Consider the following 144179-nt stretch of genomic DNA (forward strand, 5'->3'; position numbering starts at 1 on the left):
TATAAAATTGATGCTAAAATTCAGCAGGAAAATCGGGCTTCTCCAGAGTTCTCTGAGCTTTGGGCTGGAGGACCTTCGGTCTCTCAGAAGGAAGCAGAAAATACCACCAGGCACTTGCCCTGGAGAGGGGACCAGCTGGCCCTGGCCCTTGCTACCCCCTCCATCCTTCACTGTTTCCTCCCTGCAGGGGCCAACTCTATCCTCACCCACCTCACCCTTCCACAGGACAGGTAGCAGATGCCCAAGGTCCCAAGCCTGCAGCAGTTACTGGAGATGGTTTCCCCAGTCACTTCCCATGGCCCTACAGCGGCCAGACTGATGCTAGTGCCCACTTCCAGAAGCTTCTGTCTTGTCCCCACCTTCAGGGGCTCCATTCACTCCTGTTTTCCTCCGGGTTTCTCCCAGCTCTCCTCAGGCCAGCCTGGCACACAGACCTCACGCAGGCTGCCTGCCTAATCCTGGCAGCACTTTCCCTCCACTCTACCTGGGTGACCTTGGTAAACCGGAGCCTCCCTTTCCCCATCTGCAAGTGGGGATGGTGACAGTAGGTGGTGACAGTAGATGCTGCATGGGGAGCGCTCAGGACAGCGCCTGGTCGGAGGTAGTTCGCCTTTTCATCTAACCTGTGTGTGGGCTTGGGGGTTCTATTCTGGACCCTTTTCTTTTCTCTCCACATTCTTCCCCTGTAACTATTTTCAACCACTTGCAAGATTTTAACTGCCATTTCTAGAAGAAAACTGCTGACCCCTACTCTGAGCTGCCTCCCAGACAGCTCAACCTGGAAATTTAATTCTTGTGGCTGAATCTACTCGTTCCTGAGGATGGCGTTCTCCAGAAGCAGCACACCACCTCCTGGATCTCCTCAGCATCCCCTTGGACCCTTTCTCCATACTCGTTGTCACATTGATTGCCTGGCCTCACCTCTCCCCCAGCCTCTCCCAGGTCTGCCCCGCTCCCGTTCCCTCTGCTGCCTCTGCTGCCACCACTGCCCAGGTCCACAGACACCCCTAGCCCACACCCCGCTTCCAGCCCCTCCCTCCCTGCCCCAGCTGCCACCAGACACTGCGACTAAACTACACACCTGCTCACTTACTCCTCAGCCTAAAACCTCTAACTCCCGCTGTCGTCTGGGTAGAGCACCTGTTTCTGAGCACGTCCACTGCTTACCCTCTGGTCCCATCAATGAGTGACAAAATATAGGACGTCATGTACGATCATGCAGATTGTGCACTGCCCAAAGCACCCAGCCAAAGGGGCCAGCAGGGGCCCAGCCCAGCCTGCATACCTCAACCCTCCAGGCTGCCCACTCAGGGGACATGCCGTTTTGTTTTGTTTTTTTAAAATATGCACAAAGATTCCCTGAACTGTGAAGGGGGTCAGCAGCCGCCCCGCCAAGCTGTACTCCTAGTGCAGTAGTTGTTGTCACGCCTCTGCAGGGTAAGCCCTGCTCAAGCTTGGAAGGCCAGTTCAAAGGTCCCTGCTCTCAGAGCCTTTTCTAATCCCTTAGGCAGAATTCACCATTTCCTCCCATGATATTTCCTATCTTCCTTGCAATATAAAAAGAGTTTAGGGAATGAGCACATTGGAAATGTTCAATAAACTTAATATTTTAAAAAAAACAGTATCTGTTACACTGCAACCTTTTAATCTATTTTAAAATATTTCTACCCTGCTGGGTTGTGATTTTCTTGAAAACAGCTCTGTCCTGTCTAACTCATTTTTGTATTCAGCAGGCCCTGGCACAGAATAATTTGTTCTGTTGTTGAACGGAAAGGATAACTGAATGCAAAATCATTAGGTGAATAGTTATTTCTGTAAAGCATGGTTTCTCAGCCCCAGCACTGTTGATATTTGGAGCAGGATCAGTTCCCTGTTGGTGAGGAGGGCAGGAGCGGACTCAGTCCTGTAGACAGGATATGCTCAGCAGCACCCCTGGCCGATACCTGCCGTGCCAGTACCCACTCCCCAGTCATGTCAATCAAAAAGCATCTCCAGACAATGCCCGTTTAGAAGCTCTGCTGTCAGGTGTGAAAGTACAAAGGCCTGAATTGCAAAACCTGCTGTCAGACCAGTCTGAGAGCCACGGGTTTAAGGAACTGAAGGCCCTGAGATGGGAGATACCTAGCAAGTGGGTAAGGACAAGGGTTTCTTCCAAGGAATTGAGGCTGGCAAAGCATTTCCCAGGTTGGACACCAGGTGCAGAAGGATGGGCAGACAGAGGCTGGGGAGGGCCTCTATCTCCTGCAGACATTCCTGGGGTGCTGCAAGGGTGGCCTGGCCGATGAGAAAAAAGGGTGCATTTCTCCCCTCACTGTGGACTCCCAGCAGCCAAAGCTGCAGAGCTAAGGGGCAAGTGGGCATTTAGAGGCTGCCTGATGAGGCTCCCAGGAGAGCCAGTGGGACCCCTGACAATGCCACAATCAGGTGAGGTGACAGCCATGCACCATGGTCAGACATACAGGTGCAGGGCAGCCCAGATTCAAGTCCCACCTCCACACGCTGGCTGTGCAGCCCAGACACACCTCACTAACCACTCTGCTCCCGCTTCCCTCTCTAAAAGGGGCCTAAAGGAAGGATCTACCTTGGGGGTGGTTCTACATTTGCTCATATTTGTAAAGCACTTAGAACCCTGTCTGGCACATAGGAAGCTCTTGTTGAATAAAAGTTAAGGTATAAACTGTAAAAGACGTTATAGGTTGATCCACTTCAACTTCTGGACAGACAGAAAAATTCCTCCCAACGCACCTTATCCCCCACAAATGAGATGGCTCAGGAAAGAGAAGGTGGGGAAGGCGGGAGAGTGGCGCTTCCACCACCCATGGGGCAGTTCCAGGGGAGCTGGGTGGACCTGCCCGCAAAGAGGAGGTAGCCCCGGGAGTCCTTTGAACCAGAAAGGACTAGATTCTTACTAGATGGTAAGAAGTGACTGCAAAGTTATTTGGCTGGGCTGAGATGTCAGTAAGTCCTCTCTTTACCAGCAAAATGGAGGGACTGGAAAATGCAAAGCTGACAGAAGTTACTGGGGGGGGGGGGGGGAAACAATTCCAAAAGAGTATTTCCCTGAGTTTCCAGTCCTCTGTCCAATCCTCTATACTTCAGAGGATGGCTGGAAAGAGATGGGACTTAGGAAACTGAGCACCTCTTAGTTGTTACAAATGAAAAATACCAGAAAATAATTCCCCCTAATGGGACATCCCAGGGGATCTCCTCAAGCCTCTAGGTCCAAAAACCAGTGTTTGGGTGAAATACAGGAGAAACTAAACTAAAGATTTTTAAACTTCTACTTGAAAATTCTACTTCTCCTCTGCTGTACATCAGAATCACTGGGAAGCTTTTAAAGCACCCTGATACCTCAGCTGCAACCAGGATCAATGAAATCAGAATCCCTGGTGGGGTCTCAGGCAATAAGAACTTTAAGAATTCCCTGGGAGAGTCAACTGTGCAGCTGAGTCTGAGAATGAGTTAAATGATATTAAAAAGAAGCAATCAGCCAAATCCAGACTGTGAGACATCTTATAGGACAGAAGACCCAGGTTCTTCAACTAATAAATGGCATCTAAAAGGGGTGGGTTGGGGTGGAGAGAAGGCTGTCACAGGTGGCGAGAGTGAGCAGGCACGTCGACCAAAGGCAACGGTAAACCTTTCTCGAGTTCTGACTGGAGAAAAAAACAACCACAACTTTAAAATTACATATTTGAGATGAATGAGAGAAGAACAGGGCCAGAAGGTGGAGGAAGAATAAGGAGAGGAAAGAGTGAGGGAGGGGAAGGGAAGGGGAGGGGAAAAAATGAAAGAAAGTGGCAGGAAGATGATGGCAGTGGAAACTGAGTGGTGTGCATACTGGAGTTTACTGTATTTGTCTCAATTTTCCAAATTTTAAAAATAAATGAACAAAACCGTCCAGTCCTTCCTTCCTCAGTAACAGTCCAAAGACGTTTAGGTGGGGCCAAGAGGGGTAAGAGAAGAGCTATGACCCAGTCCCAGCGAGTCTAAGCGCGAGCCGTGGGAGGGGGCGACTGCAGGAACAGCACCAGCGCCTCTTCCACGACCCTTCCCTCATCTCACCTTCTCACTGGAAACCTGAGCCACAGGGAAGGCACCAGACTGAGAGTGAAGGACAAACAGGAAAGGTGATCAAACAGGAGCAAATGCTGAAGATGCGGGGAGCCAGGTTTCTTATTGTCAGAGAACAGTTACCAACATGGAAAAGGTAACGAAACCTGCAGTGTTAGACTGGAATTAAGGGGTCAGTGTGACTCAAGGTTTCCACTATTTATAGATTCACAGGGAAATAAATTTGGATGTAGGCCTGTATACGTGCACACACACACACACACACAGATACACACCTGATCCACGCTCGTACTAGGGGCCTCCTGCAGGCTCTGACACGCTGGCACATTCCCGTGCTGAGCGAGACCCCGATCTCACACGGGGCCCCGTCCCAGCTGCTAAAACGCTCTCACTCCTCCTGGATAAGACGAGCGAAGGAAAAGGCATTTCCGAGTCTCGAGCCTCCGTGAGTCTGAGCACTGCGGCACACAACACAAATCAGGCTGTCTTCTGCTGGAGCTAGGCTCTTCTTTAGAATACCTTACTTTTCCCTCCAAAAATATAGGCAGCGTCCATTATAAAGACAACTCATAAATGACACTTAAAATTCAGAGAAAAAGTCATAAGACCCACCAAGAGCACTCAGTAAAGACAGAACAGAGAAAGTAACAAAAATACTAATACCACATTTTAAAATCGTGTTTCTTCTGCCCCTGGTACTACGTTGGGCGCTTCACACCTGGTGACTCGTCCAACCCCGCAACTCCACGCGGTAGGGACGTCGGCAGGCCCTGGACAAAGGAGTTCCCGAACGCACAGAGAGGGTGCGGGGATGTCTGGGCGCCACACAGCAGGAGGTGACGGACGCCAGGCTCGAGGCCGGCCACGAGTCCCCAATGTCCACTGGCACATCAGCCGTCCAAAGACCTTGGCACTGACCTCGTCTCCGGGCGGAGCACTGCCCTCACGGCTCCCATTTCCAAGGCCTGTCCCCAGCGTCACACGCCCGCGGGGCCGACCACAGCCGGGATGGCCCGGGCCCGGCCTCGCCGGGGGCCCTGGGCTGCGGGGCTGGGCGGGAGGCGCTGCTCCGCGCGCGGGGACACGCGCCCCGGGGCGCAAATGGCAGCGGCGCTGGCCGGAGGGGAGCCGCAGCCCCGGAGCCCGCAACCCGCTAGCAGCCAGCCTCCCGCACAGCGGCGGACGTCACTTCCGGGCAGCGCCCCGCGCCCGCCCCGTCGTCCGCCCCGCCCCGCCCCCTGCGCCCGCCCCTCCGAGCCCGACCCCCTGCTGTCAGAGCCCTTTAAAGAATGTTTCCAGCTAGCGCCGAGAAAAGCAAGGCTCAGAACTCTGGTTATAGTTTGCTTTATTTGCGAAAAGACAGAAAAGAGTAAGAAGAACTTCAATTGTATTTGCTTGTATATTCCGCAAAGAAACTCTGGAAAGATACGGAGGAGATTAGTAACAGCAGATGCCTGTGAGAGGTGAATGGTACACGGGGGAGAGGAAGAAGGTCACTCGACGCTTTTTAAACATATTTTAAATTTTAGAGCTGATTCCACTACCTAATTAAAACATTAAACATAAATGCATAGCTATATTTTAAGGAGTGTTGCATTGTTTACATAGGAAGCCCCAAATAATCTAACATTCAAATTATAGTAGTTAATAAGAGAATTTATCAAGGTTACTGGATTAAAAAATCATATTCACAATTGCATTACCCATCACTAGCAAAGGTTAGAAAATATTATTTTTAAAAGATAGCCATGGGCGGTGGGTGCAAAGGTGGCTCAGGGGCAGAATTTCGATTCCCAAAGCTTGCTCATGCAAGGAAAAAAAAAAGCCATTATAGGAACAAATAAATACAAAAGACACCTTAATGGAAATATTATAAAACCTTATTTATTAAGGAAAGAAGTTAGTGGTTATATACCATATCTAGACATAGGAAAATTCATTATCATAAAGATATCATCCTTTCATAAATTAATACACAAATTTAGTGTAATGCCAATTGAAATCCCAATGGTGTGTCCATGGAATTTTAGTTGATTCTAAAATCATAAGGAAGAATGAAAACATGAAGATCCAAAGAATTTTTTGAGTATATGACAGAGGTACAGAAGCTTACAGTGCCTGATACTAGAATGTATAATAATTAAGACTGTAGTTTTGGCACAGCTATATTCAAGTGGACAAATGGAACAGAATTGAGGGCTGAGACACAACTATGGATGTGTCGATGCTTGATACAGGACAGAAGTGACATTATAAATTGGTGGGGAAAGGAGCTATTTGACAAATAGTACTGTGGTGTTTGGATATCCAGGTGGGGAAAAATAGAAAGTTGAGTTCCTATTTCACACATGCACAAAAATCAATTCCATTAAGATTAAAGGCTAAAAAATCTAAAACCAAAGCTTTAACACTTTCAGAAGAAAATTTAGGAGCATTTCTTTATGACCCAAAGAATAGCATTTTAAACAGTATTTTAAAATACACACAAAAAGCACAAACTGTGAGGAAATAAAGCTGACTTCCCAAAAATTCAATGATAAGCAAAAGAATGAGAAAAGATATTTATGACATGTATAATCAACAAAGGATCAGTACACAGGACATATTATGAACATCTACAAGTAAATAAGAAAAAAAGCCAATAATCAAACAGAAAACTGACAAAAAATCTGCAGAGGAAATTCACAGAGGAAGAATTTTGAATGACCAATAAATAAAAGCAAATATGCTTAACTCAGTACCAACTAGAGAAAGGCAAATTTTAAACCATTCCCATATCCTAGCAAAATATTAATCTTCTAATGACATTTTCTGATTAGAATGTAAAAAATTGGAAACTCATACACCGTGGTGGGAGTGTAAATTGGTACACACATCTTAGGAAGCAATTTTGAAATATACGGTAAACTTGAAAATAGCATACACATTGGCCCAGCAGCTTCAAATTATTTAACCTGTGGGAGCTTTTGCGCATAAATAAGATGTGAATTGGGTGACTAGGCTAAGCCAGTCACAATTTTAGGTGCTCAAGATACAGCAGTGACAAAGATACAAGCATCTCTGCCCATGTCGAGCTAATACTCCAGCTGGGATTGGCAAAAATTAAATACTAAGTAGAATAAATGCCTAAGGTAGAATGGAAGTGGATGAGTGCTATTGTAAAAAATAAACAAACAAAATAAAGTAAAATCAAGGTAGAGAAATGAGAAATCCTGGAAAGGGAAAGGGCTAGCTACAATACTGAATAAGAAAGTCACTATAAGTCACATTGAGGAGGTGACATTTTAGCCAGTATGTGAAGGAAATGAAGGAATTACTCCTGTGTATATCTGAGGAGAGAATTCCTGGTAGAGGAAACAGCAAGGAGGCCAGTGTGGCTGAGCAAGAGGAGAGAACAGGAGATGGTGTTAGGGAGGCAACAGGGGTCAGTGATCCCGGCCTCACGCATCACTGCAAGAGCGTAGCTTCCACATGGAATGGAAGTCTTTGCAGAGCTTTAAGAAATAGGGTAGCATTCTGACTTAAATGAGGCTGTGGCCCCTTTATTGAGACTATGCCATAGGGTAGCAAGGATAGAATCAGGGAGAACCATTAGTAGGCCACTGCGATATGGGGGAGAGAAATGATGATGTCTCAGACCCGGGTAGCATTTATGACGATGGTAGGAATTCTGGATGTATTTTGGTGGTAAAATCAGTGTGATTTCCTGACTAATTGGAAGTAGAGTGTGAAAAAGAGATTTGGAAAATGATTCTAAGATGAACCGAGTAACTGGAAGGATGGTTACTATCAACTGAGATGGGGAAGATTTGGGGTGGAGAAGGTTTGGAGATGGGAAATCAAGATGCGGCTTTCGGTCAGGCAAACTCTGACAAGTTCTACCAGTCATTTGCCTATTTACTCTTACCTCCATTCTTTGCCTTTCCCTGGCTCTGCATCTAAGGGAACTGCATTGCCCAGACTTTGCCCCCTGGTTCTTGAATAGGCTCAGAAGGCACCGGAGGCCCAGGAAGAATACTGCAAGGTGTGTTTTGGGAGGTGTCTCCAGCAAAGGCTGTTTTTAGCCAGAGACTCCATCTCTTACTTCTTGATCCAAAAACTGTTTTTGTTTCCAGCTGCTAAAGCAAATACCATGCAATGAGTTAGCTTAAACAACAGGAAATTACTGGCTCATGGTTTGAAGCTAGGAGTAGTTTCAAATTAAGATATCAGCAAGAAAGATATCTTAAGATCTTTGATATCACCCTGAGATATCAGCAAGGTGATGCTTTCTCTCAGAAGACTGGTTTTCTGGGGCTGGCTGCTATCAGTGCTTGGTCCTTGGCTTTTTTTTTTTTTTTTTTTTGTCATGTGGCAAGGCACATGGTGGCCTCTCCTGGCTTCTCTAAGTTCTAGTAACTTCTAGGTTTTTTTCCTTAGCTTTCTCTCCAAAAGCTCTTCATCATCCATGTTTTCCTGGTGGGTTCAGTTCTACTGTCTGCCTTTGTCCCTCCAGCTTCAGGAGTGATAGCAGTTTGCTACTGTTGCTGATCTCTGAGTTGACTCACTATTCCCTACTTGGCTCCTCAGCTTTTCTGTCACCTGATAATTCAACCCGCGTATTAAATTGCTGGTATTTTATACAGTTTAGAGTGCATTCTATTTTCAATTTAGTTACTCAATAAAAATATAGAAAAGGATGTTAAAGATATGAATTTGGAAATCAGAGAAGAAATTGGGGCTGCAATTTTTCAATTTAAGAGTCAAATGTAAACAGATAATATTTTAAACCATGAAAGTGGGTGAGATCACACAGAAGTGAATGTAGATAAAGACAGATTGTAAATTGAGTTCCCAGGAAGCAGACAAGCTCTGAGATTTGTATGCAGGAATTTGATTGAGGTATGCTTTCAGGAATAACACTCATGAGGGATTAAGAAACAGGACTAGGCAGTCATTGAACTGTGGCACAAATATAAAAGAGCCTCCAGTTGTCCAATCTGGAGAGCTAGAGTTGGGTTAGTCCTTCAGAATTTTTTCTGCCTTATGCAAGATGTCTGAGAGTAGAAGAGATGTGATCTTGCTTGAGGCAACTTTTACCTAAGGACAATTCAACTAAGAGTCATCAACTATCAATTTTCCATGCTTCTGGGGAAATGGGTGCCTCAGTCTTGAAGAGACTATTTTGGGAGGTATATCATTACCTTCACTACAATCCATCCCTTGAACCACTCTGATCCACTTGCTTGATATAATAAATAAGGGGGACAGCTATTTCAGATTCTACTCTCTCCCAGAAGTGTAAATTAATAGTAAGAATTACAGCCTCCACTGCTGTATCACATCTTAAAACCTTGAAGGATATTCAGTCTCGGTCCTTTATTACCCATTCTAGATTCTCCATATGCTTAACTCTCACAGTCTGGGTGGTTTTACCTGGTGGGTGACCTACAGGTTCGCACTTGAAAGGTCTGAATCTCTGGTCTTTTCTCAGACTTGTCCATCAACATTGTGCAGGAGAGCACCAAGGGACATACTGAGGTAGGACAGAATAGGGCACTGAGGCTGCGGTCCTGGTTCCTATCCAGCTCCAAAGGAGCTAATGCACACCTGCAAACTCCATGGGACCAAGAATTTCCCCGCAAGCCCTGTGCGCAGATTTGAAGCTATTATGTACCCCAGAAAAGCCATGTCCTTTAATTCTCATTCAATTTTTCTGGGTGGGAGCTTTTTTATTATTTCCATGGACATGTGTCTCCACCCATTCAAGGTAGGGCTGCTTACTGGAGTCCTTTAAGAGAGAAACAGTTTAGAAAAAGTTTTAGAACCAACACAGCCCACACAGCCAGAGACCTTTGGAGACGCATAAACAAAACACTCCCGGGGCAGTATGATGGTGGCTCAGTGGCAGAGTTCTCGCCTGCCATGCTGGAAACCCAAAGACACTCTCGGGGAAACCATTGAGGAAGCCTGGAGAGAAAGCTGGCAGATGTCACCATGTGCTTTTCCAGCTAAGACAGAAATACCAAATGTTATCGGCCTTCTTGAACCAAGTTATCTTTCCATTTTCCTGGATGCTGTAATTTGTACATTTTTTTATAGGCTTACTTTAATTTGGACATTTTCATGGCCTTAGAACTGTAAACTTGAAACTTAATAAATTCTTTTAAAAGCCATTCCATTTCTAGTGTATTGTGTCCTGGCAGCTTTTGCAAACTAAAACACCCCAAAAGCCCCTAAAATCATAAAGCTTGTAAACTCATGGGCCCAAAGAGGTCTATTAGTTAATGACAAAAGTCTGAGGTCACAAAGAGTGTTAAACATCTTCCCCAAATAAATTCTGAGTACATGTCGAGCTCCACAAGCACCGATAGTTATCTCCTCCTGAAACAAAGACACCTGGCGTTCAAAAGGTCGCGATGGAAAATCGCTACTGCAAATCCTCTATATAAATAAGCTAGATCCATGCCACTCAGGATCTGTCTTACTCTTGGGCATGTCCACACTACCCCCTTTGGCATGAACTAACTTTTCAACAAAATTTATTACTTACTGCTACTGGTCCTCTCTCGTCCTTGAATTCTTTCTCACAACCAAGACCCCAAATCTGGAGTGGGGCTCAGCTGACTCTGGTGTCAACAGAGCTCTGGTTACAATCCTGGTGGTTCATCTGAGTGACAAAGTTATTTGTCCCTGTCTCCACTGTCTAACAATAGCCATACCTTCTCCTTATGATAGCACCATCAGTTCTAGACAAGGTGGCGACTTCTTTGTCAGCTTGTATTGTGGGAAAAAGAGGTCAATATATTTGGGAAACAGCCCTTTCAATTTACCATTTCTCATGGTGGAAATGTTCTTCTACGCAGTAAGACTTCTAGACTCACAGAGCCTAGAATTGAGAGGATGGAAAGCACGTGGGTCACTAGGAGTGAAGTTCCTTCACTCGTCTCCTTCCATTGAGCTTCTGGACCCACACATTTGCATACTAGTATACAAATACTACACAATGACCACTGATTTAGATTGTACATATTTCAGTCTGGAGGATGACACAACATTGTTTCAGCGTGTCATTTTCAAGTTGGATCTTTGATTGTGGATTTCCAAAGATCATTCCATTGCTGTGTCTGGGTGGCAGGTTTTTGGTGGTAAAGTATGTGATAGAATGAGTGGATCCCACAGCCACTTGCTCACAGGTAAGGGAAATGACCAAAGCAATTGGAGGGGTATGTGTGGCTCTACTAGGAACCTGGTCTGGGTCAGGACTTCATTTACTAATTGGCCCCCATATGCCCACTCTAACAGGACCACAATGATTGGGTATCTAAGTATGAAAATCAACTCAGACTTTGTGTCAACTGGTCCTAAAACTGGGTATTTTGCCTTTCCCCAATGGTCATCTCAGCAGGTAAATTCTCTGCACATTTATATAGATCCTTCTGTGGAAGGACTGGGGGAATCAATACTATATTTACTTGGTTTAACATCACAGGGTCTTTCCTCATGGAGACAGCCTGTTCTGAGAACTAGCTCTGGTCCAGAAACTGAAGGACTTGAGATATTTTATGGGGATGGTTACCTTCAGTCTTATCACTTATCCTCGATTTTCTTCAGTTATACAGATCAAACCATTTTTGCCTACACATTAGGAAAATGTCTTACCATTAGGAAAAGCTGTATTCTTTTAAACTTCTCCATATTTCTCTTTGGGTCAACTCTCTCTGGCTGCTACTCCAAACTTGCTGCTTTTTACAGTAATTTATGCCATGTTTCAATTATGAGTCCCCTTGTCATATTTTCTTCTTGTCAGGTGGCACTGAAATACCTGCAGGCAATTTTAGGACATGGTCAGAGGAAATAAACCACTTCAACTGCAATTTGTAAGTGATTCAATTGATTCAAGAAATGATAAATGACACTAAAATAACTTATTAAAGAACTGTGTGAAATTTCAAAATAAAATTATTCGAATGTGAGAAACAAAAGCAAGATGATCAATAAAATCAAAATAATTTATTCTGACACGAAGAAGCAAATTATAACCAAACAATTTTATAATATACTATAGCGATAGTTCATTAAGAGGAAAAGCCAAATTTGAATAGCACAATTAACAGGTTCTTGGATGATTTGATGATTAAATTAATGAAGAGCAGTGAATCATATGTGAAAGATTTAGGAGGCGAAAGGGTGAGAAAGAAGGAAGGTAGACCGGAAAATTTAAAGCGGGCGGGTTTATTTCTGTGCTCCCAGGCTGAGCTCACCAAATCCAAGATGGAGGGAGGTGAGTCAGTGCCTGGGTGATGGATTAATCATAGCCGGTGTCTTGTCAGTTGAAGTGGGAATGGACTGTTTGTTTAGAAGTGGGGATTTGGGGGTTTCTCCAGCTAGGAGAACCTGGGCCGTGGAGCAGGAGGTACAGAGGGAGGGGCAGGAGCGCAGAAGAAAGAAAGCCTGGAAATAAGGAATTTCAGACTATTTGTCGTTCCTCTGGCAAAAAATTGCAGAGGTTTGTAAGGATATTAAAATTGAAAGTCCCCCCCCTCAGGCCAATGAGAACCATTATCCAATTGATACTGGGGCCAAGCCTTTTTGCAAAAGTTAGTGAGGCATTTTGACCAGATGTCTGGAAGTAAATCCAGCGTGGATAGGTTTGTCAGATGACAACCCAGAGGAGTATAAGGTTTGGTTTTTGAGGATTTATTGCCCATACTGATGGGTCTCTGAGGATAAAGGACTGGCCCGGGGGTGTCAGCGTCCCAACGCCCTGCGAGAGTCCTCGGAGCTCTTACAAGCGGGGGCTCGTCTCCCCAGGGGACGTCTCACCCTGGTTTGAGGCCCTTTCAGGTCCTGGACCTGAATTTGGGAGGGAAACGAAAAGCGGGGCATCCCCACAACTTCTCAAGTCCCAGGAAAGGAAGTGAGGCTTGCGGGCGTCCCCTTTCATCTCAGCCCTCGGAAGAGAACCTGTCATGAATTCACGATTTTCGGAGAGTAATTGATGGACAGGCTCTCTCAGAACTGTGAGACCCGGCAGCAGGACTAGGAGGGAAGGGGCTTACCCAATCTGTGGTGGATGCTGCGGCGGCTGAAGGATCCCTTGTCACTGGCCATGTGAAGGAAGGAGGAGAGAGGAAGCCGGGGCGCCCCTGGCCAGGCGATCGGCACCCACGCTCCTCTCCCGGGTTTCGGCACTAAGGAGCAGCTATGGGCAAGGCTTCCCCAGGGCAGAAGAAGAAGAAGGAAGAATGAAACCCTGGAGCATGGAGGCCAGAGCTGCGGCTGGGCCACAGCGACGAGCGCGCTCCCACTTCCACCACCACTTCCGCTTTCCGCTTCCACCACCACTTCCGCTTTCTGCTTCCACCACCACTTCCGCTTCTGCTTTCATCACCACTTCCGCTTCTGCTTTCATCACCACTTCCGCTTCCGGGGCTGCGTGGGTCCTAGGGTCCCGCTGTATCTGGAGGTGCTGGCAGGGTAAGTCTCGGGCAGCTGAGGAGGGGTGGGTGGGGTGAGGAGAGGTAGGAGGTGAAGATGAGGGGGGTGCGTAAGTCTGGGAGTTGAGGAGGGGAGGGGAGCATCAGGTGGGAGGTGAAGTGAGGAGAGGGAAGGGTCATCAGGCGGGGAGGGGAGGAGGGGGAGGGAGGCTACAGGGGGGAGGTGAGGAGGGGGAGGGGCGCATCAGGATGCCGGGGCCCTCCCTGTCCAGGGCTAGTCCCCAGTCTGGGGTGGAGGTCCTTTCTCTGACTCATTTAGAGGCAGTTTGATGCAGTTTCTTCTTTTGGCACTAAAAAAAAAAAATAACCTTTTTATATTATGAAAACTTTCAAAACACTGGAGACAAAAGAGAATAGGATAATGGACTCTTAATATTTATTACTAGTATTCGTCGCATTTATTTTTTCTTCATATATTTTAGAATATAAACATCATGATCGGTCAAACCTAAATAGTTTGGTATGCATCACTAAAAAATAAGGACATTTTCTACATAACCACAAGATCATTACATCACCCAACTAAATGTAGGGTCATTTCCCTAGTTGTCCCACAAATGACTGCTATAATGGTCTGTACTAAAATCCAAAGACCACTGATTGCATAGGGCTATTTAGTCCCTGTCAACCTACAACGTGCACTTTCCCCCACTCTCACCTCCACCCTCATTCCCTTGTTGAAGAGGAGACTCCACCTTTCCTCCTGGAGAGTATGCCCATTTCTGAACTCTCTATTTCTTCTTTTTCTTGCTTATCATTATAATCACTTACTCTTTAGGATTTATTTTACAACACAGGTAGTTTATGATTTTCATTATGTTTTTGTTGTTGTTGCACAGTATGCTGAAGCTAATAGAGAAAATGCCAATTTGTGCCCCTTTCTTCCATGTTTATAATTCAGTGAAGAGGAAGACACAATAGTAAACTCTGCATTTGTTTCAACCACTTCTTTATCATATGTGTTCTGCCTAACACATAGTAGGCACTTAGGAAGTATTTGTGAAGTGCTTTTTAAATGGATAAGGGAAGGTTCTGGAAGAGTTGTGAAAAGTTTAATAGAGAAGGCCTAAAATTCTTTGAAGAGACTATTGGTAGAAATGTAGACTCTAAAGATACCTCTGACCAGGCTTTAGACAGAGATGAGGCCTGTGTTATTAGAAACTGGAAGGTAGGAGACCCTTGTTTTAAAATGGCAGATGTTCTAGTTTGCTAGCTGCCAGAATGCAACACACCAGAGACGGATTGGCTTTTAATAAAAGGGAATTTATTTTGTTGGTTCTTCAGAGGAAAGGCAGCTAACTTTCCACTGAGGTTATTTCTTACATGGAAGGCACAAGTCTCTGCTGGTCTTCTCTCCAGGCCCCTGGGTTCCAACAACTTTCCCTGGGGTGACTTCTTTTTGCATCTCCAAAGGCCTGGGCTAAGCTGCAAGTGCTGAGATGAGGAATGCTGAGCTGCTTGGCGGTGCTATATTGTGTTCTCTCATTTAAGCACCAGCCAATTAAGTCAGACCTCACTCATTGCAGCAGACACGCCTCCTAGCGGACTGCAGATATAATTGGCAACAGATGAGGTTCATGTAAGGTTGGCTTATGTCCGCAGCAACAAGATTAGGTATGCTCACCTGGCCAAGTTGACAACTGAATCTAACTAACACAGCAGATAATCTGGCAAAATTGACTAGTGGTTTTGGCTGGAAGACAGATTTTGAAAGCCATGAACTTGGATATTTAGCAGAATAGATCTCCAAATTAAATGTGGAAAGCGCAGCCTGGTTTCTCCTTGCAGCTTATAGTGAAATGTGACAGGAAAGAGATAAGCTGAAAAGTGAACTCTTGGGTACAAAGAAATGAGAAATTGATGTCCTAGAAAATTCTGGGCTTCCAGGAAAGGAGACCCCAGAAAATAGTGCCCTGTGCGAGGATTTGACCAGATGTGGAACCAGTCAGCCATTTCAGAGAGAGTCAGCATTGGACATGGAGTTATCCAGGAAGGATTTGTGGAAACTCCTTATGTCTGATGGGCATGATCCAAGGCTACTCCATAGAAAGCCAATGAGAGTGCTGTGGGACTGGTATAAACAGAGCCACTGCCAGGCTGGACTGGGGGGTTCAGAGAAGGGACACATTGGAGGAAAAATAACTTCAGAGGCAAAACCATGGAGGCTGAGGTCTGAAGTCAAGAAGCCTGGGGCCAGGAGAGTGGACCCACCCAAGCCCGTGGAGAGGGTGAGTTTGCCCCAAAGGCAGAGAATGGGCCTTCCACCTCATTGCAGTGGAGGAATCATGCCGCCTCAGGCCTGGGAGAGGGTGAAGCACGTTTCTTGGGGTTGGGGGGAGCCTGGCTGCCACCACATGGAGGGGTTGAGCGTGTGCCCTGGAGATGGCAGAGAGTCCGGGTGCAGCACTGATGCTTGGAGAGGGTGGAGCCGAGAGAAAGGTGGTCTCCCCCAAATCCCCCAAGGTTGCATTTGAAGAGAGGCAGGCCTCTGCTTAGGCCCTTGGAAGAGGTGGGACTGCTGCTTTCTAAAGCCCTGAGGATAAATGACTCTCAGACTTTGAAATCTAATGGACTTTGCCCTGCTGGTTTTCAAAACTGTATGGGTCCGGTGACCCCTGTGTTCCTTCCTCCCTATGGAAATATGTATATTTATCCTATGAATGTTCCTCCTTTATATGTTGGCAGCAAATAACTGGTTATGAGTTTTCAAAGGTCCAGAACAAATGGAGAGAATTTTGCCTTAGGACAGACCATGCCTGTAACTGACTTGATGAGATTTTATACTTTCTCTAATTTTGCACTTCATTGTATTGCTACTGAAAGGTTTAAGGACTTCTGATATTGTTATGAAATTAATGTATTTTGTATATGGGGAAAACATGTCTTTTTTAGGGGCCAGAGGGTGGAATGTGCTGGTTTGAAAGGAAGTATGCCCCCTAAGAAAAGCCATGTTTTAATATAAATCCCATTTCATAAAGGTAGAATAATCTCTATTCAATACTGTATGTTTGACACTGTAATGAGATCATCTCCCTGGATGATGTGATTTAGTTAAGAATGGTTGTTAAACTGGATTAGGGGATGACATGTCTCCACCCATTTGGGTGGGTCTTGATTGGTTTACTGGAGTCCTATAAAAGAGGAAATATTTTGGAGAATGAGAGATTCAGAGAGAGCAACACTACGAAGCAGAGAGTCCACCAGCCAGCGACCTTTGGAGATGAAGAAGGAAGACGCCTCCCAGGGAGCTTCATGAAACCGGAAGCCAGGAGAGAAAGCTAGAAGATGATGCTGTATTCGCCATGTGCCCTTCCAGCTGAGAGAGAAGCCCTGGCTGTGTTCACCATGTGCCTTCTCACTTGAGAGAGAAACCTTGAACTTCATCAGCCTTCTTGAACCAAGGGATCTTTCCCTGGATGCCTTAGATTGGACATTTCTATAAACTTGTTTTAATTGGGGCATTTTCTCAGCCTTAGAACTGTAAACTAGTAACTCAATAAATTCCCCCTTTTTAAAAACCATTCTGTTTCTGGTATATTGCATTCCAGCAGCTAGCAAACTAGAACACCATAGAAACCGAATATTGAATTTAAGATGTGCTCTCTTACTTCCTTCAGCAGTACATGTCCAAAACTGACTTCTGTTTTGTTGTATTTTAGTTGTATCCCTGTGAACTATCAGCTCCCGCATATTCTCAGGTCTTCGCACATCTCCATAAATGTCTGTCCAGTGACTGAAACACTTTTGCAAACAGAAGTTAAATTGTGCCAATATTGGTTGGTTGTATCTTTCAGAGTTAAATTAATTTGCAAAATACAGTCACATCAGACCTAAGTGGAAGTCTTTAAATGCAATAAATAGCCTCTACTCCACTTCTACTCTTCTTTTATCCCTTGCCTTTTCTGCTTCCACTCCTGCCTCCATCCCAACTCCCTCAGTTCGTTTTCCATCCAGTAGCAGAGCGTCTTAAAATAAATTCATTCTTGTCATTTCCCTTCTTAACAGCTTTCGGTGGTTTCCTTTTGTACTTATTAGAAAACCTAATCTCCTCTGCCCTGCATGTTCTGGCTCTTGCTAATCTTGCCACCCTAATTTTTCTTTTACTGCTCTCCTCTTTTCTCACTTGGTTATAGCCCCCCAGCCTCTTCATTTCTTTGACCTCAGAATGCCTCAGGGCCTTTGAATAGCCCTGAGTGTTCCTCCCTGCCCTCCACTTCTACTCTTTGCTTGGCTTTCTCTTTTACATCCTTTGGGGCACAGCTTAAACGTTGCCTCAACCCCCATCACCCTATTTTTATGATAACTCAGTGCCTAGTTTGTGTTCCTCATAGTATTTATTATAATTAGTAATAATTTTGTTTATTTGCTGTATTAGGGTTCTCTACAGAAACAGAATGAACAGGGAACACTTGCAAATATAAAATGTATAAAAGTGTCTCACGTGACCGCAGGAACGCAGAGGCCAAAATCCACAGGGCAGGCTGTGAAGCCGATGACTCCAATGGAGGGTCTGGATGAACTCCACAGGAGAGGCTCACCAGCAGAAGCAGGAATGGAACCTGTCTCCTCTGAGTGCTCCTTAAAAGGCTTCCTGTGATTAGATTAAGCATCACTCATTGTAGAAGACACTCCCCTTTGGCTGATTACAAATGGAATCAGCTGTGGAAGCTGCTGATGTGATCATGATCTAATCCTATGAAATGTCCTCATTGCAACAGACAGGCCAGCACTTGCCCAATCAGATAAACAGGTACCACAACTTGGCCAAGTTGACACATGTCCCTAACCATGACATTTGCTTTGTTATTTTTAGTGTTATTTTGGTTTGTCATCTTATGAGAATGTAAGCTTCAGGAAAGCAGAGATTGATCATGTCTTTGTATCTCTACTATCTAGCAAAGTGCCTGCCATGGTGTAGGTGCTCATTAAACATTCATTGAATAAAATGAGTAAATAAATGACAGCAACATCTGTCTGGAACACAGCCAGGAACCAGGACAGCAGAAGACATCAAATAGAAAGATTCTGGTTAATATAAATGACCAAATTTATCTGCTATACTGAAAAATAAGTCTTAAACTGGTATGGTAGGTTGGAAAAAAGTGATTGATTGGATCTGATCATAACAAAAATGAATACTTGTAGTGCATTCTGCAGTTCACCTGTAGTAGGGGAAAGGTCACATTCATTATTACTCAGAGGTTTGTAAAGCTGTTACTAGGAAAAATAGTGCTGCCTTTGAGGAAAATAGGAATTTAGCAACTGGAACTAGTTTGTGAGGTAGGCTCAGTTCATTGCTGTCTCTCTTTTTGTGCTTTGCAAATTCCATTATTTCATTACTTTTTTTTATTGAATAAAAATTTAATTTACAAAATGGTCTGTACATTATACCATCATTTATGTGCATGCAAACTTTATTGTCATTACTTTTTAATGTCAACATATTTCAAACATACGTATGTGAAAACAATAAACACATATTGCCACCCAGCCATAAGTTTTTGAAAAGTGTTATTATTCCATATTTGCTTCAGATATTGAAAAAATATATTGTAAATATCTTTGGGACCCCCTGTATATCCTTTGCCAATTCCATTCCCTTTTATCTTTCCCATCTGAGGGGAAGTACTACATGAATTTGGGATTTATCATTCCATGTAGTTTTATAATTTTGCAAATATTTAAATATCCATTATTGATAAAGTCTTCTATATTCCATTCGCCTCCCCCTACTGATTTGGAAAGTATATACTGTATTTCTATTATTGTTTTGCATTTGTTGAATAGTTTTTGAATTACATATCTTGAGTAAAGTGTACAAATTTTATATTTACATGTGTGGTGGTTTGAAGCTGTAGGTTCCCAAGAAAAACATATTCTTAAGTCTAATCCATCCCTGTGGGTGTAAATCATTGTAAGTAGGGCATTTTGACGAAGCTACTTCAGTTAAGGTGACCCACCTCATTCAGGATGGATCTTATTCCTCTTACTGGAGTCTTTTATAAATGGAATGAATGGGAGAGAGAGAGAGAGAGAGAGAGAGAGAGAGAGAGAGAGAGAGAGAGAGAGAGAGAGAAATCCAAAAAAAAATTTGAGAAATATTTACAAAGTGAATATACTTACCAAGGCACCATCATACATATCTATCGAGAACATTACCAGCACCTTGGTTGGTAGCCTTTCAAATGTCCTTTCCCCATCATAACCCCTGTGCCAGTTTGAAACTACTGTGTACCCCAGAAAAGCCATGTTCTTTAATCCTCATTCAATATTGTTCAGTGGGATCTTTTTGATTAAGTTATTTCTATGGAGATGTGACCCAACCATTTGTGCATGGGAACTTTTGATTAAGTGGTTTCTATGGAGATGTGTCTCCACCCATTCAAGGTGGGTCACTTACTGAGTCCTTTAAGAGGGAACCATTTTGGAAAAAGCTTCAAAGCCAACATAGAGACATTTGGAAATGCAAACAGAAAATGCTCCGAGGGAAGCTGTTTTGAGACTGGAAGCCAAAGGACCAGCAGATACCAGCCATGTGCCCTCCCAGATTGGCCTTTCTTGAGTCAAGGTATCCTTCCCTGGATGCCTTAGTTTGGCATTTTTATAGTCTTAGACTGTAAACTTGTAACTTAATATTTCCCTTTTAAAAGCCAACCCATTTCTGGCATATTGCATTTACAGCAGAATTAACAAACTAAAACAACCTCCCCCCCACATTCTGAGTGACAGTTATTTCCCTCACCTTGATGGCTTCTGTACTACATTTTTGTTAATGAGCTGTATGCCGATATTTCATGCTTCCTTTGTAGGTATTCTCTCTCTTTTCCTCTAAAAGCTTTTAAGATTGTCTCTTTATTAGTAGTAGCCTACAGTTTCACATTAAATCTAGGTGTGTACTTCTGGTCTGAGACATCTTACTTTCCCTTCTGGAAAATTCTTAATTTTTTTCCTCATCAAATATTGTTTCTCAGCCATTACCTCTATTCTTATTTCCTGGATCTCCTTTTATATTGATGTTGGATTCTCTTAATATAGGCCCTTCGTAACTGCTCTTTCACATTTTCATCTCTGGCAACATATGAAGTCATTAGGGTTATCATTAAAATCATTGTTATTCTTCAACTGTGCCCATTTATCCAATAATGCATTTTAAATATCAAAGTTTTATTTCTAAGGTTTCTAACATCCCTTTTTTAATATATCTACCTAATGTTGTATTTTTGCCTGTTTTATTATTTCTTAAACTTTTCAAAATCACTTATTTTAAAGATTCTTCAGATTATAAAATAAATTTCATCTAGAGTGAATTTCTATTCTTGACTGTTGATTAATTTTCTCGGGGTTGGATATCTTCATGTGTTTTGGAATTTAGTTTGTGCACTTATATTGAGTGGGAAGATTTCTGTTTAGGTTTATGTTCTTCTGTTTTCATTGTTCCCAACTGAGCAGCTTGCCCCCCTGTGCCCTCACTGCCTCCAATCTGGGTCTTAGCCAGAGTTTCAGTGTTGCTACCTCAGGGGTGATTGGGATGGAACAGACCCAGTCTGGAGCCAGCAACTGCTGGACTAATTTAATGGTATCTGTCCCTTGCCTCCTAGGCCCTTATCTTATGGGAAAGCCATAAGCCCAAGTCAGTAGTCTATAGCTTTTTATTTTTCTGATCCCTTTCATGAATGTGGAAGTCCACTATAGCTGCTGGCATGAGCCCCAGACAGACCGCCTTGAACTTCTTTAATTCCCAGGAGTTGGATTTTAGGCCATCCTTGACTGCTTGTAGACCCGTTAGCCCACAACATCAACTTTTCTGGTTGTGGGGCTCAAGTCAGACAAGACAAAACTATGGCCTTGTGTTCTAGTTTGCTAGCTGCTGGAATGCAATATACCAGAAACAGAATGACTTTCAAAAAGGGGAATTTAATATGTTGCTAGTTTACAGTTCTAAGGCTGAGAAAATGTCCCAATTAAAACAAGTCTATAGAAATGTCCAATCTAAGGCATCCAGGGAAAGATACCTTGGTTCAAGAATGGCAGTAGCATTCCAGGTTTCTCTCTTGGCTGGAATGCACATGGCAAAGTCTGCTAGCTTTCTCTTCTGGCTTCTTGTTTCATGAAGTACATTTGTTTCATGAGGCATTTTTCTTCTTCATCTCCAGAAATCACTGGCCGGTGGATTTTCTGCTTCATAGTGATTTGGCATTCTGAAGCTTTCTGCAAAATACTCCTTCTTTTATAGGATTCCAGTAAACTAATCAAGACCCACCTTGATTGACTCACACCTCCACAGAGATAATCGAATTAAAGTTTCCAGCATGCAGTAGTGAATAGGGATAAAGAGAAATGGCTGGCTTTACAAAATGGGATTATGATTAAAACATGGCTTTTCTAGGATACATAAATCCTTTCAAACCAGCACAGTTTGATTCTCAGCAGCCTTATACATAGAACCTATATTCACTATTCACAGAATGTTTTTGACCTGTGAACGTAATCCTATGCTGTGCTGGTTTGAATCTGTTGTGAACCCCAGAAAGGCCAAATTGTTCAATCTTCATTCGATATTGCTGGGTGGGATTAAATTTTTTTATTGTTTCCATGGAGATGTGACCCTCCCAATTGTGGGTAGTAACTTTTGATTAGATGGTTTCAGGGAGATGTGTTTCCACTCATTCAAGGTGGGGTTGCTTACGGGAGCTTTTTAAGAGGGAACCATTTTGGAAAAAGCTGCGGAGCCCGTGCAGCTAGAGATCTTTGGAGATGAAGAAAGAAACTATCCCTGGGGGAGCTTCATGAAACTAGAAGCCTGGAGAGAAAACTAGCAGATGCTGCCATGTCCACCATGTGCCTTTCCAGTTGAGAGACAGACCCTGAACATCATTGGCCTTTTTGAACCAAGATGTCTTTCCATGAATGCCTTAGATTGGACATTTCTATAGCCTTGCTTTAATTTGGACATTTTCACAGCCTTGGAACTATAAACTCGCAACTTAATAAATTTCCTCTTTTTAAAAGCTGTTCCGTTTCTGGTATATCACATTCCAGCAGCTTGTACATTAGAACACATGGGAAGCCACATTTTTAATAATAATGGAATCTGATATAAATTCAGTTCGAAATTCTCAGACTTTCAGTCTTCCTGGACTGAAGATTAAGAAAACCCAATACCCAGATGCTTAGAAAGGAGAAATATAGTTGGCCCTGAACATTGACAAAGAGTAAGACCCATGATCTGTGTAACTCTCCATATTCTCAACACTATAGCAAATTTTGTGTAAATAGTGTGTTAAAATCAGTCTCTTCCACTGTAAATACCATTAAGGTAAGGGCAAGGACCATGTCTATTTCCTCCCATTGCTTTCCTTACGTACCTTATATTATGCATGGCTCCTGGTAAGCATACAATGTTTGAATAAATGGAATAAAATACATTTCCTCTCAGTAAATTGTAACTATAAAACCTCAAAATGATGCTTTCAAATCTAAATGATGGTGTTAACACAGGACTAAAGTCATATAAAACTCAAATCCCACCACTAAGGAAACATACCAGTATAACTACCATTACACCTTCCAACTATGAAAATCACCACAACCCTGCCACAATGTATTTCCTGAATCTTAGTATTCCTTTAAAATATAGATCAAACCCTATGGCTATGAAATAAAAAGCTTTTGCTGTCCCTTAATTTTCATATAATAAAGTTTAGCCTAGAGTTCAAGGCTGTTCCCTACTCCAGTGCAGCCCGTCTTTTCAACCCCATCTTCAGTCGTGAATTTTTGCCGACACCCCACCCTCTGTAGTTCAGCCCCCATACCCCTGCCTGTCCTTAAAGCCACTGTGCAGTGTACCCTTAAATATTTCCACTCGCTGTTTGCTTGGCTGTGATGTCAGATCTCCCACTACCTTTTCTCTGCCTGATACATTCCTGTTTATTATTTTAGGCCTAATTCAAAAGTACTCATTACTACACCACAGTCTTTCATTGCTATTCTCGCAGTCAGAATTCATTTTCCTCTGTTCTTTGTTCCCTGGATATTTGTTGGAGGCCTCTACTTTCGGCCTCATCTGATAAGTCATAGTTCAGGAATTTTGGATATCTTGTTCTCCTCATAAAATTACCATGTATTTTACCAGGCCTTTAAATCACTATAATCATTTACTTACTTGTTCTTTTTTTTTTTGGAGTAAGTATTTTATTTCAATGATACAAAAATACAGAAGGGTATTCAGTGAAAAGTAAATTTCCCTTCCTCTTTTGTTCCCCAGGTATCTAGTCCCCCTCTCATAGGGCTACCCCTCTATATCAGTTATCTGTTGCCATAATAATGCTGTGTAACAACCAACACGAAAACTTTAGTGGCATACTATAGTAAACGCTTATGTAGCACATGAGTCTATAAAGTGCAGCTGATCTGGGGTAGGCAGGCCCACTTATACTCACTTGAGGGGAGTAAAGGGAGGGCTTGTTGTTAGCTGTAGGTCAGTCACAAAGCTGTGCTGATCTCGGCTGGGCTCATGCGTCGGAGTTAGCTGGCTCCTCCTAGGATAGGCCTGTCTTCTTCACAAGGGTAATTTGTCTCCATTAACAAGTTTGTGGTCACTCAAAGGCCATCCAGGTCATACCCTGCTCCTGGCAATTGCAGAGAACAAGAGGAAGTAAGCCCAATTACACAGGTACCATTCAAACTTCTGTTTCATTGCGTATGCTGATACCACATTGGCCAAATCAAGTCACATGGTTGAGACTAATGTCACAGTGAGAGGGCACTACAAGGTACACAGCAGCTACAAGAAGGGGTTCAGAAATGGAGCTATTAATGTTATTAACTTTGAGAACTAGATACTCTGCCACACAATTTTACCAGTTTTTAAACATACATAAGTAAATATCTATGTATACTTTTTTGTATTAATAGCAGTTTTATTCATAATGGCCTAAAATAGAGACAACCCAAATGTCCGTCAGAAGGTGAATGGATAAACAAATGCGGTTTATCCATACAATGAAACACGACTCAGTAATAAAAAGGACAAGCTACTGATTCACAAAATGATGGATGATTCTTAAAAATACTATGATAAGCAAAAGAAGTCAGACATGAAGGAGTGTATGTCTTGTATAATTACATTTATATGAAGTTCTAGAACAGGTAAAACTAACCTATGTCAGAAGCAGTCAGAACAATGGTTGCATTTGGTGTGACATTGACAGGGATTGACTGAGAAGGTTCATCCTGGAATAATCAGAATGCTCTATTTTTTTATTGTTTTTGTGATTTCATTGATGGGTACATTTGTTAAAACTCATTGAACTAGATGTTTAAAATAGGTGTATTTTTTGTATCTAATTTCTATCTCACTAAAGTTGATTTTTAAAGCATCTGCTTCTAAGGCCATTGAAAATAACTAGCATAAAATAACCTGTCATCAGAAAGAAGCATGTAGAGGGTGACTGAAAGGTTGTTAATTGATGAACTGGCAAATATTCCTCTCCTCCAAATTAGTATAGAAACAAATTTGATGCTGGTTCACATCACTTGGCAGAAAGAGCTTGGTGGGTGGAGAGGTGAGGATGGGGCCACAGGGAGTCAGTTACCCACTATGCCAAGCTAGGCTTACCCTTCCTCCTGGGAGCCTGCAGTGCTGCATTTTGACGTTTGGGTTCAAATAACTGTCATTCTTGTCAGATCTGATTGTGTTGTGTTGTTCTGTTTTGTTTTTTGCATGGGCAGGCACCAGGAATCAAACCCAGATCTCCGGCATGGCAGGCAAGAATTCTGCCACTGAGCCACCATTGCACTGCCCGAAAGAACATTTTTATAATTGTACTATTAACTATAGTCCATCATTTACAACAGGGTTCACTGGGCAGTACAGTCCTTTGGTTTTGATTTGTTTTTTAATTTTTATTCTAGTAACATATATATAACCTAAAATTTCCCCTTTTAACCACATCACATATATAATTCAATGCTGTTAATTATATTCACAATGTTGTGCTGTATGTACTTTTAAAAAAAATAAATAACATGCTATTAATTGTTCCCATACTTTGCTTTTAAAACTCCACAGTTATAATTTTTGTTAATGCACTATTTCTTATATTAGGTGTATCTTGAAGAAGATTAAATCAGGGAATCTTAAATCTTAGTTGCCCTTTCACCCCAAGCTGAAGTGAGTTTTCTGAGTTCAGAATGGCTTCAACAGAGGAACAGGATGGACTTAAGATTGTGAAAGTGGAGGAAGAGCCTATCTGGAGCCAAGAAACCTACCTTCAAGGGAATAGCTTTTCTAGCCAGGAGACCTCCTGCCAACTTTTTACGCAGTTTTGTTACCAAGAGACTCCTCGTGCCCAAGAAGCACTGAGCCAGCTGCAGAAACTCTGTTATCAGTGGCTAAGGCCAGAGACACACACCAAGGAGCAGATCCTAGAACTCCTGGTCCTGGAGCAGTTCCTGGCTATCCTACCCAAGGAGCTCCAGGTGTAGGTGTGAGAGCACAATCCAAAGAGCGGGGAGGAAGGTGGCTGTAGTTGAAGATCTGGAGAAAGAACTTAGTGAGCCAGGAAAACAGGTGAGAAGAGGAAGATGGGCTCACAGATATCAAATACTAAACTAATTATGAAGTTTGGTGGTTCTGGTTCATTGCTTATAGCCATATATATTAGTTATCTATTGCATAACAAATTCCCTTTAAATTTTAATGGCTTAAACAAGAAATATCATCTCTTGATTTCTGTGAGTCTGGAATTTAGGAATTACCTAGGAAGGTCTTTCATGAAGTTGCAGCAGAGATATCCAGGACTACAGTCATCTGAAGATTTACTGGAGTTGGTAGATCTGTTTCCAAGGTGGCTTATTACATGGTGTTTGTAGGACGCTCCTCACTGGCTATTGGCAGAAGAACTCAGTTCTTTGCCATTAAGTCTCTCCCCAGGGCTGCTTGAGTGTCCTCATGACTTGTCAGTTACATCCCCCAGAGAGAGAACAAGGATGAAGCCACGATGCTTTTTTTGACCTAGTTTCAGATGTTATATACCATCACTTCTGCCTCACATTCTGTTCAGTAGAATTGAACCACAAATTACAGCCCACACTCATGATAGGGGAAATTAGGCTTCACCTTTTAAGGGGATGAGTATCAAAGAATTTGTGGTTCTTTGTGGAATCGTGGTAAACTACCACACCACATTTGGCCACTCTTGCTCTGCCCCTTCTCTCTTGGATGTGGAATGGTAGTCTAGTCCATAATATATAGTTCCATATTGTTTATTCCATTGAATATTAGCTTGGGCTCTTGTAGTACTTCTCTTATGAACCAAAATATACCTATCTGCCTCCAGGCCCCTGGTCACAAACTCGTACATTCTCAAGTGCTCTCAGAGGATTCATTGCAACTGAGGGCCAAGGAGGAATCAGGAGTCATCCAGCTTCAATCGATGGTGACCCAGCTCAAATGTGAATCTTTCAGCTCCCACAAATTTCAAGAACAAGGTAAGGACTTTGACAAGACCATTTAGGGGATCTCTGGTAGCTCTGAATAGGGCAATCGTTAAGACCATGGACCTAGTACCAACCTGTCTGGTTTGGAATTTAAGTACTGCTGCTATCTCTCTGCCATTGGGTAGGTCATTTAATCTCCCTGAGCCTTCAGGGATATATGAAATGGGGATAATTATAGTACCTCTCTCTTGGGTCATTTGGGGGTTTAATGAGTTAAAAATGTAAAAATTAATACTGCATGCTTGAGTATATCCTCTCTGGGAGCCTCACCTGCTCTGGGTGAACCTCTATGGCCATTTCAACAGTGTTAATGAACCCTTACTATGCCTTAATATTTCTTTTTAATCTCTTTTTACGTTGCACTGCCAGTTTTGCATTCCTAGAACATGTTTGATACAGATCTTCCTGTTCTCCTTTCTATGGTTGTACTCCTTCATAAAGGAAAGAGAGTGACTTCGATTGGTCTGCTTACTATTCCAGATGGTGAAACTCTACAGGAAAACCAGGATTGGCACCAAAGCAATAAGTCTTTAGAAAAATGGAAAACTTTGGGGGTATATATTGCAGACTCCAAAGAGATGTTCCTCTGGATTCTAAGTGAAGAGAAACTTGGAGACTTGAGAGCAGAACAGAAAAGCAGCAAGGACATGCCACTGGAGAGAGACATCACAGATGCAACAAATGTGGGAAAAGCTTCACTCAAGAGTTCAGTTCTCACTCGGCACCAGAGAATTCACACTGGGGAGAAGCCACATGAATGTGAAGGGTGTGGGAAGGCCTGCAGTCAGAAATCAGGCTTAAATGAACATCAGCAGAGCCACACTGGAGAGAATCCCTATCAATGTAAGGAGTGTGGAGAAGCCTTCAGTGCCAGCAATGGCCTCATTCGACACAGAAGAATCCACACAGGGGAAAAGCCATATGAATGTGAAGAGTGTGGAAAAGCCTTCCGCCTGAGCTCATACTTTGTTCAGCATCAGAGAATACACACTGGAGAGAAGCACTATCAGTGTAATGAGTGTGGAAAAACCTTCAGTCAGAATGCAGGACTTTTCCAGCACCTCCGAATTCACACTGGTGCGAATCACCCTATCTGTGCGGTCAGTGCAGTAAAAGTTTTAGTAGGCAAACACTCCTTATGAAACCTTAGAGAAGCCATACTGGAGAGAGACTGTATGAGTGTGATGAGTGTGGAAAACCCTTCAGTCACCATTGCAGCCTTGTTGACATTTTAGAACCCACACTGTTGCTGAACTGGACTGATGAATACCGCAGGTATGTGATGATGTTGTAGCCGCTGATTGTACACTTTGGATGGACTCAGGTACATGAAGACATCTCAATAAAATATTTTTTAAAAAAGTGTATTGCCCCTAAACCTTTGTCTACTCACTTGGCATTTACTCTGGGACCCTGACTAGGGCCATCTTGGAAAATAAGATTTTTAAGTGGCTTGTTCTACTCTTTTCAAATTCATTTTGTTTTGGAATGTGTAGCTTGCCTACAAACCAAGTACTACTGTCTCCTGGTTATATGACCATGGGTGTGGAGGGTTGCTGGGTAACCTTCTATCCCCTATCCTATGGTTCTTTTCCAGTAATTCCCCATAAAGGGACCAAACCCTACCTGGAAATAAAATGCTATAGAGAGGCTGTTCTTGAATAATACTGAATATTGAACTGTAAAAGACTAATATCTATGTTTAATTTTTGAAGATCGGGTAAGTTCGAGGGATATTCACCTGTCTTTTCTGTAAGAATTATGTTTTAAGCATGTTTGAAGATTTTGGGAATAAACATGATCTGTATTTACGCATATAATCATTGCTGTGATTTTCTGTAGGAATGTGATGATGAAAGTACCTTCTGATGAAAGTACCTCTTTGGTACTTTCATCAGAAGGGATGGCATACTGATTAACCAAGCAACATTATCCCAGGTACGAAACCTATAGTCTTGAAAGTTTAGAAATCTATATCCTATTTGGTATCTAATTTCAAGTTCAAAGTACAGGTCATTCTCATATTTCAGGTATCCAGTTTTGTTATAAATAACTGATAAGATCATACTTCAGGCTTCTAGTCTTTGCAATATTCCTCTAATTCATAGCTTTTGTGTGAGCATTATTTTTAAAATCTTTTTTCTATTGTTAAATATAACATATATACAAAGAAAAGTAAGAAAAAGCAATGATTTTCAAAGTACATTTCAACAAGTAAGTCAGCATTGTTTTTTGCCACTGCCACTTGGGGTTAGTCAGCTACTTTGAGTGTCACTGCAAGCAGTATCATTGAGGCTGTAAAGAAAAGTAGTCTCTGACCTCAGGCAGCTTGTCATTCACTTGAAGAGACCCAACTCAGGCCATGTACTGTCAGGATTAAACATACATTCTCTGACACCAGACCATCCAGGTTCAACTCCTGCCTTTTCATTTGTGAACTGTGAGAATTTGGGCTTGGACAACTAATTTAAATGCCCCAGTGCTACAGTTTCCCCATCCATAATAGTGGGAATGATAACAGTACCCTCCTGTGTGGAGATTGTGGAGATTGGGATTATCATGAAGATTAAATGAATACAAACTTGTAAAGCACTTAAAACAGGCTCTCATTAAATGTGTTCTGTGATTTTCATAAAAAATAACTTACTGCAGTCTGATGAATAGGAATTTTAAGTGTATGTTAGAAATAAAATAGGGGATTAAAAGTCTGTTGACATTCTCTCAGAGTCAGAAATTTTTGAAGAAAGTTCAGCTTGAAAGAATATTGCCCCTGGTGATGAATACCACAGGTATGTGATGATGTTGTGAACCACTGATTGTACACTTTGGATGGACTCTGGTCTATGAAGATAGCTCAGTAAAATATTTTTTAAAAAAGTATATTGCCGGGCGGGCCACGGTGGCTCAGCAGGCAAGAATGTTCGCCTGCCATGCTAGAGGACCTGGGTTCAATTCCCAGTGCCTGCCCATGTAAAAAAATATATATGTATATATATATATATATTGCCCCTAAATCTTTGTTTACTCACTTGGCATTTAAAAAAGAAAAATATAAAAGATGAATGTACACGTGTGTGTATAAAATTTATTTTTCCTTATAGCTTAGGGACTGTACCAAAAAAACACTTTGAAATTCCATGACTAATTTGTGAGTAGAATTAGTGATTATGTAAATTCAGATGATATAGAATAGTGCTTATGACCTTTCATTATACCTACAAATCACCTGAGATTTTGTTAAAAGGTCAGAATGGAGCCCAGTAATCTGCATTATTAACAAGCTCACAGGACACCTGAAACTGTTGAACTGTCTTCTAGTAGCCTTGATTCTTGAAGAAGATTGTATAACTGTACAGCTTTTACAGTGTGATCGTGTGATTGTGAAAGCCTTGTGTCTGATGCTCCTTTTTTCCAGGGTATGGGCAGGTGAGTAAAAAAAATAAGGAAAAATAAATAGATAAATAATAGGGGTGGATAAGGGTAAAAAAAAATTGGATAAATTGAAATATTAGTGATCAATGAGAGGGAGGGGTAAGGGGTATGGAATATATGAGTTTTTTCTTTTTATTTCTTTTTCTGGAGTGGTACAGATGTTCTAAAAATGATTATGGTGATGAGTGCACAACTATGTGATGATATTGTGTACCATTGATTGTATACTGTGGATGGACTGTATGTTGTGAAGGTTTCTCAATAAAAATATTTTTAAAGGGGGCAGTGCAGTGGTGGCTCAGCAGGCAGAAATCTTGCCTGCCATGCTGGAGACCTGGGTTCGATTCCTGGAGCCTGCCCATGCAAAAAATAAAAAATTTTAAAAAATTAAAAAAAGAAACAAGCTCCCAGGTAATGCTGATACGGCTGTTTCATGAACCACACTTTGAGTAGCAAGGTCCCAGACAGCCCTGAGATTCGATAAGGTCCTTCTAATATGCCAGGAAAATCATAATTTCCTTTCAGACTTCTTCCACCTGCAACCTTCGATCCCTAAACCTGAACTCCCACACTGATGCACTGCTTGCCTGCTATAAGAGGATTGGGGCTAATGGAGTACAGTGGGTGGGAGTGCTGAGGTGGGTTTGAGGATCAAGGCAGTGTCCCCTGCCCTGGCACAGACAAATTCACCCAAATCTTTACCCCACATTTCTAAACAGTATCTATAAATGTTTGCTTTAGTGAAAAGCTGCTGCTGCTTAACTTGTGGGCTTTTTCCTGGCTTTTCCTCACATGAGCCTCCAGGGTGAGGGGAAAGGAGCCATTGTCTGTTTATGACCACACCGCAGACCTGCCAGTCCTCACCCCACACCTCCCTTGGGACTCCCTGAGCTGCTCAGGCCACAGAGACAAGGTCCCAGCTGAGGTGTCCTTACCTGGGCTCCTACATTCCACTCTTAACTTTAATGCTGAAGCCTGGATTGGTTGGTTCTTCTGTGACTCCAACCCCAGTGCTCAGGTAGCCCCTTCACCTTTCCCCTATACAGAAAGGCAAAAGGAAATCTCACAGAGGAGAAAGTAGCCACAAAATAGAGGCCAAAGGGGTAAAGGAGAAAAGTAATGGGGAGGTGGGACCTCCGGAGTGGGTGAGAGAGAGGGAGGGAAAAGAAAAGGAAGGAGAAATAAATAGCCTGAGAGGGCAAGCCTGCAAGTGAAAAAACCAGATAATAATAAAGGGCGAATTTGGGGATGTCTCATTTTTTTCAGATTTTATTTCACAATCTGATCCAAAGTGTTGTAGTGGCAAATGTCACCACTTCCTTGCATTCAGCCTCACTGACAGTGAGGTAAAGTATTTTCATTGTCAGTGATCAGAGGAGTATGAACAGAGACCTAGAGAAGGGAGGTTCAGATAGTTGGCAGGGGGCCCTCAGCCAGTCAGCAGGCATCCGCTGAGCACCTGCCCTGGCCAGCAGGCACCGTTGTAGGGCTCAGGATACAGCAGTGGGCAGAGCAGCTGGAGGTCCCTGTCCCCATAGAGTTCACATTCCAGAGGAAGAGAATACAAGAAACCATGAGCTTATAAGTAAATTATACAGAATGTTATAAAGTGACAAAGTACTTTGGAAAAATAGAAAAAAATGAAACAGGGTAAAGGGGGAGGGAGGTTTCATGATTTTATAGGGTAGTTAGGGGAGCCTCGCCGAAGAAGAAATGAGTGAAGATCTGGAGGAGTGGTGAGCCAGCCCAGTGCTGTCTGGGAGAAGAGTGTTCCAGGAAAAGGGGACAGCCAGTGCAGAGGCCTGAAGGTATGGAGTGAAAAATGGATCGTTTGTCAAATGACCGTCACAGTCGTGCCAGAAGAGGAAGGTATGGGCATTTACCATTGGCATTTATAGCTGAGACAGCTGAAGCTTGTGCCGGGAAGGGATCTGCTCAAAGTCACAGGCCTGTGTGGTGGCAAAAATCTGCAGTCAAGACTGACTGATTTCCAGTCCAGTGCTCTTTCCTCCTGACTGCCTGGAAACTGCTTTCCCACTCCACCTGGAAAATTTTTATTTTCTTCGTCATCTAGAAAACATAGGTGATGTGATGTAAACAGGTGTTGGGTAAATATTCAAATATTTAGCCTTGGGTGGTGATTGGGCCCTGACCAAGTTTGTGAGAGCAGGGTTGGTGCTGCTGTGAGACTAAAAAACACACCAGGCATGGGAGTAGACATGGATTTACAGGGACTTAGGAACAGGTGAGTTCTTGAGTGGTGGCAGCAAGGAACAAGGAGGGTGCAGGGAGTGATACAGGATTTTAGAACATAGACATCCCATATGGTATAAGGACATTGGGTCTTAGGATAATCATTAAAGGGTCTAAAACCTGATGGTTACTGAGGTTAGCATTTAAGACTGAGATATACTCCATGCCATTTTACATCCATGACATTCTTTGCCCACCAGGGAGATCCTTTACTCTCTTGACCTTCATCCTTAGCTAAGGCAGGCCTGTCACAGGCCTTAAGGAGGGCCTGGTCCCAGGGTCCCACAACAGGCCATGTCCTGAAGGCACAGGGGGTGGAAGTTTGCCAGAGCTACTCTGACAAATACCACATGGTAGGTTGGTTTAAACAATAAACGAGTACTGCCTCATGGTTTTGAGGGCTGGAAGTCCCAAATCTGAATGTTGACAAGGCCAAGCTTTCTCGCTGGGCCCATGGCTTTATGGTGCCGGCAGTTCTGCAGCATGCAGCTCTCTCTCTATCTATCTACCTACCTACCTACCTACCTACCTACCTACCTACCTACCTATCCATCCATCCATCCATCCATCCATCCATCCATCCATCCATCCATCCATCCATCCATCCATCTATCTATCTATCATCTATCTAATCTATATCCACCCAGCTTGCATCTGACTTCTGGCCCTTCCTCTGGCTTTCTCTGGCTGACCTCTTCAAAATTTCCTCTTGTAAGGCCCACCATGATTCACTTTGACTTTATTGAAGTAGGGTCATGGAATCTCCTATCCACTAATTGGTAGGACAACTTATAACATCTTCAAACGCCCTCTTTAAATGTGTTCATACCTGCAGGAATGCAGATTAGAGACTTCAGCTTGTCTTTTGTGGTCCATGTTTTGGTCCCCAACAGGCAGGTAACCTGCTGACAGAGGGGGAAGTGGGTAGAATTCTAGAAAGTTAGGTGATGTTCAGGGTAGGAGGGGAGAGGCTAGTGGTGAGGGTGGAAAGGTGCAAAGGTTCTACAAGGGAGGGCTGTGGAGGAAGGGAATGGGAGAACCTCGTGTCTGCTGCTGTGTAGCCAGCTGAACTGTTGCTAGCTGCTCTCTGACTGTGAGTATGAGCAAGTTGCTTCAACCCCTCCCTAGTAGGTGGGAAGAGATTTTAGGAGGTGAGGGATCCAGGTAAGCCTGTAAAGCCCCTTTTGGGGCGAGGGAGGGAGAGGCAGTACACAAACTCCCAGTTGTCTGGAGGTCGGCGAGATGACGCCTGAGAGGCAGCGGGAGTGTCTGTGGGGCGAGTAGGGTGGGAAAGATGGGCCGGGGCTAGAGGCTGGAGGGACAGGCACACAGGGTGGTCACTGGAGACCACTGTTGGGAGAAAGTTGGCATTTCAGGAATAAATAAAATAAATGATGCTTCTGCAGAGTTTACCACGTGACATTGTTCTAACTGCTTAAAGTATTAACTTATTTTTTCCTCCAACACTGATGTAAACACAATTATTATCACCACCATTTTAAAGAAGGGAAACTGAAGCACATCTGCTAAATGCCTTGCCCAAGTCACACAGCTTGTAGGCAATGGAGGTACCCTCTGTGCTCTTGAACCTTGTTCAGATAAGGCCAAGCCTGCTTGCTCATTGATTTGCCTCCTGCACCCATGGAAGCTGCATCGGTGCTGGCAGGCTCTACCAGATTCCTTTTTCACCGCTGCCCCAGTCTGAATTAAGAGCATAGCTTAACAATATTCCTGTTGATAGGCACGGAGGTTACATCCTGTTTTTCACTTTAGGAATGACGCGCAGGCACTGGTCTTGTTTGTGCCTCCTTGAGCACTAGCGTAGTGCAGGGCAATTGCTTAGGTACATTTTTTTTTTAATTTCTATTACAGAGAATTTAAAACATCTATGCAAGTTGAGAGAATAGTATAATGAATCCCATATACCTATCTTCCCTCAACTGTTTACTCATGGCCAGTCATTTCATGTATATCTCTGTTCTATTTGCTAAAGCTTCCAGAAAGCAATATACCAGAAATGAGTTGCCTTTTCAATGGGAATTTATTATGTTACAAATTTGCAGTTCTGAAGCCATAACAATGTCCAAATTAAGGCATCGAAATGAAGATACCTTCTCTGAAGAAAGGGTGCTGGCATCCAGGGTTCCTCTGTCACATGAGAAGGCACATGTCAATGTTTGCTGGCCCTTCTCTCCTGGATTCTGGTTTCAGAATGGCTCTCTCTCAGGTACTTCTACATGTGTATAACCTGGTACTTAGAGATAAGAATGAAGCCCATCAGGTAGGGATTAAGGTAATTCAGAATACAATACAGGGGGTAAGGAAGACGTATTTTAGAACTTCATCTACTCTTTGAGACCAGAGAACCTAAATATTCTGTAGGACATAATCTAACTCAAACGCATCTGGATAGATCATTTAAACAACCCAAACACAGAGAACCCAGAATAAGAATGAGAGCCTTTAATCCTCTATAGCCTAATGCAGTGCCTAAATATATCCCAGAGTATATCAAGCAGATAATCAAAAAGTATTGGCAAAGTTCCTTGAGGGATGGGAGAAAAAATATGGAACTACTAAACTTTACCACCAGGGAAACCCCTAACATTAGGGACACCAAGATCAATAGGCCAAGCCTTGATCTTGAGGCTTGCTCTTATGAAGCTTATGTATATAGCAGAGAAGTTTAGCCCACCTATACATGTGCCTAAGAGTCACTTCTGAAGGACCTCTTTTGTTGCTCAGCTATAGCCTCACTCTCTCTAAGCCCAACTCTGCAAGTGAAATGATTGTCCTTCCCCTACATGGGACATGACACCCAGGGGTGAAAGTCTCCAGTGGTGTGTGAGATGACTCCCAGGGTGAGTCCAGCCCTGGAACTATGGGATCAACAATGCTAACTGGACCAAAAGTGAGGAAAGAAGTGTAACAAATAAAATATCGGTGGCTGAGAACAAATAGAGTCAAGAGGCTATTCTGGAGGTCACTCTTATGCAAGCTTCAGTTAGACATTTCTACCTATGATAATTTGCCCAACCCGAACCAAAACCATTCCTACCAATCCTTAAGAACACCTAGGGAACTATATAAGATTCTACAAAGGTTCTATGCACTAGGGTAACTTTCCAGAAACCTACAGCCTCCAGATGGGCCCCTGGATCATATAAGTCCTGAAATGCAGAGGGCCCAGCCTCTCCAGAACATCAGCTACTTCCATCTCCCTACCCTATATTAGTGACAGGCCCTTCCAATATGAAAAAGTTAGAATGGGCCTAGTCCAAACACCCCTAAAGAGTGGGAGAAAGATCAAAGGTGATGGCAGAGTTATACAGAGAAGGTTGGGTTTAACAAATGAGTATGAGTGCTGAATAATTATATTGATATTTATTTTAGTCTCCAGTATCTTAGAGCAGCTAGAAGGAAAAACCTGAAATTTTGGAATTGTAACCCATACCAAACTCTGAAATATGGTCTACAAGTAATTGTTGCAATGTGCTTTGAAATTTATTGCTTTTTTTTGTATATGTTATTTTTCAGACAAAAGGAAAAAAGTTGATTGTGATGATAAAAGCACAGCTGTATGATGATATTATGAACCACTGGTTGTACACTTTGGATGGTTACATGGTATGTGAATATAGAATATATATCAGTAAAAAAAATTGACTCTCTCAGCAACCTGTGGGTCCTTCTTGCTTCTACTGGGCATTTTTCTCTCTAAATTTCATCTCTTACTGTATCTGAAGCAAACTCTGGATTTCATGTCTTGACTTCTCTAAGCTGAGCTCCATTTGTCTTTTATCCTCTCATAAAGGACCCCAGCAAAGGGATTAAGACCCAACTTGAATGGGCAGGGTCACATCTCCATGGAAACAACACAATCAAAAAATCCCACCCAACGGTCCAAGATGGTTGCTTAGTGAGGTGTGGGATTGAGTTCGTCCTCCAGAGGAGCTAGTAAATAGCCAGGAACAGCACAGAACAACTGCTGGGGCCACATGAGTGACCAGACACACAGCGTACACCAGTCTGGACAAACTGGGCCAGCTGTGATCCCACCCAGAAACGTGAGTCCCCCAAGCTGCAGAGGTTGGCACCCCTCTCCCACAGGCTGGTTCCCAGAGGGGAAAGGAAAAAGACTTTTCTAACAGCAAGGGGCTGGGCTCAACCAAGCTCCAACTGTGGAATTAATAAACAAATTCTGACTACTAAATATAGGCCCCCAGCTCAACTGAACCTCCAGTAAAAGCTGAGGTTGCTGGGTTCTGGCCCAGTGCAGAGGGGGCAGGGCTGACAGAAAAAGAAAAAAAAAAAAAAACCGAGATTTTTTTTGCATCTGACAGCACAAAATACTTGAAAGGGTCTGGGCCCTAAAGGAAAGGATGGGGCACATAAGACTTGAAGATATACAGAGCAACATACCACCATAAGCTCGATTGGCAAACCTGAGGAACAGGGGTCCTGCTCTGAAAAGGATTTTTTTTCTTTTCTTTTTTGTGTCTGTGTTTCTATGGCTTGACTGCTCTTTGCATACAACTGCAAGGCTTCTCAGGCTCCAACTGCCCCAGGCAAGGGTGGAATTAAGCTTGCCTGAGAGCTTGTCTGGAGGCTGTGCCTTCCCCAGGAGAGGGGTGGGGCCCAGTTCAGGTGGATTCCCTCCCTCAAGTAATTCAGACCCCAGGGTCTGAAAAACTGAAGCAATTAAGCCAGCCTACAACCTTTCCTCTGTTGGAGCCACACCCCCAGCAGGGAGAGTCTGCTGAAGTCAAAGGTACCACATCACTTTATGCTGGTGGGACCCACAGGCAGACAAGTGCCACATACTGGGCAGGACAGGAAAAACAGAGTCTTCAGGTCTCATAGAAAAGTCTTTCAACCTGCTGGGTCTCACCCTCGGGGAAAACTGATGCAGGTGACTCCTGCTGAGAGAAGTTTAGTTTAGTCTGGGAAAATCTTACTGGGGTCTGTAATACCTAAGTAGACCCTACCAAGGGGGAAAAAAAGGCACCATACAGACAGGGCAAACAAGAAAACAGGAACTGAAAAATTCTGATCCATTAAACAAAACCTAAGGTACAGGTTGAGAATAAACTAAACTGAATGTCAAAGAACAGAGAGACAACAAAATCATCCAGCAAGAAAATCCTAGGTAAAAAAAGTGAAAACAATCTACAGAATAAATTAATTAAGGAAATTAAAGGTCTAGATGCCAGCAAAAAATAATGAATCATACTAGGAAAACTGAAGATATGCCTCCAAAGGAACAAACCAACAATTCAAATGAGATAAAGGAGTTGAAATAATTAATTCAGGATGTTGAATCAGACATGGAAAACCTCATCAAAAATCAAATCAATTATTCTCACAAGCAGTGTGGACAACCAAAGCTATAGGCTGAGCCCCCAGTCTTGGGGTTTGTTCATATAAAACTTAACCCCACAAAGGATAGGGCAAGCCTACTTAAAATTAAGCCTAAAAGTCACCCCCAAGAGAACCTCTTTTGTTGGTCAGATATGGCCTCTCTCCCAGCCAACACAACAAGCAAATTCACCACCCTCCCCCTGTCTACATGGGACACGACTCCCAGCAGTGTGGACCTTCCTGGAAATGTGGGACAGAAATCCTAGAATAAGCTGAGACTCAGCATCAGGGATTGAGAAAACCTCTACAATAAGCTGAGAATCAGCATCAAGGGCTTGAGAAAACCTTCTCAACCAAAAGGGGGAAGAGTGAATGAGACAAAGTGTCAAGGGCTGAGAGATTCCAAACAGAGTCAAGAGGTTATCCTGGAGGTTATTCTTATGCATTAAGTAGATATCACCTTGTTAGTCAAGATGTAATGGAGAGGCTGGAGGGAACTGCCTGAAAATGTAGAGCTGTGTTCCAATAGCCATGTTTCTTGAAGATGATTGTATAATAATATAGCTTTCACAATGTGACTGCGTGATTGTGAAAACCTTGTGTCTGATGCTCCCTTTATCTACATTGTCAACAGATGAGTAGAACATATGGAATAAAAATAAATAATGGGGGAAGAAATGTTAAAATAATTTAGATTGAAATGATAGTTATCAATGAAAGGGAGGGGTAAGGGTATGGTATGTATAATTTTTTTCTGTTTTCATTTTTTTAATTTTTCTGAATAGATGCAAATGTTCCAAGAAATGATCATGATGATGAATATGCAACTATGTGATGATATTGTGAATTAGCGATCATATGTAGAACAGCATTATCAAAATAGGAATGTTTGCGTTTGCTTGGTATTTTTTGGTATTTAAAAAAATAAAATAAAAACTTTTTAAAAAAAATCAAATCAATGATTTGAAGGGGGATATAAAGAAGTCAAGGGCCAAACAAAAAGAAATCAAAAGTCTGAAAAAACAAATCACAGAACTTATGGGAATGAAAGGCACAGTAGAAGAGATGAGGAAAAAATACAATGGAAACCTACAATGTTAGATTTCAAGAGGCAAAAGATAGGATTAGTGAACTGGAGGACAGGAAATCTGAAATCCAACAAGCAAAAGAAAATATAGGGAAAAGAATGGAAAGATATGAACAGGGACTCAGGGAATTGAATGACAACATGAAGTGCATGAATATATGTGTTGTGGGTATCCCAGAAGGAGAAGAGAAGTGTTCTAGTTTGCTAGCTGCTGGAATGCAATATACCAGAAATAGAATGGCTTTTAAAAAGGGGGATTTAATAAGTTGCTAGTTTACAGTTCTAAGGCCGAGAAAATGTCCCAATTAAAACAAGTCTATAGAAATGTCCAATGTAAGGCATCCATGGAAGGATACCTTGGTTCAAGAAGCAGATGAAGTTCAGGGTTTCTCTCTCAAGTGGAAAGGCACATGGTAAGCACAGTCAGAGTTTCTCTCTCATCTGGAAAAGCACATGGTGAACACAGTCAGTGTTCCTCTCTCATCTGGAAGGGCACATGGTGAACACGGTGTCATCTGCTAGCTTCTTCTCCTGGGTTCCTGTTTCATGAAGCTCCCAGGAGGAATTTTCCTTCTTCATCTCCAAGGTTGCTGGCTGGTGGACTCTGCTTCTCATGGCTATGTCGTTCTGCTCTGCTCTCTCTGAATCTCCTTCATTCTCCTCCCAAATGGGTGGACACATGCCTCCAACTAATCCATCTTAACAACCACTCTTGATTAAATCATATCTCCAGGGAGATGATCTAATTACAGTTTCAAACATACAATATTGAATAGGGATTAGAAGAAATGGCTTCCTTTACAAAATGGGATTATGATTAAAACATGGCTTTTCTATGGTGCATACATCATTTCAAACCAGCACAAGAAGGGAAAAGGAGCAGAAAAACTAATGGAGGAAATAATCTCTGAAAATTTTCCAACCCTTATGAAAGACTTAAAATTACAGATCCAAGGAGTGCAGCATACCCCAAACAGAATAGATCCAAATAGACAAATTCCAAGACACTTACTAATCAAAATATCAGATGTCAAAGAAAAGAGAGAATTTTGAAAGCAGTAAGAGAAAAGCAATCCATCATATACAGGGGAAGCCCAATAAGACTATGCATAGATTTTTCCAGCAGAAACCATGGCAGCAAGAAGACAGTAGTATGATATATTCAAGATACTAAAAGAGAAAAACTGCCAACCAAGAATTCTAAATCCAGCAAAATTGTCCTTGAAAAATGAGGGGGAAATTAAAACATTTTCAGACAAACAATCACTGAGAGAATTTACAACCAAGAGACTGGCTCTGCAAGAAATATTAAAGGGAGCACTAGAACAGATAGGAAAAGACAGGAGAGAGAGGTCTGGAGAACAGTGCAGAAATGAAGACTATCAGTAAAGGTAAAAAGAGGAAAAAATTAGATATATAAAATAAAAAAGGCAGAAGGGTAGAAGAAAGTACTGCTCTCACAGTAATATCACTAAATGTTAATGGATTAAACACCCCAATCAAAAGATGTAGACTGGCAGAATGGATTTAAAAACAGTACCCATCTATATGCTGTCTACAGAAGATGCATTTTAGACACAAGGGCAAACATACATTGAAAGTGAAAGGTTGGGAAAAGATATTTCACACAAACAATGATCAGAAAAGAGCAGGAGTAGCTATAATAATATCCAACAAATTAGACTTCAAATGTAAAACAATTAAAAGGCAAAGAAGGACACTATGTATTAATAAAAGGAACAATTCAAAAAGAATACATAACAATCATAAATATGCACTAAGTCAGAGTGCTCCAAAATAACATGAGGCAAACACTGAAAGCAAAATAGACACATCAACCATAATAGTTGGAGACCTCAATTCCCTACTCTCATCAATGGACAGAACATTTAGAAGGAGGATCAATAAAGAAACAGATAATTTGAATAATACAATTAATCAACTTGACATAACACACATTTATAGAACATTACACCCACAACAGCTGGAAACACCTTTTCCTCAAGTGCTCATGGATCATTCTCAAGGATAGACCATATGCTGGGTCACAAAACAAGTCTCAATAAATTTAAAAAGGTTGCGGTCAAACACAACACTTTTGCAGATCACAAAGGAATGAAGTTGGAAATCAATAACAGGCAGAGGACCAGAGGCTCAACAAATACGTGGAGGCTCAACAACATACTCGTAAACAACCAGTGGGCCAAGGAAGACATTATGAGAGAAATCAGTAAATATCTCGAGGAAAATGAAAATGAAAACACAACATATCAGCATTTATGGGATGCAGCAAAGGCAGTGCTAAGAAGGAAATTTATTGCCCTAAATGCCTACATCAAAAAAGAAGAAAGGGCAAAAGTCAAGGATTAACTGTTCAGTTGGAAGAACTAGAGAAAGAACAGCAAACTAACCCCAAAGCAAGCAAAAGGAAAGAAATAATGAAGATTAGAGGAGAAATGAATGAGATTGAGAACATGATAACAATCAAGAAAATCAGCAAAACCAGAGGTTGGTTCTATGAGAAAATCAATAAGATTGATGGACCCTTAGCAAGGTTAAAAACAAGAAGACAAAGGATGCAAATAAAATCAGAAATGGAACCACTGACCCTGCAGAAATTAAGGAGGTAATGAGAGGATGCTGTGAACAACTTTATGCTAATAAACTAGACAATGTAGATGAAATGGACAACTTCCTAGAAAGGCAAGAAAAACCAACAATGACTCGAGAAGAAATAGATGACCTCAACAAACCAATCACACAAAAAAAGAAATTGAGTTAGTCATTAAGAAGCTCCCCCAAAAGAAAACTTCAGGACCAGATGGCTTCACATCTGAATTCTCCCAAACATTAAAGAAAGAATTAGTACCAATCCTATATAACTCTTCAAAAAAATTGAAGAGGAGGGACGGCTACCCAACTAATTCTGTGATGCCAACATTACCCTCAAACCAAAGTCAGACAAAGATGTTACAAGGAAAAAAAACCCTACAGATCAATATATCTAATGAATATAGATGCAAAATTCCTCAACATAATTCTTGCAAATCGAATCCAGGAGCACATTAAAAGAATTATACACCATGACCAAGTAGGATTCATCCCAGGTATGCAAGAATGGTTCAAAATAAGAAAATCAATTAATGAAATACACCATATCAAGAAATCAAAGCAGAAAAACCACATGATCATCTTGATTGATGCAGAAAAGGCATCTGACAAAATTCATTGTCCTTTCTTGTTGAAAACACTTCAAAGGATAGGAATAGAAGGGAACTTCCTCAACATGATAAAGGGAATATATGAAAAACCCACAGCTAACATCATCCTCAATGGGGAAAAACTGAAAACTTCCCCCCTAAGATCAAGAACAAGACAAGGATGTCCACTTTCACCAGTGTTATTCAACACTGTGTTGGAAGTTCTAACCAGAGCGATTAGACGAGAAAAAGAAATACAAGGCATCAAAATTGGAAAGGAAGAAGTAAAACTCTCACTATTTGCAGATGATATGATACTATATGTTGAAAACCCCGAAAAATCCACAGCAGAACTACTAGAGCTAATAAATGAGTACAGCAAAGTGGCAGGTTACAAGATCAACACTCAAAAATCTGTAGTGTTTCTATACACTAGTAATGAACAATCTGAGGGGGAAATCAAGAAAAAACTTCCATTTACAATTGCAACCAAAAGAATAAAATATTTAGAAATAAATTTAACTAAGGCTACAAAAGACCTATATAAAGAAAAGTACAAGAAATTGTTAAAAGAAATCACAGAAGACCTTAATAAATGGAAGGGCACACCATGTTCATGGATTGCAAGACCAAATATAGTTAGATGTCAATTCTACCTAAATTTATTTATAGATTCAATGCAATACCAATTAAAATCCCCAAAACTTACTTTGAAGAAATAGAAAAACCAATAAGCAAATTTATCTGGAAGGGGAGGGCACCCCAAATAGCTAAAAATATCCTGAGGAAGAAAAATGAAGTTGGAGGTCTTATACTATGCGTATTATGATGCTACAGTGGTCAAAACAGCATGATACTGGCATAAAGATAGATATACTGACCAATGGAATCGAATAGAGTGTTTAGATATAGACCTTCTCATCTTTGGACAATTGATCTTTGATAAGGCAGTCAAGCCAACTCACCTGGGACAGACCAGTCTCTTCTATAAATGGTGCCTGGAGAACTGGATATCCACATGCAAAAGAATGAAAGAGGACCCATATCTCACACCCCGGAGAAAAATTAACTCAAAATGGATCAAAGACCTAAACATTAGATCTAAGATCATACAAGTTTTAGAGGAAAATGTAGGGAAATATCTTATAAATCTTGTAATAGGAGGCAGTTTCCTAGATCTTACACCCAAAGCACGAGCATTGAAGAAAGAAATAGATAAATGGGAACTCCTCAAAATCAAACACTTTTGTGCATCAAAGAACTTTGTCAAGAAAGTAAAAAGGCAACCTACACAATTGGTGACAATATTTGGAAATGACATATCAGGTAAGGGTCTAGTATCCAGAACACATAAAGAGATTGTTCAACTCAACAACAAAAAAGACAAACAACCCAATTACGAAAGGGGCAAAAGACATGAACAGAAACTTCTCAGAAGAGGAAATACAGATGGCTAAAAGGCACATGAAAAGATTCTCAACTTCCCTAGCTATTAGGGAAATGCAAATCAAATCCAAAGTGATATATCATCTCACAACCACCAGAATGGCCATTATCAGTAAAACAGAAAACAACAAGTGCTGGAGAGGATGAGGAGAAAGAGGCACACTTATCCACTGTTGGTGGGAATGTCAGATGGTACAACCACTGTGGAAAGCAGTTTGGCGGTTCCTCAGGAAGCTAAGTATAGAATTGCCATATGATCCAGCAATACCATTGCTAGGTATCTACTCAGAGGCATGAGGGCAAGGACACAAATGGGCATTTGCACACCAATGTTTATAGCAGCATTTACAATTGCCAAGAGATGGAAACAGCACAAATGTCCATCAACAAGTGAGTGGGGATGATAGAATATTATGGAGCTGTAAAATAGAATAAAGTTATGAAGTATGTAACAACAGGGATGGACCTTGAGGATATTATGCTGAGTGAGATTAGCCAGAAACAAAAGGACAAATAGTGTATGGTCTCGCTGATATAAACTAACATTAATGAATGAACTTGGAGAATTTCATTTAAGAACAGAGACCATCAGTAGGTAGAAATAGGGTAGAGATTGGGTAATTGGAGCTGAAGGGATATAGATTGCACAACAGGACTGATTGTAAAAATTCAGAAGTGGATAGCACAATAATGTTAGTACACTGAATGAAGGTGAATGTGAGAATGACGGAGGAGGCCTGGAGGCACAAATGGAATCAAAAGAAAAGATAGATGATAAAGGCTGAAATGGCATAATCTAGGAATGCCTAGAGTGTACAGTGATAGTGACTAAATGTATAGATTAAAATGTGTTTTTGCATGAGGAAAAACAAAGGAATGTCAATATTGCAGGGTGCTGAAAATAGATGGTAATTCATATTTTAAAACTTTACTTATGTTTGAGACTAAAGCAAAAAATATTTATTTGGTACAAAATTTATATTTTGACTAGTGTGTCTCCTAATATAATTTATACAGATAGTTTAATTGAACTCCATAAGTACATGGAACCTTGAGTAGGGCATGAGATTTTGTAGGTTTGTCCAGAGTGATGCCCTGATAAATCCCAGTGTGATCTGAACTGTAAATAAAAAGTCCCCTTGGGGGAACGGTGAGAAAGGAGGAAAAGTCAACTTTCCCACTTGGAGAAGGCCTGATACTCTCGCAAGCATTGAAAACAACAAAATCAATAGAGCAAACCCTCAATCTTGAGGTTTGTTCATATAAAACTTATTCTCACAAGGGATAGGCCTAGCCTACTGAAAATTAAGCCTAAGAGTCACCCCAAGAAAACCTTTTTTGTTGCTCAGATGTGGCCTATCTCTCAGCCAACATGGCAAGCAAACTCACTGCCCTCCTCCCCTCTATATGGGACATGACTTCCAGGAGTGTAATCTTCCCTGGCAGTGTGGGACAGAAATCCTAGAATGAGCTGAGACTCAGCATTAAGGGATTGATAAAAACTTCTCAACTGAAAGGGGGAAGAGAGAAATAGACAAAATAAAGTGTCAGTGGCTGAGAGGTTATCCTGGAGGTTATTCTTATGCATTATATAGATATCCCCTTTATAGTTTAAGGTGTTTTAGAGAGGCTAGAGGGAAGTGTCTGAAACTGTAGAGCTGTGTTCCAGTAGCCATGTTTCTTTAAGATGACTGTATAATGAAATAGCTTTCACAAAGTGATTGGGATTGTGAAAACCTTGTTCTGATGCTCCTCTTATCTATGGTATGGACAACTGAATAAAAAATATGGATTAAAAATAAATAAATAATAAGGGGAACAAATGTTACAATAAATTGGGTAGAGGGAAATACCAGTGGTCAATGAGAGGGAGGGGTAAGGGATATGGTATGTATGAGTTTTTTCTTTTCTCTTTTTATTTCTTTTTCTGGAGTGATGTAAATGTTGTGAGAAATGACCATCGTGATGAATATACAACTATGTGATGATATTGTGAGCCCCTGATTGCACACCAAACATGGAATATTCATATGTTAAGAATGTTCATGTTTGCTTTTATTAATTTAAAAAAGTCTTAAAAAAAGTCCCACCCAACAATAGGTCTGCCCCTACAGGGATAGATTAAGAGGACATCACATTTTACAGGGTACATAACAGCTTCAAAACAGGACAATCCACATCCACATCCTTTCTTCCCTCGTTTTTTGTTTTTTTTTTTTTGGATTTATTTTTTAAACTTTTTTTATTGTCTAGTATAACATATATACAAAGGAAAGAAATTAAAAATCAATAGTTTTTAAAGTACTCTTCAACATTTACAGGACACATCCTAGAGTTTGTCATGGGCTACCATAGGATCCTCTCATATTTTTCCTTCTAGCTGCTCCAGAATATAGGAGGTTAGAGGGCTTAAATACTTTTTTTATCATCACCATCAATTTTTTCCTTCTTTTTTTGTAAAAAATAATATATACAAAAAAGCTATAAATTTCAAAGCACAGCACCACAATTAATTGTAGAATATATTTCAGACTTTGACATGGGTTATAATTTCACAATTTTATAAGCCCCTGTTTTCTTATAGGCATTTTCTAAAGGTGACCACACCATTCTTGTTCTTTTGTTTCTGGCTTATTTTGTCTCACCAAATGTCCCACATGTTCATTCACATTTTTGCATGCCTCAAGACTTTGTTCCTTTTTATAGCAGCACAGCCTTCGTTCATGAGTATACACCATCATTCGCCAATCTACTTCTCCATCAGTGCATCCTCCTGCTACCTGCATTCATCGGGCATCATGTAGAAGGCCCAAAGTCCACAGTCCATCAACATTCTCAGTTTAGGTAATTTCATTGTTCCCAAGAAAAAGAAAACCAATAAACATACCCTCACCAAATAGGAAATCTAAACCTCCTCTTAATTCTTGTTCCTCACCACATTATTTACCTCTGCTGTTGCTGTGGTAGTGCTGATGGTTTCCTTTTCAACAAAGCGCATAGCATGCAATAGCGGTCTTCCCCATATACCCTGGACTTAAACACTCTTTATACAAGAATCATATATTTGAAGTAATTCTTGCAAGAACTGATTCAGATTTCTAGTGTTAATCAGTGGAACACGTAGTTCTAAATAACCCCTTTCAATGTTGTTCATTTTCCATATGGAATATTACTTCTAGACCCAATAGAGAACCACTTTCACTCCTATGTATTCCTTTACATTGGAGTTCAACCTCATTAGCTAGTGGTCCACCCATCTCTAGCTTCTATGTATCTCTAAGTCCCCTACATTCTTATTTTATATGCTTCTGATTATACCTTTATGCTGGTCATAAAAGTAGAATCATAAAGTATCTATCCCTTTGTGTCTGGCTAGTTTCACTGAGCATTATGTCCTCAAGGCGATTCGATCTTATCATGTGTTTCAGGACATCATTTTGTCTTACTGCTGCTTAATATTCCATCATATGTGCATATACCACATTTTGTTGATCCACTCCTCTGTTGATGGGCATTTGGTTTGTTTCCATCTTTTGGCGATTGTGAATAATGCTGCTATGAACACTGGCATGCAAATGTCTGTTTGTGTCGTTGCTTTCTGCTCTTCTGGGTATATACCAAGTAGTGCTGTTGCTGGGTCATAGAACAACTCTTTATTTAGTTTCCTAAGGAAATGCCAAACAGTCTTCCATAGTGGCTGCACCATTATACATTACCACCAGCACTGCATAAGTGTCCCAGTTTCTCCACATCCTCTCCAACTTTTATAGTTTCCTGTTTGTTTAATAGCAGCCATTCTTATAAGTGTGAACTGGTATCTCATAATAGTCTTGATCTGCATTTCCCTTATAGCCAATGAAAATGAGCATCTCTTCATGTGTTTTGAACCCTATATTTGCTCTTCAGAAAAATGCCTATTCATGTATTTGTTCTTTTGTTGTCAAGTTGTATGATTCCTTGTATATACAGGAAAATAAACCTTTGTCTAAAATGTGATTTCCAAATACTTTCTCCCATTGAGTTGGTGGCCTCTTCACCTTTTTGACAAAATCTTTTGAAGTGCAGAAGCATTTGATTTTGAAGAGTTCCCATTGATCTATTTTTTCTTTTGTTACTTGTGCTTTGGGTATAAAGTTTAGGAAGCTACCTCCTATTAGTAAGTCTTGAAGATGTTTCCCTACATTTTCTTCTAGAAACTTTATGGTGCTAGTTTTTACATTTAGGTGTTTGATCTACTTTGAGTTAATTTTTGTGTAGGTTGTAAGATAGGGGTCTTCGTTCTTTTGGCTATTGATATCCAGTTCTTCCATGCCCAATTATTGAAAAGACTATTTTGTCCCAGTTCAAAGGATTTGGGGGCCTTCTCAAAAATCAGTTGCCCAGATTTGGTGGTCTATTTCTGCACACTGAATTCAATTCCATTGGCCAATGTCTCTATTTTTGTGCCAATACCATGCTGTTTTAGCCACTGTGGCTTTATAATAGGTTTTAAAGTCAGGGAATGTTAATCCTCCCACTTAGTTCTTCTGTTTTAGGATGCTTTTAGCTATTCTGGAACTCTTTCTCTGAATAGCTTTTCTAAATCTTCAAAGTAGGTTGTTGGAATTTTGATTGGTACTGTGTTGAATCTGTAAATCAATTTGGAGAGAATTGACATCTTAACTATATTTAACCTTCCTATCCATGAGCAGGGAATGCCTTTCCGTCTATTTAGATCACCTTTGATTTGTTTTAGCAATGTTTTGTAGTTTTCTGTATACAAATCTTTTATGTCCCTAGTTAAGTTCATTCCTAAGTACTTGATTCTTTTCGTTGCTATTTTAAATGGAATTTTTTCCTTAACTGACTCCTCAGCTAAGTCATTACTTGTGTATAGAAATACTACTGATTTTTGCACATTAATTTTATATCCCACCACCCTGATGAATTTGTTTTTTAGCTCAAGGAACTTTGCTATAGATTTCTCAGGATTTTTCAAGTATAGTATCATATCATCTGCAAATAATGAGAGTTTTACTTCTTCCTTTCCAATTTGTTTGCCTTCTATTTCTTTGCCCTGCCTGACTGCTCTAGCTAGAACTTCTAGCACAATGTTGAATAATAGTGGTGACAACGGGCATCTTTGTCTTGTTCCTGATCTTAGGGGAAAAGCTTTCAGTCTCTCTCCATTGAATATGATGTTGACTATTTGTTTTTCATATATTCCCTTTATCATATGAGGTATTTACCTTTGATTCCTATCTTTTGGAGTGTTCTTATCAGAAAAGGATGCTGAATTTTGTCAAATGCTTTTTCAGCATCAATCAAGATGATCATGTGATTTTTTTCCTTTTCGATTTGTTAATGTGCTATATTACATTAATTAATTTTCTTGCGTTGAACCATCCTTGCGTTCCTGGTATAAACCGCACTCTGTCATGGTGTATAATTCTTTTAACGTGTTGTTGGATTCAATTTGCTAATATTTTATTGAGAAGTTTTGCATCTATGTTCATTAGGGAGATTGGCCTGTAGTTTCCCTTTCTTATAGCATCTTTACCCGGTTTTGATATTAAAATGATATTAGCTTCATAAAATGTGTTAGGTACAGTCCCTTTTTCCTCAATTTTTTGGAAAAGTTTGAGCAGGGTCAGTGTTAGTTCTTTTGCAGTGTTTGATAAAATTCCCCGGTGAAGCCATCTGGCCCTGGGCTTTGCTTTGTAGGAAGATTTTTGATGACTGAATCTCTTCACTGTGATTGGTTTGTTGAGAGCTTCTATTTCTTCCTGAGTCAGTGTAGCTTGTTTGTGTGTCTCCAGGAATTTGCCCATTTCATCTAAATTGTCTAGTTTGTTGGTATATAGTTGTTCATAGTATCTTCCTATGATTTCTTTTATTTCTTCAGGGTCTGTGGTAACACACCTCTTCTCATTTCTGTTTTTGTTTATTTGCATTCTCTCTGTTTTTCTGTTCATCAGTCTTGCTAGTGGTCCATCAATTTACTGATTTTTTTCCAAAGAAAAAAGTTTTGGTTTTATTTATTCTTTCTAGTGTTCTTTTGTTCTCCCATTCATTTATCTATACTTTAATCTTTATTATTTCTCTTCTCCTATTTGCTTTGGGGTAAGTTTGCTGTTCTTTCTCAAGTCCTTCTAGGTGTGCTGTTAAGTCCTCAATTTTTGCTCTTTCTTGTTTTAGGGCAATAAATTTCCCTCTCAGCCAAGCCTTTGCCGCATCTCATAAGTTCTGATAAGTTGTATTCTCATTTTCATTCATCTCCAGATGGCTACTAATTTCTCTAGCAATTTCTTCTGTGACCCACTGGTTGTTTAAAAGTGTGCTATTTAATCTCCATATATTTGTGAATATTCTCATTCTTTGGTGGTTATTGAGATCAAACTTCATCCCATTGTGATCAGAGAAAGTACTTTGAATAATTTCAATGTTTTAAATTTATAAAAACCTGTTTTGTTCCCCAGCATATGATCTATCCTGGAGAATGTTTCATGAGCTCTAGAGAAGAATGTATGTCCTTGTGCTTTTGGGTGCAATGACCTATATATGTCTGTTAGGTCTAATTCAAGTTATTTAACTTTTCTATTTCCTTCTTGATCTTCTGTCTGTTGTTCTATCTATAGAGGAGAGTGATGTATTGAAGGCTCCTACTATTAATTGTTGAAACATCTATCTCTCCTTTCAGTTTTGCCAATGTCTGTCTCATGTTCTTTGGAGCTCCTTGATTGGAAGCATAAACATTTATGATTGTTATACCTTCTTGGTGAATTGACCCTTTAATTAGTATATAGTGTCCTTGTCTCTTATGATGTCTTTACATTTAAAGTCTATTTTATCTGATGTTATGTAGCTACTCCTGCTTTCTTTTGGTTACAACTTGCATGGAAAATCTTTTTTTCATCTTTTCACTGTCAATCTATTTGTATCCTTGTGTCTAAAATTAGTCTCTTGTAAGCAGCAAATAGCTGGATTATGTTTCTTAATCCATTCTGCCAATCTGTATCTTTTAATTGGTAAGTTTATTCCATTAACATTCAAAGTTATTACTGAAAAGGCATTTCTTGAATCTACCATCTTATCTTTTTAATTTTGTCAAATCTATATATTCTTTTTTAACTCTTTCTCTTTGTATTCTTTAAATTACCCTTAGTGGTACTTTTCAATTCTATGCCCTCCTCCAGACCTCCCTCTCCTGTCTTATTTTTTTCAGCCGGCAGGACTCCTTTTAGTATTTTTTGTAGGGCCAGTCTCTTGTTGACAAATTCAGGACTTCTTTGTCTGTGAAAAGTTTAATCTCTCCCTCAGTTTTTTTTTTTTGTTGTTGTTTGTTTTGTTTTTAACATGGGCAGGCACTGGGAAGCGAACCCAGGTCTCCAGTACGGCTTACTGAGCCACCATGGCCTGCCCTCTCCCTCAGTTTTGAAGGATAATTTGGCTGGGTACAAAATTCCTGGCTGGAAGTCTTTCTCTTCTAGGATCTTGAATATATCATAGCACTGCCTTCTCACCTCCAGAGTGCTATTTGAGTAGTCTGAACTCAGACTTGATTTCCCTTGTATGTAGATTGTTTTTCTCTTTCCACTTTCAGGGTTTTCTGCTTCTCTTCAACATTTGACAGACTAATTAGTATGTGCCTTGGGGAAGGCCTATTTGGATTTATTCTGTTTGAAGTTCTTTGGGCTTCTTTGACTTGTATATTTATGTCCTTTGTGAGGGTTGGGAATTTTTACCCCATTATTTCCTCAACTACTCTTCCTGGCCCTTTACGCCTCTCTTCTCCTTCTGCAACACCAGTGATTCTTATATTTGTGCGCTTTGTTGTCTATCATTTCCCTCAGATCCAATTCAATTTTTTCCATATTTTTTGCCATTTACTATTTTGAGTCTTCGAAGTCAGTTATCCTATCCTTGATATCATGTATTCTTTCTTCTGTCTCTTCACATCTGGTGTTGTGCCTCCAGTGTGTTTTTTATTTGGTCAACAGCATCTTTAATCTCTGTGATATCTGCTATTTTTCTGTTTATTCTTTCAAATACCTCTTTATGCTCTTCTACTGTCTTCTTCATCTCCTTTATGTCATTTGCTATCCCATTTATTTTATTAAGTAGAGTTGTATGAACATCTTTGATTAGTTGTTCCAATATCTGTGTCTCCTCTGGTGTTTTAATTTGGTCATTAGGCAGGGCCTAATGTCTGCATTATGATATGCTTAGTGATCTTCTGCTGTCTTCATGGCATGTAAAGACTTTGGGAGTTGATTTCTTTCAGTAGTCTAAGGCCTTGAGTTTGTGGGATGGTTGTACAGCAGGGAGCAGGGCATGGGGGGGCACTCAGTGCAGTGATTTGTTTCAGGGCACGTATGGGCGCAGGTTGGGGATATTACACTGCTGCCTGTGAACATGGGCACCCAGCGGCCAGGCAGGATGTAGCTGTGTGGGTGCACTGGTCTGGGGGGCGTAACCCTGGTGTGCACTGGTCTAAGGCACAGGGCCCTTTGTGTACATGCGTAGAGCTATGGCAGCAGGTTGGTGTTACACCTTCGTGAATTGGGGCAGACGTGATTCGGCTGCACAGGTCAGCACTTCCTCAGAGCTGGAAAGTGAGGTGGAGGGTTGTGCACATACGCAGTTCTAGGACTGCTGTAAAGTGTGGTTCCCACAGCTGAAGTACATGATTGGGGGCCCGTGCGCATGCATGGGCCTAGGAGTGCCATAAATGGATGTGCTGAGCTCAGGTGGGGCAGGGGGAAGCTGTGCAACACTAAGGGCTGGGGACTGGGGTAGCCTGGGTATGGAGGTTAGTGCCTGCAGCCTTTATGTGCTGGCAACAGCCTGTGGGGAACAGGGAGGGGGAAGTAGTGCTTGGGAGGGGTGCAGGAAAGGGGGGCTGGGTTGCACTTGGGGTGGGGGTGTGGGGCAGGTACGAGCACTGGGGACTGGTGGGGTGGGGGCTCCTGGAGCACAGGGAATGGGAGAGGGTGATGGGGTTCAGGTGCGTGGGGTGTGGGGTGAGTCACCGGTCATGGGCCTGCACTGGTGAGGGTAGTGAACCCAAGGAACGCAGCCTGGCTTACTTCCCAGTCCCGGGCTCCCATCTGTGCACTCCCATGAGCTCTGCACTTCCGCACCAGGCCCCAGCTTTCTGCCTGTCAGTTCCTCGGCCTCTGCAACCAAGGCTGCCCCATGTGGTGCAGAAGGCTCTCCCAGGTCAGCTGCACTCCCGAATTGCTGCCTCCATTGCCCTCCTGTCCCTCCTCTAACTTTTCTGTGGAGCAGGGCTAATCTCAAGCCACCTTATTCAGCATCTTCCCCTTCCCTTGTTCTTTTGAAGCAAATCCTAGATACATTGTTTTACCTGTAAAAATTCACTATGTGTCTATTACAAATAAGGACTTGTGTGAACACAGCCACACCTTATCAATGAAAAATTAACAATTATTCCTTATATCATTACATACCCAGTAGATTTAAATGTCCAATTCTTATAAATACTGTAATTTTTTACATGTGTTTGTTTGAATCAAAATCCCCATAATGTCCACACAATGTGCTTGTCTCATATGTCTTTTAAATCTTTCAATTGGTAGATCTCCCTTTTCACCTTTTCTCCCCCCCAGTGCATTTTATTTGGGGGAGAAAAAGAACAACAATGCAAAAACATTGTCTGTCCCTTAGTCCCCCACAGTGTGCACTGTCATGAAAGCATCCGTGTAGTGTAGTTGAAATGTTTCACTGTCCTCTGTATTTCTTGTGAATTGGTAGTTCAATCTAAAGGCTTGCCCAAAGTCAGGTTCTACCTTTTGGCAAGACCGCTTTATTCTAGTGTTGCATTCTACCATCAGGAAGGGATGCTTGCCTTTCCCTTTTTATAATGTTGCAGCTGCTGAACAATGTCTAGAGTATTTCATTCAATTAGAGGCAGCAAAATGGTGATATTCTCTCATTCCTTCTCTATTCACAAGCAGGAATATATTTATTAAAGGAAATTTTTCCTTACATCTATTTGGTTACCAAGAGGCATAGTTCTAATGGAAAAGGTAGGATAAATGTTTGTTTCCCTTTATTTACCATTTTCCAAAATACTGAGTTGGTTCTCTAGCATTGTCCAATGGTGGCCGATTTTCAAAAATAATTAAGGACTCACTGATATGAACACATTTGAAGTGTTTTAATCTATCACTGTCTTTACTGATGCTCAAATTCCCCCCAGCCCCCGTCATTGGCCAGAGGGAAGCTCTTCGGGTTGGCCCCCGAGGCCTTCTGAAACAAGTCCGCTGTGGTGAGGAGCTTCCTTGCTTTACTGTGTGATGAGATGTGTCAGGCCCACATCAGCCATTTCTCCAAGGAGACCTGCTCTCTTTTTGTGCAAATGAAATTTCCACGTGGGTACTAACGGCTCATTGCTTAGCTGGTCATTGTTTCTCATTCTTTTCAGTGATAAGAACTAGGGAATATAGACATTATTTCCGATTCAAATTCAGGATGCAGGGGTTTTTATTTCTCTCTTACTTTTGTATCTCTTCTTCTGTGTAACAAAATACCTTGAAAGCTTAATAGTTTAAATCAACCAACATTTTATTCACTCCCAGTTTCCTTCAGGATCTCTCAGGAGACTGAATTCTAGGTGTTGCCCAGGGTTGGAGAATGTCATCTGAAGGCTGGAGTAGGGAAGGATCTGCTTCCAAGCTCACATGATTGGTGGCAGAATTCAGCTCCTCCAAGGTTGCTGGATGAAGCCTCAGTTCCTCGGTGGCTGCTGCCTGTCTCGTGGGTACCTCTAACATGACAATTTGTCAGCAGCACCCCAAGGAGGAGTATCTGCAAGCAAGACAGAAGTCATAATATTTAGTAACCACACCTTTCTCCTATCACAAGAATCCCAGTTCTCAAGGACAGTGGGATGATAGAATACATCACATCATATATGCATTTAAAAATTTAATAAATGCTACTAAAGTGTCTCCAAGTTGGCTGTGCCTTTTTACATTTCCACCAGCCTGGTATGGAGTATGGTTGTTATCCCACGTCTTGACCAATACTTGTACTAGCCAACTTTTAAATGCTTGTGAGTCTGTTAGATGTGTAATGGTATATTTGCATTTTATTTTCAGTCCTTGAATACTAATAAAATTAGGCATCTTTTAAAACATTTATTGACCATTTGCAAATTCTTCTCTGAATTCTTTATATCCTTTGTTAGTTTTCTTTTTTGCTTCTTAAATTTTACTTACCAGTGTTTAGAAATTCTTTATATTCTGGTCGCTTATCCCTTATCACATATGTGCATATGCATAATTCTATTCATTATATAGGTATGCAGATGTATATATATATAGATATTTATCTCATTTTTAAAATTAGGAATACCCTTAGTTTTGAAGACAATATGCTGAATGGGGAGCCTTTCTGGATCTCAGACCCTGGGCAGACTGCATCTACTGTGAAGTTATCAAGGCCCTGATTATCTGGAGAGAAAAGGAGCCCCAGTTGTGGCTAGCTCCATGAGGTTCAGAAAAGGGTATAAGAGTCACGATGAACAAAACCACCTCATGGAATCAAGAAACCGGCCTGCCAGTTTCACCGGGAAAATCTGTAGGCAGCACTGCAGGTATCTCCGCTACCAGACTCCCCCGCCTGAGTCTCTGGATCGCCTCTGAAGCTCAGGCACGGGGGCTACAGCCACAGTGTTACACCACGGACGAGGATGGGGCCAGAGCTGCTGGGCCCGGGCAGCTCCTCATCTCCTCACTGGGGACTGCAGGCCTGGTGAGCGCAGCCCCAGAGGTGGACAAGCAGCTGTGACCTTGCTGAGGGGGTGGAAGGAAAGACTGATGGGCCAGACAGCAGGTGGGCAGAAAGCCAGTGCTAACAGTGGGAGGCAGTCACTGGGAGAGGGTTCAGTCCCCACTGGGTCAAGCTGACATCATCAGTTCTCGACATCCTTCTTTTCAGTTTTTAACACCACCCCTGCAGTACTTGAATGGTCCAATGGGCACTGATTTCTTTCCACACAGCCCTGTATCCCACAGGTCTCTGCTTTAGGGACTCAGACTCTTCCCATAATAATTACAGAAGAAATTCAAATTCAGTTCAAGCTCCAGCTCATTCCGCATAAAAGGGACAGAATGTGGCAGGGGAGATGGCCTCTGAGAGCACTGAGGGTGCCCAGCCATTAGGCTGCACCCTGAAAGATGCCAACCAAATGTGAGCCTCCCAGGCCAGGGGGAGGGGAATTCCTCCTGGGGTACAGGAAGCACAGTGCCACCAGCTGGACTCACTTTCATTCCTTTCCCCTTTCATCCTCACCCCTAGTTGATGCATGCAAAGCAGAAACTGAATGAATGAATGAAATCATGTGAGCAGAACTTACATCTATGCATTCCTTTAGGAGACGCATACTCTTTTCGGCCTCTTATTCTCTTTTCTCGTGTTTCCATCACCCTGAAACATGCTTTTCAGGGGTTTTCCGGTTGTGTGTGGAGTGTGGTTTGGACCTTGCACGTTTAGTGGCCTGAGTTGAAACACTGCAGATAGCAGATGAGCTCTACAGCTGTACCCACCACATGCGGGACCTCTTGTGAGGACAGGACAACAGCCAGGCTTGGGCCCGCAGAGAGCTCCCCGGTGCCTAGAGGGAAGGTGCAGGGTAATGAGCAGAAAGGCACAGTAACAGGCTGCTCCTTCCTACCTGCGGATGAGAAGAACTAGGCTGGCTGCTCCCCCCATCTGCCCAACATGGCCACTGACTCAGGAGACCCTCTGAGGGGACAGATGATGGCAGCCGTGCCTAGTCAGCAGTTACTGGGAGGGTGGTGGACTGTCTCAGAGGCTCTTGTGGGCACACGGGGGTGGGTGGACTGTCCCAGAGGGCTCTGGGGTGCATGGGGTGGGAGGTGGATTGTCCCGGGGGCTCTGGGGGGCACACAGGGGGAGTGGACTGTCCCGGAGGACTCTGGTAGACACACCATGGCTAGCTCTGCACCTGCCTAATAGCACCAGGAGGCTACTTCCACCATGTGACAAATCTGAACTGAACCCTACACCCTCACTAAGGGACAAAACTCCTGGGCTCCTCACTCCCCTGCCCATTCTTACCCTCTGACCTTTAGTCTTTTCCCAGCTGCCCCTCACCTCTCCACGCCCCTTCCATCCTCACCCCAGCCAGGAGGCTCAGTCCCAGCCCTCTGGCCCTGGAAGAAAACATGAGCCACCTCTCTCCCCTGTCCTCATACCTGAGTTGACAGATCCCAGCTCTCATCTGCACAGCCTCACCTCCCATGCAAACCTGCTTTAGTTTCACACTTGTGGATCTGCACATCAAAGCTCAAACCACCTCATGGCCTCCATCCTACCTGCTCTCCCCTCAATGCTGTGCCCCACCCCGGGTGGAACTCAGCCTACACCAAATCCCCATCAGCCCCTGCCTCTCCCCAGTCCCAGGCTTCTGTGGGCCCAGAAAGCCACATCCACATTTTTATTCCCTTTGGTCCCATCCACAGACCCAACAGTCTGTATTTGGTTGAGGCCATTTGTGTTTTCTGGTTTCAGTTCATTACTGTTTGTCCTTATATCTGTGCTGAAGGGAATTATACATGTGTGTGCCTCCCTTAAAACATGAACATTCAGATAAAAATTGGCAGTCAACATGTAAAATTAGGAAAAATGATTCCTAAATTTGGAAATTTAGATTTTATACATACATATACTGAACCAAAGTTCAGGATCAAAAAGCAATCTTCTTTGTTAACTACATCCTTAGCTAAAGAACCAAAGTATGGGGTTCCTACCCACTGTCTCAACAACGTCTACAGCTCCCATGGCAGCTCTACACCACTTGTCCATTGGTTACTTCGTTAAATCCTTTCACCACTCATTGCATTTGCAGAACCACTAGCTGCTGCGGAGTCTTAACCTTACATGGCCTCATTTCCTCAGCTGCTCTGGCCAAGAGTCTCTGGATGTTCTCCAGAGATTAACTGGCCCTGTTTTACTTCTTAGCAATTTCCCTTCATCTTGTCCTACATCTTCAACAGGCTTATCTTGCCTCTTTCTGCAGTCACTACCTGTCACTACTATGGGGCACTTCTGCTTGGCACTCTCCTGACACATCACACCACTCACAGCCCAGGTCTCACCCTATAGCACTCTTCCTTATGATGCTTATACACCAAACCCTGCCCAATAAGCCCCTCTCCCATGCTGCCAAGCTCCAAGCTGGTCTCCTCTCCTCATCTTCATCGGGGGTCATCTCCACACATTTGGCTTAGCTCTGTTTTGATCATCCTTACCTCATGGACTCTGTCTTGATGTCCCAGAGAAGAACAGGGAAGATTCAGTGCCACTCTGTGGTTATTATGATTCTTCCTGCATTTAAAAAATGGCATTCTCCAGAGATAGTTTAAAAAAAGAGAGGCAGGAATTAATTTTTTAAATACACCAAAATAATCAATTCATCACAGTAATTATTTCCCTTACGTCTGACACCAAAATTAGACATAGAAGGTACCACTGGAGTTCTTAGGTAATTTTTAACATGTTAAGTCTTTGAAACTATAAAAGTGTTTCATTATTTTTTAAGAAAATAGTGATTACATACATCGGGTTTCCTTTGGCAGAGTACACTCAAATGTGTAGTTGTAATTTTTGCCTTATCATTGTCTGCATCGTGTCTACTTTATCTGCCTTAGTCTGACAGATTAGCATTGTGTTCCAAGTAGAAATGTGCAACATATCTCCGAAAATCCAAGAGGTCTAGAGAGGTACCTGGGTTACAAGCTCTGTGCAGTTGCCATGCATTGTTCACGGCTACATCAATCATGTAGGTCACCAAAAATGAGTACCATTTCTTGCTTCGTATTCTCACTCTGTATTTGGAAATGATTTGATCCATTTTAGCTACACCCCCTCTGCAGTCATCATACAATTTCACTATGGATGGCTGACTTACTGGAAGGAGCTCTTCACCATCAGCAAAACAAATGTTTATTTCATTTATAGGTTCTATACCTACTGCATTGGAGCAGAGACTGACAATGCTATCACCATGCCAACGACACAGAATTATCTCATCATTTTCTTCCACTTGGAAATCAAAATGCCCCTTCTTCATGTTTCTCATATGCTCTGTAGGCATAAGGGGGCATTTCTCAGTCCTGTCCTCACGAATAGCTCCGGTGGCCCTCAAGCCTTTCTTCTTCAGGGCTGACACCAACTGGACACTTGTAAAGAAGCTACCAAAGCACAGGTGATAGGGATGCTGGCCTCTCTCTAAAAGAACATCAGCAAAATTCATCACTAGATTTCCGCCTAAACCAAAATCAAGATTCTTATCTGCCTTCACAGTTGATTCTTCTTGGTAAGGCTCAAACCAAACCAGATAACCCTGTGTGGTTGTACCACACCAAATTTTATAGCCAATTCTAATAGGCTTTCCATTCAAGAACTGGTTACTATCAAAACATTCACACATTGACTTATCAAAGCAATAATATTCTTCTAGAGGAGCGTATAAGAGGAAATTTTTATTCATTTGCTTTATGAGAGGCCTCAATTTTGTAAACTTATCTTTTTGATCCAGGCGGCTATTATCTGCAAAATGTAGATATGAAAAAATCAATTCAAATCTGTCCCTTCTAATTGCATCTCTAACCAGATTTGAAGCAGCATCAGAGATTTCCCAGTACATCCCTCTTCTGGGATGCCTCACAAATCCACTGAAAAGCAGGACACCAAATACACACTTCATTTCCTGAACTGTGACTTCCAAGTTGACATTTTTCTGAGAAGCATAATTATTGGTTTCATTGATAATCAAGTTGAATGTTTCATCATCAAAAAATAATTCAAAGAGCTCTACTGGGTTCAGCTTTTCACTCTTGAGATTCAGAAGTCCAGAATCCAATGCTAGCCAGTTTGGAAAGTTGGGTTTAATGTCTCTTCTGGCCCAGTTCTTCTCTGGGACACCAGATACCTTAAGCTTCTTTGGAACCATCTGGGTCTCAGGCTCATTATCTTCATCCACATCTGAGTCACCAGAGAAAGTGAGGCCTTGGAGAAGCTCACTCACTCGTGCTTTGTCTCTTTTCCTGCCTTTGCGGGTAATGTCTCCTGCAGCGTATTCCAAGGATAAGACATGCATCCGGGCCCACAAGTCGCTAGGGTGAGGATCCTTCACAGTGCTCAGAGGCATGACTGCCCTTTCAGGAGGCACAGAAGCACTGTAAGGCATCTGGGGTGCCCAATTTCTGGGAGAGAGAAAAGAAAACATGCTATACAAGTCTTATCCCATTCTCTTTACATCATAAACCCTTCGCAGCACTGGCCTTCTTTTGGGGGGGAATACTGACTCTCCACTCATGATCCCATGGGGAGGATCTGGCTAGACTCAACATCTCTGGCCTCCTTCCTCCGCTGTCACCTCATCCCTCATGATTTATCTAACTGCTGAATCTGGGAGATGGAACTGGGCATCCTTAGTGCAGCCCTCCCCTGTCCTCTTTAGAGGCAGGATGCATACATTCTCTGCAACTTTTTCACCCAAGTTCAACAGGCAGGTCTGTGCCAGGAGGCTACCACACTCCAGCCCTGCCAGTGCAAGCCCAGCTAGCACTGCCTTTGAGCTCTGCTCTGCCTCTGCCTCCACCCTCTTGTGTCGCTGTCAACTGGTTCTAAAGCTGGACAAGGAAGAGGGTTATCATTTACTGGGCCCCCTCAGAATTTGTGAAGACAGAAGGACTTGTCTCTCCTTGTTTTGTGTTCATCTAATGGATGTGGTGTTTGAATTGATTTTTATGGGGTTCCCAAAAAAGTAACCTAAATTTACTGAGAAGAAAGACATTACTTTACATGAACAAATTAAAAAAAAACACTTTAAATCTAGAGATTCAACTTGCAAATGTATCCTGTTAGTAAAGTGGTGTAGTTTTGGAAGACACAGGGGCAAAATCATTGACAAGAGTATTTTTAACATAATCTACACTACATGTATTCATTTATTTATCTTCTTAAAGCATTTGTCACCCTGGCAAATAGTATAAAGTGAAAAAGTATATATAATATAAAGTGAAAGTGAGAAACTTCTAAAGGTGTGCCTGGAAAATAATGTTTTTTCAAAACATCTATCTCTTGGCTGCTCCTCTTTTATCAGTTCATCACTTGGTTCCCCAAACCCAATTCTTCATTTGTACTGCCTTCTAGCTTATCTTAAGCCTGTGATATGCTATGAAAGAAAGTTTTAGATCCTGTGCTGGTTTGAAACTGTTATGTACCCCCAGAAAAACCACGCTTTTTTAATCCAATCTTGTGGGGGCAGACTTATTTGGGTGGGGCATGTTGATTAGATTATTTCTACGGAGATGTGACCCTGCCCATTCAAGGTGGGTCTTAATCCACTTACTGCAATCCTTTGAGAGAGGGACCGAAACAAATCCCTAATAATAACTATTTCTGTAGCTCATTTGGTAACCATCCCACCAATATGCCCTGCTCTCTTTCTCCTCTAACCAGCCGCCGCTGGGGTGGTGACGTGTCCCAGGGTAGACCACAAATGGAAATCAGTCTAGACCAGTCATAATAATATCCTTTGCTAGATATTCAACTTTCCAGCCTCCCTTGTAGCTACAGCAGCTCATGTGACTCAGTTTCAACAACACAGAAACAGAGGAAGGACTACTGGGGCTTCTAGGAAGGCTTCTGCTTACTTCACTCAAGGGACAGATAAACCTAGAGGCATCCTTCGCCCATATTCCTGCTTTAAACAAAGACGCAGTAACTGGAGCTGCAGCAGTTATCCTGTGGTCCCAGGTGACCAAATCAACACACTGAGGAGGGTGTAACAAATCACTGCACAGTAACAGGTCACCTTCTTGGCATGGGGCCTCTAAGGGCCATCAGGTGGAGTGGCTCTCTCTCTTCCTGTATCATCCAGGGAAGCAGGCTTTTGAGTAGGTGCTTTCTCTGATTCCATTCCAGCTTCTTAAATCTGCAGGATTCATTCCACCCAGGACATCACTCACCTGCTAGGTATTCTGGAGGTCTTCCCAGTTGGTTCCAATTCTTTGGAAGTTTCTTGTTTTGCATTAAACAATCCATCTTTTGTCACTTCTTCAGCTGAAATAATACATTAAGGATTTAAATGTCATCTGTTCCCTTCATTTAGAAAAAAACAACTTCCAGGGCAGGGAAGAGGAGGTTCCAAATTAGAAAAATATACACACACAAACAAACAAAAACACAAATCAACAGGTGCCATAGCAGTGTAGTCTCTGCAAATCTACAAAATGTACCACAGAACGGGAAGATAATGAAAAAGCCCAACTGGGCAGTTTTCTCCAGCCCAGCTGGAGAAAACACTACACAATGGCAGCATTCTCAGAGTAAAGAGAGCTTCCTCCGAGTGAAGACAGACCAGGCAGCTTGGTCTAGGGGCTTCCAGGCATGAAGGGATGTCTGAAAATGACAGAGTTATAGAGATCCCTTGATAGGGAAGAGAAAGAGAAGAAAAGGAGGAATCACTGAGGGAATCAGGGAATGTAGAGAGATGGTCAGAAAATACAGCAACGAGAACCAACTGTCCTCTGATGATGATTAGCAACAGAAAAAGACGATGTGACTGGGAAGGATGCAAAATGACAGGGGCTGCGAGGCCTAGAGGAGGGAAGGGAAAGGGCGTGCCTGGTGATGGGGCTTGCAAGGGCAGTGGCAGGGCTGGTGATGGGAGGAGGGTGCAGACATCAGGTGGCTGGGTCTGTCCCCTACTCCTAAGGCCGGGCCTGCAGCCCCAGACCTGAGTCCCCAGAGAGTCCCTCAGAGCTGCGGCCACACAGGAGAGTCCCGTGTGACGCCATGGCCACACCTGGGGAAGCCTGCAGGAGGGGCCTGTGGACGCCGTGGTTACACCTGGGGAGGCCTCCTGGAGAGGCCTGTGTGACACCATGGCCGCACCTGAGGCGCCCATGGGCTTCTGCCCAGGAGCTGGACTCCCAGTCACGTCCAAACATTCATATTTTGAAATGTATACTATTTAAAAAACAAAACAAAACACTTTTCCTTTGTTTCTCCATTATATTACAGTGAAGGCAACTTCGTAGATTAAAAAAATATGTACAGGTAGGTTTTTTCTCTATACATCTATTTTCAGGCTAGTAAAGTATTTGTTAAAAACAAGAGGCAGTGAGTCTGAAGGGATTAAGAACCAATCAAAAGCTACAGAAAAGGCCTGAACCAGAAGAAGATTCCACGAAAATGGTATCTGGAGAAGACTGATTGAATGGCAATGTACAAGTGGGCTAGATATTAGAGCAACATTTTTTTTAACCAGTTGGTTATGAAAATGAATTTCTGAGAGAATAAGGGAAAAACAGACTTCATTTGGTGAAAATGTGAAGTTTTGCTTTGGATATATGGAATTCCACCCTCATCATCACCAAGTATTACTTAGGCATGTGCTGAACACTGGCCTATGAAGGAGTGTGGGAAGGGCCCTGGCTCCTAGGCTCGGGACAGAAAGCTGAGACCCCCGAACGTCGCATCATCACTGTGCATCAGATGAGTGGAAGCGCTTTCTGAAATGAAGGGGCTGGCTGCGCACCCACTCCCCACGCTGAGGTGTGGCTATGCCCCTAGGGCATGGCGTGGGGAGGCAGGAGCACGTGGTCTTGGCTGATGTGCACAGGGTCGTGATATTCTGCAACAAGGTGGCCGTGGGGACACGGTGGCACCCGAAAGGCTCTAGGGGTGAGGAGCGCAAGGCAAAAGTAGGACCAGGGAAAAGGAGGGCTGGTGCTGTAGTCCCGCAAGCTCAGGCACCGCTGCCTTGTCTCCAGGCCTGTCCTCCTAGAGAGGGGCACTCTCTGGGAGCAGTGACAGGGGAGGGAGGAGGCAAGCCTTGAGTGGACACGATGGCCTGAAGGAGTACCCTTTGTGGGAGAACTGGCCCCCAACCCATTCTATGTTTGCTCAACGTTCAAGAACTAAGACGTAGGAAGATGTGGTTCCTATACTCTCAGATCTCATGCCTGAGAAACACCAGCACAACTGTTTTCATTCCGTCAGGAATTCTGATTGAATGGGTGAGTGAGATTTATGAATGCGTGGGATGCTTTACAATGACACACTTTCACACATATAAAGAAAAATTAAAAAGCATGAATAAAAAGAGGAGAGAGAGTGAATTGTGGACGCTCCAAGAATCAGTCCCTTCACTAGAACAGGCAGGACCTGTCTGAGTCCACCATTTCAAGAGTCAAGAGTCCAACAGGACACTACAGAGCGTCTAGGAAAGAGGGAGCAGGAGAAGGGCAGAGCCTGGCAAATCACGGTGAATACCAGTAAATTGTTCTCTCTGCACAGTTACTGTTGCCCATCCCCCACAGACACCTAAAGAGGAAACCACTGGAATCTGAAGCTGAAGGCAACAGACCCAGGAACAAGGACCAGCAGATGCCAGCTACGTGCCCTCCCATGTGACAGACAGGCCTTTTCTTCAGAATCAAGGTCTTGATGCCTTAGTTTGGACATTTTTATAGCCTTAGAACTGTAAACTTGTAACTTAATAAATTCTGTCAAATGCCTTTTCTGCATCAGTTGAGATGATTATGTGATTTTTCCTCTTTGACTTACTGATATGGTGTATTACATTAATTGCTTTTCTTGTTTTGAACCAGTCTTGCATACCTGGAATAAATCCCATTTGGTTATGGTGTATAATTCTTTTAATGTGCTGCTGGAGTAGATTTGCAAATACTTTGTTGAGGATTTTTGCATCTACATTTATTAAAGAGATTAGAATGTAATTTTCTTTTCTTGTAGTATCTTTATCTGGCTTTGGTATTAGGGTGATGTTGGCTTCACAGAGTGAGTCAGGTAGCTTTCCCTCAGTTTTTTTTGTAAAGTTTGAGCAGGATTGGTACTAATTCTTTCTTGAATATTTGGTAAAATTCACATGTGAAAGCCATCGGTCCTGGACTTTTCTCTTTGGGAGTTTCTTGATGACTGATTCCATTTCTTTACTTCTGATTAATTTGCTCAGGTCAATACTGATTGTTCATCATTTTCTAAAAAGTTGTCCATTTTATCCACGTTGTTTAGTTTATTGGCATATAGTTGCTCATAGTATCCTCTCATTACCACCTTCATTTCTGCAGGGTCAGTGGTTATGTCCCCTCTTCTATTTCTGATTTTATTTGCATCCTCTCTCTCTTTTTAGGGGGAGGGGGTTCAGCCTAGCTAAAGGTCCATCAATTTTATTGATTTTCTCAAGGAACCAACTTCTAATTTTGTTAATGTTCTTGCCTATTTTCGAATTCTCAATTTCACTTATTTCTAATCTAATCCTCATTATTTCTTTCCTTCTTCTTGCTTTGTAGTTAGTTTGCTGTTCTTTCTCTGGTTCTTCCAGGTGAACAGTTAATTCCTCAAATTTTGTCTTTCTTCTTTTTTAATATAGGCATTTGGGCAATAAAGTTCCCTATTAGCACTGCCTTTGTTGCATCCCATACGTTTTGATATGTTGTGTTTTCACTTGCCTCAAGATATTTACTGATTTCTCTTGTTATTTCTTCCTTGACCCACGGTTGTTTAAAAGTGTGTTGTTCGGCTTCCATATATTTGTGAATTTTCAGCCCTTTGCCTGTTAATTTCCAACTTTATTCCAAGATGATTCAAAAAAGTTGTTTTGAATAATTTTAATCTTTTAAAATTTGTTGAGACTTGCTTTGTGACCCAGCATATGGTCTATCCTTGAGAATGATCCATGAGCACTTGAAGAAAATGTGTATCCTGCTGCTGTGGGGTGCAGTGTTCTCTAAATGTCTGTTAAGTTTACTTCATTTATCGTATTATTCAAAATACCTGTTTCCTTATTGATCCTTTGTCTAGACGTTCTATCCTTGATGAGGGTGGTGACTGAAGTCTCTATAATTGTGGAGGTGTCTACTTCTCCCTTCAGTGTTGTCAATGTTTGCTTCATGTATTTTGGAGCACTGTGGCTCAGTGCATAAATATGTATGATTGCTATGTCTTCTTGTTCAATTGCTTCTTTTATTAATACATAGTGTCCTTCTTTGTCTCTTTTAACTGTTTTACATTTGAAGTGTAATTTATCAGGTATTAGTATAGATACCCCTGCTCCTTTTCTGGTTGTTGTTTGTGTGAAATATATTTTCCAACCTTTCACTTTTGATCTGTTTTTGTCCTTGGGTCTAAAGTGAGTCTCCTATAGACAGCATATAGATGGGTCTTCTCTTTCAATCTATTCTGCCAGTCTGTCTTTTGATTGGGGAGTTTAATCCATTAACATTTAATGTTATTACTGTAAAGGTAGTACTTTCTTCTACCATTTTCTCTTTTGGATTTTATACGTCATACCTTATTTTTCTCTCTTTTTTACCTTTACTGACAGTCTTCCTTTCTACACTCTTCTCCAGACCTCTCTCTTCTGTCTTTTCCTATCCGCCTGTAGTGCTCCTTCTAGTACTTTTTGTAGAGTAGTTCTCTAAGTCACAAACTCTCTCAGTGACTGCTTGTCTGAAAATATTTTCAACTCCCCCTTGTTTTTGAAGAACAGTTTTGCTGGGTCTAGAATTCTTGGTTGGCAGTTATTCTTTCACAATCTTAAATATATCATACCACTACCTTCTCACTTCCATGGTTTCTGTTCAGAAATTCAAACATACTCTTATCGAGCTTCCCTTGTATGTGATGGACTGTTTTTCTCTTGCTGTTTTCAGAATTCTGTCTTTGACATTTGACAATCTGATTAGTGTCTTGGAGTTGGTCTATTTGGATCCATTCTGTTTGGATACATTGCACTGCTGGGATCTGTAATTTTATGACTTTCATAAGAGATGGGAAATCTTCAGGGATTATTCCCTTCACTAGTCTTTCTGCTCTTTTCCCTTCTCTTCTTCTGGGACACTCATAAGATGTATATTCACGTGCTTCCTGGTGTCATTCAATTCCCTGAGACCCTGCTCATATTTGTCCATTGTTTTCCCTATCTGTTCTTTTGTGTGTGAAATTTCAGATGTACTGTCTTCTAGTTCAATAATCCTTTCTTCTGCCTCTTCAGGTCTGCTGTTGCATGTCTCCACTGTTTTCTTCATCTCTTCTGTTTTGCCTTTCATTCCCAGAAGTTCTGCAATTTGTTTTTTCAAACTTTCAACTTTTTCTATATGTATATGGCCAATGTCTTCTTTATATTCATCATATTTTTGCCATATCTTCCCTCAACTTGTTGATTTGATTTTTTAGGTGATTTTGCATGTCTGTTCAAACATCCTTAATTAGTTATTTCACCTCTATCTCATTTGAAACGTTGGATTGTTCCTTTGGGCCATATATTCCATTTTCCTAGTTATGACTTATCTTTTGCTGGCATCTAGACATTTGATTTCCTTAATTAGTTTATTCTGGAGATTCTTTACATTCTTTCATATAATGTTTTCTTGTTGGTTGGCTTTGTTCTCTATCTGTTCTTTGGCATTCAGTACAACTTATTCTAGACTTCTAACAGGCTTCTGTTTAGCTGATCAGAATCAGCTCTAGTTCTTCAGAATCTTGCCCATCTATACGGAATCTTCTTTTGAGGAGGGTCTGCTCAGATATGATCAACCTCTGTCAAATTTTCCCAAACCAGATAGGGCCACGTCTCAGGAGGAGAGAGTAGCCAATATCAAGTTTCCCTGAGGGTGAGATCCAGCAGGTTGTCAGATTTTGCTATGAAGTCTATAGACTACTTTTCCTATGTTGCCTAACATGTAGCACTTGTCTGCCCACAGCTTCCCATCAATGTAAAGTGATGCAGTGCCTTTAATTTCAAAAGCCTCTCCCTGCCAGTGGCATAGTTGAGACACAGGTTGAGGTAGAAGGTAGGCTTAGGTTGCTTCTGTTTTCTAGCCCCTGGGGCCTGTATTCCAGGAAGGAGGAATGCCACTTGAGTCAGGCCCCACCCCTCTTTTCTTGGGGAAGATCCACCCTATAGGGAATTATCTACATTCACTTATTTACTTTGTCTCTTAGACATGCCTTAATTCTACCCTTTCCTGGGACAGTGCTGAAGCCTGAGAGTACTTGCAGTTCTATCAAATGAGCTAATAAATAAACAAACAAACAAACAAATAAATAAAATAAAAGAGAGAGAGAGGGAAAAAAAGCCTGGACCACAGTTCCCTGTATTTTCCAATCAAGAGCTGGAGTTGGTACTCAGCTCTATGTGTCCCCAGGCTCTATGTGTCCTCTTCTCTTGGAGTCCAGCCCTTTTCCAGTATTTTGTGCTGTTCAACTCAAAAAGCTCTGGTTTTTGCTTTTTCTTTCCCATCAGCCCCATGCCCACCCATCGCCATGTTCTCCATGTGCCTTTCTAGCTGAGCGAGAAACCCTGAATTTTATTGGCCCTTCTTCAGTGAAGGTATCCTCTTGTTGGTGCCCTAATTTGGATCTTTTTATAGAGTTGCTCTAACTGGGACATTTTCACCACCTTAGAACTGCAAAACGGCAACTTAATAAATTCCCCCCTTTAAAAGCTGTTCTGTTTCTGGTATATTGCATTCTGGCAGCTTTAGCAAACTAGAACAGTGGCCATTAATCTAAACCACTATGACAAAGGTAGCAGAGAAGACTTATAGACAGTACATTTCCTCAGAGCTATGGAGGACAGCTGAAGGGCTGCAACTGCTGGACAAATGCTGAGGCAGGAAAGCGCAGCTTAGGGGAGCCCTGGAAGAAACTGCTGGTGCTCTTCCTGGCTCTCTCTCTCTCATCCCCTCCCCAGAGCAGTTTAGAGCTGGCCAGTACTCCCTTTGTGGGTCTCTGGCCCTGTTCCAGCTGAGAGAGACTGACTTGCAAAACTCCTCTCTGGTGTGCCCGCCTCCTAGAATTTGCCCTCCAGGCAAATGCAGCTTCAGACAACAAAAGTAGTATAAAAAACTACTGAGGCAGGAGGCCTGGGGCAAAGGCTTACACGCTTGAAGTCCTGCAGTGAAACACTGGGAGAGGGAGAAGGTCTGTTTCCTGGGAAATGGAGAGTGCATTCAAACTCTTATAAACAAAGGAACTAATAAGGCCACAAGCAAGCACAGCCCAGGACAAGAGACACTGCCCAGAAAAGATAGAGAGGACCCTGCACTTTGCATTTGCCTTGGGTTGACCTTCCTAATAGGAAGGCTGACCTCTGATGAGATACACCAGCCAATTTAAGCCAACTTATAAAGTAGCTGAAAGGTGCTTTTTGCTTAGGTTTCTTTGGTTTTTTTGCTTCTGACACTCATGAAAATCTCTATTATATCACCAGATGTATACAAACTCAAGAAATAGACATCTCAGGGAATAAATCCCACAGTTAATATTTAAAAATATTTAAATGTACAGCATACGTGGTAATTTAGAGCTGTCATGTACCCCAGAAAAGACCATGTTCTTTTAATCCATCTCTGAGAGTGCAGACCTATTGAATGGGACCCTTTGGTTAGGTTATTTTGAGATGTGAACCACTGTGGTAGTTAGGTTCAGGTGTCAACTTGGCCAGGTGACGGTGCCTAGTTCTGTTGTTGTGGACATGAGCCAATGGCATGTGAACCTCATCTGTTGCTGATTACGTCTACAGTCGGCTAGTAGGTGTGCCTGCTGCAATGAATGATGTTTGATTTAATTGGCTGGTGCTTAAATGAGAAAGCGCAACGCAGCTCAGCCCAAGCAGCTCAGCATACCTCATCTCAGCACTTGCAGCTCAGCCCAGGCCTTTGGAGATGCAGAACGGAATCATCCAGATTGGAACCCAGAGGCCTGGAGAGAAGGCCAGCAGAGATTAATCACCCTGTGCCTTCCCATGTATGAAAGAACCTCACTTGAAAGTTAGCTGCCTTTCCTCTGAAGAACTATACATTAACTAAATAAATCCCCTTTTATTGAAAGCCAGTCCATCTCTGGTGTGTTGCATTCCAGCAGCTAGCAAACTAGAACACCCACCCCATTCAAGGTGGGTCTTAAATCCTTTACTGGAGCCCTTTATGAGAGGATAAAAGGCAGAAACACCAAGAGAGAGAGCTTAGACAGAAATGCCCAGAAGATGCTGAGAGGAACTGCAGACATGCAGAGAGAAAGGCACTGGATTCAGAAGCTGAAAATAAGGGAACCCAGGAGTGAAAGATCTGACTATGCCAGACATATGCTTTCCCAGTGCCAGCAGCCTTTCTTCAGAGAAGGTATCTTCGTCCTTTTTATGCCTTTCTTTGGACATCTTTATGGCCTTAGAACTGTAAATTAATAAATATCCATTGTAAAAGCCAATCCATTCCTGGTATATTGAATTCTGGAAGCTTTAGCAAACTAAAGCAGCATGGAACAAAAGATAACAAGAAAAAAAAAAAAAGAATTGATGGCCTATCCATAGGAAGAGGATAAAAATTCAGAAAACATTTACAAAGAAGATCAGGCTGTGGAAAGACCAGGCAAAGACTTATAATATGCCCCAGGAGATGAAGGACGATACAGAGAAAGAACTAAAGGATATCAGGAAAACAATGAATGAACAATGTGAAAATCTCAATAAAGAAAAAATTTAAAAAGGAACCAAACAGACCTACCAGAGATGAAGAGCACAATAACCAAGATGAAAAATTCCCAGAGGGTTTCAACAGCAGACTGGAGCTGGCAGATGGAAGAATCAGTGAACTTGAAGACAAGAAAATTGAAATGAATCAGGGTGAGGAGTAGAAAGAAAAAAGAATTATGAAAAGTAAAAAAGCCTACAAGACCTCTAGAAGATCATCAAGTATACCAATATACATATTATGGGGGTCCCAAAAAAGAAAAGAAAGACAGAAAGGGGTGGAAGAAATTTTCAAAATAATGAGTTGGCAGAGACATGAATATGCATATCCAAGAAACCCAGAGAACACGACAAGAGAAACTTAAAAAAAAACACTCTGTCACATACGGATCAAACTGTCAAATGCAAAAGACAAGGAGAGAATTTTGAAAGCTGCAAGAGAAAAGTAACTATATGCAAGCATATATGCAAGCAAGTCCCAATTAGAGTAAGTGAGGATTTCTCATTAGAAACCACAGAGTTAACACAGGAGTGGGCTGAAATAACTTAAAATGCTTAAAGAAGATAACTGCCAACCCAGAATTTTATGTCCAGAGAGACTTTCTTTCAAAAAGGAAGGAGAGATTAAAACTTCAGATAAACAAATGCTGAGGGAGCTCATCACCACCTAACCTGTCACACAAGCAATGCTAAAGGGAGTTCTTCAGGTTAAAAGGTAAGGACACTGGTTAGTGGTTAAAAGTGGCATAAAAAAATTAAGACCTCCAGGAAAGGTAACCATTTGGGTAATTATAAATGCCAGGATTACTGTATTCTATCTTTTGGTATGGAACTCCATTTCTTCTTACAGGTGCTAAAATGCAAATGCATAAAACATAATGACAAATCTATGGTTCTGGACATACAACATACAAAGATATAATTTGAAACAAGTACAAGAAAGGTGGAGGAGCAGAGAGACATAGGAAAAGTGTATGCTTATGTTATTTAAGTCAAGTTGGTATCAAATCTAATATGGTTATTATATATTTAGGATGTCAGATTTTAATTCCATAGTAATTACAAGAAAAATAAATGAAAAATATAGCCATATAGAAATGAGAAGGGATTCAATATGGTATAAGACAAAAAATAAATAAATATTAAAATAGGCATTAATGGAAGACTTGAGAGGCAAATAAGGTATAAGGCTCATAAAGACTAAATAGCAAAATGGCACATGCAGGATGGATTAAAAAAGCATGAATCAAACAAACAAAAAACCTCCTTTGTCTACTCTGGGGGTTGCTCTTACACAAGCTTCAGTTAGACAGTGCTACCTAGCATAACCTGCCAAACCCCAACCACGACCATTCCAGCCAATCCTAAAGAACACCTAGGGCAATATATAAGATTCCACAAGGGTTCCATGCCTTAGAGTAACTTTCCAGAAACCTACAATCTCCAGATGGGTCCCTGGACCAGATAAGGCCTGAAACCTAGAGGGGCCAGCCTCTCCAGAACATCAGCTAGCTCCATCTCCCTACCCCACATTATTGACAGACCCTTCAAAATTGAAAAAGTACTGTAGTGTGCTGAAAACAGATGGTACTTAAGATTTTAAAATTTCAACTAATATGTGAGCCTAAAGCAAAAAATGTTTATTTGATACAAATCTATACTTTGACTAGTGCATCTCCTAATATAACTTATGTAGATAGTTGATTGAACACCTTAAGTACATGGAACTTTGTATGACATGAGATTTTGTTGGTTTGTCCAGGTGATGCCCTGATGAATCCCAGAGTGATTTGATCAGTGAGTGGAAAAGTATTTGCAAAGTCCCCTTCAGGGAATGGTGAGAACGGGGGAAAATTCAACTTCCCCAATTGAATTCTTGATATTCTCACAAGCAGTATGGACAACCAAAGCTTTAGGCTGAGCCCCCAGTCTTGGGGTTTGTTCATATGAAACTTAACCCCACAGAGGATAGGTCAAGCCCACTTAAAATTAAGCCTAAGAGTCACCCCCAAGAGAACCTCTTTTGTTGCTCAGATGTGGCCTCTCTCTCCAGCCAACACAGCAAGCAGACTCACCACGCTCCACCTGTCTACATGGGACATGACTCCCAGGGATGTGGATCTTCCTGGCAGCATGGGACAGAAATCCCAGAATGAGCTGAGATTCAGCATCAAGGGATTGAGAAAAACTCTAGAATGAGCTGAGACCCAGCATCAAGGGATTGAGAAAACCTTCTCGACCAAAAGGGGGAAGAGTGAAATGAGACATAGTGTCACTGGCTGAGAGATTCCAAGCAGAGTCGAGAGGTTATCCTGGAGGTTATTCTTATGTATTAAGTAGATATCACCTTGTTGTCCAAGATGTAATGGAGAGGCTGGAGGGAACTGCCTGAAAATGTAGAGCTACTGGATCCTCTGGAAATGTGTTCCAGTAGCCATGTTTCTTGATGATGATTGTATAATGATATAGCTTTCAAAATGTGACTGTGTGATTGTGAAAACCTTGTGTCTGAGGCTCCTTTTATCTACCTTGTCAATAGATGAGAGGAACATATGGAATAAAAATAAATAATAGGGGGAACAAATGTTAAAATAGATTTAGTTTGAAATGCTAGTGATCAATGAAAGGGATCAGTAAAGGGTATGGCATGTAAAATTTTTTTTTTCTGTTTGTTATATTTTTCTGTTGTCTTTTTATTTCTTTTTCTGAATTGATGCTAATGTTCTGGGAAATGATCATGATGATGAATATGCAACTATGTGATGATATTGTGAATTGCTGAGTGTATGTGTTGGGAATGTTTGTGTTTCTTGTAATTTTTTTTAATTAATAAAAAATTAAAAAAAACAAAGTACAATCTTAAAAAAAAAAAAAAATTGAAAAAGCTAGAATGGCCATAGCCCAAACATCCTTAAAGAGACGGAGAGAAAGATCAAAGGTTATGGTGGAGTTATACAGAGAAGATAGGATTTAACAAATGAATATGATTGTTGAATCATTGAACTGATATCTCTTTTACCCTCCAGTATCTTACAGTAGCTAGAAGTAAAAACCTGAAATTATAACCCATGTCAAACTCTGAAATATGTTCCACAACTAATTGCGGTGCTATGGTTTGAAATTTATTGCTTTTTTGCATATGCTATTTTTCACAAAAAAGAAAAAAAAAGTCATTGTGATGATAAAAAAAAAATAACAATTATGCCTTCTAGCCTCCTATATTCTGGAGCAGCTAGAAGGAAAAATCTGAGAGGATCGTATGGTAGCCCACGACAAACTGTAGGATTTGTCCTTTAACTACTTGTTGAAGAGTGCTTTGAAAACTATGCTTTTTTATTTCTTTGCTTTGTATATATATTATATTATACAATAAAAAAGTTATTTTAAAAAAAGCATGACTCAACTTTATGCTTTCTATATTAAAGACATAAACAGGTTGAAAATGAAAGGATGGAAAAAATACCATGCAAACAGTAACGAAAAGAGAGCTGAGGTAGCAATATTAGTATGAGATAAAATAGACTTTAAGTCAAAAACTATAACAGGGGACTAGAACACTCATTATATACTGATAAAGAAAAAATGTAACAATTGTAAGTATATATATACCTAACAGCAGAGATCCAAAATATATCAATAAAATGTTGACAGATTTGATGAGAGAAACAGACAGTTCAGCAACAAGCGGAGACTTTAATGTGCCACTTTCAATAATGGATAGAACATTCAGACAGAAGATCAATAAGGAAATAGGAGACTTGAGGAATACTCTATACCAACTAGACCTAAATAGAAATATATAAAACACTGTACCCAAAACATGAGAATACAGATTCTTCTCAAATAGACTATATCTTAGATCATAAAACAACTCTCAATACATTCAAAAATGCTGAAAAATACAATGTGTCTTCTTTGACTACAATGGAATGAAGCTAGAAATCAGTATCAGAGGAAGTAATGGAAAATTCACAAGCATGGAAATCAAACAGTTTATTCTTCAACAAACAATGGGTTAAAAAGAAAATCCCAAGAGAAATTAGGAAATATCTTGAGACAAATGAAAATGAAAATACAACACACCAAAACATATGGGATGCACCAAAGGCAGTGCTGAAAAGAACATTTTTAACTCTAAATGCTTATACTAAAAAATGCTTATACCATTACTTCCTCTGATACTGATTTCTAGCTTCATTCCATTGTAGTCAAAGAAGACACATTGTATTTTTCAGCATTTTTGAATGTATTAAGACTTGTTTTATGATCTAAGATATAGTCTATTTGAGAAGAATCTGTATTCTCATGTTTTGGATGCAGTGTTTTATATATGTCTATTAGGTCTAGTTGGTATAGAGTATTTCTCAAGGTCAAATCACAGACCTAATCTCAATACTGGAAGGACTAAGAAAAGAAGAAACTAAACCCAAAGCAAGCACAAGGAAGGAAATAACACAGATTAGAGGGGAGAAAATGAAATAGAGAATAATAATGATAATTAAAAAATAGAATTAAAAAACCAAAAAGTTGGTTCTTTGAAAAGATCAATAAAATTGACAAACCTTTAGCTAGACTGACAAAGAGATAAAAAGAAAGGATACAAATAACTAAAATCAGAAATGAAAAGGAGGCATTACTACCAACCTCACCGAAGTAAAAAGGACTGTAAGAGGATACTATGAACAACTGTATGCCAAAAAAATGAGATGAAATGGACAAAGTCTTAGAAACACAAAACTACCTTCACTGACTGAAGAAGAAATAGATTTCTTTCAACAAACTAATAATTAGTAAAGAGACTGAATCAGTCATTAAAAACCTCCTATCAATCTTTTTTACTGTTTCCATGGAGATGTGAACCACCCAACTGTGGGTGGTAACTTTTGATTAGATGGTTCCATGGAGATGTGTCTCTACCCATTCAAGGTGGGGCTGCTTACGGGGCCTCTGAAGAGGGAACCACTTTGGAAAACGCTCAGAACCAACAGAACTAGTAGAGACCCCACAGCCCTTTGGAGATGAAGAAAGAAAATGCCCCCAGGGGAGCTTCATGAAACAAGAAGCTGGGAGAGAAAGCTAACAGATGTTAACATGTTCGCCATGTGCCTTTCCAGTGGAGAGAAAAACCCCAAACATTATCGACCTTCTTGAGCCAAGGTATCTTTTGCTGGACACCTAGGTTTGGACATTTTCATGGCCTCTAAGTTTGCAACTTCAGTAAAATTTCCTTTTTAAAAAGCAAAAAAAAAACCAAAACCAAAACAAGAAAGACATCCATTTACAATAGCAACTAGAAGAGTCAAGTATCTAGGAATAAATCTAATCAAGGATGTAAAGGACTGGTACACAGAAAACTACAAAATATTGCTAAAAAAAATCAAAGATGACTTAAATAAACAGAAAGAAATACTGTGTTCATGGACTAGAAGACTAAATATTGTTAAGATGTCAATTCTACCCAAAGCCATTTACGGATTCAATGCAATCCCAAACAAAATTCCAATAATCTTTGCAGAAATGGAAAAGCCAATCATCAAATTCATATGGAAGAGTAAGGGGCCCTGAATGGCCAAAGCTATCTTGAAACAGAACAATGAAATTGGAAGACTCACACTTCCCAACCTAAATAGCCTGGTACAGGGCACAAGGACAGACATATAGACCAATAGAATTGAATTCAGAAATCAACCCTCAAATTTACGTTCAACTTATTTTTGACAAGGGAGCAAAGACAACTTAATTTGTAAAAAACAGTCTCTTTAACATATGGGGCTGAAAAAATTGGATATCAACTGCAAAGAATGATGGTGGACCCTAACTCACACATTATAAGAAAATGAACTCAAGATAGATCAGAGACCTAAAGATAAGAGCCAGATCTATGAAACTCCTAGAAGAAAATGTAGGGAAGCATCTTTAATCTTCTGTTAAGTAACAGTTTCTTAGACTTTACACCCAAAGCAGAAGCAACAAAAGAAAAAATAGATAAATGTAACCTGATCTAAATTAAAAACACTTGTGCCTCAGTGGAACAGGAAATTTATTGAGAGGCTCTGTGGAGGGGATCTGAAGTCCCCCAGTCTGTTTGGGGAGGACAAGGGAAGATCTTTTATAGCAGAGGTGGGTTTTGGTGGGCGTGAGAACTGGCAGGCCTCAATGGACTTCATCATAAAAGTAAAATAACAACCTACACAATCGGAGAAAATATTTGGAAACCACTATCTGTTAAGGGTTTAATATCCAGAATATAGAAGGAAATCCTTCAACTCAACAATAAAAAGAAACAACCCAGTTTAAAAATGGGCAAAAGACTTGAATAAACATTTCTCCAAAGGAAATATATAAATGGCCAAAAAGCAGTGAAAAGATACTCAACATCAAGTCATTAAGGAAATGCAAATCAAAACCATTTCATACCCAGTAGAATAGCTACTATTAAACAATCAGAAAATTGCAAGTATTGGAGAGGATGTGGAGAAAGAGAAACTCATTTAGTGTTGATGGGAATGTAAAATAGTGCAGTAGCTGTGCAAGACAGTTTGGCAGCTCCTCAGAAAGTTAAGTATAGAATTATCATATGATCCTCCTCTAGGGATATACCCCAAAGAATTGAAAGCAGGGACTCAAACAGACATTTGCACACTGATATTCAGTGGCATTACTCATAATTTCTAAAAGATGGAAGCAACCCATGTGTCTATCAACTGACTAATGAGTAAACAAAATGTGTTATATACATTCAATGGAATATTATTCAGGTGTAAAAAGGAATGAAGCTCTGATACATGTGACACCATGGATGCACCCTGAAGACATCATGTTGAGTGAAATAAGCCAGATGCAAAAGGACAAGTATTATATCATCTGACTAAAATGAAATAGTTAAAATAAGCAAACTCGTAGAGTCAGAATCTAAAATAAAGGTTATCGGCGGATGGGGAGTTAAGGCTTAAAGAGTACAGAGTTTCTATTTGGGACGATGGAAAAGTTTTTATAATGGATGGTGGTGATGGTAGCACAACATTGTGAACATAATTAACAGCACTGAATTATATATTTAAATGTGGTTAAAAGGGGAAATTTTAGGTTACTAGAATAAAAATTAATAAAAAAAAAATCCATGGAACTGCACAGTAGTGAACGCTATATATTATACCTTGGGCTATATAGTTCCTCATACAATGATGAAAATGTGCTTTACCAACTGGAACAGCGGCACCACATCAATGCAAGGTGTTAACAACAGGGTAATAAAGGCATACCTTGTTTTAATGTGCTTTACAGACATTGCATTTTTTGCAAATTAAAGATTTGTAGCAACCCTGCATCAAACAAATCTATTAATGTCATTTTTGCAATGGCATGTACTCACTTTACGTCTCTGTCACATTTTAGTTAAGGTACGCACATTGTGTTTTTTGGACTTAAAGCTATTGCACACTTAAAAGACTACAGTATAGTATAAACATAACTTTTATATGCACTGGAAAACAAAAAAATTCACGTGCCTTGCTTTATTGTGATATTTGCTTTATTACAGTGGTCTGGAACCAAACCTGCAGTATCTACAAGGTGCACCTATCTACAGAAATTTTGCATTTTATGCATGATTTTTCTGTATACCCACAACCTCCCTAATTTAAGAAAAAAAGAAAAAAAGAGAGGGGGAAGAAAGATGCTGATAAGAAAGGAAAGATCCTGTACAGAACACAGAAATGGAAGAAAAGAAGTAAAGAGTAGAGGAAAAGGGGAAACAAGAAAGCAGAAAAGATGAAAAAATAATAAAGTAAATAAAGGATGGAAAAAAAGAGAAGAGACGTTAGCGGTGAACTAGAAGAATCTGTAAGAATCTGCCATGTGGGGAGCTGCTGGGTCAAAGGAACCGATAATAATTAAAACAGTGATGATGATGACTGCACAGTGCTAAGCACTGCACAGCTAAGTGAAAATTATTTCCAATCATCCCAACAATCCTAAAAGTTTAAATTATCATTCCCATTTACGGTAAGCCAATTCAAAGGGCTCAGAGCTGAGTGCAGAGTACACAGAAGTCATACAGGTAGTGATTCACTGACTAACTGAATGACCTACTGTTCTAGTCTGCTAGCTGCTGGAATGCAATATACCAGAAACAGAATGGTTTTTAAAATGGGGGATTTAATAAGTTGCAGATTTACAGTTCTAGGGCTGAGAAAATGTCTCAATTAAGTCTACAGAAATGTCCAATTTAAGGCATCCAGGGAAAGATACCTTGGTTCAAGAAGTCCGATGAAGTTCAATGTTTCTCTCTCAGCTGGAAAGGCACATGGCGAACATGGCAGCATCTGCTGGATTTCTTGAGGATCTACAAAAGGGACTCTCTCCAAAATGTCTCCTCTTTTAAAGGATTCCAGTAAGCAACTCCACCTCCAATGGGTGGAGACACACCTCCACGGAAACAATCAAAATGCTCCCACCCAGCAATACTGAATGAGGATTAAAGGACATGGCTTTTCTGGTGTCCACCACAGATTCAAACTGGCACACCTACTAAGGAACTATCCTGACTCGCACAGCTGACAGACGGCAGAACTGGGGCTCAGACCCCTTCTCTCTGTACCCTTTCCCTCATCTTTCTTGGAGCTTGGGGAGGTAACACATCCCTGTGTTTCAGAAGGCCAGAACCCAGGGTGGCAATGCATTCTGGAAAGTGACTCTTCCAGGCCCCAGGTTCACAGCACCCCCAGGCCACCCTGCTCTTTGGTCTCTAGGATGAAGGGTGTCTGCGGTCTGGGCTGCCTAAGTCTAAAGGTGTGTTTAAAATGGTGGAAATATTAGAGGCCAGGAAAATATGGAGTAAAATGTCACCCAGCAGCTAAAAAACAAAACGTTACCCAGTGGAAAATGATAAGTTTGTGGAAAACTACCAGTAAGTATTTAAAACATTCACTCGCAAGTGTAGAATTAGAAAATTAGAAGACAGATGTGGTAGAGGAGAGAGTTTTAGACAGAAGGCCAAAGCCTTAAACTTTAAGAAGCTCTGCCTCTTTTGAGCCTGGCAAATCACTTACATTCTCTGGATATAGTTTTCCTAACTTTTGAGGGTGTTGGACAAGAAGATTTTGGAATTCGAACATTTTACAATTCCAAGTTTCTAGAAGCTTGTTCAGAGACAAGGTTAGACCATCACACAAGACTTGAGGACACAGGAGACACTGAGAAGACTGTGCGCGGTTGCAGGCTGTTCCACCGTCCCCACTAAACTCACCCTCTGACACTCACCACTAGCGTCCCGAGGCTGGAGCTCTGGAGGTTCACGTTTCAGGACGGTTCCCCCAGGCAGGAGCTGGAGGCGCTGACACTCCAGAGAGGCTCCTGGACATTCTGTCACCACCAGACCCATGTCCTGTCCTTGAATGGAGACGGAGGCCTGGGGACAAAAGACTCACCTTGAAAAGCTGTCTTGGAGGGAACTACAGTTAACGGCAGTTAGGAACATGCCCAAGGAAACACAGGACAAGCCTCTATTCCATCCTTTAAGGAAACAGGGAGGATGACAGAGAAGCAAGGCAGCCGGTCAGCCATGGGGCACATAGGGCGGCACACCACTAAGAGCCAGGCCCTGCTTCAGGTGCCAGGGAGACCGAGGCAGAAGAGAAGTACAAGACAGATGAAGAATCCTTGACCAGAGCAAACAAAACGCAAAAACCCACAAGAATGAAGTTTAATGAGGAATGGGATATGTACCCTGTCTCAAAGGGTCTCCCACAGATAACTTGTTAATTGCAGGTGGGAAATAGTAACCTTATAGTGGAGTGACATCTGACAGATATACCCCAAATCATCAGAAATGGGGCAAATCATCATCATGTGCTTTCTGACAGAACGCACCAAGGATGACACTGCGCCACTTCTGTGATATTCTAGCCAAAATGTACAAATTTTCTCTCATCATGAGAAAATTTAAGATAAACCCAAGCTTAGAGATGTTCTACAAAATAACTGGCCTACACCCTTCAAAAACGACAATGTTATGACAGACAAAGAAAGACTGTGGAACTGTGCCAGATTAGAGGAGACCAAAGAGACGCAATGGGGGTGGTTACCATACACATCATTGGGGTAACATGCTGAAACTTGGACAAGGACTATAATTCAGATGATAGTATCATAACAGTTTTAACTTCCTTAAACTTGATAACTGTATTCTAATTATATAAGAGAATGTCCTGTTCTTAGGAAATTCACACCAAAGTGTTTATAGTGGTGATATCTGCAACTAACTCAAACAGTACAGGAAAAACAAAGCGTGCACGTATACACATGCAGAGAGAGAGCGCATGCAAGGAAGGGGACATGGAGAAACAAACATTAGCTGGGTGCAGGGTATACAGGAGTTCTCTGTATACATGGGAAGACAAATGTTCCCCATGTCCTCCCACACCACCATATACCATCTCTCATCACCTGCTGGCCTGTATCTCCAAGTTCTGTCTCTAGAGTCTCCAGCGCGGTCACTGCCTCCTCTCCACTCTGTGGACGAGAGGTCTGTACATGGGCCTGCAGCTCCTCGGGCAGGATGGCCAGGAACTGCTCAAGCACCAGCAGCTCCAAAATGTGCTCTTTGGTGTGGATCTCCGGTTGCAGCCACTGATGGCAAAGTTGCTCAAGTTGGGCCAGAGCCTCACGGGGACCAGAAACCTCCTGGTAGCAGAACTGCCGGAAGCGCAGGCGGCAAAGCTCCTGAATGTGGGAGCTGCTTTCCTGCAAGCCACACACCTGCTCCCACAAGGGATCTTCCTCTTTCACCTTCATGCAGCCTTCATCTCCAGGAATGGGGACTGACAAAGCTTCATTCATGTTGAACTTAGATGGGAAGAAAAGGTTCACTTAGCTGTGCTCTATGCTTCAGTAATGGTCTTCCAAATGGGTATCTGAGGATGGGAAAATAATAATAGCTTTAAATTTTCTACGTAAAATACCACTAATAACTTTGTCCCCATATTAGGTCATGCTTGAAAACTGAGTATGCTTGCCTACATTACCAGTGAAATTAATTGGAAACGCATCTTGAGCCCTAAGAGGTCCAGCCCAGAGGCAGGAGAGCTTGAGCAGCTTCCACTTCAGCTGGGAAAGGCAGGTAACTGCCCACAGAAGAGCCAGATGGCTGCCCTCCTAGACAGGTACTACTCTCAAGGCCATTTTCTCTGTTTGAAACCACCAAGTTCTGTGTATCTCTCAGTGAACATCTTAAACGAAATGTGTCCAAAGATGACTGAAACAATACCTTCTATCTCCAAACACCTCATGTTGAGTTTTCATCATTCCTCTCGTCAAGAGGCCAGGCTATTTCCACTCCCCCTAAATCTGTGCCTGTGACTCGCTTTGACCAACAGAATGTAACAGAAGGGACACTGTAAGAAGAAGTGGCTTTGGAGTTCTTGGCACACTGTCATTAGATTACCATGCTATGAAGAAGCTCAAGCCGTCCCTCCCTGTGGACGAGGTCAAGTGGATGAGAACCAGAGCCCAAAGGGGGCCAGTCCAGCTGATCCACCAGCTGAAGGAAACCAGAGAGAACCCTGTGAGAGTAGCATTGGGACTGCCAAGTCAACTCAAAGAATTCTGAGAATAAACTGATGTTGTCTTAAGTGCCCATGTTTTGGGTTTTTCTTTATTATTATTTTTATTAATTTTAATATAACAATAGATAGTTGACACAGTAGGCATGCTTCAAATTCTTTTATGCTCTCTTCCCACTTTCTCTTTTGTGATCTCATCAATCCCAGTCTTACATCTCTATTCCAAGAATATGCCTATCTTTGGCTCCAGCTTGCCTTTCACACTCTAGCTCCACATCTCAGAATGCCAGCAGGATGGCTGCAGCTGCAGGCCTCTCTTGCTCCACTATTTCAACACATCCCAAACTGAGTTCACAGTCCCAGCCAGCCGTACTTGCTCTGTATTTCTCCATTTTCACCGACACTCGGGCTTGAAGCCAGCCCCAATATTCAATCATTCTGCATGCCATAAATTCTTTCTCAAAAATGCTTCTTGCAACCACTCCTGCCTTTTTGTAATTTCCTTATTACTATTACACCCACTACTGAAATAATTTTCTGTGGTAGTCCTGCCTACGCTCCAACTGCTGTTACCAGAATATTACTTCCTAAAGTATAATTCTGACGTAATCAAAGGAAAAAAAAAGCTTTCAACTGCTCCTCCCTGAACTCTTTCAAACTCTTTGGGAGGCACCTAGAGACCTGACCGTCAGGTTTTTGCTCGCGGGTCCCTCACTACCCCTGTACTGGCCCTTTCCCGGCGACGGGTGGACCCCGGAACCACAAGGTCCGGGTTCAGGGAGGCCACGGCCCTCCACGCCCCCCGCCACTGCCGACTGGGCCCTGTTTCTCCACCCGCCTGCTGGGGGACGGCCACGAGGCCCGAGGGCCCCCGTCTCCACGCGCCGCGCCTCTGCCAGCCCCTGGGCGCACCAGCCGCAAAGACCCGACAGGTGGGCGCCGTCCCGCGCTTCTCCCCGGCTCACCCTACAGGTAACGGGCCCCGACCCCTCCCGGACCGCCCCCCCCGCGGCCCACGGCCCACGCCCCGCCCCCCGGCACTCCCCGCGCCTGAGCCCCAGGGCCGCGGGTCCTCGGCCGGCCTCTCGAGGGCAGCCCTTACCTGGCTGCCGACGACCGCGTGGGCTCAGGAGCAGCGCCGAGCCGAACCCGCCACGCCCGCGGCGCGCAGGGCTGCGAGGCGTCCCACCGAGGAGGTGCCGCCGCTCCAGCCCCGCGCTGGGCGCGCCACCCCGCCGCCCCGCTCCCGCCCACCTCGGCCCGCAGGCCAGACCCGCGCCCAAGCCGCCGCAGCGTCCCGCCCGCCCCGCGCCTCTCTAGCAGCTCGGCCGCTCGTCTCGCTGGTCCCGAGGCCGCCGCGGCCGCAGGGGGCGCCAGGTCGGCTTCCGAGCGCTGGTGGGCCGCGTTCCTCCAGCCAGTGCTGCCCGCCATCCGGCCCTCCTTCGCACTAGAGTGTGAATGACTGGCAGTCCAGGTGCGCAGCTGGCGGCGGGACCAGCTGAGCCGTGCAGGGCCGCGGGGTGGAGGGCTTGGGATGCCCGCAGCCCACCTCCGGCCCACCTCTCTTGGCAGCCCCAACCTAGGCCCACCTCGTCTGCCCAAGCATCTCTCTTCTTTATGTAAGTCATTCCAATTAAACATTTTCAAGATGAAAAGTTAAAACTAAGTCCCTGTCTTTGGGGCCCTGAAGGCTAGTGCGAGAGACAGATCGTAAATTAATAATTGCAATACAGCAAGTAGCACGAATTAATTTTTTAATTAAATATACCTTTTATATATGAACAGTGTAAATTCAAATAGCATAGTGATTATAAAATGAAAAATAAGCATCACACTCCCCATAACCATTGCTAATAGTCTGTATATTTTTCCAGGACATTATCTGCCACACAGTGGTGTTACCAGACAAAGGCAGTGGATTCTTTTGCCTGATGCGTTCAAATGACCAGTTCCTGAGATACCAGAGTCTCAAAGAGAAAACGTTTATTACTAGGTGTGTATTAGAAGATTAGATGGCCTATCAATCCAAAAATCTGTCTCTTTGAACAGCAGTAATGCTGATACTTTTATACAATTAAAAGATGAGCAGTTTTAAGATAATTAGTATAACAGCCCTAGCGGATATAATTAAAGGTGATTTTCCATGCACAGATTGATTACATACTTAAGTCACTGAACATATGTGTAAGAAAATAGCAGCCTTACTATGATAATGGGCATGATTTTTAAGATTAAATTGAGGTATAGGTGACCTGTAGGTTAAAGTCTAAGCTACTTGGCATGTCAGGTGGGCCCATTTTGCTTAGATCCAGTCTCGGTTATCGAGATAATTTTGGACTTGGGGTGGGTTAGTTCTGGGCTGACCCAAGGCCCTTCATTAATAAACATCAGGGACTGTCTTTAGTAATTACAAGACTCTAAAGTTGAAAAACTGGATAAATGGGTTCAAATGAAGGTTAGTCACTAGGTTTTTACAATCACAAGGAACACAAGATCAAGGCTATACCATCAGAGAGCGAGGCAGCTGGATTACAACTTAGAGATTTTAGGTATTTCCCTTTCTATTCCAACACACCAGAAAGCAAAAAGGAATATCTATAATGATTCACTATCAAAATATCCCTTAAATCCTAATTTCTCAGTTATATTAGCACTCAAAAATTATTTAATGCCCATGAGTATGACTACTAAATCATTATATTGATACTTCTTTTAGTCTCTCCTTCTTAGAGCAGCTAGGACATACCTGAAACTGTGGAACTGTAACCCAATTTAACTACTTATTAAAATGTAGTCTGAAATTTACCACTTAATATTTGTCCTCTGAAATTTATCACAATAACAAATATATATTTATTCTGTAACTATTTGTTAAAATGTTGTGCCAGTTTGAAACTGTTGTGTACCCCAGAAAAGCCATGTTCTGTAATCCTCATTCAACACTGCTGGGTGGGACGTTTTGATTAGGTGGTTTCCATGGAGATGTGCCCCCATCCATTCAAGGTGGAAACACTTACTGGACTCCTTTAAGAAGGAACCATTTTGGAAAAAGCTTTGGTGCTAACAGAGTGGACAGAGTCAGCATGAGACCCAGACATCTGGAGATGCAGAAGGAAAATGTCCCCAGGGAAGCTGAAACCAGAAGCTAAAGACGCCAGTAGATGCCAGTCACGTGCCTTCCCAGCTGACAGAGGTGTTCAGGATCCACTGGCCTTTCTTTTGAGTCAAGTTGTCTTTCTGTGGATGCCTTTGTTTGGACATTTTTATAGCCAACTTAATAAATTTCCTTTTTAAAAGCTGTTCATTTCTGTTATATTGCATTCTGGCAGCTTTAAAAACCAAAACAAATGCAGTCTGAAATTTGTCACTTCTTTGCATATGTTACATTTCACCAAAAAAAAAAGTTTAAAAATATTTTAGAGAATAAGTACATTCACTAAAGTTTAAAAAGCATAATAGTTGGAGAATATGACTGCCCTAGCTTCCCTCAGCAGTCTACTCTTTGTGCTTTGTTCCTGGGACATTAGCCAGACCTTCTCAGTTCTGCTCACGAGAGTAAGACAACAGGAGACACCAAGAGCATCCTGTAACCCCGTGAATCAGCAGCTCCCCCTCAAATGGCAAGAGCCTGACATTCCTGAGGATCAGCTAAGAAAAGTGTCATGAAGACCCTACATGTAACAGCTTGCACATCGATATCTAAAGCTAATCACTAAAGCTGGAACAAGACATACTTGAGACAACGCAGGATCAAATATTTGCTCATGCTTTCCTCATGAAGCTCCAAAGTCATCGTTGACCTGACAAGAATGTATCATGTGGGCATTACTTAGTTTTATTTTTTACCCCTACCCCTTTTCCCTTTCCCTATAAAAACCCTAATCTACATTTCCACTTTGAACTGGTTTTGGGAAGATTCCTCCAGTTCTTTGCAAAGTGCACATGCGATAAATCATCTTCATATGTGCTTCTCATTTGTAGCGCCAGGTCAGGTGGGCCCATCTAGGGAAAGGGCCATGCTTATGGTAACATTATATCTATACATTTTTTTTTTTTTCATTTTTTGCATGGGCAGGTACTGGGAATTGAACCCAGGTCTCTGACAAGGCAGGCGAGAACTCTGCCTGCTGAGCCACCGTGGCCTGCCCAATTTACATTTTAAAACGATTATGGGATTCCCAAAATAATGGCAACTTTGCCATTTTTTTCAGTGAAAATAACTTGGAGATCTTTCCATACCAGTTTATTCTTTAACCACTAGTGTTCTTATTGTATGTGTGTACCATAATTTAATTAACGTCCCTATTGAAGTATGCTTAGGTATATTTTTTCTTTATAAAAAATGTTGCAGGGATACCATTGACTATCCTTATATTCTTTTATCAGTAAATTTCTGGGATAACTGATTGGTTAAGGACATGTTCATTAAAAAATTTTATACACAGGGTGGCTATTTAAGTTTTGAGGGCACCACAGTAAAAGGAGACTTTAATAGAAAAATCAGCAAAGGAAGCCAACATAGTTGTCTACAGTATCAGAATTAAAAATGACCAATGAGCATGCAGAAGGATGTAATCTTGTAGACCCTGTTGTTGCCAATTAGCCCATTTCCCTTTACAAAGATTTTAATTGTAAATTTAATTTTAGTTTACTTCCTCTCCCTTATTTTATGGTTCACAACACTGTTGCAATGTGCCAGCCTTGTCTTTTTTTCTGTCCCTTGTCAGCTTAGTCTCTTTACTTGTTATCTTATGTTAAATGATTTACAACACTGAAAACTGTAACTAATGCTTACCCAGGCTCTTCAAAGAACCTCTTAGACTTATATTAAACTAAATACAATACTGCTGTAACCTGTAATAGTGCTTATCCTAACTCTTCAAAATACTTCTTAGGCATATTTTAGTTCTGTAAACTGTTAACTAATGCTGACCCCCAGTTCTGGTCAGTTTTCAGGTCTGTGCTTGCATACTTCCAATGAATCATAACCAATCAATAAATAAATGTCAGTGTCTCTGTCTCCATTCCCCTTTGTCTAATCCCATAAAAACCCCAAACCCTTATGACTCAGAGAGAGAAAGATCTGAGGCTTTTTTGCCTCTGCTTTGCTCCATAGCCTGCTCTATAATGAAACTTTCTTTCTTTAAAATCCTGGTGCCAACTGTATGTAACAAAGGCATTATGCAAAACTAAATGTCAACAGGCAGGGGGTGGGAAAGGGGTATGGATTGTTTGTGGAAGAAAAGGAAATGTCTTCAGATTGAGTATGGTGGGGAAGACATGTCTATACACTTAAGTTGGATTGTATGATGTGTGAATAAACCTTTAAAAATGGACAGAGCATTTCTTTTTCTGGAGTGATGCAAATGTTCTAAAAAATGATCATGGTGATAAATGCACAACCATGTGATAATATTGTGAGCCACTGATTGTACACCACTTAAGGAATATTCTATATTAAAGAATGTTTGCATGTTAAGATTGATCAATAAAAATATGTATTAAAAAATATATGAGAGAGAAACAAGTGCTAGAGAAAATTCAGAGAAAGAGGTGCACCTATTCACTATCAGTAGGGAAATGAGAGGTGCCGCCCCTTGGAGGGCAGTGTGGTGGTTCCACAGAGGCTAGGGGTGGGATTGCCATATGATCCTGAAACCCCACTGCTCAGTATATACCTGGAGGAACCGAGTGTGGGGACACGAGTGGACATCTGCACACTGGTGTTTATGGCAGCAGTGTTCCCAATTCACAATGGATGGAGGTGGCCTAAGGGCACAGTGACATAGGAATGGAAGGGGGAACTGTGGTGTTTACATGCAGTGGATTACTGAGCAGCCTCAAGAAGGAATAAAATTGTGAGGCATGCAGCTAGGTGAATGAATATTTACAGCTGTATGTTGAATGAAATGTCAGAAATAAAAAGACAAATATTATCATGCTTCAAGCATATGGACTAACTATAATATAAAAATTGGCAAACTAAAGTCAAGAGCATGGGTTACCAGGTTGGGACTTATTGTAAAGGGTCCTAGATCTTATAGCTGTCACATATATTCAGGAGGTTTAACTGTTAATTCTAAATACTGAGCTGTTAGTATATAACATGGTCTTTACCTGAGACTCAGAGTTAGAACTCTGAAGCTATGAAAGTCAGCAGTACCCCATACAGGAGTCATTTCTCTTTAAAAAGTTGAAAAAGTGATCAGACTTCAACTAAAGATATGAAAGAAGCTCATCTGGATAGGACTAAGGTATATCAGAAGACTGGGTAAAGGATGGTATCATCCATATGTAAAAACTTCAACTTCTGTTTGAGACTAAAGGGAGAGAAGTTTATTTGGTGCAAAATTTATATTTTGGGTAGTGCATTTCCTAATTTAACTTGTATGGTCACTTTGGTTGAACACCATGAGTACATGGAATCTTGAATAGGGAGTGAAATTTTGTTGGTTTGTCCAAGTTAGTGTGATGCCCTGATAAATCCCAGAGTGATCTGAGCAGTGAATAAAGAAGTATTTGCAAAGTCCCCTTGGGAGAATGGGGAGAAAGGAGGAAATATTCAGCTTCCCCATTTGGAGAATTTCTGATATTCTTGCAAGCAGTGCGGACAACCAAATCAATAGGCTAAGCCCTCTATCTTAGGGTTCAATATGAAACTTCTTCCTGCAAAGGACAGGCTAAGCCTACTTAAAATTAGGCCTAAGAGCCACCCCCAGAGAACCTCTTTTGTTGCTCAAATGTGGCCTCTCTAAGCCAAGTCAGCAGGTGTTGCCCTCCTCCCTACATAGGACACAACCCCCAGGGATGTAAATCTCCCTGGCAGAGTGGGACAGAAATCCCGGCCTCAAGAGATTTGAGAAAGCCTTCTTGACCAAAAGGGGGAAGAGAGAAGTAAGACAGTCTCAGTGGCTGAGATTTCAGAGTCACGAGGTTATCCTTATGCATTATATAGATGTCCCTTTTTAGTTTATGGTGTATTGGAGTGGGTGGAGGGAAGTATCTGAAACTGTACAGCTGTGTTCCAAGATCCTTGAAGATGATTGTATAAAGATATAATATTTACAATAGGACTACATGATTGTGAAAACACACTCCAGCCTCCCTTTTCTAAGTTCTGGCTTATGATATTTGTGCTGCAGTGATTTACACTAAGGCTGCGAAGAGTGCTACCTCAACTGAGAATCTGAATCCCTTCTGCCTTCTGTGCACACTTTGCGCATGATGGCTGGAGCTTCAGCAGTGTTCAAGGATCATAAGACCTTGAGAACTAAAGGTAGGCAATGGATGGAGCAGAAAGGCAGAGGCCTGGGTTCCCAGTAACCAGGGAACCACCTTACCAGTTCTGGGCTCCTCACCTCAAGACTTTTTTTTTTTTGAGAGAAAATTAAACTTTTATTAAGTCACTCTTACCCTTTTATTAAATCATATGCAGCTGAACCTAGTCCTCTTCAACACATGAGGGCTCCCCACAATCTGCTCATACCCATGGCAGGCTGAGATGCCTTCTCCAGACAGGAGTATCCTACACAGCCACCGCCACTCCACAGGTGAGGTTTATCATCCTGGTGGTGTGTTCCAGAGCGGAGTAACTGTTCTCATCATTATCATGACATTCTGGAATTCATAATACAAAGGTCATGATCTCTTTCATCCTGTCTTAATTTTTAAAGAATTCTATAACAAGCAACATTTAAAACTGCATCATAAATATTAAAGGAAAAAAAGGACAATTTAGTTAACCAGTCATTTATTGAATAGTCTTGATGCACAAGCCACTACACTGGCACTGGGTTTACCAAGTTAGACAGTGACTACTTGGATTAAGTCAGCACAACTCATTCAAATGACTCACAAACTCCCTACCACAGTCAAGTAAAAACTTGATTCATAACTTGAATCAATGAGGAAATATGGCAGGGATGTGGGTGGAAAATAGTAAAATTACATGAAAAAACACTGAGGACAAATTCTATTATGAACCAGCAACAGTATATGTTTACTTTCCAAAATATGTTTACCAAGTGTGGGTGACGACGGGTGGGGATAATGCCAGTAGGGAAATATGGTCACCATTAAGCTGCACTGAACACACTTTTAAGTAATGTTTCCAAACATCCCTACTTTTATTTTACTGTTGCTATACAATATGTAAAAATATTAATCTGTCCTTGTCCTACTTAAACCTGCAAATCTGTGGACACTTGATTTGCTGCTGATTCCAAAGGCTTCACTCAATCATAAATGTCTTTACTATTTGGAGATCCATAATACCTATTTATCGCATTAAAGGCTCTGAGAAGTCATGCAGCAAAGAATGCTATTTTACTCTGATCTCATAGAACCATTTAGGACCAAATTATTGTGGTCCAAAGCTGACTTTAAGGAAAACAAGAGGGAAGGGAACAGAGGCAGATAGCCTCCAACTTGGATCCCAAGAAATCTGATACTAGAGTTGCCCAGAGTGACTTTTCCCAAAGTGCTGTTTGCTTGTCAATATAACCTCTCTGAGGTTCCACAGAAACAGGATGTCTCATCAAGCCAGTTTTCCTTTGTGGTGATATCTTTGATGTTGAAAAAGACCTGACCTCTGCCTAAAGGCTTCTCCACACTCGTTACACTCATAGGGTTTTTCTTCATTGTGGATTCTCACATGCTGACTGAGGTGTGAATTTAATCGGAAGGCTTTCTGGCATACGTTACACTTGAAAGGTTTTTCTCCAGTGTGTATCCTGTGATGTCGAATAAGGTCTGAAGTCAAACTGAAGGCTTTCCCACACTCATTACACTGATGATTTTTTGCATGACTGTGGATTCTCTGATGGTGGGTGAGGAGTAGGGCCTGACTAAAAGTTTTTCCACACTCCTTGCACTCACAGGGCTCCTCCTGACTGTGAATTCTCTGGTGTCGATTAAGGTGAGAGCTGCGCCTAAAGTTCTTTCCACAATGGATACAAAGATAAGGTTTCTCTCCAGAATGGATTCTGAGATGTTCTAAAAGGCCAGCATTCTGACTAAAGACTTTCCCACACTCCTTGCACTGATAAGGCTTCTCCCCAAGATGGATTTTCTGATGTCTGACAAGGTGTGAACTCCTCTGAAAGGCCTTCCCACACTCATGACATTGATGATCTTTCTCTCTAGAGCGAATTTTCTGATGTCCAGTAAGACTAGAACTCTGACACACTTCAGATTCACGGAGCTTTTCTCCCAGGTGCACACCCTCATGTTTAATCAGGTCTGAGTGCTGAATAAATATTTTCCCACATTCTGAACATTTATAGTCAGTCTTCTCACTGGGGTTGGCCTGCTGCCTTTCCAAGTTAGAATCCTCATAATGAGCTTCTATGGGCTCAGATAATTTCCCAGATGATTTCACTGATCCACAAAAGTCTGTCTCTACAACCAGCCTTCTATTCTCAGTCCTCATCTCCTTATCTGAAATATTAAGATATACCACCAATCACATGTTTTATTTAGGCTTAGGGAAAGGAATCTATAAACTAGGAGGGAAAGTTTAAAATCAAACATGTTTGAAAAGTGAAAAATATGTATGCTTGCATCTGTATAAACTATATAAGATACATAAGAAATTAACAGAGGTTGCCTTTTATTTTGTGATACATGCATGCACATACATAAGCTAGCAAACAAACAAACCATCTTAAAGGGTACAGATGTACATTTTTGAAAATGGTTTGTCACAAGGAGAGTAGAAAAGCTAGCTTAGTTAAGGACTGGAATTCATAAGAAAGGTATGGCAAAGGGATAACCCTTTAACTGAAAATGAAGAAATGTAGACTAATTTTATCACTGAGAATGAAGTTGCCTCATGAGGGTAAGAATGAGTTAAGGAGAGGGAATAAAAACAAAAAGGGAAGCGAACTCTGAAACTAAAAACTAACCTGAACTTTGGACATAAAATACAATATTCAATAAGATCCAAAAGATACAGAATATTTTCAAGAATATAGTGTCATCACATTAATTCTTCATATTTAAAATACATACCTATCATTACATGGCATAAATTCCTGCAAGATTATTCAGAAAAGTTAAGTCCATCTCTTTCAGCTACTTTACTCAGAAGGCTCACAGAAGGTAACCCTTGAAGCAGACGTGGAAATTAAATAGGGAAGTAGCTAGTAGGTAAAGGACAGTTTTATATATAATACCAGCCATTTACTGAATAGACATTTACTGAGTGTCTACTCTAGGCCAGGGACTGACTCAGGAAACAAAACAAAATCCCTGCTGGGAGAAAAGAGGAAGTAATGCCTGGGGAGGGGGGAAAGCAAACCAGCAACTATAATATAATATAATCAGTTCTACCACAGGAGAAATCTTGGGGCTCTAGGAACATAGGTGGAAAAACTAACTCAGCCTTGAGGATCTTAAGGAAAGACAGAGGAAACGATATCGAAGATAGGTCCTGAAGAATGACTATGTATTAGCCAGGAAGAGTGAGGAAAAAGTGTTCCAGACAAAAGAAACAAGGCAGCAATGACTCAGAAGAGATAGGAAGCACATGGGAAATGGAATGAACCTCAGCATGATGGGAACACAGTTTGAGCATGTGTGAACTGAGGGGTTTCCCAGGACGTTAACAGTCTTGACAAACTGGTCACCCTAGTGACACAAGGCTGGGTAGGGAGCCAATAGCGGCCCATGCTATGTGAGGCCTTGGTCAGTGGCAACGGGGAGTCTCTGAAGGTGGTGTTTTTTTCCCCTTACTTTTGTTTTTTACTTTCTAGTATAGAATTTTTCCAACATCCAAAAAAAGTAGAGAAAATAACATTACCCAGCACTGAAAGATTTTAAACATGGGAGCCACCTTACTGAATTTGTGTTTAAATTATGGTGGTTAAGTTTAACATCAATGGGAGTACTATGATGACACTAAAATAAAAAGAGAAGTGGGGCTCTATCAGAATAGAAGGAAGAAAAGAAAAATTTAAGGAATACAAATTGGATAGAGGAATTTTAGTGACAAAGAAAATATAGTAGAGAAAAAAAATCCTGATGACATTTAGAAATAAAAGACAGTAGCCACTTATAATAATTTTAAGGAGATAATAAGAAAATGAATAATATAGCCTGTGGCTGAGATTGTTTGCCTTCTGTGAGAAACTAACACTACTTTCTCTATCCTCTCTATTGCAAAAGGAAATACTATAGAAAAATTATCTCTATAGTAAAAGGAAGAAAAGCAAGCTACTTCCCTATCTGATTTCCAAATCTGCTCCAGTCATGATCATATGACTTATCATTTCACATTTGTGATAACTCACTGACCTGTACCCTTAAAAAGGGTGAAATTTCCTGTATGTAAACTATACCTCAATAAACCTGATTCCAAACACAGTATCAAGGGTGCTAAATCGGCCTCAAGTGGGGAACGCAATGGCCACCACATCTCACACAACAGAAGATGCTCTCCATTTCTCACCCTTCTCTTTTTCAGGCCTTTGAACTTCACACTTCGGCTGGACCTGCTGCTCCTGCATTGCTCTCACAGGGGCCATCTCCTCCACAGGTATTTTCTGTTTCTTTGTCTGGTCTGGGTCCTAGGGACAATTAGGTACAGGAGGGCTTAAGAGGGAACTGCTCTTTAGAAAAACACTTCAATGTTGGAAAAAAGAACAAAGACAAACCTAAAGGAGCAAAGAAAAGGAGATGAGGAATCTGGAAATTATTCAATTCAGCCTCCTCACAGCAGAGAACAGATAAGGTTGAGGTGAGACCCCCAGAAATGAACAGCCAAACTGGAAAGAAACTAAACAAACAAGTTTAGCAATTCTCCCACTGGTCAGAGGTCTCACTTCCTGCTTTTATGTGAAAGAACAAACCTGACCTTTACCACCTCTTGTCCTGCTTCTCTAAGCTCTGGCTCCAAACCTTTCAGTACAGTGCCTGCATCCTCCCCGTTCGCTGGGTGATGCTCTCACACCTGGGCCCACAGCTCCTCGGGCAGGATGCTTAGGGACGGCTCCAGCACCAGCAGCTCCAGGATCTGCTCCTTGCTGGGATCTCAGGCCACAGCCAGAAGGCGGAGCTCCTGGAGCCAGCTCAGCGCCTGTCGAGGTCCTGAGGTCTCTTCATAGTGGAACTGCCTGAATTGTTTGCACAACATCTCCTGACCAAGGTCTTTGCTTTTTCTTTGCAGCCTGAATTCCTGTTCCCAAGCAGAGCAGTGATCCTCCCTCACTACCCAAAGCCCCTCCTCCTTCAGATTCTGGGGAGCCAGGGGGCGAGCACTCACCTCTACTGTTGCCATCTCCAGCTTTAAACTGCTTTCTCCGTTTTAGAGAATTTTCTTTGGATTGTCTCCTCAGGGATAGTCCTAAACATGTAACAATAAGAGTTACAGAAACAGTAATAACAGTAGTAATAACAACAGCAATATTCCCTTCTTGGGTTGATGCATTTCCAAAAGCTACTATCCTTTTTAATCTCTTCTAAACAACCATTCCTAAAAAAAGGCACATACAAAAATGACAAAACTCTCTTATAGAAGATTGCCAGCTAATATAGAAGGAATAATAGATATACAAACTCATCATTTCATAGCCGTAAATCATCTAGTGAAGTACCACAAATGATTGTTAAAACCACTATGTGAATGGAGTAGGGGTCCAGGACATTCCTGCAGTATCAAAGTATCACCACATGGATTCTTACTAGTTACAAAAGGAAAAACTGGAATTATCTGGCAGTCACAAACTTAGCCAAATGATCAAACTTAGGAAATTACAAGTAGCAAGACAATCAGACATCATGTGCCTCATTACCTATGTAGCAATTTTTCTAAAAGGCTTGACATGAATTTAATAGTGAGGAAGCTTTTGAATTAATCCAGAATGTAGCCCTTTCTACAAGAGGCATGGACTGTTCAAAACCAACAATTCCACAAAAATAAAGAAAAGGTATGGAGAGGGTACAGGTCTAGAATTACAGAGAAAACTAAATGCAATCAATGTGTGAAATATATATATATATATATATATATATATTTTATAAATTAGGGAAATTTGAATATTATGATTTGGGGTAGGCAAACTATGGTCCAGCAAGTCAAAAACAGCTCAAATCTTGTTGAGCATAAGGTCTTACTGAAGCACAAGCTATACCCATTTGTTTATATACTATCTATGTCTGCTTTTGAACTGCAATGGCAAAGTTAAGTAGGTGCAGAAATTCTATGACATGCAAATACAAAAAAAATTTACTGTCTGGCCTTTTAAAGAAAAAGTTTGCCAACTTCTTTTTAGTCTTTTCTGAGGGATAACAGTTTTGTAGTAAATACGAGAATATTTTTATTCTCAGGAGAATGCATGCTAAAACTTATCTTCAAATGTTTCAGGAAAAAAGTATGAGTGGGTTGGTGTGGAGAGAGTGCACAAATATAGCAGGAAATTCACTACTACTGCTAAATGAGAAGGTAAATAGGTACTACTCGTAGTACGTCAACTTTTCTGTAAATTTGAAATTTCTCAAAAAGTTGGGGGGAAAGACACAAAGACACAAAATAAATACAGTTAATTCTCATTATTTGCAGTAGTTGTAGTCTATAAAGTTGTTGTGAACAGAGAATTAGTAAAAACTGAACCATTTCTCCTAAGGGAAATCCAGAGTTAGGTTCCTGTGAGCCTCTGGTCACCATATTCTCATCAACCAAATAACACATAGTCTTGTTTTATGCATACTTCTATTTAAAGACACCTTATTTGATATATATTGTTGATGCATTAACATTGAACTCATGGCCAACAGCACTGTAATTCATGCCCTAACAAAGCTCATATAACACATGTATTTTCTCTAAGGTACATCACAGCCTTCCTGTGCTTAGGGACATAAGACAGCTTTCATTCAGGGCCACTTTAAGCAAAAATTAAAAAAATACAAAAAAAATAGTACCAAATACACAACAAAAACGTTTTTAGTATGAGAACTGAACAAGGAAAGCATCACCTTGCTTGATCTTGGCTGGAACGTGTACAGGGTGACTCATATTTTCACTCTTTATGCATGTCCACAAGTGATTTCAAAAGCACTGTGAATATTGATTTGGGGATTACAAATATATTTTAGCAAGTTGGTGAATTCAAAAATATGGAATCTGCAAATAATAAGAACTGACTGTATACTATTGATATATGAGCTAAAGCTAAATCAATAGAATTAACTAAAAGAACACAAGGATTTGCATAACTCATCTCATTTACAATCTGTCTACTACCTACCAGAATCTCTTAGATGCTGGGGACACAGAGGTGAAAGACAATCCCCTAGCCTCAAACAGTTCTCTGCTTCTCAGGACACCTCAGGGAAACAAGCAATTGCAATTCAGTGCACTGAGTTTTACTGTGAAGGTATGCACAGGATGCTAGTAGGCACAGAGGTAAGATACCTAATTCCTCACAGCAGATCTGAAAAAGCTTGGAGGTGAATCCTTCTAAGTCTTAAAAGAAAAGTGAAAGGTGGTCAGGTATAAATATGGTGAAAAGGTTTTACAGAGAGAATGGTTTTGCATTAGTGTGGTACCTTTGTTACCACTGATGCAAATTATTATACTGTTAACTACAATCCATAGTTTACATCAGGGTTCACTCTTTCACAGAGATGTTTTGAGGTAAATGAGATAATAATTGTGAAGAATAGGAATTCATTGATTTATAAATGGATTTATAAGACGGCAATGATCAAGAGTGGGAAATGCTATAAGAAAGTAAATTAAACTGAGACCTGACTTATTATCCACTTGATTCAAAATCACAGAGGTCACTGATGACTTCTTTGAAAGCAATTTTAGTAGAGAAATGGAGAGAAAAGCCAGATTGACATGGGTAAATGAGAAAATGGAGAGTGAGCAAAAATTACTCTTTTCAAGAAGTAAGACACTGAACAAAAGGAGAGAGACAGGCCAGAAGTTAGGAGTGTTTGTGACTTCAATTACTGTCTTTATTCTGAGGATTTCCTTATTTTTCAGTCCAGATCTATCAAGAGTGCCTGATACATGTTTCCTTCTGGTTATTTGGTATCTAGACACCCTATAAAAGCCTCTCAAACACAGCATAACAAAAAAGAACTCAGAAAATGGCACCACCACCATCCCTTGGAGTAGGCCCTTGGATACTTGGGGATTTAGCATTCTTGATTATAACTACTCGAGTGAGTCTGAAGAAGAATGAAGTATTATCCACCCACTGCTGATACATGTCTTTGAATCGGTGTATACTTGGAGGAGGGAGGGACTCACCTGATTAGTGACTACGCCTGATCAGAGTCAAAATACATCCTATTATGTATTCACGAACCTGCACATAGTAAGACTCCTTAGCTGATAATTTTTTTTTGTCAAAAATGGACTTATAAAAAAACCAAAACCTTGAGGCAAAATGAGCCAGAAACAAAAGAGCAAATATTATATTATCTCATTTAGATTGTAAGCTCCTACAGCAGTCAAATTCAGTCCAGAGTGGTAATTGTTATTTCTGGATTTTAAGAGGCTATTTTATATATGTATATAAATATATATATGTTATATATGTTATATATATTTATATATATATAACCTGATATTTAGAGATAAGAATGAAGCTGATCAGATTGGGATTAAGGTAATTCAGAATACAGGGGTAAAGAAGACATTGTCTACATTTTAGAACCATACCTACTCTTTGACACCAAAGGAAAAAAGGTTTATTTTGTCTGGAACCTAAATTTTTCTGTAGTACATAATATAAGAACCTGTCTGGACAGCTCACTTGAACAACTGAAATACAGGGAACCCAGAATAAGAATGAGGGCCTTTAATCCTGTATAGTTTAATGTAATGCCTGTATACATCCTAAAATACAGTAAGCAGATAATCAAAATGTACTGACAAAGTCCCTTGAGGAAAGGGAGAAAAAATATGGAAATATTAAACTTTACCATTAGGAAATTATCTAATACTGTGACAAACATTAGGGACATCCAAATCAATAGGCCAAGCCCTTGATCTGGAGGCTTGCTCTTGTGAAGCTTACATGTATAGGGGGGAAGTTTAGCCTATCTACAGGCATGCCTAAGACTTACTTCCGGACAACCTCTTTTGTTGCTCAGATGTGGCTTCTCTGACTCTAAGTCTGCAAGGGAAATAATTGCCCTTCCCACTACGTGGGACATGAAACCCAGAGGAAAAGTCTCCCTGGCAGCATGGGAGAGACTCCCTGGGATGAGCCTGGCCCTGGTACCATGGGATCAACAATGCCATTCTGACCAACAGGGGGAAAGAAGTGTAATTAATAAGGTTATCAGACGGAGAAGATGGCAGCTTAGTAAGAGGCGCGGGTCTTAGTTCCTCCTCCAGAAAAGCAACTTAAGAAACAGAAACAATAGGAAACAGCTCCCGGAGCCACAACAGAGACCAAAAAGACAGCATACCCTATTCTGGAACGGCTGAATGGGCAGGGAGAATCCGCTGTGGTGAGATACCCGAGGGGCGCGCGTTTTCCCGGCCGGGGCGGCTGGCGACTGGGGTCCCCTCCACACACGTGGCTCCCCGGTCTGACTGGGAACGTTGGATAGCGGGGCCCTCCCGCCACGCTTGGCGTCTCGGGCCAGCTGGGCAATTTGGACCGGCACTCCCCCAAGCTGCGGCGGCCGGCGACCCCCCCACTCCACGCGCGGTTTCCCGGGCCGACTCCGAGATTCGGATTGGCAAGTTAAAGGAGCCACGGCATCTTTTACTGGTGGGCCCGCAGACAGACGAGCGCCACGAGCGCCACCTACTGGGCAGGAAAAGAAAAACAGAGCCCAGAGATTTCACAGAAAAACCTTTCAACCAGCTGGGTCCCACACCCAGGGAAATCTGATCAAATGCCCAGACACCAGCAGAAAATAATGGATGACGCTCGGAAAATTGAAGATATGGCCCAGTCAAAGGAACAAACCAATAGTTCAAATGAGATACAGGAGCTGAGACAACTAATGCTGAATATACGAACAGAAATGGAAAAACTCTTCAAAAACAAAATCAATAAATTGAGGGAGGACATGAAGAAGACATGGGCTGAACAAAAAGAAGAAATAGAAAATCTGAAAAAACAAATCACAGAACTTATGGGAGTGAAGGACAAAGAAGAAAAAATGGAAAAAACAATGGATACCTACAATGGTAGATCTAAAGAGACAGAAGCTACAATTAGTGAACTGGAGGATGGAACATCTGAATTCCAAAAAGAAACAGAAACTATAGGGAAAAGAATGGAAAAACTTGAGCAGGGGATCAGGGAACTGAATGACAATATGAAGCGCACAAATATACGTGTTGTGGGTGTCCCAGAAGGAGAAGAGAAGGGAAAAGGAGGAGAAAAACTAATGGAAGACATTATCACTGAAAATTTCCCAACTCTTACGAAAGACCTAAATTTGCAGATCCAAGAAGTGCAGCGCACCCCAAAGAGAATAGACCCAAATAGGCATTCTCCAAGACACTTACTAGTTAGAATGTCAGAGGTCAAAGAGAAAGAGAGGATCTTGAAAGCAGCAAGAGAAAAACAATCCATCACATACAAGGGAAACCCAATAAGACTATGTGTAGATTTCTCAGCAGAAACCATGGAAGCTAGAAGACAGTGGGATGATATATTTAAATTACTAACAGAGAAAAACTGCCAACCAAGACTTCTATATCCAGCAAAATTGTCCTTCAAAAATGAAGGAGAAATTAAAACATTTATAGATAAAAAGTCACTGAGAGAATTTGTGACCAAGAGACCAGCTCTGCAAGAAATACTAAAGGGAGCACTAGAGTCAGATACGAAAAGATAGAAGAGAGAGGTATGGAGTAAAGTGTAGAAAGAAGGAAAATCAGATATGATATATATAATACAAAAGGCAAAATGGTAGAGGAAAATATTATCCAAACAGTAATAACACTAAAAGTTAATGGACTGAATTTCCCAATCAAAAGACATAGAATGGCAGAATGGATTACGACCCAGCAATACCACTGCTAGGTATCTACTCAAAGGACTTAAGGGCAAACACAGACGGACATTTACACACCAGTGTTTATAGCAGCATTATCTACAATTGCAAAGAGATGGAAACAGCCAAAATGTCCATCAACAGACGAGTGGCTAAACAAACTGTGGCGTATACCTACGATGGAATATTATGCAGCTTTAAGACAGACTAAACTTATGAAGCATGTAATAACATGGATGGACCTAGAGAACATTATGCGGAGTGAGTCTAGCCAAAAACTAAAGGACAAATACTGTATGGTCCCACTGATGTGAACCGACATTCGAGAATCAGCTTGGAATATATCATTGGTAACAGAGACCAGCAAGAGTTAGAAACAGGGTAAGATAATGGGTAATTGGAGCTGAAGGGATACAGACTGTGCAACAGGACTAGATACAAAAACTCAAAAATGGACAGCACAATAATACCTAAGCGTAATGTAACTATGTTGGAACACTGAATGAAGCTGCACCTGAAATATAGTTTTTTGTTTGTTTGTTTGTATCTTTTGTTTTTGTTTTTTTCTTTTTCCTATTTTTATATATATATTTTTATTAGTATTATTATTTTAATTCTCTTCTCTATATTAACATTCTATATCTTTTTCTGCTGTTTTGCTAGTTCTTTTCCTAAATCGATGCAAATGTACTAAGAAATGATGATCATACATCTATGTGATGACACTAAGAATTACTGAGTGCAGGTGTAGAATGGAATGATTTCTAAATGTTGTGTTAATTTCTTTTCTTTTTTTTGATTAATAAAAAAATTAAAAAAAAAAATAAGGTTATCAGCGGCTGAGAGAGTTCAAGTTGAGTTGAGAGGCTACTCTGGAGGTCCCTCTAACACAAGCTTCAGTTAGACATTGCTACTTACCACAGCATGCCAAACCCCAACCAAACTATTCCAGACAATCCTAAAGAACACCCAGGACAATATATAAGACTCTACAAAGTTTCCATGCTAACTTTCCAGAAACCTACAAACTCCAGATGGGTTCCTGGACCAGATAAGTCCTGAAATGCAGAGTCCACCCTTTCCAGAACATCAGCTAGCTCCATTCCCCTATCCCACATTACTGACAGCCCCTTCCAATATGAGAAGTCAGACTGGGCATAGCCCAATACCCCTAGAGTGGGAGATAGATCAAAGGCGATGGAGTTATACAGAGTTAAGTTTAACAAATGAGTATGAGTGCTAAATCATTGAGCCAAAAAGTTGAGCCTTCCCCTCTCCCTTTATGTCTTGTGCACCTGATCAATCAAGTGCATAGATCAATCTTGTGCACGGATCAATCTGTCTATGCTGCTGCTTAATTATCTCTCAGGTCCTTCCACTTCTCATCCCCCTTGCAACCTTCTTCTCCTGCTACTGGTCTTCCCGACTCACCAATCTATTTTCCACACTGCAGACTGATCTTTTTAAAGAAGAAATATGATTATGTCTGTGCCACGCGAATTACATTTAATGGCTCGCCGTTACTGTCAGGGTAAGTTCAAACCACTTGAAGCTTAAAAATTCTTATGATCTAATGAACTACTTTCAGTTTCTCAAACCGAGAACAGTCTTTTTGCTCCCGGTTCCTGCCACCTCTTACTCCTCTCGCCCCGAGGCCGCCAACCCTCCACGGTGTGGAGCGCGGTGACCGGGAGCCCCACAGCCGCCCCGCGCGCGCTTCCACAGCCCCACGGAGAAGACACTGTCCCGCGAGGACAGAGACGGGGAGGGCTGGAGGCACGCAGGGCCCAGAGGGGAACCGCACACCCTTCCTCCATCATCTGAGAGGAACCCAGAACCCTGGCTTCATCCCTGACTTACTCCCACAGCAGACCCCGCTGGCCTGGAAGCCATCAACGCTCCGGCCAAGTCTAACCGCGCGCGTCTTAAGAGGGCCCAAGGCACCCCCACGCCCACGCGAACGACCGCAACCGCCTCCTCGTCTCCTACTCCGCTCCTGCTCCCACGGTCTAGTCTCTCACAGACGCCACCTGAGGACGCCCTAAAACACTCGTGAGCTCTTTTCCCCAAGCTCAGCCCCTCCGACCTGCCCACCGACTCCGCGGGCTCCAACAGCGCCAGCGCCGGCTCCGGCCCTTGAGCCTCGCCCCCCTCGACCCCCCTTCGCCCACCTCGGCCCACCTCGGCCCTCCTCGGCCCCCGTTCGGCCCCCCTCGGCCCCCGTTCGGTCCCCCTCGGTCCCTCTCGGCCCCCCACGGCCCCCTTCGGCCCTTCTCGGCCTTCCTCGGGGCCTCATGGCTCCATTCCCTCCGCGTAGGAGCGCCTCCTCACCTCCTCCAGCCTTCGGCCCGAGTTCCCCTTCTCACTGGGCCCGATCTGGAACACCCACTTAAAACCACGCTCAGCGGACGGAGACGGACATCCAAGGGCAGTCTGCGCCCCCGGCCGGACCAGAGCAGCCTCAGGCCACTTTCCTGGATCCACACCAGCGGCCCCCGCAGCCGGGCGCGTGCGTCCGCTCTGAGAGCCCAGAGGCCCGGCTCGGTGGTGTCGCGTCGGCGCGCGGGAGGGGGCGGGGCGCGCAGCTGGGTCAGGGGGCGGGGCAAGGGGCGGGAAGGGGCGGGAAGGGGCGCGGCGGGGACTAGAGACCGACCTGCGCGCCGCCGCGAGGGCCCAGCCCGCCCCGCCTCAGAGCCCGCCCCGCCCCCACGCGCTCCCGCCTCCCGCGCGGCAGCCTCTACGCGCTCAGCGCGCACGCGGACATGCCGGCGGTGTCCCCAGCTAAGAGTCGGCAAACACGATAGCGGGAATTGACTTTGAAAAGTAAATTGAACAGCACACGTGTTTGGATGGGAAGACTTAAGTAACAGCCACCACAAAAATCTGGGCAAACTGTTCTGCTGAGTCTGAAATTGAAACATCATTATCATACTAGTCATTGTGTTATGGCGTATGTAATTTCCCAGTGTTTCAAGCATTGAAATTATAGGAAAGCAAAAATCAACCAGTTTCATTATCACAAGAAGAGTTATCTTTTTCTCCTTGGGTGTCAGAAGCTTGAAAATACATATTTAACATAAAAGCTAAATATATTTAAAATTTTCTTTAGGCTAACGAATCGTCAGTACAAAATATTTTACCAATTAGAAGTTAATTTCTTTCTTAAAGGGAAGTCATATATATGATTTTGTAGTTTTACCTCTAAAGGAGGATTTATATATTTTTCTTCAAAAATTACATGATAAAGAAAATTTAATTTTAAAAGGAAGTAAATATTATGTTCTAATTCATTTACTCCACCTTTCAGACTCCCTACCGTGGCTGGCTTCTCAAATGTCATTCCAGTTGGAGATTATTGACATTGCACTCAATACCCCCTAATAATAAAAGTCCTTAAAGTGAAGCTTAAAAGTAAGCTTAGAAAGTAAGTAAAGTTTAAAAAGAAGAGGTTTTTTTAATCCATTTTTACTCTAAGTAGTCAGTGTCTTTTGGGAGGGGCAGGGAGAGTAGACCGAAAAGAAATCAAAATGCTATTTTTTACCAAGACAGACTACACATTGCTAATAAGCCAAATCAATTTTCAAATTTGAGATTTCCATTTTCCAGGATTATCTTAACTTCTGTAAATTACAGTGCTTTACTATATGGTAACATTAGGTCTGCTCCTTGCACATTCAAAATAAAAATTTCCTTTTCCGTATTATCAGTAAAGGTAGGTCATTGCAAGTCATGTCTCCATACTATAGCATAAGATTTAAAGTCTTCTTTTCCTAATGATGCTTTCTGCTCTTCTCTCCTCTTGGAACCATATAGGAAGTTTTAATTCATTACTCTGACTTTTGAAACAGAAAATTATGTGGACAGTGATTGTTCTAACATTCAAAAACCCTACGAATGAATCTAATAAACTTAACCCATAATTTAATATTCAGAAATCTATTACTTTAAGACCTAATATTAATAGGTCAATAAAGAATAATCATATGATTATCTCCACAGATGTTAACAAGTCATTTAATAAAATTCAACATGCATTTCTGATTAAAAGGAAGAACTCCAAATAAAATAGGAATAGATTACTTCCTTTATATGGCAAAAATAAATACATCTCAAACAGAAGCCTCCATCATGTTTGATGGTGAAATATTAGTGTTCCTATAACACTATTCAGGATCATACCACAAATTCATAAAAATTATAGTTCTTGTGAACTATTTTGCTTTCTTGGGCTTCCTGTTTGAATAAAAACCAGTGTAATTCTGATAGTTAAGACAAGCTATTTGATCTATTCATTGTGGTGACTTCTGGAAACCTAAACATCATATAAATTTTAAGAAACATAAAATTTTTGTTGGGCTGTTTTTCTTGTATTCCACAACCCGGTCTCAGGTACTCTGGACAAAACAACTTCAAAGGAAAGAGTTGTTCTAACTCCTTTCATTAACTTCCCTGGACAAAAGGGATACATAAACAAATTCCAACTCTCAGTATGTTTTTTTTTTTAAGGCAGATTTACTGGCCAGGTCTCTCTCTAACAAAATCAAACAGCAAATTAAGTGTAGCTACAGCATAGAGAGCTGTCATGAGAAATCTGCAGTAGGCATTACATGTTAGTTGCACTGAGCATATTTTGTCTTTTTTGAAAAGAAGCCCACCAATCTTACCTTGGTTTACACAGAATCCACAGTGTTCAGCTGCAACTATTTCCCAAGTGAGAAGACTAAGGTATAGAATTACGTGGCTAGTGTTAAAAAGTCATTTTAGGACTAATAAATATCTTTCAGAATAGTATATCAAAAGACAAATAGAGAAAATTATCTGCAAAAATTCGTGATAAGGAGTGAATTATTTATTTGAAAAGCTCTTATTATCCATAAGAAAAAGACTAACAATCCAATAGGAGACTGGACAAAGGTTTTAACACAGGCAATTCACACATACACAGAAAAAAGAATTACAGAAGACTCAAATCTTTGAAAGAAGTTCAACCTTACTCATAAAGAAATGTAAGTAAAAGCAAAAATGACATTTTTCACCTATCAGATTGGCAAAGATCAAAAGATGTGAAAGCACTATACTGGCAAGGATGCAGGCAAGAATGTAAACTGATGCTTGTTTGGAAGTCAATATTGCAGTATCTGTTAAAGTGAAAAAGCACACAGAGCTTAAGTGTAACATTCTTAGCCTTCCCTGACCACCCTACCCAAAAGTTTTCCCTTCTTACTCTGTTTTCTTCATTGCATACTGCAATTTGTAATTATTTGTCTTTTAACCTATTTCTATTGTCTCCTGTGGCAAAGTTCTATGAAAAGTATCAAGCCTTCCTTGCTCCTTAGTGGATCTTCTGTACGTGCCATAGTGCCTAGCACATCGAAAGCACCAAATAAATACTTATAAGTATTTTGATCCAATAATTTCACTTCTAGGTGGCCATTTGTAGATGACCCAAAGGATTTTTGTGACCCAGCAATTCTATTTCTAGATGAATAGCCACAGATATACTCTCACATACCCATAAAGATCTCACTGTACTACTGCACAATAGCAAAATATAGATAACACCTTAGATATCCAATAATATATGGTTCTTCCATACAATGGAACACTAAAAAGATATTTAAAAGAATGAGATAGATACATATTGTACTCACATAAAGTATCTCTAACAGATGCCATTAAGTGGAAAAAGAGAGGGGAAAATCCAAGTGTATACTGGGTTGTGCTTTGTTTCTGAAAAGGGAAATAAGCCTATGTAACAGAGAGGCATTCACCAGCATCTCCCACGCCCTTTTCAGGAAAATCTCAAGTTAGTCTGATCCAAAGTCAACCCAAGTACATACTGGGGAGAGAGTGTCCTTCCACGTCACACTGTCCTGCCAGGTGCTGGGACCCCACCCACTCACCTTCAGCTTTTGTGGGGCTTCCTAGGATCCCAAACCTTCGAAAAGGGGGTTATGCAAATGATATAGTTGGTTAGTGTTGACATCTCTGGGTCATCATGAGTGAGGCTCACTCTAAAGGGTCTGCAAGGGCTGGTGCTAGCCAATCGGCCTCTCACTGCTAACTCTGTTCAGTCCTCTCCTCAACTACCTCCTCTCCTAGGGATCTACCTACCAACTGCCTCCTCTACACCTTCGTATTTTCCCTCTCCCCTCCTAGCTCAGATGGTCTTAATGTGCTCTTCAGAAGACTCAAGCAGCTTGAATTTTCATCTTTCTACATTTTTTTTTTTTTTTTAATTTTTTTATTAATCAAAAAAAAGAAAAGAAATTAACACAACATTTAGAAATCATTCCATTCTACACCTGCACTCAGTAATTCTTAGTGTCATCACATAGATGTATGATCATCATTTCTTAGTACATTTGCATCGATTTAGGAAAAGAACTAGCAAAACAGCAGAAAAAGATATAGAATGTTAATATAGAGAAGAGAATTAAAATAATAATACTAATAATATATATATATATATATAAAGGAAAAAGAAAAAAAACAAAAACAAAAGATACAAACACACAAACAAACAAAAAACCATATTTCAGGTGCAGCTTCATTCAGTGTTCCAACCTAGTTACATTACACTTAGGTATTATTGTGCTGTCCATTTTTGAGTTTTTGTATCTAGTCCTGTTGCACAGTCTGTATCCCTTCAGCTCCAATTACCCATTATCTTACCCTGTTTCTAACTCCTGCTGGTCTCTGTTACCAATGATATATTCCAAGCTGATTCTCAAATGTCGGTTCACATCAGTGGGACCTTACAGTATTTGTCCTTTAGTTTTGGGCTAGACTCACTCAGCATAATGTTCTCTAGGTCCATCCATGTTATTACATGCTTCATAAGTTTATTCTGTCTTAAAGCTGCATAATATTCCATCGTAGGTATACGCCACAGTTTGTTTAGCCACTGGTCTGTTGATGAACATTTTGGCTGTTTCCATCTGTTTGCAATTGTAGATAATGCTGCTATAAACACTGGTGTGCAAATGTCCGTCTGTGTCTTTGCCCTTAAGTCCCTTGAGTAGATACTTAGCAGTGGTATTGCTGGGTCGTAATCCATTCTGCCATTCTATGTCTTTTGATTGGGAAATTCAGTTCATTAACTTTTAGTATTATTACTGTTTGGATAATATTTTCCTCTACCATTTTGGCTTTTGTATTATATATATCATATCTGATTTTCCTTCTTTCTACACTTTACTCCATACCTCTCTCTTCTGTCTTTTCGTATCTGACTCTAGTGCTCCCTTTAGTATTTCTTGCAGAGCTGGTCTCTTGGTCACAAATTCTCTCAGTGACTTTTTGTCTATAAATGTTTTAATTTCTCCTTCATTTTTGAAGGACAATTTTGCTGGATATAGGAGTCTTGGTTGGCAGTTTTTCTCTTTTAGTAATTTAAATATATCATCCCACTGTCTTCTAGCTTCCATGGTTTCTGCTGAGAAATCTACACATAGTCTTATTGGGTTTCCCTTGTATGTGACAGATTGTTTTTCTCTTGCTGCTTTCAAGATCCTCTCTTTCTCTTTGACCTCTGACATTCTAACTAGTAAGTGTCTTGGAGAACGTCTATTTGGGTCTATTCTCTTTGGGGTGCGCTGCACTTCTTGGATCTGTAAATTTAGGTCTTTCATAAGAGTTGGGAAATTTTCAGTGATAATTTCTTCCATTAGTTTTTCTCCTCCTTTTCCCTTCTCTTCTCCTTCTGGGACACCCACAACACGTATATTTGTGCGCTTCATATTGTCATTCAGTTCCCTGATCCCCTGCTCAAGTTTTTCCATTCTTTTCCCTATAGTTTCTGTTTCTTTTTGGAATTCAGATGTTCCATCCTCCAGTTCACTAATTGTAGCTTCTGCCTCTTTAGATCTACCATTGTAGGTATCCATTGTTTTTTCCATTTTTTCTTCTTTGTCCTTCACTCCCACAAGTTCTGTGATTTGTTTTTTCAGATTTTCTATTTCTTCTTTTTGTTCAGCCCATATCTTCTTCATGTCCTCCCTCAATTTATTGATTTGGTTTTTGAAGAATTTTTCCATTTCTGTTCGTATATTCAGCATTAGTTGTCTCAGCTCCTGTATCTCATTTGAACTATTGGTTTGTTCCTTTGACTGGGCCATATCTTCAATTTTCCGAGCGTCATCCATTATTTTCTGCTGGTGTCTGGGCATTTGATCAGATTTCCCTGGGTGTGTTACGCAGTTGAAAGCGTTTTCTGTGAAATCTCTGGGCTCTGTTTTTCTTTTCCTGCCCAGTAGGTGGCGCTCGTGGCGCTCGTCTGTCTGCACTGCAGTCGGCCCGGGAAACCGCGCGTGGAGGTGGGGGTCGCTGGCCGCCGCGGCTTGGGAGAGTGCCGGTCCTAATTGCCCAGCTGGCCCGAAACGCCAAGCGTGACAGGAGGGCCCCGCTATCCAAAGTTCCCAGTCAGGCCGGTGAGCCACGTGCGTGGAGGGGACCCCAGTCGCCAGCCGCCCCGGCGGGAAAACGCGCGCCCCTCGGGTAGCTCACCGCAGCAGATTCTCCCTGCCCGTTCAGCTGTTCCAGAATGGGTACGCTGTCTTTTTGGTCTCTGTCGTGACTCCGGGAGCTGTTTTGTATTGTTTCTGTTTCTTTAGTTGCTTTTCTGGAGGAGGAACTAAGACCCGCGCGTCTTACTAAGCCGCCATCTTCTCCGGACTCATCTTTCTACATTTATATCTATTTTTTTCTTCAAGAAATTTGTGGATTTCAGAACATATGATCTCTATTCTTTGTTTGAAAAAAAATTATTCAAAATTGTAGTGGACATTTCTTTTTGTCACCCACACACCCTTCCTAACATTACCCCGATTTTCATTCACTCCTTCCCAAGCTCACCACACCTACAGCTTCACGTAGGCCATACTCCCCTGGCAACAGCACCGTCCTTGAGAGTGGAAATGTTTGAAACCTAAGCTAGTCTGGTTAGAGAACCATTCTGCTTGGAATGACAAGACAGAATCGTTTTTTTTCAGAGGGTGACTAGGAAATGCGCTTCAGCAGGCATTTTACTACATAAGGGAACCAGCCTGAGAAGGAAAACCAGCCTATATTCGAGGAGGTAGGGAAAGAGGCCCAGGTTCTAGGAAAACCATGCGGGACCTTCCGTCTTCCTGCTGGACTTTGCACTGCATGAGCCAGTGAATCTTCTCCAGTCTTTGTAACCAGTCTGTTAACTACCGGCAGAAGTACACACTACAGTGACTCCTGTTTTTTGGGGGTTCTTTCAGTTTTCCCTGGAGCAAATGAATGGCTCCATGGAGCAAGGAAGTTCTCAAAGAGACAAGGGAGAAAAACCTCAACTGAGTAACTCCAACCTTTATCCTGCAACATATACCTTGCATATTCACAGAAAACCTATGGAGATACTGAAGACATCAGAAATTTCTTTGGGGAAAGAGATCAGGGACTGGGCGACTCACTGTTACTGAATCTTCTCCTCCTGTAGTGTTTTAATTTTTCTTAACCCTGTACAGCATTACTTTTTTTTAATTAAAAATAAAAAACGTTTGAAGACATCTCAAAAAGCAGCCTTGGGGGACTTACTAACGGGGCGGGCACAGTTAGCACCACAAGACTTTTAATACTCTTTGGGCCATACAAAGCTGCACAACGAGAGGTCCTCACTTGTCGTCTCTCCCTTTCGTCTTTCGGTACACCATCTCTCGGAAACTGGCCAGAATCTTATTCTCTCTCTTTCGCCTCTCCTCCTGGTTAAAGGACGCAAGGGCTCGCTTCTCGTCGGCGCTGTAGATCTGGTTCTCCTTGCGCAGCCGGACCGCCTCCATCCTGCGGTGCCGGCTGCCGCTCATGACGTAGCCCGAGCCCTCCAGGGCGGCGATCTCCTCGCTCGTCAGCCCGATCTCGCCCCTCCGCGGGATGCGCTTTCCAGCCCGGACATACTCGGCCATGGCCGCACCCTCGCCCGGCAACAGGGCGCGGTCGTAGTGCCAGGGCTTCCCGTGCAGCGCCGGGCGCGCCGCAGGGGCTTCGGGGCGGAGGACGTCCCTGCCGCCCGCAGCCCGCCCCGGCCCGGCCCAGGCGGCCTCTGGCAGCTCCTCTGCGGAACCCGCGCAGCTCGAGTCACTGGAGTCCTTTTTTATCTTCTTCTTTTTCTTGTGCTTTTTGGCTTTGTGCCTTTTCTTCTTGGCTTTTTTAGCTCTCTTTTCATCATCCCCTAAGCTAGAGCTATCTGAATTACTGTCACTATTGTCAGAACACTTTCTATATTTTCTTTTGGATGACTTTTTCTTTCTCTTTTTCTTGTTTTTTGAACGACTGGCCCTCTTCCTTTCTCCGTCTCCGGAGCTGGACTCGGAACTGCTTCCTTTCCGAGTCTTCGCTTCTTCCCCGTCCGCCGGGGTGAGCTCATCGGAATCCGGCCCAGGGCGTTTTGGAGACGGCCCCCACACCTCAGGGGCTCCCGGCTCCCCAACCCTCTCCCTCGCCCGCAGCCTCCTCTGCCGATGCCGCTCCTCCCTTTGCTTCTCGCAGCCCTGGGCCCGCGGCCGGCCGGCCGCCCGTACAGGGCGAGTGGCGGGGACGGTCTCCGCCGCAGCACGGGGCGACGACGAGGCCGCGCAGGGACGGGCCGCGAGGATCCGCTCTCCGCACCCGGGGGCCCTGAGCGCACAGACCGCACCCAGGACGGAGGGGTCGGCCTGGGCCGAGGGCGGGCTTTGGGAGGAGCTGCGTCGCCGTCGGCGAGAGCCTGCGGAGTCCTGAGAACAGCGGGACCCGGACACCGGCGCCATGAGCGTGGCGTCTGTAGCTAGGCGACAGTCCGCTAGGGCGGTTACCACAGAGAAGAGGCGGCCCCTCTGCCCACGCAGGCGCAATGGGAACGGTTCGCGGGCGGCTCGCCTCCTGCCCACGCAGGCGCAGTGGAAACGGCTCTGTGGCGCTACGCTCCAGCCTACGCAGGCGCGGTGGGAACGACTCCGTGGCAGCTCCGCCCCTGCCCACGCAGGCGCAGTAGAAATAGTTCCACGGGCGGCGCGACACCTGCCCAAGCAGGCACAGTGGAAATGGCTCTGCGGCGGCGCCGTGGGCGGTGGGCTTCTTGTGTGAAGAGGGTCGGGGTCTATCGCGTTAGGTCGGGGGGACGGGAACGGCACTGCAACGGGAGCTGCGGAGGCTGTGTCGCCCCTCCCAACATGACTTCCTGAACTAATGACCCGCCCCTTCCGGAGGTCACCTGACCTCCATCCTTAAAAGCTGCCTGCGCCAAAGCCAGCTCGCGGACTCACCTTTTTCCATCGCGGGTTTGGTGAGCTCTGCCCGGGAACGCAGAGATAAACCCGCCCACTTTAAATTTCCTGGTCTACCTTCTTTCTCACCCTTTCTCCTCCTAAACCTTTCATATGGACTCTACCCAGCGGCGGGCTCTCTGTCCCTGTGCCCAGGTGACCAGATCCTGAGACAGTGGAAGGAGTTTACGTAGCTGAAGCTGATCCCATGGCCATGGGGCTCAGAGCGTGTGTCTGGAGGTGCAGGAGAACGGGGGTGGGGGTTCCGGTGCTCTGTGGTTTCACAAGATAGGCAGGGTTTAGAACAGGCACAAGGGCTCGCGATGAGGAGATTGCAGGTGATGTAATTATTGAGCATGTGCAATAAATTTTAGGGGCTGTCTTTAGTGATCATAAGACTAAAATTGAAGAACAGGATAAGAGAGTACAAGTAGGGGTCGGCCACAGGGATATTACAGTCACAAGGTAAAGGCTGTAGCATTGTAGACTCATTATCAGAGACCAGGGCAGCTAGGCTACAGTTCAGAAAGTTTTCACTTTCCTGGCTATTATACTGGAAAGTAAGAGAAATATCTATAGTAATGATTCAGTAAACACCATTTCTTAAATCCTAGCTTGGTTACAGGTGGTCCTGTTTTGAGGCCATATGTTCCCTAACATAAGCCCCCAGGGAACATAAAAGGAGGACTTTGCTGTCACTGTGGAAACACCCCCTTCTCCTCCCCTTGGACCTTGGCATTCACCACTTTGCTCCTCATGGTTCCCTTCCCCATCCTCTGACAGTGCCTTTTCTGTCCACCCACGGCGAAGTTTCACTTCTTCCCACCTCCCTCCCCTCCCCTCCCCTCTTTAAAGAGGAATTGTTGTCTCCTTCTCCATAGTGGGAATATGTCCCTACTCTGCGTGTCTCTATGGGAAGCGGAAACCGAATTTCTTCTGGAAGTCAATTTTGAGCTCAGCCTCTGAGCTGGATGACGGCCAGCATCGTAATTTTAATTTTTAAATTCTCAGACTTTTCTACCTCTGAAGCACAGGGACTCATACCATTTAATCTTCTAGATTTCTCCTGATGTAGGTACATTTCTTCAGAAATTGTGGGAGTTGGAGGAACCATTTTCTGCACACCCTTTAGACCTCACTCTTTGGAATGGTAAATATTTTATGCAAGATCATTTTCCCCGCTCCTGGAGGGCACATTACACGCATCTTGTTTCTCTCTCCTTAAGTTAACCTGCTCAGTTCATTGACAGACTTGAAAAGTCAGTGGACGACTAAGTCAAAATTAGGGAATAGAGCTCTCCTAATCCTAGGACTCTAAGCAATAAAATAGGTAAATTACATTGACTAGGACCAAATGAGATGATTTGATCCAGCTAGAATTTTTTAAATGCCAGTGTAAGGGTTGAGGACTGTCATGGTAGGATGCCACAACCATGCTAATTTAGGAGCCAATATGAGAGACCACATGTATTGGGAAAATACCATGATGGATAGGGTAAGTACTATAGATTCTGTGTAAGTAAAGATTTCGCACTTTACGGAGAATATTTTCTTCTGGAGTTAAACAATTTTGGACCTCCATTTCATTGTAAATTTCTGAACTGCAATACAGCTGCCTTGACCTATGGGTAATGAGTGTATAACTATATAGCCTTATCTTGTGACTGTAAAAAACTTGTGACTGACGCCTAACTGTACCCCCTCATCCTGTTAGCCCCTAATGTTTATTAATGTAGGGCCTCGAATCCAAAACTATCTTGCTAGAAGGAGCTGGATCTAAACAAAACTGGGCCGACTGCACCGTGGCTTTAATTTTAACCTATCAGTGACCTAAACCACATTATAATGCTAAAAACCACAGCTATCATTATAGTAAGGCTGCCATTTTCTTACATGCATGCATTCTGTAGCTACACATGTGTTTAGTCTGCGCAGCAACAAGGGGTGGGTGCAGGGAATACTCAGCACCCACAGCCTGGCTGGGCTTGCACGGCTCAAACTCCTGTAGGTGCCAAAGCGAGGGAACACTGGGCTTTCTCATCAGCTTGCCCAGACAAGGGGCTGAAGGGATAGGGTGAGGAGGGGCTTGAAAGCCCCCAGTATTCAAACATCAAAAATGGAATGAATACTGCTTAATAGGTGCAGAGTTTCTGTCTGAGGTGATGAAGAGGTTGGGGTAATGGATATTGGTGCTGGTACTGCAAAATTGTGAATGTCATTAATACTACTGAATTGCCCCTTGAAAGTAGTTAAAATGAGAAATTCTAGTTGTATATATGTTACTACAATAAACAGTTAAAAATAAAACATTTTTAAAAAATATAGTCAGGCTTTATTACAACTATTTAAAGATAATCACTTCGGCAAATAATTTTATTTCCCCCATAACTTTGATCCCTCTCTCCTTATAAACTAAGGAGAAATCACAAACTCAAACATTAAATCGATGTTTTATAACATATGTGTAGAATCAGGAAAAAAATGTATTAAAAGTAAAAATTCATACCTGTCCATGGACTACCTAGAGGCACTCCACTCCTGCAGAGTGGGTCTCCTCCGGCCAGGTGGGCCAGGGTCCGCCGCCAGGGGCAGCCTGCCTCTTCACTACCTGCTTACACAGCGCTGCGCTCAGGAGGCTGCAGGTGAAATTTTAGGGATTCTTGAGCTTTTTGGAGACATAGTAACTCCTTCTTGCCCACTTCCTGCCCAAAAGATCAGCTGTGACCTAAGAGTAATTAGTAATATTTACCATCACGATGGTAAATATTAATACAAGGACCTCTAGTGTCTGTCATATTTTCAAAAGGGTCTGAGAAAACAAAACAAGGTTAAGGGCCATTGATCTAGGAGTGATGGGGATTACAGGATAGAAAGGAAGACAGAGCGGTAACTGAGCCTATTTAGAAAGGCCCTGGCTCACCCACTCTAACTTTGTGTTACACGCACGCTCACTACACACAATCCCACCTCAGTCTTCTCACCTGAAGAGACCTGCCTGGCTCATTAAGTTGACTCCTCCCTGCTCTCTGGATGGTGTCCTCATCCTCCGGCCTGGTGTTCTTGGGCAGATGGTCAGGAATTGCCCCAGCACCAGGAGTTCCCAGACCTGCTGTGTAGTGTGCATCTTTGACCTCAGCCATTGATGGGAAAGCAACTGGGGCCAGCCCAGAGCCTCCTAGGCCAGTGATCTCTTCTTAGAACAGCTGTCTGCATCCCTGATAGAAGATCTCCCATTTGGGACACTGGGTTCCATGAAGCCAAAAGCCCAGCTCACAGGAGTGATCCCTTCCGCCTTTAACACAGAGGTAGGTCTGCCAGTATATCCTAGTCACTGGTCTCCTACCCTTGAATAGCTGACACGATGATACCAAATGCAGCAGAGGGCAGTGCTTCAGGGGTGCACTTAAGGCATAAAAATCATTGTTGAACACAAAGCAATTAGTATCAGATGAGCTAATGAAGGCTGACACCAGGAGATTACGTGAAGTTCCTGTAGCAAGAAGTTAACTCAGAACTCAATTCATAATTCAGGAAATTCTATGTATGTCTTCTACACTGGACTCACTCCCAGGAATTCTCCTTTGACTCCTTTTCTCACAGATAAATGCAGATATCTAGGGCACTGTTTCCAGGATCCTTGCCCAGCCCTCAGGGCAAGGTTAGACAATGGGAGAGAAGGAATATGCTTCTCTCCTGAGTCCCCTCAAAGGCTCACACTGTTCCTTCCACGGTGGCGTGACCTCTCCAAGCGTGTGGTGTGATTCACCTGTTTACAAGTCTTCAGATTCCGTTATCCATTCTCCTTGGACGTGACTAAAATTTGGGTCCTATTTACGAGACTATCAGCATCCCAAGACAAGAAGGTCGCCATGTCACTCGGATAATGAGAAGGCTAGGAGAGGTGGGCTCTGTGCGGGAGCAGCAGCCCGGGTGGGTGACACACATGGGTGGGCCTTTCTCTGGGTCTGAGATCCTAGTCCAGGCCTTGGCTCCCATGGTTTTCCCTTTAAGTCATTCTCCCTTCAGTTCATCCCTTCTCTGGTCTTTCCAGGCTTCTGCTCATACATGTTTTGTAAAAAGCCTTCTTGGTTTTATGTGCAGTTCCAGAGGGTCCAAACTGTCAGAGAGTAGAACTTTCCACAGGTATTCCCTGGACACCTGCACTTCCAGTCCTGACTTCCACCAAAATGGCAGACTGGCTCCATGTTCAGCCTTACCTTTTTTAGCAGAGGGTTGTTCAGTTAAGCCCTCACATGGAGCCCTGTCCTCTGGGGACTCACTTTCTGAAGGCTCAGGGAGGTCCCTGGGAGAGCTGCTTCTGGCCCTGGTCTCAGAGTTCAATATCTGGTTACGATGAGAGTTTTCCAAATTATTCATTTCTGGCTTCTTTGGGCCTAAGATTCAGTTCTCAGCTGTCCTCTTTCCTCTTATATTTTACTATACGCTTCAAGGAGAAATCAGGATGCACCTTCCACACTCGGACTGGAAAGCTCCTCAGCTGAATATCTCATCTCATTGCTTACAAGTTCCATTTTCAATTAGACATCAGAATACAGTTTTGCCAAGCTCTCTGCCATTTTATAACAAGAATCACCTTTCCTACAGTGTCCAACAGCACACTCAGCAGTTCCTTTTAAGGCCTTTTTCAGAAGTACCTTTAACATCCACATTTCTACTAGGTCTCTTCAAAGCCATCTAGGCCTTTTCTATCAAGCACCTCACAATTCTTCCAGCTTCTACCCACTGCCCAATTCCGAAGCTGTTTCCCCATTTTCAAGTTTTTGTAATAGCAGCACCCCACGTTCTGGTACCAAAGCTGTATTAGTTTCCTGGCAGCTAAAACAAATGCCATAAAATAGGTTGGCTTAATGAAAGGAATTTATTGGCCCACAGTTTCAGAGGCTACAAGGTTTGCTTCCTTGTGGGGTCAGTATCTTCTGGCTGGCTGGCAATCGTGGGGTTCCTTGGCTTTTCTGACACATAGCAATGCACATGATCATGTCTTCTTTCTCTGCTGGGTTCCCTTGACCTCTAGCTTCTGGCTGCTCCCCATGGCTTCTCCTGCAGGATCCAATATCCTTTGCTTATAAGGACTCAGCCACATTGGGTGAAGGCCCACCCTTCTTCACGGGTCCTATTTACAAATGGGTTCAATCCCCAGGACCAGGGCTCAGGACCTTGGTTCCAGTAAAAGTGTCAGGATGTTTCAAAAGCTTCCCAATGATTTTGATGTGCACGTGAGATTGAAAACTTATGAATTAACTTGCTCCTGTGCTCACTTTTACACTGTTATTTGGATCTAGAGACAGTCTCCGGTTCATTTATTCGGCCACCAGCATTTCTTGGGTAATGCCCTGTACATCCTGCAGCTCAATTAAAAATATATATTTCTAGTACTTTTCATTTGCAGTAGCGGTTGGAGCTTCTCATTTTCCGAAGTTCTCCCTCTTCCTTGCCATCTCTTGAATTACTTAGGGATGACATGGTATTTTTTTCCCCTGGTAGAGCTCTACCATCCTTGCATTTCTAGCCTCTCCGTCCCACTGGGTAGAAAGGGGACTTACTGTCATCTCAGCTCTGTCAAATAACTATACTGTTACTTCTGGCTTAAAATCTAATCCCATCTGGTTTAAAGGCATCTCAGGGCTTCTTTCCCTTTTAGCGTAGTCCCAGTTTATCACAGGCCAGACACTGATCTAGGCATTTCAAACAGAAATACTCACCTAACAAATACTCCGGGATTTCTATACAGTTACACTATCCACATGTATGGATGGGGAAAGTGAGACACAGAGAACTTAAGTGACTTACCAAAGTAAACCAGCTAGCAAGTAGAGCAGGCAGGACTAGGTACCCAGGTAACCTGGCTTGAGAGTCTGTGCAGCTCACCACCGTGCCAGGTTGCAGCGGGGCTGAGAAGAAACAGGAAGATGGAAAGCAGTAGAGGGTGGAGGAGGGGCAAGGGAGGAAGCTGCTGCTGGAAGTGGACAGCATGTCAGGTGCTTGGCAGTGGCCGAGGGGCCTGGGCAGTGGTCCACGGTGGGACACCTCTGGCTTCTTCAGTGGAGTTGCTGGTGCTCTGCTGCCCACAGTGCTGGAGGATGAGTGGGAGGGGCAGTCCAGAATCAGCACGGTGGGCTTCCTCTCGGGAAGTCTGGCCTTGAATGGAATCAAAGAGAGTGGCAGATTAGGGGAGTGGCAAGGATCTGGGCGGCAGCTACTGCTATCTCCAGGGCTAGGCTTGATGATGTTTTCTACTTCTTTGATATGTCTTGAGAGAGACTAAAGTTCCTCCTGCGCAGAGCTCAGCGGATTCTCGGGAAGTCCACCTGAATTTCATGTCGATTTTCTGCCGCCTGTCTGGGCAGGCCTTACATCAGAGATAACTGAGGCCCACGTGAGCATCTTCCAGCGGTCAAGATCCTGCTCCAGTTCCGATCCAGGTCCTGCAGTCTTTACAGCAGGCCTACTCTGCAGCCTTTTCAGCAGGCCTACTCTGCAGCCTTTTCAGCAGGCCTACTCTGCAGCCTGCCTTCAGCTGCAGGTGGGAGCTGGGGGCTGCCCTCGGCTGCAGGTCGGGGCTGGGCGCCGCCCTCGGCTGCAGGTGGGGGGTTGGGTGCCCACAGCTGCAGTAGGGGCTGGGTGCTCACGGGTTAACCGGAGGCTACCACCGAGAAGAGCCTCCTAGAGCGCCCGGGAACCGTCCTGTGCCCCCGAGGTCCCGGGCCCTTTCCTCCACTCCGGCCGGCATCTGGAGGCTGCGCCCTTTCCCAGGGCCATTCTTTGGGGGCCCTTATTGTTGGATTCAGGGTCGGGTGGCGTCGAGAGGCTCGGGATGTAGCGAGCGCCCCCCGCAGCTCGCGCCCTCCCCGCAGACGCCAGCTGGGGCGAGGGCCTGAGCGCCGGGATGGCCGGGATGGCCGGGGCGCCGCGGGGGAGCGCAGCGCTGGAGGCGCAGCCCGCAGACAGCCCGCCGCGGCCCGGGGGCGTGAAGGAGGAGAAGGCGGAGGCGGCGGAGGCGGCCGAGGCCGCCCTGCGAGGCAGCCCCGTGCCGGGCTCCGAGCGCGCCCGCCAGCGCTTCCGCGGTTTCCGCTACCCCGAGGCCGCGGGGCCCCGCGAGGCGCTGAGCCGGCTCCGCGAGCTGTGCCGCCGGTGGCTGCGGCCCGAGGCGCGCTCCAAGGAGCAGATCCTGGAGCTGCTGGTGCTGGAGCAGCTGCTGAGCATCCTGCCCGGAGGGCTGCGGCGCTGGGTGCGGGAGCAGCAGCCGGGGAGCGCGGAGGAGGCGGTGCTGCTGCTGGAGGAGCTGGAGAGGCAGCGTGCGGGGCCAGGCCGACCGCACAGAGCCCAGGTCTGTCTCTGCCTGCAATCTCAAGGCCGAGTGTCAGGCGTTGGTTCAGGTCCAGGGGTTCTTGTGTGTGTGTGCGGGCGTGTGCGCACGTGCATGTACGTGTGTGTCATGAGCTTCTCTGATAGTGGGGAAAATCTCTAGACCCTTTCTCAGATAAATATCTTTAAATAAATAATAGAAAATATGAAATATTACACAGAAAGCTAATTATGTTGGAATACAGTTGGTAAAATATTGAACAAATTTGTGATGGTTATATATATGTGTGTGTGTGTATATATATATATACACACACACACATATATGGATTTGTTATCCATGTACTAAGATCGGGGTAGGCTAATAACTCTGGTAATTTCAAACAGCTGATAGTATGGATTATTTTGACGATATTTGCCTGGTTGTAATGTGATGTAAAAACATCTGCAGTTCTTACACACCCAGTACTGCCACACCACCTTGGCTTGTTGCCTGCATTCATAATTGAAGGAAATGCTAAATTTCACTTAGAGGTTAGTAAAATTTCAAATATTTTTTCTATCCACTTTCCTGAGCCACTTAGGAGGAAATGCACCCACCCAGATTAAGAAGCCATTGCAGAGACTGTGTTCATTTTTCCTGCACTTTCCTGCCTGTTTTATAAACTTGTTTCTTCTTTGCACTATCTTCTGCCCGTGTGTGCTTTCCTTCTGTAGATGTGCTGCCCAGTCAAGTCTTGAATTCAAGGGTCTTGAATTTGCTCTAGTGCATCTGAGCCATATAACAGTGAAAAAACTTCATTTGCAGTTTCTTAGCTTCAGGCTCTTCATTCATTATAAAATGTGGGGAATTCTGAACTAGGGGTCAGCAAATGGTCATGAAAGTAACTCCGGAAGGAACCTGTATTCAGTGAGGACCTGCCACGTGGCAGGCCCTGTGTAGGTAGTTTCACCCACTGTGGTCTTTTTTACTAGTCCCAGTAATTTCTGGTAAGATAGAAATTACTATCCTCATTTTTCAAGTAAGAAAAGGCATTAGTATTCTCTAAGAGTTTAGCACCATTTCCCAAAAGATTTTCATGAAATGCAAATGTATAGAATGAGGGAGAATAGAATTAACAGTAAAAAGAATGCACTCTGAGGTCATTTCTGCCGGACTCCCTTCCTAGCAAGCCTCTTAAACTCTTTGTGCCTCATTTTTCCATGTCAGGACCTACTCCAGAGGGTTGTTGTCTGTATTAAGTGAACTAATATGCGTTGAGCTCTCAGAAATAGCACTAGCCCATAGAAAGCATGGTAGAAATGTTTGTTGAATAAACACAAATAAGTTAATGGTTTCCAGGTCACAGCAGGTGACCGGGGCGACAATCTGCTCTACTGTGAGATGGCACTATTGACAGCAGCTCGAGAGTCACGGCATGGCCACGTCCAGCTCAAGCGTGAGCCCCTGGGATGCCAGCCCTCACAAGCCAGAGGTGAGCTTTATCTTCCGAAAACTATGAATTCTACGGACATTCTCCAATTTCACTGAAAGATGCACTTGAAGACAGACCCGTGAGGACTTGACTTTGAGACTGAGGGTGAAAGGGAAATTTCAAACACAGTTGTAAAAAGCTTTCCTAATCAAACCTGGACATAATAAATAAGATTTTACTAAAACCAGGGTTTGGAAAGAATGGACCTTTTTTTTTTTTTTTTTTTTTTTAAGATATTGATGGGGAAACATGTTTAGATATTCCATGTTTTCTTCCTACTGTGAAATAATTTTTGCTAGTTCATTCAGTTATGTATTAAATGTAAAGATTTCCAGTAAAAGTTCAATGGCATGAGGAAAACAACTCTATTTAAAAAAATCTTCCAAAGCAAGAGAAATTATAGAGAGCAATTTAACAAACAGCAATACACAAAGGACTCAGAATTTTTACTTTGGAATGGACCTTTTGAGACCACTGGTCTCCGTTCACGAAGCACATGTTTCTGGAGGCTACGCTGTGGCAGGTACTGTTCTTCACCCAGGGGGTTGAGACAGAATCCTTGCTACATTCCAAATAGAGAAGACCACAAATTAGCAAATTAATACAATTTTAGGGGCTATGAAGAAAGTAGGGCGGAATCCTTAAAGCCGTTCCAGATACTCTAGAGATTATAGGACTGCTGCAATTGAAGACTGTGACTCTTCTAACCCCTAGGTCTATTACTAGGACAGAATTTTAAACAACCTGTGAACATGTGGACATGTCCCTGGCTATCACCTGGGAATATGCCAGCCAGCATGCATTCTTTGTTTCTAAACGAAGAATTTAGAAATTCTTGTCTGAAGACTCCTCTTAGAGTTTCAAATCCTAAGCAGGAAGCACACTAGTAGCAGTCACTGTAGACGGTTTAACCAAAAATCCTGTTGTATTCCACTCTCCCAGGAAAATTCAAGACTAAAAGATCTTCAAATGAAAAATATTTTTGTTTTGGTTTTATGTTGCTTCATTTCACCACTCCTACCCAGGATCCTACTTGTTGTTTTTGTGTATTTGCAGGATACTAAATCTAGGTCTTGGGCATCCTAGACCCTAGGATGGGAGCTGCCAGGGACCAGGCATTTTGTAGACAAACAGTCTCTGTATAAACTTCTTGGGCAGGAATTTATTTACTTGGTTTTTGAACTTGGATTCTATAGGGTGGGGAGGCTCAATGCCAAGGCAGATCTCATTCACAGCTTCTTTCCTTCTTAGGTCTCCAGGCCCTGGGGCTTATGCAGGGAGGGAGCTGCAGAGAAGCAGCAGTGGGAGCTGCCGGGCACACCCCGGAGTCCCAGGTGAGCTGGAGCCCCCGTCCCCCCCAGCTCTCTCCACTCCTGCTGACCTTCCCACGGAGGCCCCTCTCTCCCCTGCCCCCTCCACCTCCATCCATGAGCCATGTGTTATCTGGGTTTCTTTTTGGTGACAGATAATCTTGCCTGCCTTCATTTTGGTGCCCACTTCAGAGGCTTTTTCTGTTTAACTTCTAACTTAGGGGCTGTCTGCTTTCCAGTTCTCCCCTAATCCATCTTCCTCTATGTGATTTTCTTCTTCATGAAGGACAATTTTGAAAGTATCAGGAGAGGCGTTAGATATGGTTGTGGTTTTGTTTTGTTTTTCAAAAGTATTATAAACTGCACTGTTAGGGATATGAAGATGTAGACTCTGCCCTCCAGGCACTCAAACCTAAGGGACAGATGAGACATGTCCATTTAGTCTAAACTTAATGTGAACAAAATTCATTTAGCCTGAATTTAATCTTATCCCATCCTTCACGTTTTGCTGGAAGATCTCAGTGTTTGATGTTCTGTATGTCCCTTTTTCCCCCTGATTTTTCTCACTTCTGACCTAGATTACATTGTATTTTAAAAGTCCTTACTGTAAATGAGCATCCCCACCCAATTTGCCAATAAAGAGGACCTCAAATCTTTTTAAAAGTTTGTATTTGGTTCTCCTCCTTTTATTGTATTGGACTTTGCTTCCAAACCTCTTCACCTTCTGGACTGTTGTCTAGATTTTATGTGAAAAATACTTACCCTTATGTGTTTAATGTTTCCTTCCCTTAATAGTTGTTTTGTAGATAAAAGTATAATTAAAGACGGGGCTAAGTAGGTCTGGGTGCTCACTTACTGTGTTTGCAGAGCCCTCTAAGGGCCATGTGTGCTGTGCTGTGCCCCTCGCTGGAACGCCCAGCTCTGGGAGTGGTCTTGGGCAAGAGAAAGTAGGGGGATTATCTTTGTTTCAGGGGTTGCTGAAAGTGGAAGATGTGGCCGTGACCATCAGCCCTGGGTGGGCACAGCTGGATTCCTCTCAGGCGAACTTCTATGGAGAGGAAAGGCAGGAGAGCTGTGGCAGCCTGAGCTCCCTGGGTAAGCCTGAAGGGCTCTGCATTCTCTGAAGCTTTCTTGGCCTCCTTTGTATATTAGAACCTATTGGGCCCCATTGTGTTCAGATTCAGAACCACCACCAGCTGTGTGGCTTGCTCCTTAACCCTTACTTTTTTATCTGCTTTGCCAATGCTTTAGTCAGGTTAAGGGGAATGAAGCAGACACAGCCCCTATACAGGCCTGGCTCGTAGTAGATGCTCAGTACATGTTGATTCCCTTTGCGCCCCTTCCTTTCCTGCACCTGGGGCCTGATAAAAGAGGAAGGCCAGAGAGTCTCTTCCAGGAAATGGATCATGGGCTTATAGGGTATGAGAGCCAGAAGAGACCTTATAGATGGACTGCAGACCCTGGCTTTGAAGATGAGGGTGCAGAGACACAGAAGGATACCTGATTTGTCCAAGTTCAGATAGCTCATTGGTTATCTGAACTCCAACTTCAGATCTCCCAGCGCTGAAGCCAGTTCTGTTTTGGGGGCCCTGCCTCTGCCTGGGCAATGTCAGAGATGACTTCTGTTTTCATTAGCCAGTAACCAATTTCTGAGTCCTCATGTCTCCTGTTTCTTGCAGAATGCATCAGAAACCCTTTTATTTGCCCTGTTTCCTCTTGTCTTCTGCTCAGCCCCTTTATCTAATCCTAGAATTATGGCCCTGTCTTTGTGGTCTCAGAACTTAAAGACACCACAGGTATCACCAGCCCCATCCTTGGTCCTCCCCACGCCCCTCCACTCCCTCTGTCCACAGCTTGCACCCTTCTCCCAGTGGACCCATCCCCATCCCAGGTCTCCTTATACCCCAGCTCTCCTGTCCTTCCCCCTCCTGTCTTTATTCTTACACTTGAGTCCTCACATCGGGCACAGGTAGACCTTTGTAAGTCTTGCATTACATAACAAGGCATAATTGAGGGTTGCTGGGTATCTTCTGTTTCAGGTGGTGAAACACGGCCTGAGGTGAGGGACTTGCTTCCAGCCGAGGAAGATCCAGTACGAGAGCCTGGAGAGATGGCATGCCACCTGGGTGAAGGCATTGTGCAGATTCCTATACGTGCCAAAGGTGGTAAACAGGAGGGCAGGTTACAAAGGAAGCAGAAAAATGCCACAGGGAGCAGGCGGCACTACTGCCACGAATGTGGAAAGAGTTTTGCTCAGAGTTCAGGTCTGACTAAGCACAGGAGAATTCATACTGGGGAGAAACCCTATGAATGTGAAGACTGTGGCAAGACCTTCATTGGGAGCTCTGCCCTTGTCATTCACCAGAGAGTCCATACTGGTGAGAAGCCATATGAGTGTGAAGAATGTGGCAAGGTCTTCAGTCACAGCTCAAACCTTATCAAACACCAGCGAACCCACACCGGGGAGAAGCCCTATGAGTGTGACGACTGTGGAAAGACCTTCAGCCAGAGCTGCAGCCTCCTAGAACATCACAGAATCCACACCGGGGAAAAGCCGTACCAGTGTAACATGTGTGGGAAAGCCTTTAGGCGGAGTTCACATCTTCTGAGGCATCAGAGGGTCCATGGTGGAGACAAAAGTGCTCAGGATACTGAGCCCAGAGAGGCCTGGGAAAGTCAGGGTAGGATGGGAAGTCAGTGGGAAAATGTTGAGGCCCCCATATCTTATAAATGTACTGAGTGTGAGAGAAGCTTTACTCGGAGTAGAAGCCTTTTTGAACATCAAAAAATCCACACTGGAGAGAAACCCTATCAGTGTGATGCATGTGGGAAAGGCTTCACCCGAACATCATACCTCGTTCAACATCAGAGAAGCCATGTTGGGAAAAAAATTGTTTCACAGTGACTCTTGTAGTACATGCCAAAGTTGCTACTCATTCCTCATTGAACCATAGGCACCCTGCTGCCTCTCCTGAGTATAAAAATTGTGGGCTGGGGCTTTCTCATAAATATCATCAGGCGTTAAGAAATAGAGTCCTGTTGAGTTGCACCATCTTCTAAATTATAACAGTTGATTGGAAAAAACCTTATTTGATAACAGGCTATGGGAGAGTTGTTTGGAAGAATTGGGCTTCTGGACTGCTACTTGCTTTCAGCCAGCACTTTATGACGTCTCCTGCGTGTGACATTGGGGGTCTGCTGTTCTTCCTGTTCATTTTGCTTAGAATGATTCCTCTATGAACTGGTCAAATTCAAGAGTTCACGCACACCCTCACTGTGCTTTGTGGATATGTACTAATAAACACGTATTAAATATACCAGTGAGATGACCTTCATACCAGTGAAAAATATGTTGTCTAGATTTTTGAGAAGTTTCTAATTAAGGCCATTTGTGGTTGTGTCTTACCAAATGACATTCTAGATTCTGGGTCAATCTAGTATATTTTTTCTAAGTACATAGGGTTAGCAGGGTTGGGGTATGAGAGTCCCATGTTCTGCAGTGGTGTAGCACTTATAGTAATGATAAACAGTTTTAGTATTAAGACACTGCAAGACTGCTATATACATGGAATTCCATGCCTTACTCACTTTTAATGGTAATTCAAATTTCACATTTATTTTGCTGCTCTTTTGCATTCAAAAAATCAGTTTATTCAGACATTAAAATGATTAGAAATTTTGATATACACTTTGTAATGCTCCATAGCTTGTTTCTCACCCTTTTAGCTGTATTGGGCTGAACTGCATACCAAGACACTGGCCTTATCCTTTTTCCTTACAGCAGACTGCACATGAAGGATTTTGCATATTTCTCCGTTATTCTTTCTGCCTCTGAGGTGCTGATTTGAAACTCTTATGTACTTCCAAAAAGCCATGTTCTTATAATCCCACCTTGTGAGTGCAGACTTACTGTGGTTGGGATGTTTTGATTAGAGGGAGATGTGGCCCCACCCATTCAAGCTAGGTCTTAGTTTATTGGAGTCCCTAAAAAGAGCTGACACAGAGAGCAGAGAGTACAGATGCCTAAAGACAGACAGAAGAAGCTCAGAGAGGAGACCACTGGAACCAGGAGCTGAAAGCAACAAAACCTGGGAGCAGAGGGCCAGCAGATGTCACCATGTGCCTTCCCATGACAGACACCAGCCTTTCTTCAGAGTCAAGGTATATTTTTATGGGTGCTTTAGCTTAGAAATTTTTGTAACATTAGAACTGTAAACTTGTAACTTAATAAATCCCCTTTATAAAAGCTAATCAGTTTCTGGTATGTTGCAATCCCGCAGCTTTAACAAACTGAAACCACCCAAATCCTAATGAAAAAGGACATAAAATTACAGATCCAAGAAGCACAAAGTACCCCAAGCAGAAGAGATCCAAATAGACAAACTCTAAGACACTTACTAATCAGATTTTCAAATGTCAAAGACAAAGAATGCTGAAGGCAGAAAGAGAAAGTAATCCATCACATACAAGAGAAGCCGGGTATGACTATATGTAGATTTCTCAGCAAAAAAACATGGAGTTGAGAAGGCAGTGGTATGATATATTTAAGATACTGAAAGATAAAAGCTGCTAACCAAGAATTCTATACCCAGCAAAAATGTCTTTTAAAAGTGAGGGGGAGTTGAAAATATTTACAGATAAACAGTCCCTGAGAGAGTTTGTGACTAACATACCAGATCTAGAAGACATACTAAAGGAAGCACTACAGGCAGATAGGGAAAGACAAGGAGAGAGAGCTCTGGAGAAGAGTATAGAAATGAAGACTAGTAGTAAAGGAAGAAAAGAGAAAAAAAAAAGATATGACATATAAAATCCAAAGGACAAAATGGTAGAAGAAAGTTCTGCCTTTACAGTAATAGCATTAAATGTTAATTGATTAAACTCCCCAATCAAAAGAGATAGACTGGCAGAATGTATTAAAAAAACAGGACCCATCTATATACTATCTACAAGAGATTCACTTTAGACCGAAGAAGAAAAATAGGTTGAAAGTGAAAAGTCTGGAAAAGATATTTCACACAAACAACAAACAGAAAAAGAGTGGAGGTAGCTATACTAATATCAGACAAATTAGACTTCAAATGTAAAACAAAAGAGACACAGAAGGACACCAAGAATAATGGACACTTAAGAAGACATAACAATCAAATATTTATGCATTGAGTTGATTCTTCCAAAATACATGAAGCACATGCTGACAACAATGAAGGGAGAAGAAGACGCCTCTACCATGATAGTTGAAGGCTTCAATACACCACTTATCAATGGATAGAACATCTAGACAGAGGATCAGTAAGCAAACAGATGTTAAATAGTATGATAAATGAACTGAACTAGATTTAACAGACATTTATAAAACATTACACCACATAAAAGCAGGGTACACATTTTTCTGAAGTGCTCATTGATCATTCATCAAACTAGATCACATGTTGGGTGACAAAGCAAGTCTGAATAAATTTAAGAAGATTGAAATTATACAAACACTTTCTTGGATTATAAGGAATGAAGTTGGAAATCATTAACAGGTGGAATGCTGGAAAGTTCACAAATATATGGAGGCTAAATAACATACTTGTAAACAACCAGTGGGTCAAGGAAGAAATTCCAAGAGAAATCAGTAAATATCTCGAGGCAAATGAAAATGAAAACACAAAATATCAAAACTTTATGGGATGCAGCTAAGATGGTGCTGAGAGGGAAATTTATTGCTGTAAATGCTTATATTAAAAAAGAAGAAAGGGCAAAAATTGAGGGATTAACTGTTAATCCGGAGGAACTAGAGAACGAACAGCAAACTAACCCCAAAGCAAACATAAGGAAAGAAATAACAAAGATTAGAGATGAAATTGAGAGCATGAAATCAATAGAGAGAATCAATAAAATTAGAAGGTTTTTCAAAGAAGATTCTTTGAGAAAATCAATACAATTGATGGAACTTTACCTAGGCTGACACGGGGGGGGGGGGGGGTAGAGAGAATGCAAATAAATAAAATCAGAAATGGAAGATGAGACACAACTACTGTCCCTACAGAAATAAAGGAGCTCATGATAGGATACTCTGAGCAACTATGTGCTAAAAAACTAGACAACATAGACCAAATGAATAACTTCCTAGAAAAGCATGAACAACCAGCGTTGACTCAAGAGGCAGTAGATCACCTCAGCAAATCATAAGTAAAGAGATTGAAGCAGTCATCAAAAAGCTCCCCTAAAAGAAAAGTCCAGCACCAGATTGCTTCACATGTGAATTCTACCAAGCATTCAAGAAAGAATTAGTACCAGTCCCTGGAGTCATACAGAGAAATTAACAAATGGGTATGATTGCTGAATCAATATATTGCTATTTCTTTTAGTCTCCAGTATCTTAGAGCAGCTAGAAGTAAAAACCTAAAATTGTGGGATTGTAACCTATACCAATTTCTGAAATCTGTCTACAACTAATTGTTGTGGTGTTCTTTGAAATTTATTGCTTTTTTTGTATATATGTTATTTTTCACCAAAAAAGAAAAAAAGTGATGAAAAAAATGTGTATTCCTTCTAGCCTCCAATGTTCTGGAGCAGTTATAAGGAAAAGTCTGAGATAATGGTATGGTAGCCCATGACAAACTCTGGGATCTGTCATGAAACTACTTGTTGGAGAGTGCTTTGAAAACCAATGCTTTTTTCTTTCTTTTTTTTTCTTTGTATATATATTTAAAAAATTAAAAAAGAAAGAATTAGTACTAATCCTGCTCAAACTCCTCAAAAAATTTAAAGAGAAAGAAAAACTATCTAATTTATTCTATGAAGCCAACATCACCCTAATACCAAAGCCAGATAAAGATACTGCAAGAAAAGAGAATTACAGGCTAATTTCTTTAATGAATACAGATGCAGAAGTCCTGAACAAAATGCTCACAAATCAAATCCAGCAGCACATTGAAAGAATTATACACCATGCCCAGATGGGATTTATTCCAGAAAATTACAAGTGCTGGAGGAGACATGGAAAAAGAGGCACACATTAGTCACTATTTGTGGGAATGTAGAATGGTGCAGCTGTTCTGGAAGGCAGCTTGACAGTTCCTCAAGAAACTAAGTATAGAACTGGCTTATGATCCAGCAATCCCATTACTTGATATATATTCAGAGTAACTGAAGCCAGGGATGCAAACAGACATCTGCACACCAATGTATATAGTGGCATTATTCATGACCACCAAGAGGTGGAAACTGCCCAAATATCCATCAATGGATGAGTGGCTAAACAAGCTGTGGCAAATACATACGATGGAATACTATGCAGCAGTAAGACAGAAAAGTCATGAAACATGTAACAATATGGATGAAATTTGAGGACATTAGGTTGAATGAAATTAGCCAGAAACAAAAGGACAAATACTTGTATGATCTCACTGATATGAACTAACATTAATGAGTGAACTTGGAGAGTTAAGAAAGGGTAGTGATCAGGCACATGATGCTGATGGGGCACAAAATGCTCAACAGGATTGATTGTATAAATCCAAAAATGGATAGTACAGTATTACCTGTTGGTAGTACAATATTGTAAGTACATTGAACAAAGATGAGTGTGAGTATGGTTGAAAGAGGAAGGCGAGGGACATGCGTGACACCAAAAGAAAAGAGAGAAGAGCAAGACTGGGACAGTTAACTTAGCTAAACCTAGAGTGGCCAATGATGGTGAGTGAATGTACAAATATAAAAACATTTACCTGAGGGAGAACAAGTGAATGTCAGCATTGAAAGCTGTTGAAAATGGATAGCATATGGAAAAAATTCAATCAGTGCAAACTAGGGTCTTCAGTGAACAGTAACATTGTAATATGCTTCCAGTAAATGTAATGAATGCAATATGCCAAAGCTAAATGTCAATAAGAAGGGAATATAAGGGAGGGGTATAGAATTCTTGGTGTTGGTATTTCTCCTTTTATTTTCTTTTATTGTTTTATTTTTTAATTTTAATTTTTTATTCTTCATTTTTCTTCCTCTTCTTTCTTTGTAGAAGAAATGGAGATGTCCTCACATAGACTGTGGCAGTGAATGCATAAATAAGTGATTATACCCGGAACCACTGGTTGTTTACTTAGGGTGGATTATATGGTGGTGAACAAAACCATTTAAAAAATAAACAGGAAGATACAATTGCTGGAGAAAATGTGGAAAGAGGGATGCACTGTTCCTTATTCACTGTTGAATGGAGCAGCCCCTCTGGAGGGCAAAGTGGTGGTTCCACAGGAGGCTAAGTATACAGTTGCCATATGATCCTGCAACCCTGTTATTAGGTACACACTTGATAGAACTGAAAGCAGAGACAGGAATGGATATTGGCATACTGGTGTTTATGGCAGCAGTATTAACAATTTACAATGGATGGAGGTGGCCTAAAGGCACATCAGCTGATGAATGGGATGGGAACTATGGCGTATACATACAATGGAATGTTGAGCTGCCACAAGAAGGAATAAGGCTGTGAGGCAGCACCTTAGCTGAATGGACCTTGAGGACAGTAAGCTAAGTGAAATAAGCCATAAACAAAAAAGACAAATGTAACTCCTCACTAATATGGACTAACTATAATGTGAAAAGTCTAAGAATTGAACCCAAAAGCATAGGTAATTAAGGAGAGGCTCATTGTAAAGGTTCCTAGATTGTAAGCTTTTATAGCAGTCACCTCTATTCCTGACTAATGTTTATTGCTAAATTCTGAGATGCAGAGCTCTTTGTGTATATCTTCATCAGTCCCTGGAATTTTTGGTATATTTGTGACACCTGAGACTCAGAGCTAGAATTCTGCAACTCTGAAAGTCAGCATGACCCTATACAACAAATGTTAAAAAAAAAGAAAAAGCAGAAAAAGAGATCAGACTTCAATTGGAGATATGAGTGAAGTTAATCTGGGTAGGACTAAGGTGAATCAGAGTAAAGTGTAAAGGATGATACTGACTGTTTTAAAACTTCAACTGGACTTCCGGAGAAGATGTTGGCTTAGTAAGGCACGCGGGTCTTAGTTCCTCCTCCAGAACAACTACTAAAGAACTAGAAACTGTACAGAACAGCTCCCGGAGCCACAACAGACACCAGACACACAGTGTACCCCATTCCGGAACGGCTGGACTGGCTAAGAAACTCCGCTGTGGCCGCCCTCCTCTCCCCTCTTCCGCCTTCACTGGCTCCTCCGCCACCAGCCTCGACAGCCTTGCCACCCTCACCTTTCCTCCTCCAGAAAAACTACTGGGGGAGTGGAGATAATACAGAGCAGCTCCCGGAGCCACGAGGGAGATCAAAGGGACGATGTACCCCATCCTGGAACGGCTGACTATCTGGGAGAACCAGCTCCGGTGAGATCACCAAGGGGCACGGGCTTTCCTGGGTGGGACGGCAAGCGACCGGAGTCCCTCCCTTCCACCTTCCCAGGCCAGCTGGTAGAATTGGACAGGCAGTCCCCTTAGGCCATGGCGGCTGGTGCCCCCACCACACGAGGCCCCCCGGACCAACTGAGAGAGTTGAGTCAGAAATCCCCAGACTGCGGAGAACAGTGACCGGGGGATCCCTTCCAAACACGTGACTCCCCCGTCCGGCTGGGAACAGTGCACTCTCCTGGGCTGCGACAGCTGACGCCCTCCCGCCACGCTTGGCGCCCCGGGCCGACTAGCTAATTCGGCCGGACGCTCTCCCGTGCTGCGGCGGCCGGCGACCCTCCCCGCATTCGGAATAGGCCGGCTGGCACTATTCCAAGACGCTTCAGCTGCCGAACCTCCCCTACGGCGAGAATTTTCCAGAGTTAAAGGACCCACAGCAACGTTCACTGGTGGAACCCGTAGACAAACGTGTGCCACGAGCGCCACCTACTGGGCAGGATAAGAAAAACAGAACCCAGAGATTGCACAGAAAAATCTTTCAACCTGTGGGGTCGAACACCCAGGGAAATCTGACTAAATGCCCAGACGCCAGCAGAAGATAACGGGTCACGCTCAGAAAATTGAACATATGGCCCAGTCAAACGAACAAACCAATAGTTCAAATGAAATACAGGAGCTGAAACAACTAATGCTGAATATACGAACAGAAATGGAAAACCTCTTCAAAAACGAAATCAATAAATTGAGGGAGGACATGAAGAAGACATGGGCTGAACATAAAGAAGAAATAGAAAAACTGAAAAAACAAATCACAGAACTTATGGAAGTGAAAGATAAAGTAGAAAAGATGGAGAAAAACAGTGGATACCTACAATGACAGAATTAAAGAGACAGAAGATAGAATTAGTGATTTGGAGGATGAAACATCTGAATTCCAAAAAGAAACAGAAACTCTAGGTAAAAGAATGGAAAAATTTGAACAAGGTATCAGGGAACTCAAAGACAATGTGAACCATACAAATATACGTGTAGTGGGTGTCCCAAAAGGATAAGAGAAGGGAAAAGGAGGAGAAAAACTAATGGAAGAAATTATCACTGAAAATTTCCCAACTCTTATGAAAGACCTAAAATTACAGATCCAAGAACTGCAGCACACCCCAAAGAGGTTAGACACAAATAGGCGTTCCCCAAGACACTTATTAGTTAGAATGTCAGAGGTCAAAGAGAAAGAGAGGATCTTGAAAGCAGCGAGAGAAAAACAATCCGTCACATACAAGGGAAACCCAATAAGACTATGTGTAGATTTCTCAGCAGAAACCATGGAAGCTAGAAGACAGTGGGATGATATATTTAAGTTACTAAAAGAGAAAAACTGCCAGCCAAGACTCCTATATCCAGCAAAATTGTCCTTCAAAAATGAGGGAGAAATTAAAACATTCTCAGACAAAAAGTCACTGAGAGAATTTGTGACCAAGAGACCAGCACTGCAAGAAATACTAAAGGAAGCACTAGAGTCAGATACAAAAAGACAGAAGAGAGAGGCATGGAGAAAAGTGTAGAAAGAAGGAAAGTCAGATATGATATATATAATACAAAAGGCAAAATGGTAGAGGAAAATATTATCCAAACAGTAATAACTCTAAATGTTAATGGACTGAATTCCCCAATCAAAAGACATAGACTGGCAGAATGGATTAAAAAACAGGATCCTTCTATATGCTGTCTACAGGAAACACATCTTAGACCCAAAGATAAACATAGGTTGAAAGTGAAAGGTTGGGAAAAGATATTTCATGCAAATAACAACCAGAAAAGAGCAGGAGTGGCTATACTAATATCCAACAAATTAGACTTCAAATGTAAAACAGTTAAAAGAGACAAAGAAGGACACTATATACTATTAAAAGGAACAATCAAGCAAGAAGACATAACAATCATAAATATTTACGCACCGAACCAGAATGCCTCAAAATACGTGAGGAATACACTGCAAACACTGAAAAGGGAAATAGACACATATACCATAATAGTTGGAGACTTCAATTCACCACTCTCATCAATGGACAGAACATCTAGAAAGAGGATCAATAAAGAAATAGAGAATCTGAATATTACTATAAATGAGCTTGACTTAACAGACATTTATAGGACATTACATCCCACAACAGCAGGATACACCTTTTTTTCAAGTGCTCATGGATCATTCTCAAAGATAGACCATATGCTGGGTCACAAAGCAAGTCTTAACAAATTTAAAAAGATTGCAATCATACACAACACTTTCTCGTTCATAAAGGAATGAAGTTGGAAATCAATAATAGGCGGAGTGCCAGAAAATTCATAAATACATGGAGGCTCAACAACACACTCTTAAACAACAAGTGGGTCAAAGAAGAAATTGCAAGAGAAATTAGTAAATACCTAGAGGCAAATGAAAATGAAGACACAACATATCAAAACTTATGGGACACAGCAAAGGCAGTGCTAAGAGGGAAATTTATTGCCCTAAATGCCTTTATCAGAAAAGAAGAAAAGGCAAAAATGCAGGAATTAACTGTCCACTTGGAAGAACTGGAGAAAGAACAGCAAACTAATCCCAAAGCAAGCAAAAGGAAAGAAATAACAAAGATTAGAGCAGAAATAAATGAAATTGAGAACATGAAAACAATAGAGAAAATCAATAAGACCAGAAGTTGGTTCTATGAGAAAATCAACAAAATTGATGGGCCCTTAGCAAGATTGACAAAAAGAAGAAGAGAGAGGACGCAAATAAATAAGATTAGAAATGAAAGAGGAGACATAACTACTGACTTCACAGAAATAAAGGAGGTAATAACAGGATACTATAAACAACTTTACGCTAAAAAATACAACAATTTAGATGAAATGGACAGGTTCCTGGAAAGACATGAACAACCAACTTTGACTCAAGAGGAAATAGACGACCTCAACAAACCAATCACAAGTAAAGAGATTGAATTACTTATTCAAAAACTCCTTAAAAAGAAAAGTCCAGGACCAGACAGCTTCACATGTGAATTCTATCAAACATTCCAGAAAGAATTAGTACCTACTCTCCTCAAACTCTTCAACATAATCGAAGTGGAGGGAAAACTACCTAATTCATTCTATGAAGCCAACATCACCCTCATACCAAAACCAGGCAAAGATATTACAAAAAAAGAAAACTACAGACCAATCTCTCTAATGAATACAGATGCAAAAATCCTCAATAAAATTCTAGCAAATCGTATCCAACAACACATTAAAAGAATTATACATCATGACCAAGTAGGATTCATCCCAGGTATGCAAGGATGGTTCAACATAAGAAAATCAATTAATGTAATACACCATATCAACAAATCAAAGCATAAAAATCACATGATCATCTCAATTGATGCAGAGAAGGCATTTGACAAGATTAAACATCCTTTCCTGTTGAAAACACTTCAAAAGATAGGAATACAAGGGAACTTCCTTAAAATGATAGAGGGAATATATGAAAAACCCACAGCTAATATCATCCTCAATGGTGAAAAATTGAAAACTTCCCCCCGAAGATCAGGAACAAGACAAGGATGTCCACTATCACCACTATTATTCAACATTGTGTTGGAAGTTCTAGCCAGAGCAATTAGGCAAGAAAAAGAAATACAAGGCATCAAAATTGGAAAGGAAGAAGTAAAACTATCACTGTTTGCAGACGATATGATAATATACATAGAAAACCCAGAAAAATCCACAGCAAAATTACTAGAGCTAATAAATGAGTACAGCAAAGTAGGAGGCTACAAGATCAACATTCAAAAATCTGTAGCATTTCTATACACTAGTAATGAACAAGCTGAGGCGGAAATCAAGAAACGAATCCCATTTACAATCGCAACTAAAAGAATAAAATACCTAGGAATAAATTTAACCAAAGAGAGAAAAAACCTATATAAAGAAAACTACAAAAAACTGCTAAAAGAAATCACAGAAGACCTAAATAGATGGAAGGGCATACCATGTTCATGGATTGGAAGACTAAATATAATTAAGATGTCAATCCTACCTAAACTCATCTACAGATTCAATGCAATACCAATCAAAATCCCAACAACTTATTTTTCAGAAATAGAAAAACCAATAAGCAAATTTATCTGGAAGGGCAGGTTGCCCCGAATTGCTAAAAACATCTTGAGGGAAAAAAACGAAGCTGGAGGTCTAGCGATGCCGGACTTTAAGGCATATTATGAAGCCACAGTGGTCAAAACAGCATGGTATTGGCATAAAGATAGATATATCGACCAATGGAATCGAATAGAGTGCTCAGATATAGACCCTCTCATCTATGGACATTTGATCTTTGATAAGGCAGTCAAGCCAACTCACCTGGGACAGAACAGTCTCTTCAATAAATGGTGCCTAGAGAACTGGATATCCATAAGTAAAAGAATGAAAGAAGACCCGTATCTCACACCTTATACAAAAATTAACTCAAAATGGATCAAAGATCTAAACATTAGGTCTAAGACCATAAAACAGTTAGAGGAAAATGTAGGGAGATATCTTACAAATCTTACAACTGGAGGTGGTTTTATGGACCTTAAACCTAAAGCAAGAGCACTGAAGAAAGAAAGAAATAAATGGGAGCTCCTCAAAATTAAACACTTTTGTGCATCAAAGAAGTTCATCAAGAAAGTAGAAAGACAGCCTACACAATGGGAGACAATATTTGGAAATGACATATCAGATAAAGGTCTAGTATCCAGAATTTATAAAGAGATTGTTCAACTCAACAACAAAAAGACAGCCAACCCAATTACAAAATGGGAAAAAGACTTGAACAGACACCTACCAGAAGAGGAAATACGGATGGCCAAGAGGCACATGAAGAGATGCTCAATGTCCCTGGCCATTAGAGAAATGCAAATCAAAACCACAATGAGATATCATCTCACACCCACCAGAATGGCCATTATCAACAAAACAGAAAATGACAAGTGCTGGAGAGGATGCGGAGAAAGAGGCACACTTATCCACTGTTGGTGGGAATGTCAAAGGGTGCAACCACTGTGGAAGCAGTTTGGCAGTTCCTCAAAAAGCTGAATATAGAATTGCCATACGACCCAGCAATACCATTGCTAGGTATCTACTCAAAGGACTTAAGGGCAAAGACACAAACGGACATTTGCACACCAATGTTTATAGCAGCATTATTTACAATTGCAAAGAGATGAAAACAGCCAAAATGTCCATCAACAGAAGAATGGCTAAACAAACTGTGGTATATACATACAATGGAATATTATGCAGCTTTAAGACAAGATAAACTTATGAACCATGTAATAACATGGATGGACCTAGAGAATATTATGCTGAGTGAATCCAGCCAAAAACTAAAGGACAAATACTGTATGGTTCCAGTGATGTGAACGGACATTCGAGAATAAACTTGAAATATGTCATTGGTAACAGAGTTCAGCAGGAGTTAGAAACAGGGTAAGACAATGGGCAATTGAAGCTGAAGGCATACAGACTGTGCAACAGGACTAGATACAAAAACTCAAAAATGGACAGCACAATAATACCTAATTGTAAAGTAATCATGTTAAAACACTGAATGAAGCTGCATCTGAGCTATAGGGTTTTTTTGGTTTTGTTTGCTTGTTTGTTTGTTTGTTGTTGTTGTTTTTTTTACTATTATTACTACTTTTATTTCTTTTCTTTATATTAACATTTTATATCTTTTTCTGTTGTGTTGCTAGTTTCTCTAAACCAATGCAAATATACTAACAAACGATGATCATGCATCTATGTGATGATGTTAAGAATTACTGAGTGCATATGTAGAACAGTATGATTTCTAAATGTGTTAATTTCTTTTTTTTTTCTTTCCGTTAATAAAAAAGAAAAAAAAAAAGAAAAAAAAAAAGAAACTCCGCTGTGGTGAGGTCCCCGAGAGGCGCGTGCTTCCCCGGGCCAAAGCGGCTGGTGGCCTGAGCCCCTCCCTCCCTCCTTCCCAGGCCGGCTGGGAGCTTTGGATCAGGTTCCCCAAGCTGCGGAGGCCCTCCCACATGCAGCTTCCTGGGCCAGCTGGGAGCTTTGGAGCGGCAGTTCCCCAAGCCACGGTGGCCGGCAACCCTCCCACACACGCGGCTTCCTGGGCCAGCTGGTAGCCTCGGAACAGTGGTCCCCCAAGCCGCGGTTTCCGGCGACCGCAGCCGCTTCCACACACGCAGCTTCCCGGGCCGGCTGGGAGCATCGGAACAGCGGTTCCCCAAGCCGCAGCAGCCGGAGACCCTCCCCCAGGCGCAACTTCCCGGGCTGGCTGGTAACCTCAGAACAGCAGTCTCCCAAGCCGTGGTGGCCGGTGACCGCAGCCTGTTCCACACACGCGGCTTCCCGGGCCGGCTGGGAGCATCGGAACAGTGGTTTCCCAAGCCGCGATGGCTGGCGACCCTCCCCCACGCACGGCTTCCTGGGCTGGTTGGTAGCCTCGGAACAGCGGTCCCCCAAGCTGCGGTGGCTGGCGACCGCAGCCCCTTCCACACACGCAGCTCCCCGGGCCGGCTGGGAGCATCGGAACAGCGGTCCCCCAAGCCGCAGCGGCTGGCGACCCTCCCCCACAGGTGACTTCCCAGAGGGAAAGGAAAGAGTCTCCAACAGTAGTAGAGACTGAGCCCAACCTAACACCAATAGTGGCATTAAGGAACAAGTTCTGACTACTAAAAATAGGGCCTCAGCTCAGGCGAAACTGATCAAGGCGGAAGTCGCTGATTGGGCTAACTGAAAAAGAGGAAAGGGGGCGAAACAGAGCCTTCTGTGGCTGTTTCTGTGGAGACTTCGTTGCCTCTGGGCTCAGCACTGGGATTACATAGGTTACAACTGCCCCAAACGCAGAAACAGGCTCTTTTTAGGGCTCACTACCACCTGAACCTTCCCCGTGGGAGGGGTGAAACGCAACTAAGGTGGAATCCCTCTCTCAAGGAATTCAGATCCCAGGACTTCACAATTTGAAGCCATTAAAACCAACCTACAAACTTTTCTCTGTCTCCACCACACACCCAGGAGCGAGAGTCTTCCAAAGTTAAAGGAGCCACAACATCTTTTGCTGGTGGGACCCGCAGACAGACAAGCACCACATACTGGGCAGGATAAGAAAAACAGAGCCCAGAGACTTCATAGGAAAGTCTTTCAACCTGCTGGGTCCCACACTCAGGGAAATCTGATTAAATGCACAGACGCTAGCAAAAAATAACAAATCACACCAGGAAAACTGAAGATATGACCCAGTCAAAGGAACAAACCAATAGCTCAAATGAGATACAGGAGCTAAGACAACTAATTCTGAATATACGAACAGAAATGGAAAACCTCTTCAAAAACCAAATCGATAAATTGAGGGAGGACATGAAGAAGGCATGGTATCAGCAAAAAGAAGAAATGGAAAGTCTGAAAAAACAAATCACAGAACTTATGGGATTGAAAAACACAGTAGAAGAGATGAAAAAAACAATGGAAACCTACAATGGTAGATTTAAAGAGACAGAGGATAGAATTAGTTATCTGGAGGATGGAACATCTGAAATCCAAAAAGAAACAGAAACTATAGGGAAAAGAATGGAAAAATTTGAGCAGGGGCTCAGGGAATTGAATGATAATATGAAGCGCACAAATATACATGTTGTGGGTGTCCCAGAAGGAGAAGAGAAGGGAAAAGGAGGAGAAAAACTAATGGAAGAAATTATCACTGAAAATTTCCCAACTCTTATGAAAGACCTAAAATTACAGTCCAAGAAGTGCAGCGCATCCCAAAGAGAATACACCCAAATAGGCGTTCTCCAAGACACTTACTAGTTAGAATGTCAGAGGTCAAAGAGAAAGAGAGGCTCTTGAAAGCAGCAAGAGAAAAACAATCCGTCACATACAAGAGAAACCCAATAAGACTATGTGTAGATTTCTCAGCAGAAACCATGGAAGCTAGAAGACAGTGGGATGATATATTTAAATTTCTAAAAGAGAAAAACTGCCAACCAAGACTTCCATATCCAGCAAAATTGTCCTTCAAAAATGAAGGAGAAATTAAAACATTTTCAGACAAAAAGTCACTGAGAGACTTTGTGACCAAGAGACCAGCTCTGCAAGAAATACTAAAGGGAGCACTAGAGTCAGATACGAAAAGACAGAAGAAAGAGGTATGGAGAAGAGTGTAGAAAGAAGGAAAATCAGATATGATATATACAATACAAAAGGCAAAATGGTAGAGGAAAGTATTACCCAAACAGTAATAACACTAAATATTAATGGACTGAATTCCCCAATCAAAAGACATAGACTGGCAGAATGGATTAAAAAACAGGATCCTTCTATATGCTGTCTACAGGAAACACATCTTAGACCCAAAGATAAACATAGGTTGAAAGTGAAAGGTTGGGAAAAGATATTTCATGCAAATAACAACCAGAAAAGAGCAGGAGTGGCTATACTAATATCCAACAAATTAGACTTCAAATGTACAACAGTTAAAAGAGACAAAGAAGGATACTATCTACTAATAAAAGGAACAATTAAACAAGAAGACATAACAATCATAAATATTTATGCACCAAATCAAAATGCCCCAAAATACGTGAGGAATACACTGCAATCACTGAAAAGGGAAATAGGCACATCTACCCTAATAGTTGGAGACTTCAATTCGCCACTCTCATCAATGGAAGGAACATCTAGGCAGAGGATCAATAAAGAAACAGAAAACTTGAATATTACAATAAATGAGCTAGACTTAGCAGACATTTATAGGACATTACACCCCACAATAGCACGATACACCTTTTTCTCAAGTGCTCATGGATCATTCTCAAAGATAGACCATATGCTGGGTCACAAAGCAAGTCTCAACAAATTTAAAGAGATTGAAGTCATACACAACACTTTCTCGGATCATAAAGGAATGAAGTTGGAAATCAATAATAGGCAGAGTGCCAGAAAATCCACAAATACATGGAGGCTCAACAACACACTCTTAAACAACGAGTGGGTCAAGGAAGAAATTACAAGAGATATTTACTAATTACAATTAGTAAATATCTCAAGGCGAGTGAAAATGAAAACACAACATATCAAAACCTAGGGGACGCAGCAAAGGCAGTGCTAAGAGGGAAATTTATTGCCCTAAATGCCTATATCAGAAAAGAAGAAAAGGCAAAAATGCAGGAATTAACTATCCACTTGGAAGAACTGGAGAAAGAACAGCAAACTGACCCCAAAGCAAGTAAAAGGAAAGAAATAACAAAGATTAGAGCAGAAATAAATGAAATTGAGAACATGAAAACAATAGAGAAAATCAGTAAGACCATAAGTTGGTTCTATGAGAAAATCAATAAGATTGATGGGCCCTTAGCAAGATTGACAAAAAGAAGAAGAGAGAGGACGCAAATAAATAAGATCAGAAATGGAAGAGGAGACATAACCACTGACCTCACAGAAATAAAGGAGGTAATAACAGGATACTATGAACTACCTTACACTCATAAATACAACAATGTAGATGAAATGGACAAGTTCCTAGAAAGGCAGGATCAACCTACTTTGACTCAAGAAGAAATAGATGACCTCAACAAACCAATCACAAGTAAAGAAATTGAATCAGTCATTCAAAAGCTTCCCAAAAAGAAAAGTGTAGGACCAGATGGCTTCACATGTGAATTCTACCAAACATTCCAGAAAGAATTGTACCAACTCTGCTCAAACTCTTCAAAAAAATCGAAGTGGAGGGAAAGCTAACTAATTCATTCTATGAAGCCAACCTCACCCTCATACCAAAGCCAGGCAAAGATATTACAAAAAAAGAAAACTACAGACCAATCTCTCTAATGAATATGGATGCAGAAATCCTCAACAAAGTTCTAATAAATCGAATCCAGCTACACATTAAAAGAATTATACATCATGACCAAGTAGGATTCATCCCAGGTATGCAAGGATGGTTCAACATAAGAAAATCAATGAATGTAATACACCATATCAACAAATCAAAGAAAAATCACATGATCATCTCAATTGATGCAGAGAAGGCATTTGACAAGATTCAACATCCTTTCCTGTTGAAAACACTTCAAAGGATAGGAATACAAGGGAACTTCCTTAAAATGATAGAGGGAATATATGAAAAACCCACAGCTAATATCATCCTCAATGGGGAAAAATTGAAAACTTTCCCCCTAAGATCAGGAACAAGACAAGGATGTCCATTATCACCACTATTATTCAACATCATGTTGGAGGTTCTAGCCAGAGCAATCAGACAAGAAAAAGAAATACAAGGCATCAAAATTGGAAAGGAAGAAGTAAAACTATCACTGTTTGCAGACAATATGATACTATACGTCGAAAACCCGGAAAAATCCACAACAAAAGTACTAGAGCTAATAAATGTGTACAGCAAAGTAGCAGATTACAAGATCAACATTCAAAAATCTGTAGCGTTTCTATATACTAGCAATGAACAAGCTGAGGGGGAATCAAGAAACGAATTCCATTTACAATTGCAACTAAAAGAATAAAGTACTTAGGAATAAATTTAACTAAAGAGACAAAAGACCTATACAAAGAAAACTACAAAAAACTGTTAAAAGAAATCACAGAAGACCCAAATAGATGGAAGGGCATACCGTGTTCATGGATTGGAAGACTAAATATAGTTAAGATGTCAATCCTACCTAAATTGATTTACAGATTCAATGCAATACCAATCAAAATTCCAACAACTTATTTTTCAGAAATAGAAAAACCAATAAGCAAATTTATCTGGAAGGGCAGGGTGCCCCGAATTGCTAAAAGTATCTTGAGGGAAAAAAACGAAACTGGAGGTCTCAAGCTGCTGGACTTTAAGGCATATTATGAAGCCACAGTGGTCAAAACAGCATGGTATTGGCATAAAGATAGATATATCGACCAATGGAATCGAATAGAGTGCTCAGATATAGACCCTCTCATCTATGGGCATTTGATCTTTGATAAGGCAGTCAAGCCAACTCACCTGGGACAGAACAGTCTCTTCAAAAAATGGTGCCTAGAGAACTGGATATCCATATGCAAAAGAATGAAAGAGGACCCGTATCTCACACCCTATACAAAAGTTAACTCAAAATCGATCAAAGATCTAAACATTAGGTCTAAGACCATAAAACAGTTAGAGGAAAATGTAGGGAGATATCTTATGAAACTTACAATTGGAGGTGGTTTTATGGACCTTAAACCTAAAGCAAGAGCACTGAAGAAAGAAATAAATAAATGGGAGCTCCTCAAAATTAAACACTTTTGTGCATCAAAGAAGTTCATCAAGAAAGTAGAAAGACAGCCTACACAATAGGAGACAATATTTGGAAACGACATATCAGATAAAGGTCTAGTATCCAGAATTTATAAAGAGATTGTTCAACTCAACAACAAAAAGACAGCCAACCCAATTACAAAATGGAAAAAAGACTTGAACAGACACCTCTCAGAAGAGGAAATACAAATGGCCAAAAGGCACATGAAGAGATGCCCAATGTCCCTGGCCATTAGAGAAATGCAAATCAAAACCACAATGAGATATCATCTCACACCCACCAGAATGGCCATTATCAACAAAACAGAAAATGACAAGTGCTGGAGAGGATGCGGAGAAAGAGGCACACTTATCCACTGTTGGTGGGAATGTCAAATGGTGCAACCACTGTGGAAGGCAGTTTGGCGGTTCCTCAAAAAACTGAATATAGAATTGCCATACGACCCAGCAATACCATTGCTAGGTATCTACTCAAAGGACTTAAGGGCAAAGACACAAACGGACATTTGCACACCAATGTTTATAGCAGCATTATTTACAATTGCAAAGAGATGGAAACAGCCAAACTGTCCATGAACAGACGAGTGGCTAAACAAACTGTTGTGTATACATACGATGGAATATTATGCAGCTTTAAGACAGAATAAACTTATGAAGCATATAATAACATGGATGGACCTAGAGAACATTATGCTGAGTGAGACTAGCCAAAAACTAAAGGACAAATACTGTATGGTCCACTGATATGAACCGACATTCGAGAATAAACTTGGAATATGTCATTGGTAACAGAGACCAGCAAGAGTTAGAAACAGGGTAAGATAATGGGTAATTGGAGCTGAAGGGATACAGACTGTGCAACAAGACTAGATACAAAAACTCAAAAATGGACAGCACAATACTACCTAATTGTAATGTAATTATGATAAAACACTGAATGAAGCTGCATCTGAGCTATAGTTTTTTGTTTGTTTGTTTTTATATATACATATTTTTTTATTTTTATTTTTTTCTCTATATTATCATTTTATTTCTTTTTCTGTTGTCTTGCTATTTCTTTTTCTAAATCGATGCAAATGTACTAAGAAATGATGATCATACATCTATGTGATGATATTAAGAATTACTGATTGCATATGTAGAATGGAAGGATTTATAAATGTTGTGTTAGTTAATTTTTTTAATTAATAAAAAAATAAAAAATATAAAAAGGAAATTACTTTGAATAGTAAAAAAAAACTTCAACTGTGTGAGACCAAAGAAAGAGATGTTTATTTGATGCAAAATTTATATTTTCTGTAGCACACCATAACTATATGGAACCTTGAACAGGGAGTGATATCTTATTAATTTGTTCAGATTGGTGTGATGCATCAATACATTCCAGAATAATTTGGGCAGGCAATAAAAAATATTTGCAAAGTCCCCTTGAGGAACTGGGGAAAAATGTGGAAATATTAAATTTCCCCTCTTGGGGATTTCCAGATATTCTTACAAGCATTAGGGACTAACAATTTAGTAGGCAGAGCCCTCAATCTTAGGGCTTGCCCTTATGAAACTTATTCCTGCAGAGAAGCTAAGCCTACTTCAAATTAAGCCTAAGAGTTACCCCCAGAGAACCTCTTGATTGCTTAGATGTGGCCTCTATAAGCTAACTCTGCAGGTAAACTCACTCCCCCCCTACATGGGACATGACTCCCAGGGATGTAAATCTGGCAATGTGAGACATGACTTGTGGGGATGAGCCTGACCCTGGCATTGTGGGATTTAGAGAGCCTTCTTGATTAAATAGGGGAAGAGAAATTCAACAAATTTTCAGTGGCTTTTGAGATTTCAAATAGAGTCAAGAGTTCATTCTAGAGGTTATTCTTATGCATTATATAGATATCCATTTTCAGTTTTTACTGGATTATCATAGCTAGAATGAAATATCTGAAACTGTTGAACTCTATTCTAGTAGCTTTGATTCTTGAAAATGATTGTATAACTAAATGCAACTGAAAATATGTCTATACAGACCTTGCATGATAAATTATAAAGAAATGCAACCATCTCCATAAAAAGTATTGTGATGATGATTTCTGAGTTTGCTAAAAATTAACTTTCATTCACTACAGATATAGCCTTACAGTCTTACAAGCTGGGAATCTGAGTGTTATTAAAAACATGGAAAAATAGAGGAAGATTCCAAGATGGAGGCTT

At 41.9% G+C, this 144179-nt stretch overlaps 4 protein-coding genes, 2 long non-coding RNA genes and 2 pseudogenes across 11 annotated transcripts in view; 3 read left to right on the plus strand and 5 right to left on the minus strand.

Moving 5' to 3' along the window:
* The window catches only part of LOC143683430 (zinc finger protein with KRAB and SCAN domains 3-like), a 12477-nt pseudogene extending 4888 nt beyond the window's left edge, over nucleotides 1–7589 (minus strand). Inside the window, exons 1-3 of the transcript XR_013175429.1 lie at nucleotides 7519–7589; nucleotides 5060–5187; nucleotides 4993–5016 (exon numbers count right to left, since the gene is read on the minus strand). The product of XR_013175429.1 is annotated as a zinc finger protein with KRAB and SCAN domains 3-like (transcript). The remainder of the gene's footprint in view (nucleotides 1–4992; nucleotides 5017–5059; nucleotides 5188–7518) is intronic.
* Nucleotides 7590–7742: 153 nt separating this feature from the next.
* Nucleotides 7743–13363, minus strand: LOC143685221 (uncharacterized). Its single transcript, XR_013176473.1, has 3 exons — nucleotides 13116–13363; nucleotides 11716–11878; nucleotides 7743–8192 (listed from the first exon to the last, which is right to left on the minus strand). It is a non-coding gene; the product is annotated as an uncharacterized LOC143685221 (long non-coding RNA).
* Nucleotides 13364–25663: 12300 nt separating this feature from the next.
* Nucleotides 25664–28860, plus strand: LOC143685213 (zinc finger and SCAN domain-containing protein 31-like; annotated as a pseudogene). Its single transcript, XR_013176469.1, has 3 exons — nucleotides 25664–26124; nucleotides 26894–27044; nucleotides 27534–28860. The product of XR_013176469.1 is annotated as a zinc finger and SCAN domain-containing protein 31-like (transcript).
* A 25520-nt stretch (nucleotides 28861–54380) lies between these two features.
* PGBD1 (piggyBac transposable element derived 1) lies at nucleotides 54381–94277 on the minus strand. 4 transcript variants are annotated; one of them, XM_077162925.1, is made up of 8 exons: nucleotides 93382–93493; nucleotides 89346–89549; nucleotides 80818–81284; nucleotides 79633–79780; nucleotides 61841–61934; nucleotides 58115–60070; nucleotides 56197–56454; nucleotides 54381–54644 (listed from the first exon to the last, which is right to left on the minus strand). In XM_077162925.1, exons 3-6 carry the CDS (start codon nucleotides 81208–81210, stop codon nucleotides 58510–58512), a joined length of 2196 nt encoding a protein of 731 aa, XP_077019040.1. In that variant the 5' UTR covers nucleotides 81211–81284; nucleotides 89346–89549; nucleotides 93382–93493; the 3' UTR covers nucleotides 54381–54644; nucleotides 56197–56454; nucleotides 58115–58509. The 4 variants fall into 4 exon arrangements, with proteins under 4 accessions (XP_077019040.1, XP_077019041.1, XP_077019042.1 ...); XM_077162926.1 differs by lacking the exons at nucleotides 89346–89549; nucleotides 93382–93493 and adding an exon at nucleotides 94195–94277; XM_077162927.1 differs by lacking the exon at nucleotides 89346–89549 and having other exon boundaries at nucleotides 93382–93490.
* LOC143685219 (uncharacterized) lies at nucleotides 83368–87397 on the plus strand. Its single transcript, XR_013176471.1, has 3 exons — nucleotides 83368–83551; nucleotides 83807–83925; nucleotides 84900–87397. It is a non-coding gene; the product is annotated as an uncharacterized LOC143685219 (long non-coding RNA).
* On the minus strand, nucleotides 89556–102297 carry ZSCAN26 (zinc finger and SCAN domain containing 26). Its single transcript, XM_077162947.1, has 4 exons — nucleotides 102243–102297; nucleotides 94195–94275; nucleotides 93382–93499; nucleotides 89556–91370 (listed from the first exon to the last, which is right to left on the minus strand). Exons 2-4 carry the CDS (start codon nucleotides 94207–94209, stop codon nucleotides 90469–90471), a joined length of 1035 nt encoding a protein of 344 aa, XP_077019062.1. The 5' UTR covers nucleotides 94210–94275; nucleotides 102243–102297; the 3' UTR covers nucleotides 89556–90468.
* Nucleotides 102298–104754: 2457 nt separating this feature from the next.
* LOC143683431 (NKAP-like protein) lies at nucleotides 104755–111188 on the minus strand. Its single transcript, XM_077159461.1, has 4 exons — nucleotides 111179–111188; nucleotides 109557–111126; nucleotides 105563–105641; nucleotides 104755–105049 (listed from the first exon to the last, which is right to left on the minus strand). Exons 1-3 carry the CDS (start codon nucleotides 111186–111188, stop codon nucleotides 105587–105589), a joined length of 1635 nt encoding a protein of 544 aa, XP_077015576.1. The 3' UTR covers nucleotides 104755–105049; nucleotides 105563–105586.
* Nucleotides 111189–117844: 6656 nt separating this feature from the next.
* Nucleotides 117845–124325, plus strand: ZKSCAN4 (zinc finger with KRAB and SCAN domains 4). The gene is made up of 5 exons (XM_077162939.1): nucleotides 117845–118526; nucleotides 119847–119979; nucleotides 121231–121313; nucleotides 122261–122384; nucleotides 123329–124325. Exons 1-5 carry the CDS (start codon nucleotides 118086–118088, stop codon nucleotides 124192–124194), a joined length of 1647 nt encoding a protein of 548 aa, XP_077019054.1. The 5' UTR covers nucleotides 117845–118085; the 3' UTR covers nucleotides 124195–124325.
* Nucleotides 124326–144179: the final 19854 nt, after the last annotated feature.

The sequence above is a fragment of the Tamandua tetradactyla genome, chromosome 5 (assembly GCF_023851605.1).
Source record: "Tamandua tetradactyla isolate mTamTet1 chromosome 5, mTamTet1.pri, whole genome shotgun sequence".
Taxonomy (NCBI): domain Eukaryota; kingdom Metazoa; phylum Chordata; class Mammalia; order Pilosa; family Myrmecophagidae; genus Tamandua; species Tamandua tetradactyla.

Excerpts from the sequence above, each read along its gene's own strand:
- PGBD1 (XM_077162926.1), bottom strand. The coding sequence starts at position 81,210 with ATGAATGAAGCTTTGTCAGTCCCCATTCCTGGAGATGAAGGCTGCATG. Across the intron at positions 79,781-80,817 it reads TTGGAGATACAGGCCAGCAG|GCCTCCGTCTCCATTCAAGG; the intron begins GTGATGAGAGAT and ends TTTTGTCCCCAG. Across the intron at positions 61,935-79,632 it reads CCAGCCTCGGGACGCTAGTG|CTGAAGAAGTGACAAAAGAT; the intron begins GTGAGTGTCAGA and ends GTATTATTTCAG.
- ZSCAN26 (XM_077162947.1), bottom strand. Across the intron at positions 91,371-93,381 it reads AAGGCCTGAAAAAGAGAAGG|ATAAGGAGATGAGGACTGAG; the intron begins GTGAGAAATGGA and ends TTAATATTTCAG.
- LOC143683431 (XM_077159461.1), bottom strand. Across the intron at positions 105,642-109,556 it reads ACGAAAGGGAGAGACGACAA|AAACAAAGCACAACCCAGTA; the intron begins GTGAGGACCTCT and ends TTCCCTTTTCAG.
- ZKSCAN4 (XM_077162939.1), top strand. The coding sequence starts at position 118,086 with ATGGCCGGGATGGCCGGGGCGCCGCGGGGGAGCGCAGCGCTGGAGGCG. Across the intron at positions 119,980-121,230 it reads CCAGCCCTCACAAGCCAGAG|GTCTCCAGGCCCTGGGGCTT; the intron begins GTGAGCTTTATC and ends TTTCCTTCTTAG. Across the intron at positions 121,314-122,260 it reads GGCACACCCCGGAGTCCCAG|GGGTTGCTGAAAGTGGAAGA; the intron begins GTGAGCTGGAGC and ends TCTTTGTTTCAG.